Source organism: Conger conger, chromosome 4 (genome assembly GCF_963514075.1).
Source record: "Conger conger chromosome 4, fConCon1.1, whole genome shotgun sequence".
Taxonomy (NCBI): domain Eukaryota; kingdom Metazoa; phylum Chordata; class Actinopteri; order Anguilliformes; family Congridae; genus Conger; species Conger conger.
In genome coordinates, this window is record NC_083763.1 from 27,256,221 (window position 1) to 27,400,399 (window position 144,179).

Below are 144,179 nucleotides of genomic sequence, written 5' to 3' on the forward strand. Positions count from 1 at the left end.
AGACACAGACACAGACACAGACACAGACACACACACACACACACACACACACACACACACACACACACACACACACACACACACACACACACACACACACACAGAAGGCCATTAAGAAATGATGGAAACACAACTGAGTTTCAACCATGAAGGGTCTTAGCGGTTTTGTAATAGTGTGGGACACATGTTCTTGGCATGACTCAGGTGCCCTTATGTCCGTCAAAGGCAAGGGTAATGTCATCATTACTACTTGCAGGTATGAAGTGATCATTCCACCCCATGAGTAAGCATTTCCTTTTCTGCAAAGGAAGGTTTTTTTTTTATTTTTTTTATATGAAGACAGCAGTCCCCATCCAGAGAGTGTTAGTCACCAAATGGTTTTAGGAGCAGGGCACCAATAACAGCCATTTTGTTAATCAGATTTCACCATCATAAGAGCAGAAGTAAGAAAAGTAATTTCCTCAGTTTTGTCAAGATTTTTCTCTCTATCCATGGCTGGGCTCCACACTGCTCCTATTTTAGGAGCATCTGCTCCTGACATTTGATGCGTGCCAACTCTGGGGGGAAAAAAATTTCAGGAGTACAATAGTGTGCTCCAAAATTTTTAAACATAGGAGCACATGCACTCCTTGGAAAATAAATGTTAGCATAGAGCCCTATCTGGAATTCTTAATAATATTTTCATGAGCATTAATTGTCATAAGCTCCGCTGTTGATTTGCGAGAGGGTGGACAACCACACGCTCTCCTCAAATGAACGTGAAGTCAGCCGGCGCTTCGCAACAGCAGTTCCAACTCGAGCTCGCACACGTGAGTCAGAGGAAGATACTTCATGAACACTAGCGATGGCTCGACGGATCAGCAGAGGTCACCGGTAAGAGATGAGTCACTCCCATCCCAGCTGACTGGAACCGTCTTGTCCCCCGGGGCGAAGTCAGAGCCAAAGGCGTGTTGAGCTGCCATTCCGGACTGGGTACCAGACTGTAGGGCCTGCAGGGCCTGCCCATGCCCTTGATCAGTGCTTTAACAGAATGAGCCACCCAGCAGATGCTTGTATCCAGAACACATGATACGAGAATCAGAATCAATTCAGCAGAGTCTGCACACTGGAACCTGATACACATTGAATGGTGGATATTGAATTCCAGTATGCGGGCTCTACTGAACTCATCCTGTTGTTCTCGCCCAGCCCAGCTCCTGATTTAAAAAGTGTAAATAATCACCATTGCCTGGACATACAAGTCATATGATGTCACATCTAGACTTTGTAGTTAGAAAGGCAAATCACGTTAGCTATACCAAGAGCCATACATTCCATATGAAATCAATAGAGGAAGATACGTGTGTGATACCAACAAAGGAAAGTACTAAAATGAACTGTAAATTACTTAGCATACGGACAGCAAAGCTCTTGTTCTTTCCTGTCAGCCTCTACGACAATAGAACAAAGAGACAGGGGACAAGGTTAACTAAAGGCATTTTCTCTTCTCCCCATTGTACAGAATGCACTTTTCTTTGATATTACACGTTATAGAAGGACAATGTGTTCATGTCCCATCTTTTATTAGTCCATAGCACTTCAACGTGAGTAGCCCTTGTTTTCATGTCAGTAAAACAGGAAAGCCACACCCCTCAACTGCATTTCTCACACAAGCGAGGTGGCAGTTGGCCTATTCCTCCTGCTGAACTCCTGCTGGCCCCATACACTAAAGTGACTTGTTCATTTAGTGTGTTTCTCAATAGGTGTTCTCCACAGAAACACAAAGAGAACTGTTGAATGCTCAGCCAGATTGTTGCTACTGTAATTGTATTAATGTAATCTCTACTTGTTACTTGCTCGGGATGGTTATTTGCATCAAATATGTACGACTATAATTTATAATGTCCACCAAGGCATGCTTATAGGCAATTGCTCATTCATAAATAAAAACAAAACGATTCTGCTGCAAATCCAAGAAAATTATCTGTAATCAATACCCTTCTGGAAGCAGATTACACATCAGACCATACATTGCCAGAGTGTACAATGTATTATCAATAACTAAATAGCTATAAACACGTCATCAGTACAGTCCGCTTTACCAACTCACAATCATGGATAATAGGCCTACAATGTGGACTACTGAGTTTTACTATAGATTAAATACAAAATCAGCGATTGGGCATCGCAGACATTTAGCACTCTTAATAAACATTGTTGTTTACTGCACCTCGTTAGTTACCCAATGCCTAAATGGTTGCACTGTCACTTCTGGCCACCTGCCCTAGTATATTACAGTCTCGTGTTACATGCTCCACGCAGTACATGGTGACGAAGCAAGAATGGATTCACAGATTAATGTACTTGGCTCGTTCTATACTAGTTAAATAACATGAAGCTACCAGCAATAGCTGGTTAAAACATTTTCGCTGAAATGTTAGCTAGCAAGCTCACTTACTTAGTCACCTCTGAGTTGGCAAAATACAAAATGTTAAATTACTGCTTCTTCCAGCTAACATTTGCAAGATAAATTTCCGAAACTGAAAGCAAACATGAAGCTACGTACCTAAATTTTCTAGTTACCTTGAGCTACTTCGATAGTTCCAAAATATCTGGCTAAGCTAGCTACTGAGGCCATATCCATTTGTTAGATTGTTATCGTTTCAGTTAGCTAGCTAGCCTCGGGCTTTGTTAACGTGCATGATCCTTAGGGTCCCAACTCTTGTATCCGTTTTGTTAACGTTGCTGGCGACACAGCCAACTGGCAGTTGCTCATCTATAAACAACTACATCTGGCACAATATCTAGCACAATATCTAGCTAGTTTACAAGCTAAACTATTAGCTAGAATATCTTGTATTGATAGTTACGAAATTAGTAACTAACGTTAGTCCACAAGTAACTTATGCAAGTAAACTATGCCTATATTCGCACTGTCTATGGATCATAAGACAGGTATTTGGCCAGCAAGGCAATATGAAAACATTAATGTGAGACAGTAAGTTAACATTACAAATCTCGGAGATATTAATGAATATTAACATCATCACAGATAGCTAAACTAAAGCTAACCAAGCTTGGCTGAACCTGAACAAGACAGGCCAGAACCATATTTTAGGCTACCGATAACGTTAGATAACTTTGCTAACGTCAACATTAGCTGTAAAGGATCTTCGAGATAGAATTGTAGTGAGTCAGCTGGATAAACAATAGTTAGCAACGCAAAGTATCTCACCTTGACTTTCCAACACCGCTTTCCCCGATTATCAGTATTTTCAGAGTTGTAAGCACGTCGTCGTCCATACTCATTTACCTTTCAGGTTTTATTTGCTATAGGAGCCTGTCAGTTCACACAAGCTGACGTGATGTTTCTGGTTAACTGAGGGTAACGAGGCCTTTAGGTCTTCAACAAGCGGAAATTCCGAATGGATATGTGACGTCATTATCATGTGGAAGGAAAGCAACCGCAAGGTGGTGCTGCCATGGAACCGATTGAACCGTTCTGGGGATTACAGCAACTAACAGATACCCGATATGTTGAACAGACATTTGTCTTTGTGCTCAGATAGTGGACGAAGATAACGATACCGACATCAAAGGGGAACTGTTTCTAGGAATGTGATGGACACGTGTTGAAACCTAACAATCATAAGCAACAAGAGGCCATTAAGAAAAACAATGGGCCTTGTGGAAAAACCACTCACACGGATCTTGCACCAAAATTCACCAATTTTCTCATGTGCTTTCGATTAATTTTGGAGAGACTTGCAGTGCATGACGGGCGCAGTCCATTGAGTGCTGTGGTAGCTACATTCGACGATTCTGTAATTGCATAAATGCTTTCCTGCGCAGCTCGCCTGGCTCACAAAACTCAGATCAAACATTCAGACTAGGCATTGCACAACAAAAATGAATCAAGATTAAGCAACTTCGCTTATTTCTCCCCTCAAATGTTTTCAGAGCACTCGTACTAAAAGCAAGCTAGATAACAGGAAGCCCTGTTGACTTGTTGGTTGTGTAAGGCAATGTTATAGCATGAAAAAAAAAGTCATGCCGCTCAATAAATATGACGTGGATGTGGGTAAAGTAGCTCACATGTGCCAAGGTTGGAAGAAGTCCAATTGGTTTAGATTAAAAGTATGACAAAATCCCTGGATCTAGTTTATGGGGTTGCAAGAGAAATTGCACTCTCTTATTTATCAAATTCGTCAGTTGTCCAGCCAGATCACTATGCTCCACAAGCTCTGGTCACCTTGTCATCCCTTCTCAAAATGGTTGCTTTTCTTATTTGTCTTTTCTGTGATCTCACAATGGTGGAATGAGCTCCCCACAATCCACGACAGCCAAATCACCATCTTCTGCGTAAATTTGAAAACTCGCATATTCAAACATTTTGTTAACCAAACCCTGTACTGTACTAATTCTGAGTTTGTGCTACATATGAGGCTATACCCTCAAAACGTACTTGCTACATGAAGCACTAGCTCCCTCTTGCACCCGCTAGGAAATCTGACATTTGGTTGAAGCTTTATGTAATGAATTGGCTGTGACACAAATAACTTGGCATGATCTCTGCTCTTTGCCTATGCCTTAATATACATTAGTTAGTGATTTGGCAGATGCAAATGAAGTGCATAACTGACTTCTCTTAGGTTACAAAGGATAATTGACAACTGGAAAGTGTATGGTTCAGAAGTAGAAGAAACAACATGAGGATGTGAATTTTGCCTTTGAATAATCTTTCAGTTTATCAGAAAATGGCTCGTGCATGTTTCTGACATTGAAACAAAGAACCAATGGAGTAGACAGATGTAAGAATTCAGTGAGAATTAACACATACACATTCATTTTTAAGCTTTTATTTAGCAGCAGTAGAAATCTATATTCAAGATTCTTAACGTACAACATAGAATTTAAAACGAGCAAACAGAGCTTGCATGTCTCTGTACTACACATTTTAAACCTCCTAAAGTTCTACACCTTTTTAAGTTATGGTACCTTTTCACATTGGAGTAATGGAATGTTCTCAGGTCACAGCACCTAAAGAGTTAAGACACATGACCTTGTGTTTACTTCCTGTGCCCTTCTTGCATAGTTGATGTGACTGTGGGTTTTCAGATTATTGGGTCATGTTATTAACAGCAGGTTTCTTTCATACACACACACACATACACACAGACTTGCACACACACTCACACACAATGTCCTGTTTTTTTTTTCTGACCAGCACCTTACATCATGTAACTTTTTCCAACAGAGGTTATTCTCCATTTGCAGTATAGAGCTATAACCACCAACAGCCACCAACAGCACCACCTCCATAAACGATTTAAGCAAAGTGATCTGAAGTCCATGTCCGTAAAATACTGTGATTATCAGTTTTGTGTTCTGTGTTAAACCAAAGCTTAAGAAGCGATTCCTGAGAACATCAGACAAAAACAAACCTCATCACGAACCGCAACTCTGCACTTCTGCGTAAATTCCCCAGACTAAACCAAAGCCCCAACCCTACATGGTGCAATTATATATCTTCAATACAGAAACGTCCCAAAGTGTCTTAATCTGGAGATGGTGTACAGCTCTGTTTTAGGAGAAACAAGTGTTTGCATTGCTCTCCCAGTCCCAAATAAAACATCCATGAACACCCTATTCCCATTATCTCTAAGGCATACTCAACATATAAACACGTGAAAGAGCATCACTGATGCAACTTCAGCACTTCTTCTGAAATGCAACCACTGAGCTTCAAGGGTTATACATCGTACCCATGTTGATGTAACGGCAAGTATTATTATAAGCCTTTTTTTAAAGTTTTTTTTACACAAAATAGCTGTACATTTCCTTAAATAGGTAGCAGAGATCACCTACAGTAAATGGCTTATTTATTCCTGAAGCTTGACTGTAGTGGAAGGCGAAACACAAAATGACAAGCCACATTCAAAGCAAAAAACTGCACTGCACCTTAAACATTAAACATTAAAAGGGTAAAGTAAGAACTTCTGCTTCCATAACAGAGCCCCCAGATAAACGGCAACAGAGAAAATCAACTTGTTCCTTTTTTTGATGAGCAAATGCTGCATCAGGACAATAATATGAAAGGCTAAAAGAGGCATATCTTGCCTCATTGGTTTAGGGGGCAACAGCGTGGAATGGAGCGTCCTGTAGCAGACCTAGAATAAGTTAATACATGTTAAAATTTCAAATAAAAAGACACATATAATATCATTTTAATGCGTGTTGAAAGGTGTCAAGTATTAAAAATGCACTAGTTATTGCCACGTTCGTTAAGTCACGTCAAGCCATGTCTCCGTTTCTTGTTTGCACACCTCAAATTTTAGGTCCGAAAAATATTTTTGAAGTATTAGAGTAACAAAACGCTTAAAAATGGAGAGTCTTGGAAGTGGAATAGAGCTGAAATGGAATGTATAGTAAATCAGTAGATATCCGGCAGCTCGGAATAGTTTCTGTCCCAGTATCCGTTGGAGTACAGCCAGTCCTGGGAGTTCAGGTGGGGGTTGAGTCCCTGGTGAAACCACCTGTGGAGAAAGGGCATGCCAATCACACCTTTAGTACATGCACACATGCAAAATGCCCCACCCTGAAAGACTTTGATAAACTACTACACGCCATATCTTTTCTTAAATTACATGTTTTTAAATTATTTTCTTTACTTCCACGAATATACCCATCTTAAAATGGTCTATTTTTATATCATTTGTCAGCTTTTACATATCAAATATCTGGATTCTCTTGAAATCTGCTTTATCTGCTACTTTATCTAATGCTTTTCAGAAGGATAAAATATTATATCATAAATCTGACTTCAGTGATATCACTTTATAGCCTTCTTAAAGAAGCCAAGAGGGGTGTATTTGGGATGATTTTCTCCTGCAAAAACCATTTTGGCTGTCCATATTTTATTCAAGAAACAATTCCATAATGATTGATTCCAGGGTTTTGCATGAGATGCTGGATCAGAATGATCCCCTGCTTACAGTATATGGTGGTATGATACTAACTTGCTTCCTGTCATCTGGCATTTCTCTACTTTTTAGAAAGTGCATAAAAGTATCAGTTTCTCTAGGATATATGCCATTGGGGCCTGCAGCTTCATGGGTAATATGTTTTAGAATTCTTTTTGGTACATGTTAATTAAATTGGACAGGCCTGAGTGATTAGGACACTCTTCGTCTTTAACCCTTTCAGTACCAAGAGTGCCATATGGAACTCAAGCCTAACTACCATAAAATCCCAAGTTGCCATATGGCATTGTCGACTTTATACCTTTTCAACTAATCAAAATGACCCCAATTAAAACCCTACTAAATGTTCTACATTTTCTCAACCAAAGCCAAAACACCTTGGGATTTGGGTGGTGCCGCTACATATCGGGCAACGGGCCTGAACGGGTTAATTGTATGGTTGAAATGGCAATAGCTAAATGTCTCTCTAGGATCTCATTGGGGCCTGCTGTATTATTTGTAATAAGTTTTTTGTAAATGTAAATTAAATAGGACAGAGCCAAATATTGTTGGAACGGCTGTGAATAAATGTCTCTGAGAGCATCCTACAGATGAGACTGCCCTCGAATCATGCTTTGAATTACCCAAAGGGCTATCCCTCTGTCGCTCTCTTTCTGTTTTAGCATTAGCAGGAATGTCATCATTGTATTTCACTCTGTCTGATCTCCAGTCATCAACACTACCTGGTACGGCATGTGCGACATGATCAAACCTCAGCAGGAGCCATGCATCAAATCTCATCTTCATGTTAGCTGCTAATACCAATTCAAGAAGCTTGAGTATGGGTTAAATAGCACTGAACTACAGTGTCCTGCACAGATGCATCAGTTATGAAGAAATAATAGGGGATCAGCCTGCACTTCAATAATATGCACAAGGACAGAACCACAACAATTAACACTGATGGAATATTAGCAATCTAAATAATTAAAATACAGAATGGGAATTCAAATAAAAATTGTCTCATCTAAAATGCTCATGTCATACACATGCAGTTCTGCTACCGTTTACAAATTATTTTGAAGCTTTTCCCATTCTCACTACATTGAGTACTATATACCCTAAAGGGGTAAAGGGCCAGCTCAGACTACTGAGCTTATTGAGGATTGACGATGTCAATTAGAAATATCAGATTGGTACTGTTAATAATCTGCCATTCATTGAACTGCAGAAATCAGCAAAGGTTTGTTTTTGTATCAGCCCAACTAATGCATCATATGCAGCACTAGAGAATGCCTCTAGATGGTGCTACAACACAGAAAAGCAATCAGTGAAAACCGGCAAGCGGCAAGCAACTCAAACCTGGGGCCAAGAGCTGGGTTTCTTCTCGTGACACAAAGGGCAACAGAGGAAAACAGAAAGAAAAGGAGACTTATTAGCACAGGCACAGCATAAGCCAAACACCAGCACCAGAATTACTTGCATAATAAAGAAACCGTGGAATAATAACCTTAAAAATGCAAGTGAAGAACTCCAGACCGTGCACAGAGATAGAAAATGGATCTGGATGGATATCTTTGCATGCAGTCAGACTAAATTAAATTCACCAAGCCCAAAAGTCTGACTAGTTCAAAGAGGATGTTTATTTTCTTCTGGCAGCTGGGGAAGCGGAGCGAGGCTTTAATTCCACCTAAGCCGCAGGTGGGCACAAAGCAGCAAAACAGAACAGCCACCGCTGGTGCCACCGCCTGAGCACCCTGAATTATTCATGGCTGGGAGAAGGCTCTCTTTCTCCCACTGACCTCGTCTTCCACTCCTCGTCGGACTTGGCGCGGATCTTGCGCGCCGCTCGCTGTTTCTCCTCCAGACGCTTCTTCTCCTCGCTGGCGAGATCTGAAAGAAAGCGGGAGGACATTGTACCCTTTCAGGGACTGGGGACAGAGGGGGGGGGGGGGGCAATGCCAAACTGAAAGGAGCGCACTCCTTACTGATATACTCCCTGTGAGCCAATGGGTGTGTTTTGCCAACGCAGTACTACAAGAGAGCGCTAGTACAGATTAGCGACACGCATTTCTCACTGATGATAAATAGAAGCTGGTGGGTGCATGTTGGGAAGAGGAACTAATGCAGGTAACTGATGCAGTGGTACCCTGAGAAACCCTAGCCAACTTAAATGACCCCTTAATGACCCCAGAGAGGTCAATGCCAGCTGTCCCCCACTTTAGCAAACTCCCTGTGGTCGGCTAAATAGCTGTTTGGGACTCAAATAATTAGGCACTAATTATGTGGTGTTCATCAGTGCGAAACAATGACACCGCTACGTCATGTTACACAAGTGTGGAGGAAGAGAACCTCAGCTTTCGACCCTTTCAAGAGTAGGGTGTTCTAAAACTCTAGAATTGCTTACTCATCATTGTTATATGAGCATTACAATGTTCAGTTAAGAACATTTGAATCATATTTGTGATCTCACACTTTAAAAAAGCAACATTTCAGCAGCTGTAATGTACAAAACATTGCATAAAATGTTATACGTAGGAACAAAGCTTGTTAATTTCGCATTACCTATGTCCCCGTTCTCCATGGCGCGGATGTCGGGCCGTAACCTGCAGTCTGTTTTGGGAACGAGGCCCTCCATGTCTTCATCCAGCTCGTTCAGCTGCATGGCGAACGAGGTGAAGCTATACATCTATGACCAGGGAGCAGCAGAACAGTATTCAATACCAGGCATCTTGAGACTTTTCACAGTCAATTACCATCTCTTCTAAATGGACAGTTATTTGGCTTTTCCCATGCTGATGGATGACAAAAGCGATTTTGCATGCTTGTTACCTCATTCTTATACTACAGCAAAATAACAAAGTGATGGAATGACAAGATAGTTCCTTTACAATGGACAATTTCACTTTGTTTGATTTTAATTACAATAATTGTAAGGGGTGCTGATCATTTTGACACGTTGGTTTTCAGAAAAAAATGTATGTAAGAATTATTGAAAAATGAGGAAGTTATTGTTATTGACATTAAAGTATATAGTTTTCACATAACATATAGATTATTATCTGTATTGTTTATTATATGCAGCCTTTTTTCTACATTTCTATTAAGGGTGTCAATATTCTTGAGCCAAATGTATTTAAGGCCAGCAGCCAATCCCCCCTTGCAAATGCATGCCCTTCCACCTTATTCAGATGGGGGAATGCAGAGAGGGTTACAGAGAAACACAGTCACACTAGTGTCACCAATACCCAACCCCCAGCAGAAAAACAGGCTTTTTGGCCAGATCTGAATGCTGGACTGGGTGCATCCCTACTGAAAGCAGAGCATCTGGCACTGTGGCGATGAAAAGCTGGGTTAACTGTCTCTCTGACCTGGGTGGAGTTGGCGGGCCTGGGCGATATCCTCCACAGCAGCTGGCTGCCGGGGATGATCTGGACAGTCTCTGCGTCTGTAAGGGGCACCTCCTCCTGCTCCTCCGAGCCCTGGAACGTCATTCGCTTACTTACACATCCTAAATTTACCTACCTCACTGACATTTTACTGAACTAGTATGACTGTAGGGTGGTTTAAGGTAATTAAATAGGGCGGCCTGTAGCGTAGTGGTTAAGGTAAATGACTGGGACACGCAAGGTCGGTGGGTCTAATCCCGGTGTAGCCACAATAAGATCCGCACAGCCGTTGGGCCCTTGAGCAAGGCCCTTAACTCTGGATAAGAGCGCCTGCCAAATGCCAATAATGTAATTGTATTTTGAACCTGTGTTCTTCGGGGTTACAGGCAAAATTCCCAAAAAACTTTAGCCATTCCTCACATCCCAAGGTGACATATCGCTATGCCCTCCCCTATCCTTAACCCTTTGGAGAGTATTTTTTCCCCCCAAAATTCTACATCAGCACTAAAATGTTCACTTAAGATCACATAGTAATCACTTTGTGATCTTACACCATAGACGGTTGAATTTGGGCTCTCACTGAACATGGCAGCCTCTGGCTCATTGGCGTCTCTGTTGAACCTAACCCACCCTGCTCTTATACACCAGCAGGCACCTACCCCTCCCCTCTCTGCCCTTAGATGTTAAATATTTGGGGTCTAATAAGAAATTAACGGAGCTGAAATGAGTCACCCCTCAGACCATTTCAGGTCTTTATCTTGGTGACTCTACCCCAGTTGTCTCCATAAGCAAGTCTCAAACTGAATTTCGCTTTAATTTTGCAGTCTCATTAATTTAAATGACATTACAATCACTTAGCATTGCACTTATCCAGAGTAATGTAGGTGAACACCAGAGTTGCTCTGAGGAATAGAAAAATGTGCCATCAACCATGAAGGCCCGTTAACAATCCACCAGTGTAACGTTCACCTAACAAATAACAATTAACATTGTAACAAAAAAAGGTATGACTAGACAGATAACATATTTACACAGCTATACTTGTAACATTACATGCCCCAAAAGGAAAGGAAAAGGAAAGCGGGAGACTAAAGGGGGGTGTAGAGGGGGCTCTGGCAGGGCACACTGTACCGATCTTCCTCTCTTCTCCTCCGCGTTCTTCTTGTCGCTCCTCCTGTGTGCGTCCAGCGTGGCAGGGTCCACGGTGTACATGCACTCCGTCCACTTCCCGTACAGGGCACACACCTTCTTCTTGCTGCATCCAAAAAATAAAGCCTCTCAGTCAAGCGGCGCTGCGGGAAATGACTGGCGGGTGGAGGAAGGGGAGGGTATCGCACAGCGTCTGACAGCGGCGCTTACCGAACGGACGGACTGGCCTTCGTCACACCGGCCGCCTACCTTTTGTCCAGGATGTAGCCTTCCACTTTGTGCAACTCTTTTCCAAAAAGGCCGCAAGGTTTGAAATTCAGGCAGCATCTTTCTCCGGTTCTGTTAAAAAAAAAATACATATATTAAAATAAAAAATAAAAAAGTAATAAAAAAGCGATAAAAAAAAGGCTCATCGGTAATTGTGTCAATGAAAAGCTGGCAGAATCCAGAATCTTCCCTCGTTAAAATAAGATAAGCGTGAAAGATAAATGAGATAAAACAAAGATCTTTGCTCTAGTCCTACACATTTGCGGATCTCTTACTTGTGGTTGACGACCTCCATGGTGCCGTACTGCTCGATCCACAGCTGGCCCACTATGATGTTGTGGACACAGCAGGTTGGATTTGTCCATGTGTACGCTTCATTATACCTAGGGAATACAAAGCGTGTTTACAAACGCAGATCGCTGCTGTGCTTTCACCACTCGACTCGGCCTGTAGCGTAGCGGTTAAGGTACATGACTGGGACCCGCAAGGTCGGTGGTTCGATCCCCGGTGTAGCCACAATATGATCCGCACAGCCATTGGGCCCTTGAGCAAGGCCCTTAACCCTGCATTGCTCCAGGGGAAGACTGTCTCCTGCTTAGTCTAATCAACTGTACGTCGCTCTGGATAAGAGCATCTGCCAAATGCCATTAATGTAATGACTCCATTTCAAGCAGTGTCTGTTAGACTTGTATGTGTTGTATTTCTTATGTTATGACTGTTGTCTCTTAACTTGCCTCTGTTGTTTTTGGGTTGTCTTATGTAGTGACTGTTAAACCTTAAATATGTTTTTATTGAACCACCATCCTTCCGGTTCCCAGTCATGTACCTTAGCCACTAGGCATGTGCTAGCCATCTGACATCTGCAAAAAACATTTAAATAAAGATAACATATGGTAATGTAATGAGTAATGTGCGATATGTAACGTGCAGAGTCTCACTTGGGCAGCTCCAGAGTGATGATCCCTCTGGGCTCTGCCTCCACGCTCTTGCCCCAGAACTTGAGCTTGGGGTAGATGGAGCCGTGAAACACAAAGTCGTTGTTCAGGCCCTCGGCGTGGAAGGCGCTGACGGGCGGGTGGTGGCTGACCTGCTCTGAGATCAGCCTGAAGCCCAGGTCCTCCCTGACAGAGGAGAATTAATACATTTTTATTTTATTAATCAGAGTATGCACATTAATCTCAGGGTTCTCAGTTTCCGCATCAATGTGAATGTGCCAGAGTTAGCGAATGAGCTCATTTTCACCTGTAGTCCCTAACCTGCTGCCTGTGTCAGTAGACACCTGTAGGTCAACAAGCCAGGCAAGGCTGACCGATGCACTAGACCTGGCTTAATTACGTAACTGTTTTAGGATTCAAATGCTTTTCTGCTCTTAAAAAGAGCAAGCTCTGCCTTCAGGTCCTCTTGGTTTCACAGGCAAGATCAATCGAGCACAGAAAAGTATTTGAATCCAAAACAATTACTTAACTGACTTAGGTCTACAATACACAGACCATAAGCCTTGATACAATATGTATATCCTTCACAGGACTCTTTTGCAGAACCATTATACAATGACATCACACTTCAAAATGGTTTCCATGTGCCACTACCCCAGGATATATCAAAGCTTAATGGCGATATTTATAGCTATAACCTTGGCGTGTAGAATGTCTGAACTTAATGAAATTACGCCTTATCTGATCTGAAGTGCATTAAATAGAGTAATCCGGGAAGTCTGTTGTTCAGACTGTCCACAGGATATTTAAACACAGGAGTCAAACCTTTTACAACCAAAAGTAAAAATATATCCTCAAAAAAGATACAAATAAATATAAAAAATAAAGAAACCCAAAACAGCTTTCATCACAAGGAAACAAAATGTTGACTTTTTGCACACCTTACTGTATGAATGAATTGCCCCCCTCAATTAGTCGATTGACATTTGAGCTATCCGGAAAGTTCATACGAATCCAAACCTATGACACCAATTACAGCCAAACACATTATGGACATAATAGGGGCCGTGGAGATTAAGTACCTCCATCCCAAAGACGCAATGTATAGTCCATACCGGTCTAAGATACATGTCACACTATCAGGATAAAAAAAATAAAAAAATAAAAGAAAATAATAATAATTGATAAATTTAAAACCGATGGTCCCTGAAAAATAACTAATGTTGTGTTATATTGTCTGAGCCACATGGTGAAAGAAATCCCTCTCAACATGTCCAGGGAAGTGTACACGTCATCTATGCTTGCAGTCGGTCAACTCTGTTTAGCGTACACCTTAAACACACCTGACAAGCTCGTAGGTCTCTCCCAGGAGGGGGTTGAAAGGCTTGCCAGTCCTCTCCCACTGCGAGGCCACGGCGGACACCGCGAAAGCCGCCACGCACTGCAAACGCACACGCGGCAGCCGACCGTTAGATTACACTCAATATGCCCAATATGAAGGGGCTCCACCCAAATGAGTGGAGAAAAAGTAGAGAGTTGAGAAAATTTTGTCAGGTTTTTAATAGGGTTTCAAAACAATAGTGTAGCAGTCATTTTGATTGGCTGAAAAGGTATAAGCTCGAGAGTGCCATATGGCACTTTGGATTTTACGGTAGTTACGCTTGGGACCGAAAGGGTTAAACAGAGGCAAGAGGGAAGAAAAAGGGTTGATATTTCAGGCGGGACAGGAGAGTTTCCTGGCACCTTCATCCTCTCAATGGAGTCGGACACGGTGTTGGCCTGGTGGATCAGGTACGTGTGCTCCATGTACTCAGTCAGCCGTTGCAGGAAGCTGAGCGGCTCGTTGAAGATGACTGGCATGGTGATCTTAGACAGCTCCTGAGAAAGGATGGGAAAAAGGGAGAGTCGTCACTTCTCCTTTGTCAGAAAATGTATGATGCATCACAAATATATTTCCTTATTTTTTTTCAGGAGGAAGTGAATCTCAGACCACGTATGCGAGATATCAGGAAGTGTGAAAGGCCAAAACCGGGGCAACCAAATTCAAATCCAACAGGTTGCTACCATGAGAGCCTTTTCAAAATGAGGACATGACTCATCGTTTTTTATTTGGGCACAATATATGAATTCTTCATGAGATTCAGTACAGAAAGTCTCCATTTGAAAGGGAGGAACTGATTTTTCACAATTTTTCCAGAGGGCCTCTAGATGGGTGCCCCCATCCTAAACTGTATAAGAAACCGAAAGACACAGTGGACACAGTGCTAAAGTGACTCAATACACATCTGTCAGGAGAAGAGCAATGCTTACTGTGCAGATTACAGAGAGGACACTACATTTTACCAAGAAGAAGAATAACAAAAGTAATGCTTGGTTACTGAAGTTCCTTTGGAAGCACGTAATCTGAAGCAGTGAAACGTGGGCGGAAGACGCGGTCATGTGATGAGATCTCACCATTCCAATGCACTTCCTCAGGATGCTCCAGATGCTGAAGTCATTCCTGGAAAACATTGGGGCTGGCAGGCTTGTCCTGAAGGATATACACACACACACACACACACACACACACACACACACACACAAAGGAATGAGGAATTCTGGGAAAAGGAATTCTGGGAAAAGGAACTAGATCAGTGCTATGACCTGAACCAGGTCAGACCGTAACAGGGACAGTGTACCCACAATTTCATTTTCCACCCAGTGTAGCCCTCAAAAATAATAAAAGGAAAATAACAGAGCTAAATTAATTTGTAATCCTGCTGGAAACACGCTAACTAACAGGAGTCACGAGTATACGGCCAATATCATCACTCTCACGGAGTAACACTTAAGATTGGTTGCAGATGGGGATGTCAAAAAGCAGACATCAGATTCCTCACTGCATTTAAAAGAAGGCAGCATCAAGTTAATCAATTAGCTACGTTATAGGGATAGTTAACATTGTAATATATACAATGTAGAGTGGTATGAAAATACACTTCATGCCACTCTAAACTACAGTAGCGTGTATGACAATGTTAGGTTTCCAGAGCTGTGGACCGATTAATTCGAGAATATTTTATGAATACCAGTTTTTACATCATCAATTTGTACATTCTTTGCAGTGTGCATTTACTAAACCAACAAAATAATAGAAAAGGCTGACAGCCTCACAGGGCCAATTGGCTCTAGCCTCAGCGGTGAGTCGAGAGTTACATCGAATATGATCGAATATGTCCCTTGCTGGTTGATTGGCCTACTGCAGTTCTGCCTATTAAAGCTGCACAGGAAGAGGCTGTCTATGACTGACATCTGAAAGAGCCTGACTGCCAAACTGTGGTGTGAAAAGAAGGTGGCGGCACACACTTGCCCGCTCCCGATGATAGTACTACTGATAGCGCTGATAACTACAATTGGCCATTCCAAATTGGGAGATAAAATGGACAAAAAAAACTGGCACAAACACATACAGTCCCCTCCAAAAGTATTGGTAGTGTGTTTTGGGTCATTGTCTTGCTGCATAATAAAGTTCCTCCCAATTAGTTTGGACGTATTTCTCCATAAGTTGGCAGACAGAATGTTTTTGGAGACTTCTGTATTCATCTTGCTGCTACCAACATGAGTTACATCATCAATAAAGATTAGTGAGCCTACTCCAGAAGCAGCCATGCAAGCCCAAGCCATGACACTTCCTCCACCCTGCTTCACAGATGAGCTTGTATGTTTTGGATGATGAGCAGATCCCTTCTTTCTCCACACTTTGGCCTTTCCATCACGTTGGGAGAGGTTAATCTTGGTCTCATCAGTCCATAAAACTTCCAGTACTTTTGTGGCTCATCACTGTACTTTGCTAATTGTAATCTTGCCTTCTGACTCTTACTACTGAAGAGTTGTTTGCATCTTGTTGTATAGTCTCCATATTGCTGCTCTCAAAGTCTTCTTCAAACAGTTTATTGAGATACCTTCACCTCTGCCCTGTTGAGATTGTTTGTGATATCGCTGACTGATGTTTTGTGATTTTTCTTCACAGCTCTCACAATGTTTCTGTCATCAATTGCTGTTGTTGCCCTTGCCGACCTGTTCAATGTCTGTTGTTCAGTATGCCAGTGGTTTCTTTATTTTTCAAGACATTCCAAGTTGTTGTACACGCTTTCCACATTCTCTAAGCTTCAAAATGGCTTGCTTTTCGCCCAAAGAGAGCTCTCTGGTCTTCATGTTGGTTTATAATTTCTAATACAAATGCAGTCTTCACAGGCAAAACAAAAGGCTAAAACCAAGAGTAGACATTCAGAACTATTTATTGTTTAACCAATCAAACAGGACACATCTGGGCAACAAGAAACACCTGTCTGACACATGTTCCAATACTTTTGCTCACCTAAAAACGGGGTGGTCTGATACAAAAGGTGATATGCTCAAAGTTGTTTTAACAAATCTAGATGAACATACCAGTAAATAAAAGCTGATATTTGGATCTTATGTACATCTTTTGACCTCAAACTCAATTGTCTTGAGTGTATAGTGTGTCCTGTGCAAGGAACCTCGGCGTGGTGATGGACAGCAGACTGTCCCTCTCCAAGAACATTGCGGCAGTGACCGCATGCAGGTTCGCATGCAGGTTCTTCCTATACAACATATGGAGAATCCGCCCCTTTCTCACCCCCTACTCGACCCAGCTCCTGGTCCAAGCGATGGTTCTGTCCCGCCTGGACTACTGCAATTCCCTCTTGGCTGGCCTCCCAGCGTCTGCCATCAGACCCCTCCAACTTATCCAGAATGCAGCAGCTCGTCTGGTCTTTAACCTCCCTGCTTACTTCCCTCCATTGGCTGCCTGTTATGGCTCGCATCAATTTCAAAACATTGGTGCTAGCCTTCCAAGCAGTTACGGGGTCTTCCCCAACTTACCTACAAAAAATCATCAGACCCTACTCCCCTGCCAGACCTCTTCGTTCAGCCTCCACAGGCCGCTTGGCACCTCCCCCTCTCCAAACTTCCACCTCACGCTCACGACTACTGTCTGTTCCGGCTCCACGATGGTGGAACAAACTCCCCGTTAAGGTCAGAACTGTAGAATCTCTTCCCACCTTCAAGCGCAAACTGAAGACGCACCTCTTCAAGCAGCACCTCTCCCCGTCCCTCCCTACCTCCCTGTGAACCTTAATTGTCTTTCGGTGATTTACTTTTTTGTGTATCAGTAGTTTTGGTTTGGCTAGGTAAGCAGTGTTTGGCTAGTTAAGGGGTTTCGTCATACTTTTGCTTTGTTTGTTTATTTGTTTGTTTGTTTGTTTATTTGTTAAACAAAAAATAAAAAATAAAAATTCAAATAGGCCCTGGACCTTAACTTTGTTGTGCAGGTAGCAGTTGAAATTGTACTTCCCTCTAGGGTCTTTCAGCGCACTTATCCCTAGTTACGGGTATGCACTTTGTTGTACGTCGCTCTGGATAAGAGCGTCTGCCAAATGCCATTAATGTAATGTAATGTAATGGATAGCAAAAACAAAGGAATTGACCTTGCTGTTCCAATACTTTTGGAGGGGGCTGTAAATGAAAACAGCCTCACGCCAACTTCGTTGAGTGACATGTTCCTTGGCTTTCCAATCCCCTGACAGACGCAGCTCTAAACTGCAGGGTCATTTTTTATTCAGGATAGTCTGGGCTGCCTGCAACACAAGCCTTGGGTGGGTTGAGGCTCTGACGCAGGGCTGGACGGAGGCCCGGGCCTAAATGGCATGAGGCTGAAGGGACCTGAACACAAGGGAGAAGGAGTGCCTCTGGACCACTCCTTAACACACAATGCCCAAAGCCTGACCATTCACTTCAACTTTAATGCAATAGCAACAGGAAGAAGGTTCTAGGCCTTTTCCAAGTAAAGAAAGCTATTATTTGATAATACAACAACAGTTTTATGTCTCCTGAGAAGCAGAACGTGTCAAGTGGCCCTGGGCCATTGCGGCTTCCTCAGCCGAGGTCAAAGCTCACGTGTCAACACGCAGGTGGTATCCGAGGCCAGAATGTGCGTGATTTTCTATGGTGTTTGTAATCCCTCCCACCCCAATGTTTTTTTTTCCACTAGAGAGAGAGCTCTCATATCTCAATGTCGTATCTTTCACCCCTGGGACACATGCTTGTACAATTAGCCAACATTGACACAGAGTACAGTGTGGCATTTCCTAAGACAGCAATGATAAGATAAACACAAAAAAGTCAACAAACCTTTGTTTGCATCTATCCCTTAGTCGATGCCAATGGCTGACCAATTAATCCAAAATCGATAATAATGTTCAGGTCAACACTGATTACCAGAAGCAATGAGTTAAGCTTGCACAGCAGAAGGGTTCAATGCCAATAAAGTTAAGAGAGAAATGAAGACTAAAAATATAGTAAGAATCATTAAAATTATTGTCCTGGCAAATGGCTTTCCCCTCCATCCCATAGCACAGGCCAGAGTCCCAGACACCTCTGGATTGCAAAAGCAGGTACACAGTAACCTGTATTGGCCTTGCAGGAAACCTGCACTAAAAAACACCTTTTTGATACACACTTTTTGAGTTTCTCCTCTCTCAACCTCGAGGCTAACCAGCGCTCATAAATTATTCACAGTCTACTTGACTGACTGAAAGGCAAAACAAAAAGGGAAGATGCTATCTTCTGAAAGGAAATAGATTATTTTTTTGCCACACTTTAGGTACAAAGGCAAAGCGTAAACCTGAGGGGGTAGAGAGAGAGAGAGAGACAGAGAGAGAGAAGGAGAGAGGGAGAGAGAGAGAGAAAGAGAGGAGGAGGGATGGAGGGAGAAACAAACATTGGACCCCGGAGGGGGATGCAGTTACCCGATGAATGCGGGCGGTAAGCAAACACCTGCCCAAACTAAACATAGGGACGGTGACACTAGAGACGTGATATCCATTACACACCATGAAGCGACAGCGCCCCTCTCTATACAAACTGCCTACGGCTCATTGGCCGCTTGGGAAACAGTGTCCCCCGCGCTGAGACAGTATACTTTTATCCCTGCGAAAAGAAGCAATCGATACGAGTTCACCAAACACGACCCGCGACAAACCCACAAACGGCTCAGCGCATTTTCAATTACGATTCAAGGGGAGAAAAGGAAGAAAAGCCAGGCGAAAGAGGGCCGCTAGGGCTTCGCGTAGTTGTGCTAAAAGTGTCTCTAATCCTTCGCTTTCCTTTGCGTTTTCCTCCCCTGGACGGAGGCGCGGTCGCTCACCTGTGCCTCTTCACCCCGTTGGCCTGGGGCTCTTCCTCGTCGCCGGGGCGGTCCTCCTGCAACATGCTGACCGGACTGCTGCGGTCGCTGCTCAACTGGACCGACTCGCCCTCAAAGGACCGGCTGGCCACCGTCTCGAACCCGCTCAGGGAGTGCTCCGAGCCGGAATCTGCGCGGGGCGGCCGGTAGGGAGCATGTCAGGGAAGAGTCTGTGGCGGTCCCCCGCGCATCCTGACAACAACCGACACCTTCCCCCCCGACGGACGGCCCGCGACATCCGATCCGGGGATATTGTTGCCTTTTAAAGGCTGCCGTGCTCGGCTCCCAACAACAAAGTCTGCACACCCCCCCACCCCCAACCCTGTCATTCATGCTACCACTAAATTGCTACTACACCTTCACTGGCCATAATAACAAGTACCTTTAACGACCTTCATTATAATATAAGTCTTCATCATGTTAACAATTATTATTATAATGATAGAATATTCCGCCATTGTGTATTTAATATAATATATACTGTATAATACAATATATTGTAAGTATTTTTGCATTCTTTATGCAATTTTATTTCTCTCATGAATACTTTCCTGATTTTATTTTTGATTCCTTCTTTATGTCAGCTCCTACAATCACAGTTGATTTTCTTTTGTCTGGAAAAATATTTAGGATTTTATGCAAAAAATATGAACATGCAATAAAGTTCAGAGTATGTAAGAACATTAGATATTTTCTGATAACTGGTAACTTCTGTAAGGGTTCCAAAATAATAACGTAACTACGCAACACCCTGTTAAGCTGCAAGACTATGTATATTTTATCAAGCTATTGCGAAATACTGTACATGACTTTCCCTTGGCATTTCATGGGGCATCGCTCGACAGCAAAATGAATGGAAAACAAATGCACACGTGAAAAACACAATGTTGGCATGGCTGAAACTCTATCTCCCTCTCCCTTGGTAAGACAACCCTTCTACATGGCACACCAGATAGGGGCAGATTAAAAACCAAGCCCTATTCCTTCTTCTGCTGGGTTAACTGAGAGGATTAACGTAGTTAAAGTAACAGTAACGTTACCCAGGAGATGCTGAACACTTGACCTTTCAACTTTCACAATCAGAAAAAACTAAACAAGAAAAGTCTATTGCTATTAAAAATAAGATGATACCAGACACACACAAACACCCACACACATACACACCAGTCTCACACACCCCCACACCAGTCTCACACAGGCGCACACATGCACACATGCACATACGGACACGCACACACACACGCACGCACGCACACACGCACACACCCACACGCACGCACGCACGCACGCACGCGCGCACGCGCACACACGCACACACGCACACACGCACACACGCACACACGCACACACGCACACACGCACACACCCACGCACACACGCACGCACGCACGCACGCACCCACACACACTCACACATAACACTACCCCGATATGCATTAGAGAAGTTGAGAAAGTTGAGCAGCTTCTCACCCGAGACGGCGTCGTAGAACTCATCGTCACTGAGCACGCTTCGCGGGGTGGAGCCCTTGGCCACAGACTGCTCCAGCTCGTGGTGTTCCGTGGCCAGCGTCTGCAAGGCCTCCGACAGGATCTTATTCTTCTCCAGCTCCTGCTCCAACTTCACGTTCCGCACCTGTGACAGCAAGCCGTCTCAACGCTTCAGCGGTAATTTCAACATTGTTCAGCATGTAGTTCGGAACGTATCGATTACATTTCAGAAAATCGACTAACAAATATGCTACTAACGACGTGTAGGAACATTTTTCATCCCAACACAAACTGAAATACAGTATTTCCCAGAACGTCATAAATGTAAACATTTTGGTAAAAGTCAAAGTTCTCTGCATCAAAAGTATCTAAGTGAAACAATGATTCTACACGACTTCCACCAGGTAGCCTGACTGCACGTTCACGCCTGTTCTCTGTTCGCAGATGAAAAGCACCCAATACCTTGGTCTTCCCTCCTGATTTACCCTTCCCCTCACCTCTTTTATAACCTAAAAAAGAACTATATGACTCTGCCTATTCTTTATGTTTATGAGTGTTTTTTCATTTATGGACTTCCCTTTTTACTTGTTGAGGAATGTATGCACTTCTCGTAAGTCACATTGGATGAAAAGTGTCTGCTAAGTGACTAATATATGTTATTTTTAATGAGTTCTTGCTTTATTTTTCTCCTTCTCCTTCTCCAGACGGGGGTGCTGCTGTCCATGCTAAACGTGAAGGTAAGGCCTATTCGGAAAAGTAAGTCATATTAAAACGCAAAGCTTACAGGCTGCCTTTGCGTACTAACCTGAAAAATACATCAAAGGACAGAAAAATCTAGAATCTGACTTTGATCTCCCTGGGTTTACCCCACCGCCTTGTGCGTCTGATTGAGAGAATGGTGAGAACAGGTAAAACAGTTTGAGGTAGGGAATAGGCGAGCTCTGCTGGGCTGAATGGCCTGCTCTCACCATCACATAATGTTATATTACGTAAATTTTATTGTGCGAAACTGAGCTGATTACTGCCTGCATCTAGGCTAGTGTCAAGATAGAGTCACATTTTCACTTTATGATGTGCCGGACTCCTGGCATTTCACACCAAAAAAATGCAACTCTGAAATAATACGGCCATTTTATCAACAGTACACAACACTAGCAGATCGAACACCATCCTCAATGGCGTTCTCATGACAACAACATTTCTACTGTTGGGACCTGAGCACAGCCATCACCTTGGGTGGGGTAGAATCAGTGACCGTCTGCGTCTACACCGCAAATGGCACCTTGATGCCGTAAGTGTAGTCAGAGGCGCGAGTCTTCCCCTGTTGTTAACAGGAGCTGAGCGACGGACTCATTTGCAAGTACTGTCCCACAGACACTCTCCACTCTCTTATGAACCAATAAATATTTAATGGACTAAAAGTTTTAAGATGCGAATAGGCCATTAGGGCCATCTGGCTCATTATTGTGCCTTCTGTCTTGAGAGGGCCTAGCGCTGCATGAAGCCTCAGTAAACGAGATTGGGTTGAATACAATTTGTTATTTTCAGCTGACGCTTTTATCCAAAGCAACTTACAATCCCCCCCTTGAGCAACGTGGGATTAAGGGCCTTGCACAAGGGCCAAATAGCTGTCGCTACACTGGGGCTTGAACCATCAACCTTCTGGTTTCCGGTCCACCAGGCAACAGGCTGCCCACAATGTATTCGCACAGTGACCCAGCAGTGCTTTCGGTTCCAGCGGGCTGGCGTTGGACCCGGCATTGTGGGTACCACTGAACAGCCACCCCACCTGTCAGATTTCCACAGTGGAATGTGATCGGCTGTCTTGGGTGACTGTGTGCTGCATGCAGCAATGTGAGCCTGGGGGTAGATTGTTTTTCCCTCGGGAGAACCGCCTACACCCGCCAGGTGCGCCCCAATCAGAAATCGCCACCCAACCTGGGCGCAAATCCACTAGGAGCCCACAAAACTCATTCATACATAAAATTCATACAATAAATGCCTTTGTTAATCAAGTGCTAACTGTCAAGACAAAGATAAAGTGAAGAAAAACTATTTACATAAAATACATGAGTAAAAATACTACAGTATTGCAGTATTGGTATAAGCAGAAACAGGTCAGGTGCTGGCATTAACGGTAATGCTTGCAGACAGTAATGGTAGCAACAATGAAAAAATTTGTGCTGCAAATGGCTGTGCTATGGATTGTGAGTAGTTTTGCTTCAAAGAAGTGCTCAGCTCAGCCAAAAAAAGGAAAGGAAGTAAACTGGTTCCATTGTATTTCTAAGCCCAACAGTCACAGCCATGACCATCTGTATCCACTAAAATACAAAACATATTTTCAGTGATAACATTTCGTGTAATTATGGCTTTTGAAAAACAAACCCCCATGGGTTACCTTTCAGAAGAGACCGGAAATTATTCATTTTTAATCTTCACGGGACTTAACAGGTTAAATAAAGACTAATAAATACATAAATATGATTTATTATGTTATATATTATTATTTATGATAAAATGATATATCTTATTATACAATTATTTATTTTCTTATTATATTTTTACACTAGTACTGTGCAACGCAAATGCATTTCAGTTGCACAATACTACACTGTGACAATTGTGCACTGCATTGCTGGACTTACATATAAATAATTAAGTGCTCATTTTTCCACTAATCAGTCTGGAATTGTACAACATACTCCAAAACTATGGTTTCTGATCCTCGGAAATGTATCATGATAAAATTCTTTGGGGTCTGAATTGCATTATTGTGTGACCAGCATCAACAGTACCAGCAGAGGATTACAGACCACCTCAGTGAATTCAACAAAGATACGCAAAAAGATACAGCAATTATTCACTGGCAGGATGCAGGCAAATACTTATAAAAACGACACAAGATTTCTGTACAACTCATTAACAGGTTAGGTTCATGGTTGATGGGAAAAGATAACCAAACAGAATGGTCTTTGAGCACAAAGGCTGGGCACAAAGGCCTCACACTGAACCGCAATGGAATGGTGGCAACCTGCCTATCCAGATACCTGGATACCAAAAAAAAAAATAATAAAAAAAAATAAAATACATGTATCCTTCGTGCCCGGTGTGTCAGAAAGGGAGTGAGCGAGATTCGGGTGGGAGAAGGCACATGGAGGCGCTGGGCTTTGTCCGCTGCGGGCGACGCCCGTAACAACGACGGGGAATAGCAGACGGCGGAGAGGAAGCAGCGCTGCGCTGCCATTGGCTGGGCCTTCAGGGCATGGGGGGCCGTGGGTAGGTTCGGGGGGGTGGGTCTGCCGGGACTGGAAGTACAGACTCCCCCTGTAGGTTCTTACCCAAGAGAACCCCTGAGAGGACCCCAGGAAAACAAACAGAGCTTCAGTGGGAGAGCTCCCATGCTCTGTTTAGCGAGGACAAAGAGAGAAAACACCTGTCCTGAGGTGGGCTTGTAGTTCACCCTGCAGCCCCCCGCGTTTGCTTCATACGCCATTATCACCATACACCATACAGCACCTTCAGAGTGCAAACCCACTGAGCAAGGACTTCATAGGGAAATAGTATGTCTTTTAGCATCCAAACGACCTGAACTATGACCTCAAAGTTGAATCTGAACCCCTAAAACTTATCCTCTCAATTTTCTAGGTGTCAGAGCACAATACGTTTAATTAGAAAAGCAAAATGCACCAGACATCTGCATTTGATATTTATTTGAATACGCACAACACACACCTGTTGACTTTGCATTTTTCTTTTCCAAAAAGTTGCCTCTGTTTTGCATAACTGCTGAATAAAGACAACGATGAATAATCCTAGATCTAAAATGTGCTCTCTGTTCCGAGACTGACACACAAACAGCGACAGTCAACTGCACTTACAGATCATATTGAGCGTGACCAATCACTATTCAACTAAATTCACATATAAATGGACATGCATTTATATGTGTGTACATATCCACCACACAGCAGATACCCAGCTACATAATAGACTAGTTTGAGCCCTGGTGCTGAAGCGGACCTACTTTCATTTACTTAATACAACAAGTGGCACAATACACGTGTTCAAAGCAGGTACAGACAGCAAACAACTGTCCATAAATCACATGGATGGGGAAAACAATATCACAGACGGAAAACAGTCACCCACGCCGCTTCAGTGACTCCTCAAGTCTCACCTCCGCTCTTCAGGCACGGTGCACTAACACAGTCCTGGGGCAGTCCGATCCATCCGTCCTTCTAAAGCGCGCCTCACCTCTTCCGCTCCGTCACGGCCAGCGGCTAACTCCCTCTCCCGCTAGCGTACGCCGGTCGTCCCCGTCAGAACGATACAGCCTGGTGGCTCGTACCGCCAGCCAGGGTAACGAGCCTCTGGGGCATATGGCGCTCGTCACACAGCGGTTATAAAAACAAATGAGCTCATCATCGCCACAACGTGAGCCTTAATCCAATGTGGCCGCCCGACATCGGAGCGCTGCTAGCGGCTGCGCTAATAAAAAAAATAAAAACATACCACTAACAGGCCGAGCCAGAGAAATATGAGGATGATATGAGGAGAAATGTAAACTTCAGCACTCATCTGGGATGAGAACGTTCCATTAACGATTAATGCTATGAGCAAGAATATAATGGTCAAATGGCAAAGATGAGGGATTATGATTTAAAAGATCATAGCAAAACATTTACAAATTATTCTGTGAGGTCTATAACTCATGCCAGTGAAGCTTCACATTTTTTGAGATTATTATTACGCTAATGGGATATGAAGTGGGTTAGAAGCATCTTTAAACAGTCATCCAGAAGATTAAGCTAATGCACGCCGATTGATTTCCATCCAACATAGCCCAATACCTTAGGCTACGTCCCATCTACATGATATTCAATGACATAGTGAAAGACAACACTGGTGTGACAGGAAAAAAAAATCAAGTGGTTCCTGATCATCCAGGATTAAGGAACTACTTCAGCTACACAAAATTCATTTTTCGATGTAATAGATGAAGACATCGAATTAAAGGTAGAGATGACTTTAAAAACCCGCAGTATCAATGCATGAAAGATATATCTCCCTGCCTTTCACACTGGCACACAGAGACATATAGACCACAGGAGGACACACACACATGCTCACTACACACACACACAACACACACACACACACACACACACAGTACACAGAGAAACTGAGACTAAACGCCATGTATCAGTGTGTAAACATTCTTCTGTCTTCTGATAGATGACAGCACCACCTTCTCAATTCCCTATGTGTCGACATCATCCACTCTGTCGGTCACCACTTCAGAACTGGAGTCCTCACTTGTATTTCCCTAACCTCCAAGGTCCCCACAACTGTGAGTTAGCTAGGGGGCACCATGTCCCCGTGTGACGCTGATGTGGAGAAGGGGGAAGCTTAACACACAGGCTGGTGGAGTCTTCCGAAAACCTGCTCTGGGGTCCTTCACCGAGCCCCACGAGACCCATTTCATACTTCTCCGCCGAAGACCGCCCTTCTATATTCATGACTCTAAGTGCCGCCAAGAGATTAATAATGGATAATGAGGATTATGCAATCATGCTGGCGGTCCTCGAGAAATCTCCTTCACGTGCAGTAAGTGTCTGTGTGAAACAGGATGCCATGTCACATTCAAAAGCAGTATATTTCTCCCCTGTCCCAGTGAGCTAAGGTTTCTTCCAAGGCATGGCACACTCAGTCTGACTGCATGAAACCTGCTCACAATTCTTCTAATGATGTAAAGGTAAATGTATGTTTAAGCAATCTTAATTCCAGGTTGCTTTTGTGGTTGATACAACCAGCTGGTTCTTTATGAAGCAGGCTCCACATTATGAAATACAGATAAAAAATAGATATAATATGATCTTACATTCCAAACACTATGTACACACTTGGACTTAATATGTTTATATAAAGACTGCATATCTTAGCATGGTTTTTTACAACCTTGGAGTTGAACACCAATGCACGACTTGCTATTTTGCATAAAGCCCTTACATGCTTGCCATTGTTTTTCTTCTGCACTGCATGTACCTTACCATGGCAACATTATAAGTCACTGAACATACGCTAAGTAGCGGCCAAATACACAATTTGAAAAAAGCCTCAATTACAAGTGATCGACCTTACTTTGCAAACAGCAGTTAAAAATAAACAATTTACACATAACTGACCAACTCTTACAGTATGTAGCGGGCACTTGTCTGTAAGCTTGCCTGGCTGGTGACTGCATAGGCCGCCGTGGTCCCTCCCGTATGGCTTTAGCGCACAGGGGACAACACGGTTAACGGTCCTTCTGCTCCTTCGGAGGCCGGCAGAGCTGAACACTTTGGAGCAAGGCACTTTGGAGCTGCAATGCTATCATGTCCCTCCTCTCTCTGTTAGCGAGACGATCCCTCTGAACAGCTAAACAAAGTAATTGTGGAGAGATTTTCCCTTCCCACTCCCTCCCCTCTGTCTTACTCTCTGTCACTCACTATCTCCCTTTCCCTGTAGGGTAACAGGCAGCTCAATGTGGTTTCCAGCATGGCATGAACCTAATAAGGCATGCTTTCCCCTCACACCTCACTATTAGCAAGAACACTAGCCTAATCACACAACCATGAAAAGCAAAATCAATTCAAAAGGATTTCTTGCACAGCTAGCTCATCTGTGGATGTGAACACGACACCCCAAACTGTTAACACAATATATGTGAAATACAAATTAACAAGTAAAGCGTGAAATTCAAGTAAAACACACAATTATGGTTGAAGCCTGAGACTTCAGGCTTCACACTTCAAACAGCTATCTCCCATTCCCACTCTTGGACAAAATGAAGGCAAGAGGGCATTCCCACACACTAAGAAGTTGAAATATTCAACATGTGCCCTCAAATACCTGCATAATGCTCAAAGGCTTTGGACTTCTTTTCATTTGACAATTCCAGAGGCATGACACTTGTAGACCAAGATTTGCAACAGTGTCATTCTGTGATAGAAAGGTGTGACCACTCCAATCAACTTTGGGTAAACGTTCTTCATATATTCAATAAAGAACATTCAAAACATTAACCTCATTGGATTTGTCATGAGATATAGGTTAATTTCATTAATTGTTAAATTCAAAATATTTCCTGTGACAAACATCCAGCCCTAATTATTGCTTGGCTGCAATCATTAATTAATATTTAATATTAATAATCTGTTTGATTTATTATTTAAAGTTATTTCAAGATTCAGAGCCTGTGCCTTGGCGGATAAATTTGGTGCAAAAATCAACCCTCGTTAACTGCGTGAACTTTAGTGAATTCAACGGAATACATAGTCAGCCAAACTTATATCTCTGCCCATGATTTGCACAATCCACCCTTAAACGTGATGCTTAGTGGCCAAGGGGGTAACGCAGTTGTGTTGTACAGAATAATGAAAAATCTGTTTCAGATTGGTAAACTAAATGTATTTTTGTACGGAGACGCACAGTCAGCATTGGTAAGCATATATCGACAAGAAGAGCCTCTCAGGGTGCCCAGGTCCTGTCAAATTTCCACCCCAAAATCTTCTCAAGATATAATGTTTCATTTCTGTGTTTTAAATGCATAAGATATCATACTTGAACATTTTTTCTTCATTTTAACTCTTTTTTTATTCCATTTGACACCTTTTTAAACCTTTTAAAATTTGGTGTGAAAACCACTGACCTGGCAACACAGGAGGGCTAAAAACTAGCTAATCATTCTCACAGATAAGCTACAGAACCAACTGTGTCCATGTGAATTAGTAGACTAGCTAGGTAGAACGCGTCTTTTACTTTAAAATAAGGGGATGATTTAATATTTTACAGGACTGTTGGCAACACTAAATCCAGGTACGATTAGCTGCTGTACAGTCATGCGTGGACAACAAGCTGACAAGGCAATATTGCGAAAATGCGTATGCTTACACAGCACCCCCACAATTTCTGCTTCTGTCCCTTAATTAGCCGAACACAATACTTTAGAAATAAGAACGTGACATACGATTTCATAATCTATGTGCTGTATAAAGGTGCTATATAAATAAAGTTTATAATTATTATTTAAAAGCACTGTTTTTCAAGTGTTCCGCCTCCCACCTAAAGCTTATGCCAATATTATGCAGCTCATTGACACCTGCCCACAATCTCTCCAGACACAAAGCAGTGGCTGAGTGTATCAACTTCTAGGTGAGAAACAGTAAGAACCACTTTGAAGGCTCATTTCACAAAGCCACTTCTGTCAGATACACATACTTTAACAAGCCATATCTCCAAAACCCAATCCCGACAAGTGATACCTCATTTTGTAGCCCTGATCTTATAGTTTCACATAAAAAAAAAGAATTCAAAAAATTAAAAATAAAATCTGCAATATGATATGCCATTTACCGCGTTGCATCACAAATGCATATTACATTACATTATTGGCATTTGGCAGACGCCCTTACCCAGAGCAACATACAGTTGATTAGACTAAGCAGGAGACAATCCTCCCCTGGAGCAATGCAGGGTTAAGGGCCTTGCTCAAGGGCCCAACGGCTGTGCGGATCTTATTGTGGCGACACTGGGAATTGAACCACCGACCTTGCCTGTCCCAGTCATGCACCAGTCATGCACCTTAACCACAACGCTACAAGCCGCCTGCATATGTATTAAGGAGAGAAGCGCATCTTGCAATGACTCGCATAGATCATGTGCATAGTTGACACATACAACATTTCCTGGGCAGAATGCACAATATCTGCGCCTGAATATCATCACAAAAAGCTTAGTACATCTGGCCCAATGTGATTACACAAGCACAAACACCACACTTAACACACAGTGGGATTCAACAGTACATGTTGAAACTGCAATGAGAACATAATTTATTTAAAGCCAAAATAAGTCATGATACCAGGTCCTGAGCTGTATATATAAACCTTATTTGACTAGGAAGTCACATTGAGATTAAAACCTCTTTTACAAATGAGACCTAGACAAGACCGGGTCAAATAGCAGCATTACAAAATCACAATCATGAGACCATTGCAATACAGTACTATCCGTAAGTAAGTAGGTATATACAATTCCAAGTGCATTACAAAACACACAGCATGACAGAACATAACACATGGCGGTGAAATGAACACGTCAGTGTTACTTTGAATAATTGCAGCTAACCGTGAGAACATCCATTATTCGTAAAAATCGTTTAATGAAATAAGAGAATCAAGTTTGAGCTTAGCCTGCAGCTCGTTCCAGGACCAAGGACTACTGTAGGACAAGCATGCTCTTCCATCCTCCGTACAAAAAGAGGGGACCTTAAACTGAAGCCATTTGTGCGATCTCAGGTTAGGACTGCTTGGCACAGATAAAAACCTCCAACTGCATACTTTATACCCAGCTGAATTAGCAAAAAAAAATTTTTTTAAGTATGAGCAAAGTACAGTCCTCAAAGTCACAGACTAAAGGCGTAGCAACACAACAGGATGGTTTTTGCGACGGTTTGCTCCCCTAGGCTGAGAACTGATCAGACGCCTCCTGCCAACTCATAACGGAGTCTCACAGAGGCTGTTTGGAGCCCTGCTATAAAACACAGCATGGGCCCAAAGCACCACTGAAACAGTATGTCCATCCAAGGAAAAGCCTGGGAGACTCAATTTACTCTTAGTCGCACATAAAATCGCTTTAAGATGAAGAGAAACACACGCAAGAGGATTGATACTATCCTGGCACAAATATTTTGGATGAGCATTCTGCCAGGATAGTCCCAGCACCCTGCACTGCGTCTCACTGCGATGTATGCGAGATGTATTTTTCTCTGAAGGCTCTCATTTCGCAGTATGTAGTTTATTGGCTAAGTTACATGACTGGGACCTGGAAGGTTGGTGGTTCAAGCCTCTGCGTAGTCATACGATCCATACAGCTGTTGGGCCCTTGAGCAAGGCCCCTAACCCTGGGATAAAAGCACCAAGTGAATAACAAATGATTATTTTATTGTTGTGTAAACATGACACATATTTGATGAAGGAGAGACCAGTCATCAGAGATGAGGAGCCAGAGAGAGTTCCCTGTGCCACCCTCATTTCCCTTCCAATGTGTAAACCTAGAGAAACATCAGCTCAATGCAAGTACAGAAATAACACTGGGCCTGGCTGGGTACCATTGCTGGCTTGTGAGATGCTTACACTAACTGCACAGCATTTAAAATCTTTGCACTTTCATGTGGGAATCTGGGAATTCTACATTGGTCCACAGCAAAAGTAGAAAGAAAAGACACTTAAATTAGGAAACATAACAATAGAAAAACTGAGGTAAATTCTACAAGTGTACAGCATGGCATGGCACTGCAAAAATAAATCAGTCTAATATTTAGACTTTAAATATTATTTATATATTTCTTTCACTAAAAAGGACAAAAATATTGCCAATGAGGTCAGACAGTTATACTAATTTCAAGTTTTGCTAATGGGGCAAGAAGATTTCACTTGTCAAGCATCAGTAACTTAAAATAAGAATATTTTCCACCTGAGAGGAAAGATATACAAACACAAACACTTGAACAGAAACCTTGAAGTGCACTTTTCATGTACATACATAGTGCAAATATATAGAGTAAATTCTTCACTTTCTTATCCTCAAGTGCTTGAGTGTTCAAGGGTAATGTAAAAGAAGATGAAGTGAAAGTGAGTGGAATGTGCATTCTGAACGGGCCGGATTCACAGACACTGATTAAGCGGGACTATATTTAGCTTCGTATGGAAAATCTCCATTTAAAATTTAATATGGGCTAGGAATAGGCAAAAGTGGCCCCAAATGTTACAGCAAAATAATGCCAACCAAGAGTCATGATACAAATCATAGATTCATACGGCTAATAGCTAACCTAACATGCATATAAAGCCATAAAGCAGGCTATCATAACCCTGTGGCCATCTCACACTGAAACTCAATGAGTCTGTATGCACATCGTGTACACTGAGTTTTTTCTTGTCGTTGTTCACGTGCCATGGCCATCAAAACTCTTTAAGAGCCATAAACAAGGTTATTAGCAGTCAGTCCTAGGTACTGGCAGTGTCTCCGCCACCCAATCCAAGCCTGTGCACCCAATCAACCCAACATTCACGCTAACTGCTATTCGCTTTCCAATGAAATTACGCAAGCCATAGAACGGCAACAATATTTGCAAACCAAAAACACGTAACAGGCACCAGAAAGTAGAGATCGAGATTAATTGATGGCGTCATTCGTACTTGCAAACCAGTATGCAAAGATTATGCCCAACTCAGCCAGGAAGGCCTACAGAGCCCTAATGCGATTATCGCTATCAGCACCACATACGTCCCCTTCATGGCGCTTCCAGCTCACGTACCTCACAACTTCCGCTGACATTCCACACATTCATTTCATTTCACTCATTAAAAAACAAAACAACACGGCAGCATGTCTCAAGACTGTCATGAATGCACCAATACACGGGCCTTTGGCTGTAAAAAGTGCATTTTCATAATTCAACACGGCCTATCAGAGAGGCGATTCACTCGTGAATTCCGGCTGGCCTCGTGCGCCGACACAGGTCAGCACAAGGCCCTCGAAGCTTCCCCTTTCCTCGCTGGCTAAGGAGAATATGAAGCACAGCACAGATTCTGTGTGTGTGTGTGTGTGTGTGTGTGTGTGTGTGTGTGTGTTTATGCGTGTGTGCATTTTCTTACGGGATAATAAAGAATGGAAACAGAGAGGGAGAACAGGCAAAACAGTTGCAGTTTAAACATTACAAATAATGTTGAAGCAGAATTTTCTTTGATTTTTGGAAAAATGTTTTAGCTGATATGAAACACCGAGTGGCTGGTTAATAAAATAAAATAAAGAATTTGACTGGTGGAATTTGACAGAAAGGTACTAAGCAACTATAAAACATTCTGGCCATCTAGTAGTACAGCATGTTAAGTACAGCCATCAGTTTTAATCAGTGAATCAGTGAGTGACAGCTCCATACGCATAACTTAGCATAGCCTAAGGAGGCAACTGAAGCTCTGCTCAAATTCGGGCAAAACGTCACAACTGCAGGAGCCACTAGCTTGCTAAACGAGTTGGTCAGTCAGTCAGTTACAATCAAAAAGCAGTGTGGACTGTCATTGTCATGGAGCATTTAAGAAATCATGTGCGTTAAGGTTCCACTGTACACAAAAAAAAAAAAAAAAAAAAAACACATTTAAATGAAATCAACCCAGAAACAATTGGCTATGTGCAGGTAGAGAGAATCCACACTTCTCATGGGACTACTGGTGTTCAGGCTTTGCAGACAATGCGCAGGCCGTAGTCACATGTGGCGCATTTCGACTTAAATCCACATCACGCTCCCAACAGCCTTAATTCCACTCAGTAACCAGCCTTTTAGCTTAACATTAACATGGTATTTATCAAAAAACGGGGGAGGAAAATCCAGTAATACCAGTAAGCTGCTGTTGGTGTTGTTTTCACTTGCTCCTTCACGTGAATGTCTACGTCATATCACGGGGAGTATTTTGTGTCAGCATTGCGCAGGTGATTGCAGCAAAGACGCCTGACTCATATTGCTGCATTTTGCATCAAAAGCAATTGCACAGGAAGCTTAGAATTGAAGAGCTCAAAGTGACAATGGACTCTGTGACATGAACAGTCAATTTTATTCTTTCCCGTTTTCTTTCCAATTTTACAGTTCCGTTCGTTGGTGGAAGAGTTTAAAAGTACTTTGACTTGCCGATGCACACAGAGGTCAGACGGCTTTGTCGCGGAATGGTCCTCGGTCGCTTTATGGAACAGCTACCAGCTGAGCACACATTTTCGCAAGAGAAAGACCGACGTGATTTACTAGCACCCCTGGAAGACGACGCATTCATCCACAATGCAGCTCCTCTGACTGATGTAACGCGTCACTTGAATTTGCTCAATCTTAAACTTCAAGGGGAACAAAAGGTTCTGCCAATGATGTGGAATGATGTGGCTGCATTCGAAAAATAACTGTGTTTCAGATGTTAAGTCCTTGAAACCCGTGCTGGTGTTCACAAAGAATCCATTAGTTTGTGATGTAACGGGCTACTTCTGCCTAAGTTGAAAGGGCTGCGTTTGAGGAGCCACTCAAGGAACTGCAGCACAACAACTCTCAAAAAAGACAGCATTGACACATTGTGGAGATCCTGTGTTCTGAAGGACACATACCCTGCATTAATCCAGTGCGCTCAGAAACTCTTGACTTGCTTTGGATCTACTTGTGTGTGTGTCAAAGCTCCTTCACGGCCACGGGAATAATAGAATCAAAGCAATGTTCCCCTCTCACTGACAGACTATCTCAGAGCAGCTACCACTGAGAAACAACCAGACCTGAAATTACTTGAGGAAAGAATCCAGACTCAGATTTCTCACTAGGAATATGTAGCTTCTTTTCCACCATGGCTTGTGAATTTTATTAACCCAAAAAAAAAAAAAAAAGTATTTATTCAAATTGCAATAAAAATTATGAGCAATTATTTTATGAACCCCTGAGATATCTAAAGGGTGGGCATGATCACAGAAGATTCTTTCTCGAACCTGCTTCCGTTTCAGCACTATCAGAAAAAACACCATATTTGCAAGAATATTATGTGTAGTAATTTATTTGTGATTCGCAAGGCATGCATTTTTGCGTTTTGACAAGACATTGCGATCAGCAAGTTAAAATCCTTGCAAATCGCTTTCGTGAAACGAGCCCCAGGAATACAAATGCATAATGAAAATGTCTTCGTGAGTTTAACCAGTTCCTTTAAGTTGTAAAAAATAAAAGGCACAAGAAGAACATAAGTATTTAGCTAGTAACTTTTCCTGACTGGCCTGCTCTTGAATGTGAAATGGGAGACATAGAGCTTAAAACGCTGATATTTGGCACAAAAAGTCTGATTCCTCCCCTTCTCCCACCCTTAGGGACATGGGGATAGTAGCAACTTTTCCCTCTCGGGGCGAAGGCCCTAATACAGCTCACACAACAGTCCTGTGAGACTGAGCCGGCAAACACATTTACACTGGAATGACACCTTCCCCTATACACTGTACACATCAAATAAAACAAAGACAAATCCCTCTCCATTTTGTAATGTGTGGCTATACTAGATAATCATTTTATTCAAATATATTCACGGGTTTCATCAACAAAAATAAATTGACTTAAGACTAAAGGCAAGTGTTAATTTTAATTTGCACAGCTACAGTTACAATGTTTTTTTCGAGTGTGATGACATTCATGGTGTTCAGTTGGGATGTTACACAAGCCTGCATAACCTGTATATATTTAAGGTCAAACAGAGAGTTCACTTTCACATTCAGGCTTTGCAACAGTTTGTGTTAGCTGGAGTTATAGCTAACTCCAGCTAACACAAGCTGTTAGCAAATCAATTAATTTGATTACAGGAGATTTATTATCTGAAATGTGTCAGTGAACCTAAATTCACTTTTCCAACATACACTAGTCCGTGTACTAGTTTACTTGTACACAATGCTTCGTGAACCCCATAAAGGGTGGATATGTATGTGCCATCAATCAGACTTCTCTGAACAAATCACACACTTCCATAGACATAGAAGTCCGATTGGTGGAGATGTGTCATCAATCAGACTTCCATGAACAAATCACACACTTTCACAGACATAGAAGTCCGATTAGTGGAGATGTGTCATCAATCAGACTTCCATGAACCAAACACACACTTTCATCGACACAGAAGTTAGACAAAGCATGACAACGCTGCCTATTTTAGGATCTACAAAGCCTCATCACCCATGAACTGGTCAACCACACCTGACCGCGAGGCAGAAAGTGAAAGTGTTTTGGGTGAACTCACCCCGTCCTGTCTGGTGATGAGGCCGATGCAGTGGCGGAGGGCGGTGCAGGTTTCGCTGGAGATCTCGCACATCTTCTGCAGCACGCCCGCGGGAAGCTCTGCCAATGACACAGGGGGGACACTTAGGGGAGCTCTGCCATCTCCCAGAAAAAGGGCCTTTTGATGGCCTACTCATTCTGTTTTTCTTTGTTTACCTTCAGTTTTCTTATATTTATGGTACCGAACTGATGATATACCAAAACCCATGATGTAAGAGGAGGAACTGTACAACTGAAGGCAGCGTTGACAGTTGTTGAAATGCTTAATGCAAAAACATCAGTGTCCTATAACTTAATTAATGAATTACTTTTTGTATTGTAATTAATATTGTGTTCAGTAAGCTGCCCTGGGTAAAGGTAAGCAAATAATTAGTAAGAATACGCTAGATGGTTCTCTAGGTAGCTTTCATCATAAGTCGATACCTGCATATAGTGCAATAGTTGTGAATGCACGTCTTTCTGTAATCATTCCTGAAAGACAGAGTGAATGAAGGCTGATGTAGGAGATTCCTTACGTTCAGACAGTTCATTTTTCTTCACCATGGTGAGAAACTCCGACAGCTCAGTCTCAAATCTCTGCTGGCAGGCTTCGGCCTTCTGCAAACGGGACACAGAAACACGCCCAGGCTAGCTCAGCGATGCTCCGGCAGCAGCATCACATGTACAGTGACTCGGCAGTTGGACAAATGCGCCTCCTATTGGCTGAATGACTAAATTATGTGGTGGCCTTTTCAAGGGCTAATCTATACCCAATAGACCAATACATTTAAAAATAAAAAAAACACTGAAACACTGAACGCCCTTCCCATGAATAAAGAAGAAATGTGTAAAAAAAACTGTAGTATTTCTGTTTCATGCAATACTCTTCCATCCAACCATCTTGAACAGGTTTTTACCATCCTAGGGAAACATTATGAGAAAAATAAAAATGTCTGCTGAAGAGGACGAGCCATTAAATCCATCTTGGCCCATTTAGGCTAGTTTACATCGGAAATTAGTCACATAAAGTCCCACACAAGACTTTTGACTCACTTGTTCATTTGACTAGGCAGGGGCCAATCCCCCAAAGAGCAATTTGGGGTTAAGGCTATAGGCTCCCATAGCGGAGTCAGTTCTCACAGGCCATGAGCAACCTCACACCCGGAGAACACCAGAGCTGTGGATCACCATCACCACCCTCACAGCTGAGACACCGGTTCAGGCAGTGCCTACGTTCCACGCGCAACGCCGAGATGGTTCCGGGCTATCACCTGTAGCGAGTCGGCCAGGTCGCTCACTGACATGACATCATCCTCCTCCTCCTCCTCGCTGCCCTGCTCATGGGAGCAGTAGTGAGTGCTGTAGGCCGAGTGCTCTTCCATGGCCTCCATCCATTTCTTTAAAAACACACACACAAAGAGTCTCTCAGCACGGGCCGCATGGCACGTGATGAAGACAAGGCCTATTTTTACACCGTGTGCAGCATGCAAGTGTGCTCACATGAGTTTAATAAGGTAAATGGACTGTAATGTGATGAGTTGGAGCATGCACGGCCAGCAGCGCTCACGGTGGGTCGCTCAGCCAGAGGAAGAAGCTAAACAGCATGTCATGTAACCAGAAATCAGCTCACGGCATTGTGCACTGTTGTTTGCGCAAGGACTGTTTTTGAGTGACAAAATTGTTGGGCACAAAAAAAAAAAGCTCTCTGGTGTACTTTTAAAGAAAATAAATAAATAAATAAATAAAGAAAAATCATAAGTCATAATTTGTTAGTTTCGCTTATTGACACATGCAGATGGCGACGCGTTACGCGAATGAAAACGGAACACATCTCACTTTTCTCATCCCTTCTGGATCGTTCTTTGGGGATACTTTAAAATGGTGGACACTGTCATCAAAGCACTTGAGGGTGAAAAAGCAGTTGTCCCGGGCTTTGATCTTGAACCGAAACAAAAAGAACACCAAACATTGGAAACATACTGTAAAGACGGATAAATTATATTCAGATCATTGCAATTGGAGGCTGCGAAAAAAAAAAAAAAAAAAAAAAAAAAAACTTTAAACGTTAAAGAAGAATCTGTGCACTGCCGGCAATAGTAACGTGCAGAAATGGGGGATGTCTACACCTACCAAGCAATGAGCCTGGGTCAGAGGCTTGCATCCCTGTCTGCGAATGTTAGCAGCTGCATCCACCCTTTGGGGAGATGTAAAAAGATTAGACCTTTAAAAATTTCACACCACAAAGTGTTTCATCTCAGATATTTCTTTCAACAGATTTCTGCCCATTGTAGAATCTTTTTTTGCATCACCCAAACAGATCCACACAAAGAGTATTTCCACTGAGACACAATTGTTTCGCAAATGCACTCGACCACTGACCAGTGACAATTTTATGCACTGCTAGCCTAGTGGCACAAAGAAGAGAGGGGAAGAGCATTTGTCATTGAGGGAAGCCTGCGGGTGGCCTGGTGATAAGGTGTTAAGAAACTAATGCAGAAGTAAACTGAGGAACCGTGTCTGACCCAACTACAGGCAGAACAAGGCCCCGTGTGTCCTAGCACTCTAGCCGCCCGCTTATGATTGGCCAATTAGATGCCGGAGGAGAGCCGCCTTCCGCAGGACTGAGCCTGCGCCAATTGGACGCGGACTTTTAAGACAAGCCGAAATGGGACCCCCTCCTTCAGTGTAACATGAAATTGCGAGATCGGTCAGTGCGGGACGGAGAGGACCTACTGTTTGGGATACCAAGACAGAACTCCATCCTGAAGGACCACCCAGTAGGACCGCCAGCCGAAAAACCGCGAGCTCTGAGAGAGGGAAAGTCAGGACAAAGGAGGATTATTATCACGCTGCCATTTCATACATGTCCTACTGAAATTTCTGCATTAAGTAATTGCACTTCATGGTCACGGCTGCTGAGTCCGTGTGAAATTCAGCGCAACCGTGCGTCACGGTGTGTTTGTGTGAATGAATTGATAGTTTTTGGGAACTTTCTTCCTTGTTCCTTGGTACATGCATCTTCGCCATTCCACCCAACACTGCAGTATGTCTCTTCACTAACGAATGGGTTACCTTCCATAGGGGGCCTTCAAACGGCTGGACGTGACGAGCCATGCCCTTTGGGAGAGGGGAGGGAAATAATATGAAATATTGTTAAAATATATATCGGAAAACTGGTACCATCACGCTCAACTGCTGAATCCAATGACTATATTAAGCTTTAGAAAAATAAATATGTTGCACACAGCAATGCACCCTTTAAAAATGAGTATACTTATTTATTGTCCTAAAAGCAGCAGGGGCACAAAACACAGAAACATTTCAGCATGAATGATGAAACACTGCTCTAAAGCAGTGGAAATCAACAACAACAAAAAAGTAGGTTCCACAATTATTGACACCCCTACTTTTTTCTTTGTGCAAACACCCCAGCAAAGATGACAGCTGTGAGTCTTTTCCTATCATTTGTGATAAGTTTAGAGAACATATTTGGAGGTATTTCTGACCCTTGCTCCATGCTGGACCTTTCAGAATCATTAATATCCTTGGGATACCCCCCTCTTCAGTTCAGACCACAGGTTTTTTATGGAATTTAAGTCTGGAGAGTGAGATAGCCATTGCAGAACATGGTTGTTGTTTTTACTTGACCATTTCTGTGTGGATTGTGATGTATATTTGGAGTCCAACTTTGTTGCCATAAATAGTGCCCCTGGACCACTGGCAGCAAAACATCTCCAAAACATCAAGGACCGACCGCCATATTTGACAGTAGGTATGAGGTGCCTCTCCTTGTATGCATTCAATTTTTCCACCAAAGATGTCGATGGTGTGTGTGGCCAAAATGTTTGATTTTGCTCCCATCTGACCATAGCACTTTCTTCCATTCATAATTCCAAAGAGGTTAGGCAAACTCAAGATGTTTGGTTTTGTTTTTTTGTGCTCAGTAAGGGCTGCCTTCGTGCCACCCTTCCAAAGAGTTTATTGTATGGGGGTGCCATTTTATGATTCTTTCTGAGATTTTTCTGATCAGAGTCAACTTTAAGTGCCTTATGTAAAACATTAAGGGTTTCAAGGGGACAAATTGCAAAAGCACTCTCGACAAGTTAGTGCAAATTTGAGGAACCTGAAAAACTAGACAGTCTTGGGAGCATGTTCAAGCATATCTTTCAAGACTAAAAATAAGTGAGGTAAAAAAGGCAATTTCTGAAGGAGGGCTTTCCAAAGAAATAGATAATGGTGACAATTTAGACAGTCATTATAATCAAGTCTTTCAAGCCATCAAAATTAACTTTCCTTGTTGCTCATTCTAACCACAACCCTAACTAACAAGCAAGCAGTTATTTTCCCCAGACAGCAAAGTCATAACCACTACCACTTCCACCACAAGACATGTTCTACAGTCAACAATGGTGTGCTCTGAATAAGCCTGCACAGGTGAAACTGTTAATCTGGAGTCAGGCAGCACAAGCCTTTGACAGAGGCAGTCTGACGTGACAGGTCCTAGGTTTCTTGGTTCATCACAGTGACAGTAAAAGTATTCACAACAAGACAAAGCCCTGAAAGCTGTGCATACCAAGCAGCCAGCACAGCAGTCAATAGCGTATTTGCAGTAATACAATTAATTGTCGTGCAGGATATTACGTTACATTACATTAATGGCATTTGGCAGACGCTCTTATCCAGAGCGACGTACAACAAAGTGCAAAGTGCATACCCATAACCAGGGATAAGTGCGCTGAAAGGGAAGTACAATTTCAACTGCTACCTGCACAACAAAGATAAAGACCAGGGCCTATATATATATATATATATATATATATATATATATATATATATATATATATATATATATATATATATATATATATGTATTAATAATACCGCAACACGCAAATATATGTACAAACCCCTTAACTAGCCAAACACTGCTTACCTAGCCAAATTAAAACATCCTGATACACAATACGTTTTACGTCTTGCCTGAAACCAGTGCTTACTTTTGGATGCGCACAATCTTTGATACGATGACAACGTTAAAAATGGCCCGCTCAGATAAAGATATTCAGTGCGGTGATCTGCTGGTTTGGTTAAAGCTGAATCAAAACTCTGCAGTACAGGTTGGCAGAGAAATGTAATAACACCCTGAAGTATGAGATGAGTTGAAACTTGACCTGGATATGTGCACCAAACAAACAAACGGGCTAAGCTACTGAAATAACTAAACTACAGAAGAGAACAGAAAAAAAAAAATACAAAAATGAAGACGCTAACCTTTTTTACAGCGCCTTCAAGGACCTGCTTTATTTCCGCATCACTGGCGAGGTCAAAGACGGTCTGACCTGAGAAGCCCAAGGACAAATACACAGATAACGTGTGTAGAAATTCATATACACTTTTTATTTCTAAATATACACAATATAATATTCTAACAAAAAACATTTACACAATGAAAAGCTTTCCAAATGATATTTTTTTCACATTATTCTTTCTGAATAACCCCAAAATACAATTTTCTGTATGACACAAGAAAAACTAAAATGATTAGAATGAGAATTAGAATTATTAAAAGTTAATCATTTGTCACAATAACTATATATAATTCTGGAAAAAGTGAAAACAAATAAAAACAAAGTTCAAATGAAGAAGGGTTTTTACCATTTTTGTTCTTGGCATTGGGGTTAGCTCCGGCCTTAAGAAGTCTAAGGGCACAGAGTTTCTGACCTCGATAGGCAGCACAGTGAAGGGGTGTGTTTTCCAGCAGGTCTTTACAGTTTATATCAGGGGGCCTTTTCCTGTTCAGCTAAAAAGAAGATTAACCAATAAATACATACAAAATAATGCAGTACAAATTACAACGGGAAATAGTTCACCCTTTGCACTTGAAGAAGTGGAAAGCATCCAAGACTTCCAATTCCAGACCACTGAACTATTTATTTATTTTTCACAAAACCATTTTGGCAGCAGTGCAATGAAAAATACAATGTACTTTGTTTTCATGATGTTTAAAATATACTCTGCATGAAATCTGTACTTGAGTGGGACATAATGTAATTCACTTTCATATGATACTACTTTTTTTTTAAATGTAGTGTAACATCAATTAGGGTTGATAAGCTTTCCAGTAAGCACTCCTGCTCCTGATCCTGAAAAAGCTAAATAGAGGGGCGCAAACTACATTATGCAATTTGTTAAATTATTAAAAAATGTTTTGGCAATAATAAGACTTATGTTTTACTTCAAAAAACAGCGAAACATGCATTTGTAATCAAGTCCCTTAATTAGTCCACCATTGTTTTTGCTGAACTGTGCTTCTCACGCCCCATGACGAAAACTCGCCACTCTATCGTTTTAGCTTGTGCTTTGAATTAATATGTGGACAACCCATTATTCTCCTTGATCCCTTTTGCTATTGTGATGACGTAATGACAGTTTTATTAAGTAGCCTAGATACCCAGTGTGCGCTTTCATCGGCAAGCCCGCGAAGTCGCAGCAAAGCCTGGAAAGCGAGGCTACTATAAATCATCTACTTTAATGTCAAGCTCAACACAAAATCTAAATAAACATAGCTAGCCTAACTAGACTGCTCTTGACTTTAAATGTAAAAGACATATTAACGTAATATGTAATATAATCGCTATCTAGATTAATGTGCGTTCTAGAGATGCGCAAGGAAACTAGCTAACGTTAGCTAGCTATTCATTTATATTACGTGCAGTGGTCCGCAGTAGGCTACACGTAGCTCCAGTCCATTGCTTGCAGGGTAACAAGCATTAAAATCTACATGTGGTTGTCATTTGTGTAAGGCGTTTAATAACAATATCTGCATGGAACGTTGCTAGGAAACCGTTTGAGACCGTTGTGGACGTCGAATTAATTTAAATAAAATACGTGAGATAGGCGAGAACCTGCGGATTCACAAAATTATTCAGTAAACGGCACCAACGTAAGAAATCGATCTAGTTTGCTTTCATCCGATCAATCTCCCTACTCATCTTTTCTTAAAAATATCTGAACTATATGAGACCATGTAAGTATGTGGATCAATACGAAATAGTAGACTGAGCGCTGCCCCTCATCATCACCTAACCTAGGAATGTGTGTTACTTAAATGGTAAATGGCAGGCATTTATATAGCGCCTTTATCCAAAGCGCTGTACAATTGATGCTTCTCCATTCACCCATTCATACACACACTCACACACCGACGGCGATTGGCTGCCATGCAAGGCCCCGACCAGCTCGTCAGGAGCATTTGGGGGTTAGGTGTCTTGCTCAGGGACACTTCGACACAGTCCGGGCGGGGGATCGAACCGGCAACCCTCCGACTGCCAGACGATTGCTCTTTGGGCCTGAGCCATGTCGCCCCCTACACACACACACACACACACACACACACACACACACACACACACACACACACACACACACACACACACACACACACACACACACACACACACACACACACACACACACACACACACCTAAATGATGAGAAACTTAATTAAATCAATAACTTGATTTAAGGACCCTCACCCCCCAAATCAGTGATCAGTGTGCAAAGATATCATATTGCTGGCAGTGGCAGGTGGGTTTGGAATCTGTCCTGTACTGAGCCTCACCAACTGGTTCAGTGTGACTGTGTCCCCTTCCCGTGCTGCCTCCAGAAGTTGCTCCTCCATCTTTCTCTCCTCCGTCCTCTCTGCCGCTGGCCACACAGACAAGCCGGTAACAGTGAACAATTTGCACAGAGAACTACAAGTAGCCTACAGAATATACATATATGGATATACCCATGGATTAACTATAATAATACTATACTACTACTAATGATAATAATAATAATAATAATAATAATAATAATAATAATGCCTTTCCAGATACCAAGGACACTTTCTATTACACAATTATGACAATAGGCTAGAAGTCAATTGTGCAGTATGAATAAGTATGAACAAAATATTACAGCACTATATAAGAAAAAAACAAGAATGAACAATGAACATAGAACTGTAGGAAACCTGAGCTACAGAGAAATACACTGAGAGTTAGCAAAATAACTGCACAACAGACAGTATTACAACAGCAGGTCTGATGTAACATCATGCTAGGGGTGTCCAGAATATCTCACAGGTATGCAGCCATGTGACCATTCTTTGGATAAACGTTGTGAAATTGTAGACTAATGCTACTTTTCCCAACAGGATTATGTAAACATGAAAGCTTTAATGAACCACTACTACATGCTTACAGCATTTACAGCCATGGCTAGGTACAGGCATAATCCTCATATACACAACTATCCAAGGTACATCCAGGTGAAGGCTATGGTTCTCTGCTCCATTATATAAATAGTACATAAACCACACTGCAATGCAGTTGTATCTTGTTTATCTATCTGAAATGTATTAAAATAATTTTATTTTTATTTTTTGCATTTATCTTACATTTACATTAACTTGCATTTATCTTACACTTATTCTAGATAAAAATGATATTTTGGGTCATGTACTGATGACGTGAAAAAGCAGACTGGTAGTACATGGTGTCAATACTATTCCAATTGCTGAAAATTTATTTTTGTACCTTACCTTCTAACATGATTTCTATTTCATCATCTTCAGTAACATCTTTGGGAATCTGTGCTGTCCCGTTAATGACAGTAGCACAGGCACCATATTGTAACAGTAACATGACAACTTCCTAAAATGAAAATGGGGGACAAAATAAATAAATTTAAACAAAGTTGAAGAGATAAAACAGCAACAAACAGCATCAAAAAGCAGAGTAGCATGGCGAATACGGAACACTGCATATACCCAAAAAACCTGAACCTTTTCAGCAAAATGGCTAACCAGCATAGCCCGCTTATATGCAAGCAGGAAGACACTTCAAAACAATTAACATTTAATGCCAGTATTGGTCACTTATCCTCAATGGCTGAGGTGCGTTCAAGATCGTAAACGTTAGCTAGCATTCGGAAACATATTCAGTTTGTTCTATTCGCCACGAACGTTAGATAGCGTAAGCTAACTATTTGAAAAGGTTGTTCGCCGCGAAAATAAATGGCTGCTGACGGGGAAGACTCGGAGAGAACAAAAGTTGACAATTATTTGGCTGTTATAATAAACTTTAATCAATGTAACATTTGTTCTTACCTTAGCAACAAACAGCTAGCTGGCATTCTTAAATCCACATCCATTTGTATTCAAAATGCTTTGGTGGCTAACTAAATGGAATGTTCATTTAAATCGTTCAGCAGTAATGGTTTGCTGCAAACATAGTTGCAAACGCACCTGTGGTATACTCAATTCTCATCCTGGAACACCACACAAATCCATAAACACAGGTGCACTATTGGTGAAAATTAATTTATTAATGAGGTTCTGAGACAGGGTGCACCATAGAATAATGCACTATACACACAGTCTACAGAAAATACAGTCTGTGAGAAAGACTAGAATTCACATATAAATACTCAGCCGCTGAGTTAGCTGGAAAGGGCACTGTGCAACACCGTACCTTCCTCCCAGTGAAGGCGGCTTTATGCAGAGGAGTGTCCCCCACGTTGTTAGGCAAATTTACATCAGCTCCTGCCTGCAAACACAATGACCATAGAGAGGCGAATGGAACATGGAGAAGCAGTACTTTCAGGCAGTGGTGAGGATTCTTACGATTCTCAAATTTACCTTCAGCAGCTCCTCCACCACATCTCTGTGTCCAAAGTAACAGGCCAGGTGGAGGGGTGTCCATCCTAAATTAGATTTGCTCTTACCTGGGATGTAGGAGAAATTAGAATTAAAATAATGCAAAATGTAAAACTCATAAAACAAGACAAAGATCAATAAAGTAGATACCTAACAGCGGGGCTTAATTACAGATTTTGAGCCTATAGATCAAACAGATCTACAAGATGGACTTGATCTGTATCGGAGTGTATTCAGCTTTGATCCAATCCAATATTAGAATGTGATGTAACTTGTCCCCATTTACCGAAACAAAACTCTGAAAAAGTGCATTTAGGCTACAGAATACATTTTATCCCCTTTGAAGTCATAACAATTCTGTTACAGTATAGTTGACATAACACAGAAAATGTTACGATATTGATTTTTTTGGACTATGAGGGAGATTTCGTTTTCTTGTGATTGAGCTTGGACTCAATTGGAGGATTGGGGGGTCACGTGGAGCAGCACCATACTGCTAGATGCTTTTTCTCACAACAGCCCATGTCCAACTGCAGCCATCTTGCGTGGGCACTTGTGGTTACCTTTGCAATTTATATTGATTCTGGTTTCCTCCTGGATGTTGGAGGCCAGCAGCTTCTGAATGCACTCAAGATTTCCATTCCTGGCATGGTGAAGAATTTGCTCTTCAGGGTCAACACCCTCCATTATCTCCTCCCTGAAAAGACAACAGGGGTAATCTTACTGGTTCAAAAAGAGCAGTTATGCCATTTATGTCATTCACGTGAACGCCTAAGCCAAAATTGTCTTGAATTTTTCCAAGCAAATGTACAGGATATTTGGAGATTAATTCAAATTACTTCACATTCTTTTTTACAAAAAACCATAGAAAGAGAAGAATGAAGGCATCAAATGCCAGATGGAGCACTTGGCCACAGGTTATGGACAGCCATTTAATTAATGATAATGTAAAAATAAAAAAAATAGTTATTAAATGCCAGGGATATAGGCATCCAGGTCTGTCTCACATTCCTGGAGGTAGGAAGGTCATTCCCGGTGAATATGATCAGCCTCGAGCTATATTCAATTGCCCGAGGGTATTCCGCCTTTTACACAGTGGAAAAGGCACCGTTTTTATTGTTTATATGCAGGTCTATATAAGCCCTACACACCTTTCGCTGGGAACTTAACACACCCATCTTTGTAGCAAGATGGGCAACTTCGATGTGGTGAAGAATTCCCAAACGTCACAGCAGACAAAGTTTAAGAAGGCATTGCAATTTCTCCAACACAATCAAACTCCAAAAGAGCACAATTCAATTCTGCATATCAGTCATACAGTTTTGCAATGGACTTCTGAATGACCAAGAAAATAACATTTACCCAGAATGAAGTAGCCAAGAATTTCATACATATAGTATTTCATACTGTACATTACTAGGCAAAAATATGAAATATATTATCCTCCATATCATTTTTAAGAAAGACCTAGCCAAGACAGGCAGCAGCCCAAATAATTACAAAAAAGTTTAATTCAAACCACAAACAAATTACACAACGTTCACTAACAAGCATGAATACAATCGTTAAACTAGGTAATTAAGCAGGGCAATTTAGAATATAATGATCAAGGGAAAATCTAAACAAAAGTCAAAACATAGGCAGACCATTGAGTTTGCCTCTAAATCCTTCATATGGGATTAAAAAGCCATTTCGGAGTGTGCTGGTTTCTTGATTACTGTATATGAAGCTTCAAGGTGTCAAGAGGCTGATCACATGACCGTTTGTCATGTGCTTCCCTCCAAAATCTTTGCAAGAGGTTTCCTTAATACTGCAACAGCATCAAATCAACTTGAAAAGCATGTGACCACTGTGTCAGTAAACACAGTACAGAAGTGCAAGCCTACATTTAAGCTGCTTTAAAGATACTACATGCACCTGTAAAATAAACAAAAACAGAGGGCTCCAAAATCATTATAAATTGGTTTCCATGCAGAGGTTGCTTTAAAAGTGTTGTTACTATGCCAAAGCTACTGTCATCTAGAACAGAGCTTTTTATTTGGCCCAATAATAAAGCTAAGCAATAAACTCATCAAATATTAATATTATAATTTGATGATAAAATATTCCATTTACATCACAATTAATTGTAATGACTTGCTGAACTCGGTTAAAAAAAATAAATGTTTTGTTGATGAATGTCATTGTCATGTGACTTCTCTGATATCTGCTAGGTTCCTAGAAAATGTAAACCAGTTTTATAAAGAGCATTGCTGAATGACCAGTCATTACTGTATGTGTTGTTATTTATTTCCTTGACGGAAAATGTGTCACATGACTATGTTTTGACATATATTGTAATATTGTATGGAAAATACAATAAATGTACTGAGGCACATTAAAAGGAAACCAAAATCAAACTTTCAAAACTTTTATTAACTTTCATATACAGTAGCTATTTCATATTTGCACACACGCGAATGTTAAAGTTAACCCTACAATGCACTGTAACAGGCAGGGGTTCAAGTTACTGGGTTTTTATACAGGTAAGAGAACAAAATGTTGATCATCACCAAATTCTTTCAACACTGATTTTGTCATACGAAGCAGCTTCAAAACAACTTTTCTTAAAACCTTGCTTAGAAAAACACAGCATAGCATACCCCGCGAAACAGGTCGTTTAAAAGTCAATTTGGGAGATGCAATCCATTCAATTGCAAGTAGCTACAGGTACTTGACGGCCTGATTTTTAGAAATCAAACGAGACAGTTTGCAATCGAATCTACGAAGATTAACTCATTGACAGTTTTGCCAATGGAAAGCTGCCGTGCGAGTATGGGAAACATCATGCCTTAATAAACCTATTGATAGAATCTCCGCATATTCATTTAAATGTAAAGCGAAGCCGGCTTTGAGAGAGCAATATAGCATAATGTATATTCAGGTACGGCATGACATAGGCTATGTGTACACTGTAGAGCGAACAACGGATTGTTTCTTTCAGATATCCAGTGCTGTCAGCAATCTGAAATAACTCGCGATCGGAAACATTGTAACATACTGTAGCAGTTGAAACAAAGTATTTGCTTTTATACATATGCGTGGAAGTAAGCATCCACAAACATTGGCCGAATAACTTCTAGCATACAGCCTCAATATTTAACGTTTAGAATTGTTAAAGACAATAACACACACACTTAGTTCGTGCGAAAGAACACTGCAGCATTAAGAAAAGGTGTGATTGCTATCTACAGCAACTTGCAAAGGAGTGAACAAATAACAGTAGCACTTACCGCTTACTATTTTCTCATATCTGTTGAAATATTTACTACAACCACTACAAAAAAAAAAAATGATATTGCTTGAGTTGTCCTCTTTTTGCTTTTTTAACACAGCCTAATATCACTCGGAACTGTGAAACTTACAACTGTTTTGTGATCGAAAGTTATGACGTACAGCAAAAAGTGTCAGTACAGTGGCTTTCCTGAACTTATGCGCTGTAGCATGTGATTCCCTAAGCCTTTTGACTCTTCCTGTTTATAAAAAATGGACGCGCATGCGAGTGGTTTGCTTGCTAATAGGTTGCAAAGTTATTTTGCGTGGATGTTAACGCTAGGCCAAACCACATTTCGCTACTGGCTAGTTCCCCATAGAGAACACATTGCTCGCCACTGATTGCGCCACCCCAAACACACACGCCCCAGCTGAGTCAGTTGATGTTGTGTGTGAGTTTTGTGAAAATCAGCTGTTACCGAGCACGCGCAGAAGCCCTGCATATAGATACACAAGCAAAGCTTCAGCAATTAGCATACATTTTTGTTTCGGAAATACAAGTTTGTTTTCGGTTTTCCATCAAATGTGCAAATACCGAAGCTTATTTGTCGTAGGCTATAAAGTGTTATCTAGATATAAGCTCCACCGTAGGCTACAGCCAGCAGCTATTGCATCTTTTCAGTCATATCAATTGTAAAGTGTTTTTATTAACTCAGGCACTAACGTCGTTGAGTTAACTATAACCGGCGAAATTAAAGCTGTCATATTTCGAGCAACGATCTGCCTAAACCTGAGAATAAACTGAAAAATCTACATAATCGTATTAAAGGTTTCTGGTGGCTTAAATTGTCAATTTGCTCCGGAAGTAAAAACATACCGTTCACGCGCAAGTGTGCGCTCGCTGTCATGCGAATGCGTGCGCTCTTAAACGAATTTAGACGTGGAACAACTTGTTTTCTGGATTTTCCATTCTTCGTACAGAGAAGCAAATTAATAAAAAGCGATCTCCAGATTTGATGTCAGATCAAGCAGCATGCAATGCAATACTCTCTTGGTTGGATCGCCTGAGCAATTGCTAGAAAACGTGTTGCTACCTTACTTCTAAAAATATTTACTTTTTAAACTTTGGACTTTAGCTGTAGCCAGTAATGAATGGCTACCACTACAGAGAATGTGGGAGATATCCAGGCTCAGGTATACGTATCGTTGAGGTCGGTCAGTGAAAACCGATGGCTATTTATGTGTTGTACTGTATATTTAGTTTTGAAACTTTTTTGTGAGTTTCTTCATGGAGTGTAGCAATACATAGGTTATTAAATTGTTTAGCCGAATGAAAGCATGTTACCCTGCAATCAGTAAGTATTTGGAAATGTGGATTATATATGGGCTACATTAAACATCTCTGTCCTACCTTTTCCAGATCGATGAGATTGAAGCGCTTTCTTCTATATATGGGGACGACTGGTGCGTTATTGACGAAGCATCGAGAATATTCTGTATTAAGATCTCAGATGATTCGGAGCCCCCAAAATGGACCACATGTTTGCAGGTAATGTGGATCTTAAATCGACCGGGAAGTTTGTTTCATGTTTACTAATTGTGCCTCTTTGAAACAGGTTATTCTTCCCCACGATTACCCAAGTGAGGCGCCGCCCATTTACCAACTTAAGTAAGTACAGTATTTGTCATTATATTTTATTGCCTTGTAATACATGTGTTTGTATGCAAGACTTGTATTCCGCGTATGTAATGTAGACATGTATTGGACTTTAGTCCTGTCCTTCATCAGCTCTCTTGGACAAGAAACGTAACTTTAGCTGATAAGTGTTCCTAGGAGCTTGGCTCAGGAAACATTGATTGTGATGTTAATAATTTCAGATGAAAGACAGGATAAATGTGAATGATGGGGCATATTATTTTTTGACTGTACTTTATAATTATTTTATTTTGATGTACACAGATGTATTAGGTACAACTTCTAAAAATGTTTTGCCATATGTTTTCATCATGTTGTTTCTTAATTATTTAATGTTGATACTCTTTCATCTGGTTTTGTGTATTACATTGATGTGATCTTGTAACTTCATTAAAGTCTTGGCTTGAAGGATACATTGTGTGGTTTTTTAGACCATAAAACTGGTCATAACTGTGAAGTCTTGTTCATCTCACTTGGAAGTTTACAAAAGAAAGCACAAGCAGGAGGAAAAACTATGTGTTGCTGGGGAGTGAAATGTTTTGATTGCTTCGTACAAGTCAATCATGATAAGGCTCACAAAGGCTCTCTCAACACTATTCCTTTGTTCGCTTCAAAGCTGATATGCACACTGTAAGGGTGCTTATAAAACATCACTAAATTAAACTGCCATCACATGAAAGGCCATTAAACAATGACTGCCTCCTTTTTGACGAGTAGTCATTTTTTTCTTTCCATTTCATCTAATCTGTGCTATTGACCACCCTGACTTCTGTTTGATTGGTGTGTTCAATTCCTTCCACTTAACAAAGACTGCGACTTGCAACTCTGTGTTTGTGGCGAAGATACTAAATAGCATGTTTGGCACCACCTCCAAATTGTCCTTTTTGGCTCATATCAGGTGAATTGTGTGGGCATTCCATTATGCACAACATGTATGCATCCATTATACCATTGTCTATGGGAGAAAGGTTAGACGAGCATGTGTGTGAATGTAATTCAGTGATGGACTATAGGGCAGAATAAAGCAAGGTTGTCATATATATCAAAGCACACATTGCTTACAATCATTGCTTTCAATTTTTTTTTTTATATACAATTGCATTTTCTCCCCCTCCAGTGCTGCATGGCTAAGAGGATCAGGGAGAACAGAGCTATCCAACAGCCTTGAGGAGATATATGTGTAAGTTTATCATCTAACATAGTAAGTCATGCAGTTGTATTATGTGCCTAGCTATGCTTTTGTCTGTTCTTGTGAAAATGGCTTTACAAGTTAACATATTGTAACATGCATTCTGTAGTTCATCTTTAGGCCCTGACTATGGTATAAGCACATTGTTATGATGTGGGTATGCAGGGTTACCATTAGCATTTTTATTTGTTCTGCCCAGTCAGCTGTTACAAATGTTACAAATCTACATACCCAAACTACATTTACACTTACTTGCGCAGGGCAAGGTTAAACTGTGACATTAAAAGCATAAAAAAATGCGGAAAGCCTCTGTAATAACCTTTAACTTATTATTTATCATTATAGGTTTCTTCAGATATTTAAACGCATTGAACAAAAAAACCCCATTAGATTAAGGATTTGATTTTGGAGTTGAATCTACCGCAAACAATAAATCATTATTCATGTTAATGGTAATAGCTGATAACTAGACCTGAAAATGCCTAGCACACACTAATTTTGTGTGTTTCCAAAGGTGATCGAAAAACTAGGCACTGAGAGCTCTTTTTTAAGGAGGAAATTAAACACACCAGAGCAATTACAAACACCTGCAAAGCCATGTGTCCCAAACTTTATGGGGGACTATGTATAAACACCACTGTAATTTCTACAAAATGTATAGAAATAATTTTTTTATTTATTAAAATGAATAAAATCTGAGAATGTGCACTTTAACCGCATGTTAATTGTGTGATTCTAAATCTAAAATTGCAGACATAATGGGTCTTTGTCCCAAACGTTATGGAGGGCACTCTGGCTCATCAGATATTCTGTAGTGATGGCCATGTTGATACAGATTAAACAGCCATGTCTATTCTCATGAAATGTCGTACTATTTTGGCAATCTGTGTGCTCTGGGGATGAATTTCTAACAAATAACTGAGCTGTGGTGACATCTGTTTATTTACAGATATAGTACATAGCAGGAGGTGGCTGAAAGTGCATAAAAAGTTTTAATCATGAACATTCTACATTTGGCCATTTGATGAGGTCTCCTTATAGTGTATGCTGTTTTATTCCACTGCATTGATCAGACCAGGGTCAAATTTGTAATTGTTTTGGATTCAAATACTCTTCTACACTTTGCTGAGCTTGTCTGGTGTATTGGAACCAATGAAATACTCACAAAAAGGGCAAACCACACCTTCTGGCCCTCTTGGTTTGCTCAGTTGCACCAGGCAGGATTAACTGAGCACAGAAAAGTATTTAAATCCTAAACATTTACGTATTTGATCCAGGTCTGGCATTGATACAAGTTTACTCCTCGGTACTACGATTATTGATTCAATTCAGCAGACTGGCTAAGAGTGCTCTCCTTTCCTCTTCCCACCAGACAGAACACTGGTGAAAGCATCCTGTATCTATGGATAGAGAGGATCCGTGAGTTCCTCCTGGAGAAGTCCCAATCTGCTGACTCGGGTGAGATTTAACGGAATAAATATTCAACGTGACGTTACCTTCAAGTAAAATATTTTTGATTGATGCCCAGTGGGAGGGTGACCTAGAGCCTCTCTCATATTTTACCTTCCTTATCTTCAAAGGATGAACAGGAGCATAGTTACATTACATGGCATGTTATTTAGCTGTCACTTTTATCCATAGCGACTTACAGTTAATTAGAGTAAGCAGGGGACAATCCCCCTGGAGCAAGGTGAGGTTAAGGGCATTGCTCAAGGGCCCAACAACTATGTGGATCTTATCATGGCTACACTGGGGATTGAACCTTAACCACTAGGCTATGTCCCATGCTCTGGGTGCCAGGATACTTGTACTTATTGCCGCATAGGAAAGGTCTCCAGGATTTTCCTCATTCCATCATGTTTTTCCTGCATCTGCTATGCATGAGTATTTATTCTCCAGCTCTGTAACTGGAGAACTTGGCTGGCAAACTGCAGAGTGAAAAATACAAAATTTGCTGAAGGAGAGAATGCCATGATGCAGCATATTTAGGAATATGATTTGCTATTCCAAGAAATTAATTAATCAGAAATAAAATTGGTTGAATATTCGCATAGGCTTCTCTTGAGACTTATGTATGTAAGCAAATGCATGTCCATCAATTTAACAGGACTTTAACAGGGGTCGAGACTTGTCAAGACTTGACTTGACTTAAGTTGAACTTACAACATCAGATCTACGTTACAGAAATGTCTTTCTTACCATCCGGTCCTCTGGTGCAATTTCTAACTATAGTTTTTTTTCTTTCCTATTAAAGAATACATGCTTCCTTTGTGTATTACAACATTACTTTCATCTCACACTAGATGGCAGTATTTCATTAAAATATGGTAAAATGTAAATTCATTCACCTGTTGTTTGCACATTTCACACAAATTATGATCTGAGAAGGCCTCTAGAATGTAAGTATTCTTCCCTAAAGAACTCTGGCTTATGTGGTACTACAGTACAGCAATAGGCATTAGCATTCTTTTGAAAGGTTAATGTTATTGATGCATTGGTGTGCTTTTCTGAAACACACATTCTGACAGCATGGATACTGTATGCCATTGTAATTTCGAGTGAACACTGATACTGCGTCTTATTTTCCCTTGTCCTTTGTGTGAAGCCAGAGCAGAACAAAAAGTATCTCTCCTTTCATCATAATGATAATTTAGGCAGAAATACCATGTCTGTGCTTTATTGATCTTTCTCCTGGGCCTTTGATATAAATGGGTCAGTGGCTAATAAGACCATTTGTTTATGGGTCCTACATTTCTGACAACAGAAAATAATGCCATACAGTAAATATGAATTCAATTGGGAGTGATATTAGCTATCGATCTGAAGACTGGCAATAAAAAACTCAACACTTGCAGTATAACCGATATCAAATCTGCAATTAACATGAACCCCTTAATGCAAGCCCCCTAGTGGCCATAATAACTGCATACTGAGATTGCTCAGACATTCAGCGATCCACTAAACAAACTATGAGTAGGGATGTCGAATGTTCACCCCGCAGTGTAAACACAATGGGTGTTTCAGTCAGATATAAAACTGAATCTACTTCTGGGCTCACTTTAAAAGGTCATGTAAGAAGGAACTGTATAAAAATAAAATATATTAAACTATAGTGCACTGGCAGTTCAGCCATGTTACTTTTTTCTTTAGAAACCAGTAATTTGAATTTGAAAGCTAATTTGACTGTGAGAGCGTGAGTGTCCGCACTTGATGCAGCAGTGAAGAGAATGGGGCCATTATATAAATCTAACCGCATTGAAGGCATTAATGTACATTTCATTATGAGACAAAAAATAATTGTGAAGATACATTTAGATATTCATTTAAATAAAAAGAATGAATTTTAATAATAAAAATATGTTAAGCTTTATTTATTGCAAAGAGGCCCTCTATGAAAGGTAAACTTAGTTTGAACAAAGGTATTGTTACATGACAAACTTGTCAACAGTGTGGCATACATCGTTTTAGATTTACAATCACTGTTTTTAAAAAAATTATTATTACCACGAAAAGGAGATATGCTCCTTTCGAGTCCAACAACTGCTAGAATACCCCTGCTACCAGTGCTAGTTTCCAGGCTATGTCATGTATGGTATGGCGGCCTGTAGCGTAGTGGTTAAGGTACATGACTGGGACACGCAAGGTCGGTGGTTTGATCCCCGGTGTAGCCACAATAAGATCCGTATAGCCGCTGGGTCCTTGAGCAAGGCCCTTAACCCTGCATTGCTCCAATGTCTCCTGCTTAGTCTAATAAACTATACGTCGCTCTGGAAATTCAAATGCCATTAATGTAATGTAATGTTTTCGGGTGGCTGGGTCAAGTATGAACAAGAAGATTATTATCCTGCTGATCTTCACCAAGATCTTGTCTACAGTATAGTATAAAATATTTCAGTTGAGCAAATTGGTGTTTTTTTTTAAATTACGGTGAAAAGGGCACTATGTGCCTTATTGATTCTCTTGTTATGAATTTACTGCATTGGAATTCTGAAGCCATGGGGCCACAGAAGGTGTTTTGGGAGTTCATATATTTAATGAAATTTCACATTTCGTAACAATATGTATGCGCAAATGCATACCGTATATTCATTTTACTCTACTGATACCATTAAATATTGATTTGTGTTGTTGAAGAATATAACCCCATCCTGAAAATCATGCAGATGTTGATGTGTTTCCATGTTTTTATTACAAGGAAGATGACAGGCAAATTTTTAAAATAATATTAATGCGAACAAATGTTATTTTCTGGCTAGCAATGTAGGTGTTGCTATTTGATTATATTGCAGCCTTTATGACATTATGCATGAATGATATATGTCATATTCTGTTTGCTGAAAAATCGGCAAAGCCAGTTTGACTTCCCTATCTATATGCAGTCACTTTCCAAATTTTTCTCTGGCTTTTGGAAGTTTTTACTAATTTTGCCAATATTTACGCATGGTGAAAACAACCATCTCACCATGCTCACGTGAATTTGTGGAGTGCGTCAGAATTAGTGGAAACATGACCTCTGGGAACATGGCAAAGGCGTACCTATTCTTGCTTGCAACATTTGCAGTAAATTATTTGGATTGTGTCGTATTTCTGATATTGTTATATATTCTAATGATGCTAGGCATTGTATTGGGGCCTCTGTATTGTAGGCAGCTGTTAGAAAGTCTATGGGGCACTGAAGGCGTACCCTGGGCAGTGTTGGAAAACATACTGGCTGCTTTATTAGAATTCATACCACTCACAGTGAGTGCTTTTCAATAGGATTGCTGTATTGCCAGCAATTCACATACTGTTGTGTAAGTCATAGGTGGTGCAGTCATGTAATGTGTTTGAGGCTTCTGTTTACCTAGAAACTAGAACATTTTTATGAAGGTGGAATATTATGTTTTTGAAATGTTATTGTTCATCGTGTGGGGTATACTTCTATCTAATGTGCATACATGGCTATACAGTACTTGTCCCTTAGGGCATGTACAGTACTCATTCGGATATACTGTACTACATGCTGATATGTGCTAGATGAATGTTAAATTTCCCTTGGAGTGATCATAAATTTGACATTTTGTAAAATGTCATTCCATCCCCATGTAACAAATGCTTACACACTTCAGAGTACAGAAAAATGTGCAAGAGTTAATGATTAAATGTTTAGGCTTGTGTTTCACAGTGTGCCTCAATGCTTTTGATTTCCAGTGTGATATAAATGTTTTAATCTTAAGATATCAAACTATCATAGAAATGTACAATAATAATAAAAGAAAATGCAGTCCAGACACAAAGCTATTTATTTTCAGACAGGTTTTTAGACCCCTCGATCTCTTAGCCCCTATACTGAAGAAAAATGATCTCACTCGAAAAGGATTTGAAAGTGTGTTCCATGAGTCAAGGCAGTTGATTAGTAGACATGAAAAAGGCATACATCAATTTTTCTGCATTCTGTAATGATAAAACTGATTGCAGCAATATTCTGCTAATAAAAGAAAGCCATCCTGGAGATGAACATCAAAAGTGAGACCAGGGTTAATGGTAACACCAAGGTCTTTCACAGTCGCACTTGGTCCAAACAAAGCAATCCTCAAGGTACAAGGGAAGGTTCAATAAATTCCTCAGAATCCTTTTTTTCAATCATCAATAATGTACTGCCTAAGACTCTAGAGAGGGTGCATGCTAAAAGGCATAGTATGCTGGATTTTATATTATATAATATGCACTAACCAAGCTCTTTTTTAGGAAAATTTTTACTTAATCACATGAGTAAGTCGGTGTAATATTCTAATCAGCCAATTGTGTGGCTTCAAAGCAATGCATACAATCATGTAGATACGGGTCATGGGCAAGAAATGTGATTTTTAGTGACTTTGACCCTGGAATGATTGTTGCTGGCAGACAGATCAGAAACTGCTGATCTCCAGGGATTTGAGATGTCTGCTAAAAAAGAACAGCGATAGTGAATTGATGCGTATGTGAGTATGAGTGCTTATGTTATAGAATTGCTTCCTTCCAGGCAGGTTACAGCAGATTGAGATCCACTGGTGTTAGCAGCAGTGGGTAGCATCACCATGAACATTTAACTAAATACAAACACAAGTAATGGTTTTCTTAGCTCATTGCTATCACATGGTAGTCTGCAACGCCCAGAATCAACTCGGTGGGGGTTTACGCGGGCAGGCGTGGACATACACTACCGGTCAAAAGTTTTAGAACACCCCAATTTTTCCAGTTTGTTATTGAAAATTATGCAGTTTAATGTCTCATTGTATTCTGAAATGAAAGCATAGAACAAATAAACAATTGAGGTTAAAAAATAAATCATGGAATCAATTTATAAACCAAAATGTATTCTAAACTTTTGACTCATCAAAGTAGCCACCTTTGGCAGATATAACAGCTGAACACACTCGTGGCATTCTTTCTACAATGGAAATCAAATATTCTGCAGAAAGTTCTTCCCAACTCTGTTGCAGAAGTTCCCATAAATGTGTGGCACTTGTAGGTTGCTTTGCTTTCACTCTTCTGTCCAGTTCATCCCAAACCAGCTCGATGGGGTTTAAGTCTGGAGACTGTGCTGGCCACTCCATGTTTTCAAGCTTTCCATCTTGTTCTTTTTTCCTGAGGTAGTTCTGGCATAGCTTGGACGTATGTTTTGGGTCATTATCTTGCTGTAGGATGAACCCCTGACCAACTAGGCGCATACCAGAGGGTACTGCATGGCGCTGCAGAATGCTGTGGTAGCCGTTTTGGTTCAGGGTGCCTCTCACTCTGTACAAGTCACCGACCCTGGATCGAGAAAAACAGCCCCAGACCATCACGCTTCCTCCTCCATGTTTGACAGTTCATGTCACACACTGAGGAACCATCCGTTCGCCTACTCGACAGTGTACAAAAATCCTGCGTGATGAACCAAAGATTTCAAACTTTGATTCGTCAGTCCATAACACCTTCTTCCAGTCTTCAGTAGTCCATTGGCGGTGTTTCATGGCCCAGGCAAGCCTCTTCTTCTTATTCTGACGTCTTAGCAATGGCTTTCTTGCTGCAACTCGACCGTTCAAACCTGCAAGTCGAAGTCTTCTCTTCACAATTGAAACTGAGACTTGCTTACTACGACCACTATTAAGCTGTGCTTGAAGCTGTTGTCCTGTGAGCCGCCTATCACGCAAGCTGTTGACTCTCAGAAACTTGTCTTCTGATTCTGTTGTGGCTTTGGGTCTGCCAGACCTCTTCCTGTCAGAGTTTCTCCCAGTTTCTGAGTGCCTTTTGATGGTGAAGGAAACTGTACTCACTGACACCTTGACTTTCTTCGCAATTTCTCTGTAGGAAAGCCCTACATTTTTAAGTGTCATGATGGTCTGTCTCTCTTCCATTGCTAATTGCCTTTTTCTCGCCATTTTTATAGTAACACTACTTTCTGCAGTACAATACTGTTCAAATGATGCTCACAAGGGTATGGTACCATAGTGTGTTCCAACACTACTTTTATGCAGACAGAGGGGGTTGTAAGTAATCAAGAAAAGTTGGAACACCTGTAGGAATTGGTAGCACCAACTTTCAAGGCTTGATCAACCTCCATTGCTGCAGAACAGCTTTAAGTTGTTAACCCATTTCTTGTTCCCTGAAAAAGGCCTTTTTGTATAATTCTGAAATGTATATTATTTTTCAGTTTTGGGTAACCTTACCTTTTAACCTCTAGCAGTTCACTACTTACCTTTGTACCATTTCAAGCTATTCATTGGACTTGAATGGCTTGAATTTCAATAAAAAACTGGAAAAATTGGGGTGTTCGAAAACTTTTGACCGGTAGTGTAGGAGTGAAGCGAGGAAAGAAATCGTGTGTAGTATCCTTTTACGAATTCAAATACAGTTCAAGGTTTGGCATACCAATTGTATTAAAAGAAAGATGAACAAAAGACTTGCTACATATTATCGGGGAGGCCAGTTGCATTTTGAGTACTGCCACTCTTGATTCCTGAATTGTAAAAGCAACTGGATGACGTAGAAAATCTCTGAAATGACGGGAAACTGCTAGTTCCTTTATTTATCTTCCCACAATCTTAGGTCTTTGAATTGCGAATACAGACTATCGCCACCTCCTAGTATGGAGAGTCATTTCCGCTTAGGCATGCGCAGAACATCAGCCATCAGCTGTAGCCTTCGCGGCGATCGTCATCCCATCAGAGAATTTTTATAAATTAATTTGCACTAATTTGTTGGTTTCTGCTCTGTGTTAAAAAAAGAAGTGAATCTCTTTGCTTCTTTTCTGTCTGAGCAACGCCTGGCTAGTTAAAAACAATCCATTGCTATGTCTAGACTGCTCTCTCAAAGACTTGAGCGCACTCTCAAAAATCCATTTGGCTTTGTTCTTTTAAATAAGCTGTGTTGACGTGTAACACTTCACCTTATTTTATCAGACGTGGTTAAACTGCCCCTGGCCTAATGGGATTACTCAAACAGGCATTGTGCAGATTGTCTCATGGTGGGGTTTCTCTCTTTAGACTCCTCATCAAGCACTGTTCCTTTGGTGCCTGTGTTTGGCCTTAAAGGGATTCTATTGTGCTTTCCCCAAAGACCCACGATCCTACCTGATGTTTACCATCACAAAAAGGCGATCATGAAAGTTCTGAGCGAATCTATCTTGGGTCAGTGGGATTTGTTTAGTTTGGAAAGAGGTGGAATTGACAAATGGCAAAACCTCATGATAGACGTTTCTCCTGTGAAGTAAATCAAATGCCTTGAATGGAGTATTTTTTAACTACAAGAACTATTCAAGAACTTTTATTCCATGTATGCTTTATGTGTATTGTTGGCAAAGACTCTGGCGGCTCACTGATCACAAATTGGCCAAAATAAATACATTTCACCCACATTAGGAGGGATAAATAAAACATGCAAAGGTGATGCTTTGGCGTGAATGTTGGGGAATGCTGCTTAGAAGAAAACCAGCAGAAATCAAGTGCATCTCACCATATTACTATTTTGAACTGAAATAGGTTTTGGGAAGGAATGAAGGCTGTGGCCTTTCTTTATAGCACTGGAAGAACAATACAGATATGTGTAATTCTCTTCAAATGAGCACGTAGTGGATTTCTTTGTGTGAATTTTTTTTGTCACTTGTTTTGCGCACTGCAGGGTGGTCAAGGAGATGCCTCAGGTGTTTATGAGTGTACAGGAATTCTTCAATAATTTAGAATCATATTTTTACAGTACAGATGTTATGTCAAATAAATAATTTTAAAAACTTGGTTGTACTGCTAGTATATTTGGACCTGCTGTAATGGAACTTAACTTAACAAAACATACTATCATTGAAGCCACACATAACTAATGCTTCTGACCAATTTCAGTTCAGTGTGTGGTTTAACTTAACTTTGTGGTTATTAACTTTTTCTTTTCTTTGCTGATGCACCCTTGCGTTTTGCAAATAGGATGTTATCAAATAACATCTTATTTCGTTGTTTATTTTTTTTTTGGAAGAAAGGACTGCTCCTCTTTGGCCGCTGTTGCTGTTCCATCCCATAGGTAGGGAGACCTACAGAACCTAAGACAACTGTTGCCTCACGCACAGACATGAGCCGAACTACTGTAACTGTGAACCGACTTGGCAAAAGCCTTGATTATCGGGAGCCGAAAAAAGATAAAATGCATCAACCTTGTAACAGGGAAGCAGATCCTCAATATCCTAAAGCCGCGAAGTTAACTAGCGTGGTAGCCTACTGACATTACCAGTGTGGAACCACATGCAATTAGATATAATATTTTATGTGCACTGGGCCACCATATACTGCATATTGGCCCTGTTCACTTTATACATTGGTAAGTCCATCGGTCAGGACCCAGGACAGTGTGAGTGTGAAATAACTGAGGGTTTATGTGCCTCCTCTCTCCTTCATTCTCTCTCCTCCTCTCGCCATGTCGCAGCACAAATAGACATTTGCCAGGTGATATTTTTCCAATCTTCAGCTATCCGGCTTTGGTGAGCCTGTGCCCTCTGTAGCCCTCAGTTTCCAGTTTTTAGCTGACAGGAGCAGAAAGCGGTGTGATCTCCTGCTGCTGTAGCCCATCCATTTCAGGGTTCAACATGTTGTGTGTTCTGAGATGCTCTGCTGCATGCCACTGTTGTAACGCTCGGCTATTCTGTCGCCTTCCTGCCAGCTTGAACCAGTCTAGCCATTCTCCTCTGAACTTTCATTTACAAGGCATTTTCACCACCATTCCCTGTAACTCTAGAGACTGTTATGCATGAGAATCCCGGGAGGTCGGTTTCTGAGACCATCCTGTCTGGCACTAACAATCATTCCAAGCTTAATATCACTTATATCACATTTCTTCTCCATTCTGTTTGGTCTGAACAACAACTGAACCTGTTGACCATGTCTGCATGCATTTATGCACTGAGTTGCTGCCACATGATTGGCTGATTAGATATTTGAATTATAAGTAATAAGTAAAGGTGTACTTATTAAAATGCTCAGTATACACTAGGATCTAGTATTATTTGCAGCCCTTACAGGCAGTGCACAAAAAAACTAAAAAACAATGTAGTTATTGAGAAACTCAAAAATGCCAACGTGATACTCAAAAATACTGTACAACGTCATAAATGTTTCAGTGGAACCCATCAAACATTTAGTACTTGGTGCATCCACCTCTGGCAAGCATTGAGTCTTTTTCTTTAATGCTTGACAAGGTTAAGGATTTTAGTTCCTTCTTGGGATTATGCATATCAACTGCCCTCTTCAGTTCAGTTCAAATGTTTAATTTGGAAAAATGCAAAAATGCTTGTTAACGACAGAGGACAGAGGAGAATGGCCAGACTGGTCGAAGCTGACAGGAAGGTGACAGTAACGCAAATAACTATGTTTTACAGCAGTGGTATGCAGAAGAACATCTTTGAACACACTATGCGTAAAACCTCTAAGTGGATAGGCTACGGCAGCAGAATTTAAAAAAGTGTAATAAATACCTAAGAAAGTGCTCAGTGAGTGTATGCTGGTGTCCTGGAGCCAGGAAGGGCAATAGGAGCAGCCCTCCCTCTCTCTGCTCCTGTATCTGGTGGGCTGAGCATTCAGCACCTCGGGCGTTGCTGTGACCTGGGAGAGCTGCAGGACCATGGACAATGGGAGTGTCACGGGCAGGGCGACAGCTGTAACTGACTGCCTTATCCCAGACCGAAAGAGAGAGCCTTTTTTTGGTTGTTTGTTCATCACAAGCACTCTTTCTGATTCCTTTTTGTTCTGTCTCATTGTTAGGGGCGACATGGCTCAGGCAGTAAGAGCAGTCGTCTGGCAGCTCCCCCGCTCGGGCTGTGTCGAAGTGTCCCTGAGCAAGACACCTAACCCCCAAATGCTCCTGACGAGCTGGTCGGCGCCTTGCATGGCAGCCAATCGCATCAATTGTACAGCGCTTTGGATAAAGGTGCTATATAAATGCCAACCATTTGCCATTTACCATGTTAGTGGTGGCAGTGGTTCTGTTCACATTTTTTTCAATGTTCTCCTTTTGCTTTCCTGAAAGGTGCGAACGATAGTTAACCCTTTTTGTTGAGTTTGTCTTGTCGCAGTGTTCACAGCAGCATTCTGTCTATATATAGAATATATACAGTGCAGTCCGTAAGTATTTGGACAATGACACATTTTTGTTGTTTTGGCTCTGAATTTAGAATAAAACAATGGCTAAATTGCAGACTTACAGCTTTAATTTGAGGGGTTTTATATCCATGTTGGGCGCACAGTGTATGAATTGTTTTTTTTACATAGTCCCCCCAATCTTATGGGACCAAAAGTAATTGCAAAATTGGCTGCTCAAATGTTTCTTGGACAGGTGTGTCGTTTCATCGTTCATGTATAAAACCACTAGCAAAAGGTCTTGAGTTGATTCTAGCAGAGCCATCTGTATTTGTAGTCTGTTATTGGGGTCTCTCAACATGAGGACCAACGTAGTGTCCATGCCAGTATAGCAGGCCATCATTAGGCCACTGGTGCGCTCAGTGGCAATGGAAAACGACTTGGTAGAACAGGGAAGACCAGTGTAGTGGATGACAGATGAATTAATAAATGGTGCAGAAAAATCCTTTTGTAACTGTTCAACAGATCAAGAACACTCTCCAGGATGTAGGTGTAGATGTGTCAAAGACGACCATCAAGAGAAGACTGCCAGAATAACAACAGAGGATTCCCCACAAGGCACAAACCCCTGGCAAGCCTAAAGAATAGAATGGCCAGGTTACAGTTTGCAAAAATGTACAATAAAAAACATTTAATGTACATTTGATGTAATGCACACAAAGTGGAATGTTCTTGACAGACCATGTCAATCTCCTGACCTCAGTCCAACTGAGCATGCATTTCACTTGCTGAAGACCACACTGAAGACAAATAGCCCCCAAAACAAGCTGGAACTGAAGAGGGCTGCAGAACAGGCTGGGCAGAACATCACCAGGGAAGATATTCAACATCTGGTGATGTCTATGGGTAGTCATTGATTGCAAATGATTTGCAACAAAATATTCAATATGATTTCAGTTTGTGTTCATTTTTCAAATTGCTATGTATAAAAAGGGCTGTAATTCCTACAGTTCACCAAAAATGGATGTAAAGACCCTCAAATAAAGCTGAAAGTCTGTACTTTATCCACTTTATACACTAAGTGAAAGTACAGAGCGAAAACAAAAAGATGTGTCACTGTCCAAATACTTACCGACTGCACTGTATGGGAATACCCTGAATACTGCTGAATGCAAGTTAGTGCCTGCTGAAAACTCCGCACTTAACTTATCCTACATTAAAGTTTATTTTTGGCTTCATTTCATAATACATATGATGGTCAAGCATTGATGGTCAAGCAAACATCAGTTTGGACTAAATGCACCAATTATTTACATAAAAATAGTATGGTGCAATTATACAAGTGCTATTCATCTCATTGTCTCATTATGTTAACTCTCAGATAGAACATCTCAGGATCATTGTGCTGCTTCTAAATATGAATGGTTAATGTGGTCCATAATCACTGCCAGCTTATTACAGGGGCAGTAATAATGGATTGGATTCGTGTAGCATCTTTCACCTCAGGGCACATTGAAGATGGGGTCACTCCTCAACCACTACTAGTGTGGAGCACCCACCTGTATCAATGACCGTAAATGGCAGTAATTCCCACATTTCTCTTGGAAAGCAGGGCCCTCCTACTTTATACAGTTCTACACATTAATTGAAAATATTTTTTTCTCTTGCTCTAATATCCGAGTGATTGTTTAAACATTCTTCAAACTGCAGTTGCGTCACCTGGAGATCCACTAACGAGCAGCATAACAGGTGGTCAAGGAAGAGTTGTCCTCTTTGCATGCGAAGGTGGAGGTCTTTTCAAAAACCTTGTCTCGTCACTATTCAAGCTTGTAGCAAATGTTGGAACTGGCGATAGCTAAGATTGAGGCAGGTGTTGCAATATTCATGTCATGAATATTAAAGGCCAAGCTGAAGACTTCCTTTCGCGTTTGATTCCTCACTGGGTCCTGTAAGCTGTCAGGCCAACAGCTTGAAATTACGTTTGCCCATCAGAAAGGCGAGAATGACAGTCCCAGCAAATTATTCTTCTGTGTTACTGACGCAACTTTCTCTAGGTGGATTCTTTCTCCCCGGTGAGTCTGATGATAAATCATACATTCAATTGCAGCTCTGCAGTGTGAAAAATGCAGTGTGAACATTTTTTACCATGGAAAATTCCTGCGATTTTACAGTCCTTTGTCCTGGCTGTCTAATTACTGACATCAAAGCTCTGCAGATTGAATTGTTAACAATTAAATGAATGAATTACTCAAGAAATGCCTTACTCAAGCAATGTACAAAATATGTTCAGTCCATGAAACTAGGCATTGTTATTACTTTAATACTGTAGTTTAATGGGTCCAGACCCTGTCATCTACTTGTTAAGAGACAGATCAAGGGAAGCTTTATTTTTTTCAGATCCAGTAAAAATCAACTCATGTTTTTGTTCCTTTTATCCCAATTTGTACACTTCTGAGATAAATTCAAAAGCTCACATGCAGCAAACATTTACTCCCCCTTATTGGGAATCTTCAGAGGCTGACCCCTCTTGAAAGATGCTCAGGTGCCAACGAGCTCAGGTGGTCTGGCAATCTGTCCATGTCGTTTGAACCCCAATTAGCAGAACTCAACATGGCATCTCCTTTTATTCTGCAGTAGTGCTTTTGTTTTAAAGAAAACTCTATCAGAAATAAAGGCACGTAAACTAGCTAAAACCGCCCCTGGAGCGGTACCCTTTAGGTTTATAAAATTGTACCCTTAGCCTGTAATGTATAATTGATTTGCACGTTTTTTGCTTCGAAAATGTACTCAAAGAGAACGTTACTGTACTTTCAGGGTGCATTAGGGAAATTTGATCCTTGAAGACCAAAAATGTACCTCCACTGTTCACTTTATTTTAGAGTGTAGAAAGTTTCGACTTGCTTGCTTTCTTTCAACTCTTATTTTAAAGAACCTTTCAATGCAGCATTTTTTACTGGCAGAAATGCTTCTTCCTGGTTTACCCTACTGCAGCAAAGGAGATGTTTGTGGTGATGTGAACGTTCGATCAACGGGTTCTTTCTTTAAAATATAGCTTTTATGCAACTGTCCTTGCCAAGGATCAAATTGTTAACTTGTGAATACACATGGTTTTATGTATCAATTGTTGGTGTATCTGCAATCTGATACTCTGGGTCCTCAGGATGGGCTGGGAGTTTGAGTTGTTGGGGATTTTGATACTTGTTATTGTATGTGAGTTTTGTCAAAATGTGACTTTCCCTGTTTGTCTGACTTGGAAAAACCCAGAAAGGGGTGCAGTGATATGAGTTAATGGATGCAGAACTGAAGGACATGAGAAGGTCAGTGATTAAAGTAATCCCTGGTGTAGGCATTTAAGCACTAAGTCCTTATCACCTGACTGCCTGATAAAAGCAGCTGTCGGATTGCTAACTTCTGTAGCGCAGACGTGTCAATCGTGACAGAAAGTGTCAGTTAGACCCTCGGCCCAGGCCACTCTCAATCAGGGATGTGAAGAAAATGGTACAGATAATGCTTCCTTGACCTGTGTTGACTCTCTGATAAAGGACCTTTGTTGTTATGTTTACCTTTTTTGTTTCGTTCTTTGGGAGATAAGGCAGGGTAGTAAAATAAACCATGACAGTTTTTCATTATTCAGTCTTGCCTGTCGACAGAATAATGTTGAAAGTAATGTCCCCAATCATCCCTGATGCTGAATTGGCTTTTGGAAAACACTGTTGTGATTGGCAACATATTCAAAAATGCCTTAAACCTTTTGCTTTCCTTGTCCCATTTTGTGTTTTTTAGTTATTTTAGTACAGACTGTGTTGACATGCTCATTGAGGACAGGATATATAAAATGGCATCATATAAAAATAATGTTTTGCCAAGAGTACTGGGAATCTTAAGGTTATGTTCCACCAAATCTTTGGTATTTCAGATCATTTCAGAGGTACATACTTCAATTATCATAAGGTATGGACTTGAAAAGATTCCAACAAAATATGTAAATTAGCTCATTTGCACACTTTATTCAAGATGGCGGAAATGACAAATGTGAACATTTTTGTTGAAATCTATAATCTGTGAGATATCATTATAATTTTTTCAGATTCTAAATAAGACATGTTTGAAGATTTTTTTTAGCCATTTCTTTTAGCACCAGTACCCAATAGTCTTTGGTAGTACCCAGGGTCCTGTAATACAAATTTCACCATACATATGGCGTAATCATTGAAAAGGTGGTATTATCCTGAAAGGGATGATTAGTAAACAGAAAAAAGTAAATCTGATTGAAAATGTGATTTTTTCAGTGGAACAGACCCTTAACCAAGAGTAAAAATAGAATGACATTTATTTCGGCAGATAATTGATTTGAGTGCACATAATTTACGGATTTATGTCTAATGTTGTTTGCTGCCTAAGTACGTGCCTAATGTGTGCAGATGCAGACAAGTCAAGCATTGCTGTCATTCTTCGGGAAAATACTTGAAGGAACAAAAAATATTAACACAGAGTTTATGCTCAAAATATGGTAAAACTTATTTCTTCTTCTTGTTCTTCTTGTTCTTCAAAAGCTTTTGAGTAATCCCATTTTAAAATCTCCTTATTTATGTTTGTCTCAGTCCAAAGATACTTGTGGCCTTGTAACACGTATAGTGTAGGCATACACCTCTTGTAAAGGATTCCTATGAAAGTCTGAGTAAAGTAGCAACTTCCTGTGATACTTTTATTTTGAAGCCCTCATTAAGCGGAAGTAGGTATCGCACTTCTATAAGACCACTTGATGGTCGAAAGTAGACAGGTATATCTCCGGTACACTGCTCTAAAACTAAGGCTGGAAAAGGTGTAATTAAAACCAACATTGCTCGACAATAGAAGGTGTATGGTGATATTGAAGCACCTAGCTGGACCGGGAACAAGGTATTGTGTGATTCGACTAGTTTTCATTGATATGTTATATGTGATGTGGTCTATGCTATCAAGTCACGCGAATATTAGCTTTGTTTAGTTTTGAGGTTTGTTTAGATGTCTGTGGCGTCACGGCAATGTGATGTTTCCTAGCCTTTCATGTTCTCATGTCACATTATATGTTAGTAAACATTTAGATTATTGCCCATATGTATGGTTAATTAGTATAAAGGTATTTGCGTTCGTTTGTAAGAGCTCATTTTATACGATTTATCTGTCTTGTAGCTCTTACGGTGTTTAAAGGAGAAAAGGTGTAAGGACGGAAGAGCGATTTGTGTTAAAATAAGGATCAAGGCTGAACATAAATAAAGACTCTTGAAAACATCAGTAAGCTTCACCATTTGTCTGGCTGGGGTTCGCTACAGTAAGAGCTTGACCCTCATCGATCCTAAAGACCTGTTGCCTCAATACGGACTACTACGGTGAGTCCTCACGGCGTGCCTGCTGTTGCTGCGGCTGCTGCTACCGCTACCACGCGACTGCTGCTGTTTACGTGGATTAGTCAAGCAAGCACATATCTCACCGCAATTCGGGCAACGGCCACACGGATTCGGTGCAATGGTCAAGTACAGTCCTCTTCATTGACATTGATACAGAACTGTGAGTATCCACCCATTATTATTGTACAGTCTATAATAAGGTGAGCTACGGATGAACAGTTCCTTGGACTGATACAGTGAACATTAATACTCACCTGCCTGCCCAACTACAGCAAAGGAAAGAGACTGTTGCTACATTTACATGTGTTAAAAGGACTCTTTATAATTAATTACATTTTCATTTTTGGACTTTGCATTTCAAGTACTTTGGAGAATTGTGTTTATTGTGGTATTTACATTGAATGACAATTATTGGTGTTTCTGTAGGTCAATGCATTGGTGCTAGTTATTTGTACTGATATGCTATGTTTATGCTGTTCATTGCAAGGTTTAGACCACATCTGCTAAAGGGTTTTCTTCTAGTCTAAAAAATAATAATTAAAAAAAATATTAGTCATAATGTCAAAGTCAGGTAGTGTGAGAGGTTTGAAGGAGCATGAAGCTCAAGATCTGCAGCGTGAGCTTCACACAGCGGAAGAGGTGGCTGAAAGACAAAGTCTGAAGGAAAATATTGCAGTGACACAACAAAGTCTCACTGATATCCAAGGTAAACTTCGGAAAGATGATGACCCACCTGAAGGTCGCCGACGCTCCGAACGTGAACGGAAACCTACGGAGAAGTCGCGTGCGTTCCAAGCTGAAGAGGCCAAGAAAAGGGAGAAAAGGCTGCTATCCAAATATGAGAAATGGAAGCTCCATATACGCACAGCAAGACATCAACTGAAGACATAAATGCCAGACAATCAGCTCTGGCCTCTCATTGAAGAACTCAAACGAGAAAGGGAAGTCATAATGAACATGTATTTTGAAATTTGAGATCTCGCTACACCTTCCACTGACATAAGAAGACGTGTTGACACGTGTGAATCACTGACCAAAGAAATCATCAGCATTGCTTATGACAGAGCGATAGATGATGAAGGTGAGTTTACTGAGCAACAGGAAAGACACCGCCTTCATGAACTGCGCCACCGTGACTACGCAAAGTCCGTCTATGGATCCGACGTCTCCTCGATCAGTCACAGCAAGTCCGACCAGTACTCTACGACCTCGTCGATGGCAGCCAAGCGTGCGGACGCAGCGGCTGAACTAGCAGTGAAAGAAGCAAATTACCAGATGATGCTAGAGGAAGAAAGACAAAGGGAATCAATATGAGAGTTGGAGGAACAACAACGGAAAGCTCTAGAGGCACAAAAGCATGAGTTGGAGTGACTGCAGGCAAAGAAAGAAGTGCTGGCAGCTCAAGCCAAGCTAAAAGTCTATGATGAAGAGACGAAACTTGAAGCTGCTGGCTCCAACAATGAAAGGAATCAGGAGGCACGGAATGTGCCTGTGTCTGCGTTCCCTCTATCTCACGTTGCAACACCCTCTCAGACAGACATTTCCTCTCTCGCTCAAGTCCTTCAAGATAGCATGGCCTTAAATAGGCTCCCTATACCAGAGCCATTCGTCTTCAATGGCGATCCAATACGATTCATTGAATGGAAGGCAGCGTTTACCTCACTCATTGATCAAAAGGCAATCTCACCGGCTGAAAAACTATACTATTTAAAGAAATATGTTGGCGGCCCAGCACGCCAGGCTCTAGACGGCACCTTCTACCGAAGTGACAATGAAGCCTACCAAGACGCCTGGAACAAGCTAAATCGTCGCTTTGGTCAGCCATTTGCCATTCAGAGAGCATTCAGAGAGAAGCTCTCCAATTGGCCAAGGATTCAACCTAAGGATGCAGAGGGACTCAGAAACTTCTCAGATTTTCTGATCGCCTGTCAAGATGCCATGCCTCATGTCAAGGGTCTTGACATACTAAATGACTGTGAGGAGAACCAGAAGCTCATTCATAAACTACCAGACTGGGTAGCTTCACGCTGGAACCGACAAGTCACACAAAGCCTGAACGAGAAAGAAGAATTCCCAAGTTTCAAGGACTTTGCTAGATTCACGACAACCGAAGCTGAGATTGCCTGCAATCCGATTACGTCTCTTCATGCCCTTCGGTCATCAGACCCTAGCACTGAGAAGAGAAATCTCAGAGACACGAAGAGAAACAAGGCCAGTGTGCTCCCCACTCAAACAGTCACCGATAAAGGGAACCAAAGGTCAGATCAGAGAAAAGCTAAAAATCCATGCATTCTCTGTCAAGATAATAGACACCAGCTTCATGCATGTTCCAAGTTCACAGAGATGTCGCTGGTTGAGCGACGGAACTATGTGAAGGAGAAGAGACTCTGCTATGGATGCCTAAAACTTGGCCACAGTGCAAAAGACTGTCGTTATCGTCACTTCTGTGACTCCTGCAAGGGAAAGCACCCTACAGCCCTCTATGATGACAGCTATGGAAAGGAAAGTTCTTCATCAGGAACATGGGCAAATCAAGGTGCTGCTGCAATGTCACTCAGTGTAGCAGGCGCAGGCTCATCCAATACATCAATGGTGATACCAGTGTGGGTGTCATCCAAAAATAATCCAAATGCTGAGAAACTTGTCTATGCTCTACTTGACACTCAACGTGACACTACATTCATTGATCAAGGAGTGAGCGACGGTCTTAATGCCGACAAGTATCCAGTTAAGCTGAAGTTGACTACCATGAGTGGAAAGGACATGGTTCTCACAAGTGAGAGAGTTTCTGGCCTTCGTGTAAGGGGATACAGTTCTGCCATTCAAGTTGACCTTCCGGTGGCATACACGAAGGTCTGCGTACCAGTAAACCGTGCTCACATTCCAGGCAGGTCATTCTAGGAGGAGATGAGGAACCCTATGCTGTACGGACAGATTTAGAGTATTGTGGGGCGCTCATCACAAAGCCATGACTCGCTGAGCACAAGTCGTCTGTGTCACAGAATCGCTGTTAAAGAGCTGCCTCCGGCAACTCCTGCCGATGTTATTCATATCTTAGAATCTGACTTCAAGGATGGCAGTGAAGACAGCAGAACAGTGTCACAAGACGACATCACATTTCTCAACAAGCTGGATATAGGCATACGGAAAAATATACATGGCCATTACGAAATGCCTCTGCCCTTCAAAACCAGACCCAGCTTGCCTGACAACAAAGGCTCAGCCATGATACGTCTCAATCACCTCAAAAGGAAATTGCAGCGTGACGAACGGTATAAGGAGCATTATGTTGAGTTCATGGAAGAGGTCATCAAAAGGGGAGATGCAGAGCAGATCAACGACGGTGGGAGAGAAGGTGAGAGATGGTACATCCCCCATCATGGAGTTTACCATGCAAAGAAGCCGGAGAAACTTTGTGTGGTGTTCGATTGCTCGGCCAGATACAAAGGAACCAGCCTGAATGACCACCTCCTCTCTGGGCCCGACATGCTGAACAACTTGAGTGGAGTTCTCATCCGCTTTCGAAAGCACCCTGTTGCACTAATGTGTGACATTGAAAAAATGTTCCATCAGTTCCATGTGGCTGACGCTGATCGCAACTATCTGCGCTTTCTTTGGTGGAAGCAAGGAGACTTGAACTCACCACCTACTGAGTTCCGTATGAAGGTGCATCTGTTTGGTGCAGCCTCCTCTCCTGGATGCGCAAACTACGGGCTGAAGCATCTGGCTAAGGAGCATGACGACATCTACCCTCAAGGCTCACGGTTTATCATGAGGGACTTCTACGTGGACGACGGGCTCACAAGTGTTGGAAGCACCGAAGATGCTATTCAGCTTGCCAGAGAAGCACGTGAACTCTGTGCCATGGGTGGCCTCAGACTACATATGTTTGTGTCAAACGACAGAGATGTCCTAGAGAGTATACCACTCTCTGAACGGGCAACCTATATGAAGTGTATGGACCTCACGTTTGATGATCTGCCACCAGAGAGAGCTCTAGGGATTAAATGGGACGTGGAGTCCGACCACTTCTGCCTTAACGTCAGCCTGAAGGATCAGCCTGTAACACGCCAAGGCATCCTGTCTACAGTGGCCTCTCTGTACGATCCTCTAGGGTTTGTGGCGCCAGTCCTGCTTAAAGGCAAGATCATTCTCCAGGCCATGTGTAGGCGCGGCACAGGTTGGGACGATCCTCTCACAGACGAGCTTCGTCCAAAATGGGAACAGTGGAGAGGCGACCTAGCTCATTTGGATAATGTCACTATATCCTGCACTTACTCACCTGTTGGATTTGGAAGGGTCTCAAAGACAGAGCTGCATCATTTTTCAGATGCCAGCACAAAGGGTTATGGTCAGTGTTCATACGTGAGACTTCAAAATGAAGAGGGAGATGTTCATTGCGCCCTAGTAGTAGGAAAATCACGCGTCTCACCAACAAAGGTCACAACTATTCCACGATTGGAATTGACAGCTGCAGTTGTTTCTGTGAAAATGAGCAACATGCTCAAAGAGGAGTTTGGATCTACTGATGCTGAGGAGTTCTTCTGGACCGACTCTAAAGTGGTTTTGGGATATATAAAAAACGAAGCACGACGATTCCACACCTTTGTGGCTAACCGTGTTCAAAGTATTCATCTCAGCTCCGCCCCTCAACGATGGAGATACGTCCCCAGCAACGAGAATCCTGCTGACCACGCTTCTAGGGGCTTGACTCCCAGTGAGCTTCTTAGCTTTCTTGCAGAGAAACAATGCGACTTCAGCATGAACGCACCGTATTCAAGTCATGTCGGAGGGGTGTGGGAAAGACAGATCAGAACAGTGAGAAGCATCCTACGGTCCACCCTTAGCCTTTCCTCCGGTAGGCTAAATGATGCTTCGCTACGGGCTTTCCTCTATGAAGCTATGGCAATTGTCAACAGTCGCCCACTGACCGTTACCAGCCTCAGTGATCCCCATAGCCTCGAGCCTCTCACACCTAATCACCTTCTGACTATGAAATCTGCCAAGGCTCTACCCCCACCAGGAGAATTTAGCAGAGAGGACATGTATGGCAAGAAAAGGTGGCGACATGTTCAATACCTGGCAGAACAGTTTTGGAGTCTTTTGGAGGCGAAAGGAATACCTTGCCAGCATCGCACTCAGACAGCGTTGGCACACCCCCAGAAGAAATCTGCAAGTTGGAGATATTGTAATGATGAAGGGAGATGATGTGCACAGGAACGAGTGGAGATTGGGTAGGGTCTCAGGAACCACTACTGATAAAGACGGACTAGTGAGAAGAGTTAAGGTCTGCCTTGGGGACAGGAAGCTTGGCATAAGGGGGGAGCTTCTCCATAAGATGTCCGAAGTCGAGCGCCCAGTCCAGAAGCTAGTCTTGCTGCTGGAAACGAGCTAAATCTGCTCTCTCTCTCTTTCGGTCACCATAGACTCTCCTCATAACTCGTAGTCTTAAATAGTTTTTAATGGTTTTCTACTTGTGACATAAGCTATCTGTGTTTTATATAGGAAATGTCATTTTCAGTTTAAAATCATTCGTTCTTAATGTGAACTGTATACCGTTCCATTATTCCCTCATGATTGGTGGGAGTGTAAAGGATTCCTATAAAAGTCTGAGTGAAGTAGCAACTTCCTGTGAGACTTTTATTTTGAAGCCCTCATTAAGCGGAAGTAGGTATCGCACTTCTATAAGACCACTTGATGGTCGAAAGTAGACAGGTATATCTCCGGTACACTGCTCTAAAACTAAGGCTGGAAAAGGTGTAATTAAAACCAACATTGCTCGACAATAGAAGGTGTATGGTGATATTGAAGCACCTAGCTGGACCGGGAACAAGGTATTGTGTGATTCAACTAGTTTTCATTGATATGTTATATGCGATGTGGTCTATGCTATCAAGTCACGCAAATATTAGCTTTGTTTAGTTTTGAGGTTTGTTTAGATGTCTGTGGCGTCACGGCAATGTGATGTTTCCTAGCCTTTCATGTTCTCATGTCACATTATATGTTAGTAAACATTTAGATTATTGCCCATATGTATGGTTAATTAGTATAAAGGTATTTGCGTTCGTTTGTAAGAGCTCATTTTATACGATTTATCTGTCCTGTAGCTCTTACGGTGTTTAAAGGAGAAAAGGTGTAAGGACGGAAGAGCGATTTGTGTTAAAATAAGGATCAAGGCTGAACATAAATAAAGACTCTTGAAAACATCAGTAAGCTTCACCATTTGTCTGGCTGGGGTTCGCTACACCTCTGCTCTTGCTCATTCTGAAGAACTGCAGTGGGTCGGTAATGAGAATTTGGGGAAACCTCCCCTGGCCTCCCATCATCGGTGAACTGGGATGTTGTCAGAACGCACAGAGGGTGACCTTTAACTGCTGTTCCGACTGTAAACTGCCCTCACCCTCAACTGGTAAAAATAATTTCCTTTCCCAAAGTTAAACCCTTGCCATTTGTCACTCAACAGAGAAATCGCAAGGATCTTGAAAGGTTCTGCATGGAACAAGATGCCCTCAAATCTGTGTTCTTCAACCTTATAAAGCATTTTAGGATAAGACTCAGTGCCATTACCCTGTCAGGAGGCTACTGATCACACAAAAGCGATTTGCTTTTGGAAGAAATTTATAATTCAAAAATGTACAATAGTAGTAGTTTGTTATAGTTATTTGTTTTCTGTGCCTCTTTATCAAGGGTCCAAATAAATTTGCAACTGTATGCATGGAAAGAAGTTGGCCAATTAAAAATGAACTGAATTGGTTTCAAAGCAAATGTAATCCTGTTTAATAATTGTGCTCATGTAATGCGATAACCAACGGTAGTTCATAGAACCTGTCTCAGAAGGGTTTAACATAGATGAGTAGTGGAAATTAATATTTTAGAGCAGCTTATGGGCATTTAAATGCAAGAGAGAAATTGAAAGGTCACTCAAAGTAATTAAGTCTGGAGAAATAATGATCACTTCAAGACAAGTATTTTTATTTTTGTTTTACATTTGGAAACACATTAGTATGAAAATGTCCTGCAATTATCTTCATTTTTGTCACCTCACTGTCTGTAGTTTCTTTTCTCCCTCCTTGGAATTAAATGTCCTGGGCCTCAAATTCAGTGTTAATGAGTTCAAAGGTCAGATAAAAATGAAGTATCTTTTGTTCTTAATGATCACTTCCATTGGAGCAGACCATGCCATTTACTATCAGATTTGTCAGGTATAGCCACTATGACTTGTCAGATTGGCAGTTTTTGAATTAAATATACACTCTGTAATCACTTTATTTGGTATTTATTAGACTTCATTTAAGACTTAAGTCTTCTGCTGCTGTAGCCTATCCTCTTAGAGGTTTGATGCATTCTTCTCAGACCTCTCTCATTAACGATGTGTTTCTGCATGCAGTACTGCTGCTCACTGGATGTTGTTTTTCATACCGTTCTCTGCAAACTCTAGAGACTGTTATGCGTGAAAATCCCAGGAGATCAGCAGTTTCTGAAATATTCAAACCACCCTGTCTAGCACCAACAATCATTCCATGGGCAAAGTCTCTTAGATTAAATTGTTTCCCCATTCTGATGGGTGATGTGAACATTAACTGAAGCTCCTGACCCATATCTGCATGATTTATGCATTGCACTGCTGTCACACGATTGGCTGATTAGACAATCGCATGAGTCCTAATGAAATGCTCGGTGAATGTACACTTGTGCTCTTCATCTTCAGAAACCCCCGGAAGTGAGAAAGTGACAGAGGAGGTGGAGGTAGATGACGACAGAAACTGGACCGCAGAAAGTGACTTCCCAGATCTCCATGCCCTGAGACTGAACACAGAGGTTACACATCTTCTGACTGACCTGCCCGGAGGTATGACACATTTACTGGCAGGCCAATTATCCCGTATTATTATATGAAATTATGTGAATGATGTTATGATTGTTATGATGCAAAATAAAAAATATTAGTGGCACAATACTACTACCAACAACAACACCACCACCACAGTTTAATTATCTCGTATTTGTTGTAGTATTTCTAGTCCTGTATTGTTTAAAATGGAAAACAGTGTACAGTGAATCAATTATATCATGCAATGTGCAGTTTTTCCATGTGCTTTGGGCTTCTAGATAAATAACACAATAAAAATAGCCTCCACATTTCCTGTTCTAATACATGGAGAAAGATCCTTCCAGCATAGGTCTTTAGAAGGAGCAGTGTAGGCTGCGAGTAAATTTCAATTTCAAACGTGGGTACAAATGCAAACATATTACTTGTATCTAACGTCTTTAGGAACAGATGAAAATTCTCCTAAATAGATAATGATGAAACATTATTAGTTATAATACTTTTTTCTCAGTGGTTTACTCAGTATTCTGTATGATAAATGAGTGAATAGTGGTCGTGACTGTGTGGTGACTGATGACCATGATCAAATAGGCTCTGGTCCTTATCTTTGTTGTGCAGGTAGCAGTTGAAATTGTACTTCCCTCTAGGGTCTTTCAGCTCACTTATCCCTGGTATGGGTTTGCACTTTGCACTTTGTTGTACATTGCTCTGGATAAGAGCGTCTGCCAAATGCCATTAATTGTGTACTTAGCTAGTATAAAAACATCTAAATTAACTACTTAAAGTTGTTCCTGGTCATTGTTCCATATATTTTTATGAATCTACAGGACAGGATAGAAGCAAAGCATCAAAATATCTCAAACTTGACCTCTCCAGCCAAAATCTCCCTGTATGGGAAGTTGCCTCAGTAATATCCACAGAAATTTTGGTTTCTTTTCGATGAAAATGACATACCTCAGTGGATCATGGTACTCATAGTTCTTAATATCTTGCACTAGCATCTTGGTAACCTGGGCAACAGCTTTGCTTTTCTCTGTATGTTCTTCATTCTTTTTCTATATATACTCATATATTACTCTTCACTCTCTCCCTTTTATTATTATTTTTTGCCATAACTCTCCTCCTTTTCTTATTTTCTTTCTTGTTCCTAATTCCTTTTCTTCATTCTGCAGACAGGAACCCACTGAAAAACAATATCCACTCTGTCCAGGCTGCCATGAATGTTCAGAATCAAATAACTACATACAACAAACTGTTCTTTTTTCATCGCTATGTTTCTGTGCAGATGAGGAACTGCCTCCAATTAAGCATGGGGAGCCCATAACAGACAGACGAAGCACCTTCCAACCCCATCTCGCTCCTGTTGTAACACCCAGACAGGTAATGCATCATCCACTGCACCAAAATAACATTCCTTTGTCCACGTTTCGCAGTCCTGTGAAAATAACTATTGTCTTTTTAATCCTCAATCATTCTTTATTTTCTTTTATTCTCTCGCTGTTGGAGTTAAGGTACATTACTGGGACTCGAATGGTCGGTGGTTCGATCCCCGGTCTCGTCACAATAACATCCGCACAGCCATTGGGCCCTTGAGCAAGGCCTTAACCCAGGGGAGGATTAGTGTACTTAGTGTGCTTAGTGTAATCAACTGTACGTCACTCTGGACAAGAGCGTCTGCCAAATGCATTAATGTAATGTAATGATATAAAAGCTATAATGCCTGTTACCTGGATATTTCCTGACACTAAGATGTTTGTGTGAATGTCCTAAACATGAGCTGCACAACAGATTTCCTTTCCCAGGGAGGCCTGTTTGCATTGGAGGGGTGTATCCCACATGTCCTCTTGTATCAGGTGTGGGTAAATAAATAAAAAACTCAGCCTTGTAGCCAGATGTGTTGGCAGGTTCAAAGCTGCATCAAGGGATATGAGTTGGCTGGAGTGGTATTAATTATGATAGAAGTCATGACACCTGAGACAGGTGACTCAGCTGCAGCTTTTTTCTGTCAAAAACATCCAACAATTTATAAATACATTTGTTTATTCAATTAAATAGTGTATTAGTAAAAACTGTACTGAGAATCGTAGAGACTTGTGTCTCTTATATAAATGAACTAAAACACATTTAAAATGCTTAAAAAATCCAAAAGGCTGTGAAGTCTACAATGGAATATGAAACGCGTTTTGTACATGTGATGGTTTAAGAAGTGCATTTTGATGCTGTTGAGTTGTAATCATTACGTGTGTCAGTATAGTAAGTGAGACGAGAGAATAAACTATGAAGCTGCCACTGAAAAAAATCAACTGGTCTAAGGAAGCAGAATGCATGGACCCGCCATCTTACAAAAATGGGCCCATTTCACACAATGAACCATCAGATCGACGCATTGCGGAAATGTTTATAAGGGTGAAGTTGAGGGGTGAATTGCATCAATCCAGACGAGTGCAGTCATCCATTTGGTTATTTTGCTGAAAACCTGTCGATTATATTTGAGGACACTTCCTCATAAGGTGCTAATTGCTATTTTAACCAGTCCCTAAGGGCCAGATTTAGGAAAAAGAAGCAATGCAAAAAAAACTTGCTCTATGTGTCTGCTTTCCGGTCGCAGATACCGACACATTAAAGACTGATTTACAGAGACTGTTACTAATTACGCAGTCGATTAAATGAAATGCCCTTATTTGCCATTTTCCCCTGGTTTCGCAATTAATGCGCGCTTTAATTAATCAGAACACTTTATTTTCTTTATTTCCATAATCTCCACCCTGTTTTACCACCTTCATTACAGGTATGACCTGATCCCTGCAAGTTACATCCTAATTTTTGACCCATTATGTCTGAACTGACTAAAATCCCACGTACCTATTGCGACCTTGTAGTGGCTGCTTTTGTGTTGAAAAATGTGTCTGTTTATGTTTGGAAAACCATTATAGTCATATTCATAGACAGTCTATGGGGCATAGACAGTAATGGTCTAGAACTGAACCATGGTGTGACATGGGCGTTGAACCAAGGAACTTTAGTGGCAGAAGGGTGATATCACTGGTAGGGCTTAGATCACTGGCAGGTTTTTGCCATCAACCTGGCATTTGCTCATTTGCTTACATCCAGCTGTGCAAAGTTATTCATTCCTGGTTGGGCTGCTAATAAATTGAACATTTACAGAGATTATATGATAGACAGTGTCTGCTGTAAATTGATTTCCCAGTCAAATGTGAAGTAGCAAATCCATTTGCTAGCTTGCAGGTTTTTTTTTTTCTTCACTTACCCGGTGAGGCACGGGTGACATGGCTCAGGCAGTAAGAGCAGTCGTCTGGCAGTCGGAGGGTTGCCGGTTCGATCCCCTGCCCGGGCTGTGTCAAAGTGTCCCCAAGCAAGACACCTAACCCCCAAATGCTCCTGACTAGCTGGTTGGCGCCTTGCATGGCAGCCAATCGCCGTCAGTGTGTGACTGTGTGTATGAATGGGTCATGAGAAGCATGAATTGTACAGCACTTTGGATAAAGGCTCTATATAAATGCCAACCATTTACCATTTACCAAATATTGAGCATAATTTCCTGGTGCTTCTTACAATATTTTTTCCTTTTACATATTTATTATAATACAGCTTTTCTGGGAAATGCATTCAACTATTTATCTAATCACTGGTCTTGATGGACTGTTATCAATTAAGGCAAATTTAATTATCAATTAGCTACTAATTAAAGCATGGTCAATTAAGGACTAGGTCAGAAAAACTAAAAGCATTTGATTGTAAATGGAAATGGGCAGATATGCTGGGTCATGAGTATTGTGAAGTACTTTGTTGGGAAAAAATCTCATCAAAACTTGAATGGTTAATCTAGGTACTGCAGTAATTATCAAGGAGGCTTCTAGACTGTTTGTATCTTGGTGCATCCTGTATAATGCTGTCATTGTAGTTATTCAGTGGTTCTTCCTCTAAGAACTATAGAATACATTATTTGCCTTATTGAAATTTTATTTGTACAGCACTTTTTACACACTTCACAGAAAAACAGGAAATGGAGTCTCCCCAAAAGAAAAAATACTAAAACAGTGGCAAACAATAATTCCCCGGTGGGATGAGATATTGGAAGGAACCCGGATATAGAGAGGGAGCCCATCTTGTTGTCAGTTGTTGTTCGGCTAAATGCTAAATGGGAGATAATGTTGGACCTGTTGGACAAAATAATCATAGTGGTTGCACAGGTTACAGCCTGAGGTATTAAACAAACTGGTAAATAGATGGTTCAAGCCAAATATATACACTCACTGAGCACTTTATTGGGTATTTATTAGACTGGTCTTCTGCTGCTGTAGCCTATCCACTTAAGAGGTTTGACATATTGTGTGTTCAGAGATGCTCTTCTGCATGCCACTGTTGTAATGTGTGGTTACTTGTGTTATTTGACAAGTCTGCCCCTTCTCCTCTGACCACTCTCAGTTCGTTTTTCGCACAATTCTCTGCAAATTGTTGCGTGTGAAAATTCCAGGAGATCAGCAGTTTGAGATACTCATCCCGCCATGTCAGGCACCAACAATCATTCCATGGTCAAAGTTACTTCGATTGCATTTCTTCCCCATTCTGACATTCTGAACCATTTAACCATGTCTGCATGCTTTTATGCGTCAAGTTGTTGTAACATTCAATATTTATCATGAGATATTTCCATTAGCATCCTGGTGTACAGGTCTACCTAATAAAGTGCTCACTGGGAGTATACTGTATATTACGATGCTCATGAGGAAGGGTGAGGTAATGCAACTAGATCTAGGCCTCCCGGTTGTGCCATGGCATGGACTTGAATCAGCTGAGGGTGAGGACTGGAATGGTCTATGGACAGGTAAAAAAAGAAATTCAGGCTTGTCTCCCTGAGGTAAGCTAGTGGGGCTAATTTACTGGCTTTACGTGCGAACCCATGGGGGGATACTGTTGAGGAGGTGCTAATACCTAAGGTTCCCCTGTAGTGCCAATGGGTTTCAAGCTGAACCTGTGAGAACTGCAATGGAAAAAACTGTCTCTTTATTTCACATTCATATGTGTTCTTTTATTTCCTTGCTCACCATGGCCAGTTAGGAACAAAAGACAAAAGTATACTGCGACTGCCTGTAGCTGAAAAAGACATGGATTATACTCGTATTGCTCTTCGGTAGGATATAATAGCATTGCTTATCTTGACAAGGCTGCAATAGCTAAGAATTTAGCCAGCTTCTGCCTTGGAAAAGCACCTAAACCACAACAGAAATTGTAGCCTTAAAAGGCTCACGTCATGTCTTGATGACATGGTGTATAATGAAAAAAGTAAATAAATAAAAGAGGAGGAGGCAGGAGTCCTGAAGTAGGGAACACACTGTGCTGTTTTCTGTTGGAGAATGGTGCACCGGCCCTTCACTGTATGTCAACTGACCTCGCTGTCATCTCAAAAGTGGTGCAATGCGTATCAGACTTTATACTTACAGACCGAGAGATTCTGCCATTAAATCTCTACTCCACTCCTCACTGTCAGGGGAGGCAGACATTTTTCTGAGTTATGTACCAGGACGTCTCTGGTTTGTCTCATTGAATTCCCATGTGTGGGATATGCACACAATGGACTCGACTTATGTTTTGGAAGGGGAAAATAAAATAAGAAAAAATGGAAACCAAAACCATGGTAGATCCTCACTAAACTTGAATAGGGCCTGACCATTCAGAACATTAAAATGGATAAATATTGAGGTATCTAATGTAATACATTTCTGTGAAGTCATATTAGCATATTCATTAACTAACAGTGCTTAATTTCCACGGTAGACAAAGTAATGGTACACAATACTACAGTGCAAACTTCACTCAATGCCCACCATAATGTGTTTTTAAATTTTACCATACTTTTTAAAGTGAGTAATTCAAAATGTAAATTGTTTATTAACCATTTAAATGTTTCATGTCATGTATTTTTTGTTTTGTTTTATTAGAATGCCATTTATGCGTTGTTTATGGAGAGGCACAAAGTAATGTGGATATACATGGAGTCCATGTCAGAATAATTCATTATTCAGATCCTGAGCGGTAGGGTATGATGGGTAATGTTTATATGCTTTCTTTGCCATTTCAGGTCAAAATGGTTCTGGACAAACTCTGCGAGAATAAGAAGATAGCAAATGCCACTCACAACATTCATGCATACAGGTATGGAACAAAACAGAAATGAAAGAGGGTCTGGTCATTAATTCAGTATACCTTTTGAAAAAAAAAAAAAAAAAAAGAAGCAGATTCAGGTAATAATATTATATCAAAAATCCAAAAATTGTTTAATGGTGGGGTTTAGAGGGGACTAAGAAACTCCTATTTCAGGAATGAAATGAGGGTGCTGTCACCAATGTCATAACAGTGCTTTCTAGCGCACAGCTTTCAAAAATTGGTGCTGAACCGTATGTGGGTCATTTCAAGCAAAATGTTTGTATGTGTTTGTGCTGCTGAGGTTCTTTCAGGTTTCTCTCAAGCACCTTAAACATTGTCCTCCAGAGGGTTGTGTATAGGATATCACTATTTAAATGTTTATGTTGTATGTATTTGATTGTGAAGTTCTGCATGTTTAAAATTCTGTGTGCTAAAGCACTGTGTGTGCTTAGGTTTTTGGTTAGAGCATACTGTTTGTCAGTGTGAAAGCAGAACTCTGACTGAGAACAGGCTGTCTCTCAAGAGCACAGTTCCCCTATGGGACAACATCACATTTACATGTGCATTATTCAAAAATACCTACCCAAGTTGGATGGATGTAGGAAAAAACATGCTGTAGGAAGCATTGCTTGGGACGCGGCTCGTTTACTTTCTGTGAAACACACCGGTGACATTTTATAGGTAACTTCTTATAATTTTGATTTCAATAATTACATTTTTTAACAAATGGGTAAAAGGCATTATGCTTTGTGTATGTGAGGTGAATATGTTTTCCATTGAGTTTTATGGGAGGAAGATTCACCAGGAGAAACTTTTATTTTTGTATCTACTGCATATCTGACAGCAGCACAGTGGTTTCAGGCTCATTTGATACCTTGGACCCTTGATGACGTAAAGCCTTTTAGCCACAAATGTGTTCCATACTGTATCAGCATAATTTACAGCTGAATATAGTCCCACCCCCAATTCCAAGTGAGATCCATTGAAATGCAAATGCTTGTAGGACAACCTGAAAATAAGACATCCAGACTATTGATATTGCTGCGTCACAGACATCAGGAAGTCAATATGTTAATTTGTCTCAAATATTGAAAAGGGGGGACTACATATGAAAGGTGCTGTAATTACTACATGGTGAAACCAAAATGTATAAATATACCCTTTAATAAATGCTTGGAGTCTGTGCTTTGACCATGTATAAATGTTTTGATTACAAACAGAGAAAATCAGAAAAAGCAAGTCATTACAACTGGCAGTGCAGGTTTGCGAGTAAAGTGGTGCAAAAAGTAGTAGAGGGATGTGATATGGTCAGATGATCTATCTCTCACCAAGGTCCTACAAATGGGCGACTTTACTTGGGGTGCACACCTACATAAGCCCATAAAACGGAGCGGTCTGACAGTTCCGTACTGTTGTGAACTGCATTTTCCTGGCAGGGTAAGAAGTGGAAGGCAAGATCAATGCTTATCACTATATCCTGAGTCACCTCCTTCAGCGAGAACCAGCAGCACAATGCAGCCTTTTCCTGCCGAGAGGGGGGTTGTTTGATGAGCATTAGAGGATGGTTTGATGAGCGTGACATCTATGTTACCTGTAGACCTTGACCTCGTCAGTCACCCAATCAAGCATTTATGAGAGATTTTGTAGCACCAGTTTTCAGTTCCGTGCTCAAGGTGTGAGTTCAGTTGTGTGTGTGTGTCTGTATGTATGTGCGTGTGTGTGGGTAAGTATTTGTGTGTGTGTCTTGGTTTGTGTGCGTGTACACACGTGGTGCATGAATGTGGGCGTGTGTGTGCGTGTGTCGATCGTGGGTCACAGGTTTTCCCCAAACTTTCATCTTGTAGGATATACTGTGAGGACAGACAGACCTTCCTGCAGGACTGTGAGGATGATGGTGAGACGGCTGCCGGTGGGAGGCTGCTTCACCTGTTACAGGTACAGTGCTACAATCTGCCTTTCACCCTGACCGTGACCCATGTTACTGGTACAGTGCTGCACTCTGCCTTTCACACTGACTGTGACTGTGTTACTGGTACAGTGCTGCGCTCTTTCACACTGACTGTGACTGTGTTACTGGTACAGTGCTGCACTCTTTCACACTGACCGTGACTATATTACTGGTACAGTGCTGCGCTCTTTCACACTGACTGTGACTGTGTTACTGGTACAGTGCTGCACTCTTTCACACTGACCGTGACTGTGTTACTGGTACAGTGCTGCGCTCTTTCACACTGACTGTGACTGTGTTACTGGTACAGTGCTGCGCTCTTTCACCCTGACCGTGACTATATTACTGGTACAGTGCTGCACTCTGCCTTTCACACTGACTGTGTCTGTGTTACTGGTAGAGTGCTGCGCTCTTTCACACTGACTGTGACTGTGTTACTGGTAGAGTGCTGTGCTCTTTCACCCTGACTGTGTTACTGGTACAGTGCTGTCCTCTTTCACACTGACTGTGTTACTGGTACAGTGCTGCACTCTTTCACACTGACTGTGTTACTGGTACAGTGCTGCACTCTTTCACACTGACTGTGACTGTGTTACTGGTAGAGTGCTGCACTCTTTCACCCTGACCGTGTCTGTGTTACTGGTACAGTGCTGCACTCTGCCTTTCACACTGACTGTGACTGTGTTACTGGTACAGTGCTGCACTCTTTCACCCTGACCGTGACTGTGTTACTGGTACAGTGCTGCACTCTGCCTTTCACACTGACTGTGACTGTGTTACTGGTACAGTGCTGCGCTCTTTCACCCTGACCGTGACTATATTACTGGTACAGTGCTGCACTCTGCCTTTCACACTGACTGTGACTGTGTTACTGGTAGAGTGCTGCGCTCTTTCACACTGACTGTGACTGTGTTACTGGTACAGTGCTGCGCTCTTTCACACTGACTGTGACTGTGTTACTGGTACAGTGCTGCGCTCTTTCACACTGACCGTGTTACTGGTAGAGTGCTGCGCTCTTTCACACTGACTGTGACTGTGTTACTGGTAGAGTGCTGCGCTCTTTCACACTGACTGTGACTGTGTTACTGGTAGAGTGCTGCGCTCTTTCACACTGACTGTGACTGTGTTACTGGTACAGTGCTGCACTCTTTCACACTGACTGTGACTGTGTTACTGGTAGAGTGCTGCGCTCTTTCACACTGACTGTGACTGTGTTACTGGTACAGTGCTGTGCTCTTTCACACTGACTGTGACTGTGTTACTGGTAGAGTGCTGCGCTCTTTCACACTGACTGTGACTGTGTTACTGGTAGAGTGCTGCGCTCTTTCACACTGACTGTGACTGTGTTACTGGTAGAGTGCTGCGCTCTTTCACACTGACTGTGACTGTGTTACTGGTACAGTGCTGTGCTCTTTCACCCTGACCATGACTGTGTTACTGGTACAGTGCTGCGCTCTTTCACACTGACCGTGTTACTGGTAGAGTGCTGCGCTCTTTCACACTGACTGTGACTGTGTTACTGGTAGAGTGCTGCGCTCTTTCACACTGACTGTGACTGTGTTACTGGTAGAGTGCTGCGCTCTTTCACACTGACTGTGACTGTGTTACTGGTACAGTGCTGCACTCTTTCACACTGACTGTGACTGTGTTACTGGTAGAGTGCTGCGCTCTTTCACACTGACTGTGACTGTGTTACTGGTACAGTGCTGTGCTCTTTCACACTGACTGTGACTGTGTTACTGGTAGAGTGCTGCGCTCTTTCACACTGACTGTGACTGTGTTACTGGTAGAGTGCTGCGCTCTTTCACACTGACTGTGACTGTGTTACTGGTAGAGTGCTGCGCTCTTTCACACTGACTGTGACTGTGTTACTGGTAGAGTGCTGTGCTCTTTCACCCTGACCGTGACTGTGTTACTGGTACAGTGCTGCACTCTTTCACACTGACTGTGACTGTGTTACTGGTAGAGTGCTGCGCTCTTTCACACTGACTGTGACTGTGTTACTGGTACAGTGCTGCACTCTTTCACCCTGACCGTGACCATGTTACAGGTACAGTGCTGCGCTCTTTCACACTGACTGTGACTGTGTTACTGGTACAGTGCTGCACTCTTTCACCCTGACCGTGACCATGTTACAGGTACAGTGCTGCACTCTTCCACCCTGACCATGACTGTGTTACTGGTACAGTTCTACACTCTTTCACCCTGACCGTGACTGCGTTACTGGTAGAGTGCTACACTCTTTCACCCTGACCGTGACCATGTTACTGGTACAGTCCTGCTGCTGCCACACTGACCGTGACTGCTCACCCATCGTCACAGGTGCGGGACACAAGGGCGTTTAGTATGGATGATGGAACGAAGGTCAACAGAGCCCCTTGCTGTTCTTCCACCAGTGCAACATTTCCTAGGCAAACCAGCTGCAAATTATGTATTGATTGCTTCACACTGCAAGTGTGATTTTGAGTCTGCCTTTTGCTTTCATAGATGGCACAAAAAGGCTGAAAGGAAGAGGGGGGTCAGACTGGTAAAGATTCATTAACTTCTTCATTGCAAGCCAGTATTTTTTTGTTGAGGCATAGCATATGTCTGACAGTTTAGCTTGGAATGTAAAACACATTTTTGATCGATCCATGCAACTTTTAGATTTACTATTAGATCCCAGCAAACTCATTTTCTACATAAAAGCTAATATATTCACACACATTGCTAAGCAATATAGTCTCGAAGCAGTAAATCTGAAGAAAGCGCTTGCTAAAACTGGTCTGCCTAAAGTGTAACAATTTACATCAAAGGAGTAACATGATGGTTGAATGTGACAGTTGTCTTTAGGCAACAACAAAACAAATGTGCAGACTATATATATATTCTTCAGTCATTTAAATGTATTTTAAAACGTATTTTTCTAAGCCTAAATTTCCCACTATATACATTTACCCAAACTGGCTGGGTGTGGTAATGAGAACTGTCAATTAGCTATGATTGACAGACCATGCCCCCTCTTTCCACACATTGTTGTTTGTTACCATAGCTATCTCCTAAATTTAAAACGCTTACTTCTCCAAAACTAAAGAAAGGACATATTTAATACTTTCACCGTGTCTCTCCAATGCCCTCCTGTAATGGAAATATCTAATGAGCCAATCATGTTACAACAACTCAATGCATAAAAGCATGCAGACATGGTTTAGAGGTTCAGTTGTTGTTCTGACCAAACATCAGAATGGGGATGAAATGTGATCTAAGTGACTTTTATTGTGTAATGATTGTTGCTGCCAGACAGGGTCGTTTGAGTATCTCAGAAACTGCTGATCTCCTGGGATTGTCACATACTGTACAATAGTCCAGAGAAGTGGCAGTTCTGTGGATGAAAACACCTTGTGAGAGAAAGAGGAAGAGAATGGCCAAATTTTAAATGGTACTGCAAAGAACTGAATCACAGTTAGGTGTGTGTGGAGGCATGAATTCTGTTCCATTAATGCCTACATAACTCCTTCATTGATAAATTATAGTCAAATTGATTGATGTTGGCAATCCTATAATAATAAAGTGAATTTGGTAAAGCAAATCCTCCTTGTCTCTTCTCCCTTTTAAGTATTGCTTAATGGATTCTGAAGTCTTGTTACAAATAGATGAGGAGAATAATTGGTCCAGTGACTTAAAAAATGATTTTCTGTCAAGAATAGGGATTGTGTGAAATAGATATAGAAGATGAGGAAGCATGCCCGTATAACTGAATTGATACTCTGCCAGAGTAATTGGCAAGTGGGACCACCTGAAACCCGAAAAAGATATTCACCTTATTTCTAAACCAAGTCATGGATTTGTGCTTTTGTTCTCTGAATAGGCCAGAATAAATTCATAAAATACAAATACTTGACCCTTTCCATGAGGTGATCTACAATGACGTTTTTCCAGGAAAGTGAGAGGGGGCTGATTAAGTGAGGGGTTTTCCATACATATATACACTCATTGAGCACTTTCTATTTTTAATTAATTAAAATCCCAGGAGATTTGAGATATTCAAACCACCCTGTCTGGCACCAACAATCATTCCACGAATGGTCACTTGGTCAAAATGGTCAAAGTCACTTAGATCACATTTCTTCCCCATTCTGACATTTGTTCTGAAAAAACAGCTGAACCTTTGACCATGTCAACATGCTTTTATGCATTTTGTTGCTGCCACATGATTGGCTGATTAAACATTTGCATTAACAAGCTAGTGTACAGGTTAACCTAATAAAGTGCTCTGGGAGTGTATAAAACATCTGATTTGGAAACATTTAAAAAACAAAGGTTTTTGGGGTGGTGTTATTGCATCATTAATCCTCAAAATTCAAGTGCATACCATCATCATACACATTACTTATTTGATTTCCTTGTCTGTCCATAGTTTTAACCCTGGTCTTTCCTGCCTTAAAATTTTAATTGTCCCAGATACAGTATGAGTGAAACAAGACAGTTGTGGATCAATACCTAAATTACTAATTATTCCAAACGTCTATGGTATTTTTTACAAACAGATTTGTGTATTATTTTTAGCCTGATCGGAGCAGCCGAAAAGATATATATTCAAGGACATGCGTGTAGATGCAGTGACCTAACAATATTAAGCATTTAAGTGCATTCAAATATGTAGGTTAAAATGGCACCAGTGATGGTAGGAAAGTCTGTGGCTGTTGCAGTTATCTCTGCTAGACACCCTGGAAAAAAAATCCAAACCCAGTATTTTGCAACCTATCATTTTCTGATGTCAATCCAATCAGTTTTTGGTTTTACTACATGACCTTCAAAGTTACAGTAGATGTACTCCTGTACTGAAAAAAAGACCATAATTGGTCTATCTGCCTGCAATCATCCTGCTAGATATGCAAACTGCTTCAGGTTTTTACAAATAAAATGGATTTTTAAACCTTTTTGGCACCAAATTCTGTGAACAGACAGATATGTCATTATTGTGGTTATCTTAAAATGCCCAAACCCAGTATAGTGCAACCTATAATTTTCATGCCTGCCACCTTGGTGGCATCTCACTGAATATTTCCTTATTAAAGAGAAATTGGATAGATTTTTCTGGGTTTTGTATCCTTATCTACATGAATCAGACAAACAAGCACGCTCCCTACCTTAAGAAATAAAAAAACTTGTTTAATTCTTGCCCCACGCGTTAGTAGCAGCTGAGAGTGTGGAGTGGAAAGCGAAATGGTAATATGGGTAGGCTTTTGCGTAGTGGTTAAGGTACATGACTGGGACCCGCAAGGTTGGTGGTTCTAATCCCAGTGTAGCCACAATAACATCTGCACAGCCGTTGGGCCCTTGAGCAAGGCCCTTAACCCTGCTTTGCTCCAGGGGAGGATTGTCTCCTGCTTAGTCTAATCAACTGTACGTCGCTCTGGATAAGAGCGTCTGCCAAATGCCAATAATGTAATGTAATGCTTTTGATCATTGCGACCTACGGTGAAGAGCCATTGTAAAAGAACAAAGTGTATACTGTTACTGTCCTTTCTCAAGATGGAAAATGGAAGGTTGTTGCAATTACAATAGCAAAATCACACCCAGTTTCATTTAATCTGACCTTTCCTCAGTTCCCAGCAGTTTTCTTTGCCTACTATGGAATGATCAGTTGTCGGTTTTGCTGCATGACCTTCGAAGTTACTGTAGATGTACAGTATGTCAGATTCTGGAAACAGGTTAAACCAGGTTAGCATGCAGAGACCTGTAAATATGGAAATGACTGTGATCTAGTTTGGGATCTCCTTGGCTTTTCCTGCTTTTTCTGATTTAATATTTAATATTCTCTATTTTTAATCAAGCGATTAAAATGTGGTCAAAGTGCAGACTCAGAGATTTTATTAAAGGGTATTTCTATACATTTTACTTTCACTATGTAATAATTACAGCACTTTTTATACTTAGTCTCCCATTTCAAGGTTTGAGACAAATAAAATAGTCATTTTTTCTATTTGGTTGCATATCCTTTGCATGCCATTACAAGCAATACTAGAACTCTTTGCATTTGAATGGATCTCAGTGGGAATTGGGGGGTGGGACTAGATTCAGCTGTAAATTGAAAATAAGATTGAGCGGCAATAAGATTAAGATCTGCCTGCAATCATCCTGCTACACTTGCACACAGCTTTGCTTCAGGTTTTTACATATCTGAGACCAAAAAATTAAATAGAATCAATTCACTGGTATCTCAAAATGTACGTGTTGATATGTCAAAACATAAAAGATAAATAAGAACCTGATTCAAATGGTTAGGCCTAACCCTTTTCCCTTTTCCCTTTTCCCTTTTCCTAACCTACTAGCTTTTCATTTACACCAAAATCATATAAAACTTTGAAAAGGCCTTTTTATACACAGTTCCACATTTTAGGGGACCAAAAGTAATTGGACAATTGAACATAAACTGAAATAAAGTCATCATATTTAGTATTAGATCATTTTGTACATCACCAGATTCTACAGCTGTAGTCGAAATGGGCGATTCTGCAGGTCCCGAATATTTCTGCAGATAAATCCCGTGGAAATCCATGGGTGATGCTGTTATTGTAAAAAAAAAAAAAAAAAAATTTTTAAATTCCAACAATGATCTGCAGTTACGGTCATCCATGTGAGCTGTTTTGAAAGAGTCTGTTTAACCCCTTAAAAGTACAATAGGTAAGATTTTTGTATGAAAACATTGTTACAAGACAATTGTAAATCCCTTCCTATCATTGAAAAAGGCTCACTGACATGTTGACTCACCCTGCCTGTGTTTATAGTCCTTAAATTCGGGTTTAAAAATTGGCTGTTGACGGCCCAACACTCTATACAATATTTCAAGCTCATTTGTTGAAAATTGGTTCTAATTGGCACAGCCAATGCTGTTTCAACTTCACCACGTTCACAGAGAAGGGGGAGGGATAAACATTGTTGTGGTTTGAAAGTGTTTATTGCTGCTATTCCTCTCTTGACCAAGTCCGAAATTGCCGATTGTACTTTGAAGTATCTCCCCTTTTCTTGACACAGGCTTAAAAATAACATCCCCAAAATAAAATAGTTACTATACTTGAACCCTTTTGACTACAGGCATAATCCTGATCTCTTCTGAAAGGTAACCCTTTGGGGTTTGTTTTGCAAGTCAGAATGACTTCAAATATTACTGAAACAAAGTTACAGAAGATCAAACACAGTGAAAGTGGATGTTTTCTGTTTTTGACAAGATACAGATTATTGTAGCTGTGGCTTGTGCACTTAGAAACACAATGGAGCCAAGTCACAACACTGGACAAATCCCCTTTCAAATTTGAGGACAATATGACCATAAATGAGCATTCTGCATTGTTTTTTTTCTCATTTATGTCTAGGCAGTTTTCCAAAAAGGACATTTGGAGACTCCTAAACTCACATTTGGTTTAGCTACGACTTTTAAAAGCATTCTCTGGTCCCAGAATTATTGGCACCCTTAATAAAAATTAAGAAAGAAGTTACACAGAAAATCTAACAAGCTGTATCAAAACGTTGGTTCTGGATACTTCTTCAAATTAATCCTCTCGGTTAGCTTCGGCTGCCTTGTCCTCCCCTGTCTGTCTCTCTCGCTCATGCAATTTTTCCTCTGTAAATTACATTTCAAAGCTGTAATGTTGTATTTCTTTGTCACAATCGAAAAGCTCATCCTCTAACTCAAAGTCAGAGCTGTCCGTCATATTGCTCAGGCTAGCCAAGTTAGGTTCCATGATATTTTTATGCTAACGTTGCCATATTTTCATGGGAGTGTTATGTGATCACCTGGATGGGTGGCCGTCCATAAAACAGTCTCTGCATTCAAGTGCTCCTTTATCTCCTGAAGAAATGTAAAAATTTGAGACTGCAGCCAGGTCAGGCTCAATTAATCTTCCACTCGCCATTCATTCCATTCTGTAAATGCAGAACCTGCAAAGGAATTAAGAGTCCTGATAAAGTGAGAATGTCAACATGACTACAGAAAGTTATAGGAGCCTGCACCTAACAATGGTAACCAATTTTGTAATTGCAATTGCAAATTTGAAGTGATAAATAGTTACGGAGCTTCAACATTGATGGTTTCTGCCCACCCCCAAGGAGCCTCTGCGTAATAACTGGAAGTTTGCATGTTTCAGGCGCATTCTGCCTTCAGTCTTGTCTTCAGCAAGTGAAGATGTTCACTTGGATTCAGGGTGGGAGGAACATTCCACTTTTTGGCCCTGAAAATATCTTGGTTGCTTTAGCGAAATGCTATTTGTATTTGTCCGGCTACAAGGTGATGGATGCACTGTTCAATCAGTTTTGAGGCATTTGTTTATTTGGCTGGGCAGTAGGGGAGACTGGGGCAGAACTTGGGGATGTTTAAACTTGGGGACTTTGCATCTTTCTTTTGAGTAATGTGTTTGTTTTTACTTAGCTATGTATTATTATGGCAACATGCTTCTCTGCACGTTGCTTCGAGTGGTTGGACAATTTGAAAACATCAAGATTTATTATCTGAGATTTATTATAATTTATTATCAAGATTTATTTAACTGATGATGTGTGAACACCGCAAACTCTAAATATTTGTCATTTAGATCCCTGGGTTATAAAGCAGTATAGTTTTGGCACATTTCACGAGCAAACGGAAACTGTGAGCCATGCAGTAGTAAAACTAGCACAGACGGGGCAAGCTGTGTTACAAAATGCTTCCTTCTATTATAAATGCTTCCGCCACAATATCGTTTAATGTAACGGTGTATATTCCATGTATACCATGCACTTATTATGTCCTATTTAGCACTCGCTCTTATCTGTTTCTTATCCGTGAAGTAATACCACTGGCAGCCATATATGCCTACGCCACAACGTTACCTCCACCATGTTTTACAGTTCCTTTACAGGATTGTTTACAGATCAGTTCCTTTCTTTCCTCCACACTTTCCTCTGTCCATCACTTTGGTACAGGTTTGTATTTGTCTCATCTGCATTTTTATGGACTTTGTACCAAACTCTGGTCTTTCTGTTCTTGAGTCTTACCAGTGCTTTGCCTCCTGTGATGAACCCTCTGAGGTTATGCTGGTATAGTTCTCTATATGGTAGTCTTTGACAACTATGCCTCCATCCTGAATGTTATTGATCTGTTCAATAGTTGAAAATTACTTTTTCTTCGATGAGGCCCAAAAAACGCCTGTAAATCTGACACATCATCCGATATTGATGTTAATACCTGTAAATTAATGCTGAAGGTCTGTACTTTAAGCTCATATTCAATGTTTCATTTAAAATCCAGTGAGGTGTACAGAGCCAGAACTACGAAAAATCTGTCACTGTCCAAGTACTTATGGGCTGCTCGGTTTTATGAAAGCAGAGATCATTTCTGTTTTCCATTACTGTGTATGTTTTTTACCCCCCACCCCCACCCTAACTGTGAGGTACAGTATAGTTACTGCACAAGAAAGCAAGTCCCATCAAGCAATTTCACATTAAAGTGTGCATAAAGTGACTACATCAGCCACCCGACTACACTGGAGATTGAGAGTGCTTTCTTGGGCTCTCACTATCATTAGGGACCCTTAAGTTCATCCTGCCTTGCATCTTTTCACCCTGCTGCCATCAGGCAGATGTTATTGTTACATCAAATGCTCTAGTTGTCTCTTCATAAGTAGTTTCTTTCCAAGCACTGTATGCATTTTAAATAATAGAACTGCACTTTGACATTAAGCACTCACTTTAGATTCCTACTTGAATTATTCTATGTACCACAGATTTACTTGTAAAGCTTTTTTTTCCCCCATCATGTTGTATTTTGTCCTCACGTATTCTTGTTCTTGTTTTTGTTTCATGAGCCTTTTTAATTCCAGTGTGGTTGATCACAAATGGCAAATAAAATGTACTCTTAATCTGCATACTTAATTTCAGTACAGAAGGTTCAGTCGCAGACTTTATTCATTTGTCTTGCTAGTGTTACAGACTGAACTCGCTGTGAGGAAGTTCCCTGACATTCAGAACTGTATTTTAGAACCACAACACACCACATAATCATAATGTACTCGCATATCTATCCAGTGGTCTCTTCACGATGTGGAACAAATCCAGAATTATCAAAAGGGAGAATTCAGTCCGTCACAGAATAAGTCATTAAGCCAGGGACCAGGAACAGTGTGACAAACAATGTGAATAAGATCAGAAGGATGATTCCAGCCCAGGCGGGGCTAGTGGGACAAAATAATAAAACGCAGAAGAGCTCAGACTAGCTTGTGACAGGTCATTGGACCCACATACCCCCCCCCCCCCCCCGCTATTTAAAAGAAATAAGGAGCAATTAAATTTGGCATAGAGCATACGACACAATACGACATATAGCAACCACTAATGTATGTTTACCACTATCACAGCATTGTAAAAAGGCCCAAGATGTTTAACACTGTAAATGTTTTGAGTGCATCAGCTCAATTTATTTAACTCAAGCAGTACGTACACAAAACATTTCTTTGGTGAAATCAAATGGTAGGCCAGACTATGCTTGAAACCCAAAATTCAACATCACATTGCCCAGGCAACAGAATTTCACAGAATCCAGTTTAAGAGCCTTAAGCAGAGAGCATACATTTCCAGCAGGTCAAACAGAGAGGAAGAGGCAGTGCCGACCATCCTGGTGGATTTTCTGTCTATGGGAACTGAAAAGCAAGTACGGTAATTTGGCTCTGAATGGAAATCATTCCATTCCCCCCCCCAATCTTAACAGAAGACTCAATTAGACTAGACGAGTCATTCAAAAATATTGTGTTAGAGAGTCAATAAAATGTTCTGATGAAAATGCAAAAGCAACCAAGTCAGTGTAATGGGATAATGTTATGAATTTTATTTTATTTTTGTGATTCTTCCTTATTTAGGAAGAAGGCCGTGATTATGAAGTAGGTTTTACCTTTGTTGAGAAAGTGACCTTGCTGGATAATGAATAACTTTAATCAACTTGTACAGGCTTTCTAAGGCTGACAAATCGATGACCAGACGTGCGTTCAAGATGGCTAATGTTAAACTTTCGCCAACATTTCCTAATTTAGGATTAAAATTAAGGCTGCTGATGGGGAAATCGCAGTCAGATTATTTGGCTGTTATAATACACTTTAATCAATGTAATATTTGTTCTGGGCTTAAAAAATAAATCGCAGGTTAGCAACAAATCCGCTACAGTGCGGTTTAAATGTTTGTTCCAATGAATCTGTATGTGATGGAAAGCAAACCTGAACTCTAAATGGTGCAGAGACTTGTAAAAGAGCTACAAAAGAGTAGCAAATACAGGTCTAGCTGTTCACAGTACAATACAACATACTTGAAACAACAAAGACCTACAGGGCAGAGTTGCCAGAAAGTATAACCTCAACATAAAATTAAGCGTCTGAAGAATGCAAAAGAAGACATTGAGAAGCCTGTGGCCTTTTTGAACATTGTGCTTTGAACTGACGAAACCAAAATTGAACTTTTTGGCCACCACCAAAGAATGTATGTTTAAAAACGGTGAAGCCTTTGTAGAGAATCTTGCCAACTGTGAATGGCCACCACAGTCCCCATACTTGAACATTATTGAAAGTCTGTTGAGAGGTCTCCAACATGCTGTATATGCAAGGAGGTCAAAGAATGAGCTAGAGGTGTTCTGCCAGGAGGAATGTGGAAAAATTCCAAATGCAAGAATTGAAAGCTACTAGCTACTGGACGCATTTACAAGCTGTTATAGTTGCCCGAGGAGGAGTTACAAAGTACCTTTTTACTTTTTTCATTATTTCGTAAAAAATAATGAACTGTAAAAAATTTAATAAAAGTAATCTTGCTTTAACGTGAAGAAATGTGTCATGATTAACATTGTACCATTTACCATTCATGTTCGCTTCTGTTCACTTAGATATTAATTGTAAAAGGCATTTTCTCCAAATGTTTGCACACAACTGTAGCTGGTATTGTTGGATGTAAGTCGGATCCATTTGTATTAAAAATGTCAGTCAACTTAAACGGAACTAAACAGTAACTGTTTGCTGCAAACATAGATTGCCGTGAACTTTTGCTGTCTTGAACATACGTCAGTTAGCCGGCTCTCATGATCATTGTTTCACTTAATGTCTGTGTGCTGCTTGAAGATAATGCGGCAGTCCCTGATCAAAGGGACATTACTTATTTCCTTCAAAGTGCTGTGGAATAAAGCTTTCTACTTGGACAGTGTGTTTTAAAACCTTTTTAATAACACCCACAGGTTTGTCAGCTTAAATGGACTGCGAATGACACCACGGCTTTGAGGATTTTCCGCTATGTTTTCAATATGTAACTTCCATTATCTGATAAGACTGCTGTCACATTATTCAAATCCACCTCAAATTCAGAAAGCCATTACTTTTGCCTTGCAAAACAAATTAAACTTTCAAAACATTATTATGTTGTCTGTTAACTCTTGCTGTTAGACAGCTGACTAGGCCAGTTCCTTTATATTTAATTTACATGTACCTGCAACAGGCAGCACAGACTTGCTGTTTTGCAGGGGCCATTGATTACATGCTTATTGAGATATGCACATAATTTGGGTTTATCCAGTTTGTAGTGAAATATTTGCACTCAAAATAGCATTGGTCAAACTGTAGTTGACATCTATACTTTCGCCTCTGCTTGATAAAAGACTGTAGTTTGTGGTTTTTTGTGATTTAGAATTTCAGCCGTCTGTGTGTTAGAAAAAATAATTGCCTTCATGAGGGTCTCAATTTATCGTTAACAGCTACTAGCATAGTTCATATATATTGGTGCTTTGTTGATATTGCACTTACGCATACAGCACTTGTTGGTCTGGGAATGGTCTTAACCATATTGCTTTTACAATGAAGGTGGATGGTCTTCTGCTCTCTCATAAGTTGCTCTGCATAAGAACATCTGCTAAATTAATGTAATATAATTTAGTAATGCAAAAGATCTCCTGCGCACCTTGTTTCACCTAATTACACGGGGGAGCATGATGAATACAGAATTGAAGAGTCTATTCAAAAAGAGCATTACTGCAGCATGGAGCTTTGGTTTTAACAAGCAGTCAACAGCCCATAGAGTGAAGTGGACATCAAAGTAGGAGAGATCAAAGCTACAAAAACCAGCTGACAGTGAGAGTCATGCTTTTTAATTGCAATAAATAATGTGGGGAAAACCATGCCAAGTGACCCTGCTATAGAGTCACCCTCTCTCCGGTCGCAGGAGATGTATTATGAACTGGGAGAATATGTAAACTTTTTTCCCCTTAAAGAATCAAAGGTAAATTAATGGTTTTGTCTGCACCCTACTACTTGTCATGTCAGACAATAAAGTTTTTCTGATTCTGATTCTGATGCTGATGGAATACTGGCACTTGGCACTATGAGACTTGAATTGAGCAATGTTTCTGACATGAGCCTATTGTACTGTAAGATATGTGGTGTTTAGATTATGGCCTTAGAGAGAGGACCAGGGTAATTAGATGGGGCAAGATGTATTGCTTCTAAGAATGCTGATGTCCTCTGAAATCAGAGCCACACTGATACCCTAATCTCAGCCTGCAGTCTATGGGCCTGACCTCTTGCATAGCTTGTCACTGAAGAAACACCAGAGCCAGGGCAGAGCCTGGCCAGAATTTACTTTGTTACTTTAAGAATCTGTTATATTCAATTGAAATCATTCATTGAATGCCTACAGATAATAATCATTGTTGAATCTGGACCATAGAAATCTACACTACTGTTAAAAGCAGTTCCAGATTCAAGTGGAAACCAATGCGGTGCGATTTGGTTTTATTACATGGAATATGTAGATGCAGCATGTAGACATGCTTCAAGCAGCACCTCTCCCCGTCCCTCCCTACCTCCCTGTGAACCTTAATTGTTGTCTTTCTGTGATTTACTTTTTTGTGTATCAGTATTTTTAGTTTGGTTAGGTAAGCAGTGTTTGGCTAGTTAAGGGGTTTGGTCATACTTTTGCGTTGTTTGTTTGTTTAAAAAATAAATAAATAAATAAATAAATAAATAAATAAATAAATAAATAAATAAATATCTTATCTTCGTTGTGCAGGTAGCAGTTGAAATTGTACTTCCCTCTAGGGTCTTTCCGCGCACTTATCCCTGGTTATGGGCATGCACTTTATTGTACGTCGCTCTGGATAAGAGCGTCTGCCAAATGCCATTAATGTAATGTAATGTATTGTGACTGCAAATATGTTGTTGGAAGCAGAAGTTAAAAAAAATAAAAATAAAAAGATTTTTAGGGTTATTCACTAAGCTAAGCAGGATGACCTCCTTATACATTCATGTTTAGTGTCATTAAAAAGAGACTAAACCATGAATCTTTTCATAATATAATGGTGCTTAGCCCTGCTTTCAACAATATAAGGTCAAATGAACTAATTCATACATTGTCCTCTTACAGTGGGCTCAAAAATGATTGGCACCCCTGATAGAAAATGAACAAACAATACTCAAAAAAATTTGAGACAATATTTATAGAAAACTCGAAATACCAACATGTGATAAATACTGTGCTATATTAATGTTTAATGTTTAATGTTCAGTGGAACCAACAAAAATAATTTACTGATTTAATTAAAAATCTATTTCCTCCAAATCAATATTTCACAATTATTGGCACCCTTAAAGATTATTGTAAATAACACGTACCAAAATTAAATCTATCAATACAGTTTATCTATGTGTTAAGGAACTGTATTGAGTGATTACATCACTTCCTGTTTCACTAGGGTATAAAAATGAGGTAACATTAGTGCAATATCCCTTTGTCATCAAACACCATGAAGAAAACAAAAGAGGCAGATGGTCGTAGACCTTCATAAACGTGGTAATGGCTACAAGAAAATTCACAAACGATTGAATATACCACTGAGCACTGTCAGAGCAATTATAAAAAAAAGTTCAAAAGATATGTTCTTCTGTTGAAAATCTCATGGGTAGAGGACGCAACTGCATCTTGCCCCCCAGGATACTGAGGAGAATGGTGAGAGAAGCAACACAATCCCCAAGGATCACAGTGAAAGAATTGCAGGCCTTGGTGGCATCTTGGGGTCACCAGGTTTCAAAAAGCACCATCAGACGCCACCTCCATAACCACAGCCTCATTGGAAGGGTTGCCAGAAGAAAGCCTTTTCTGACCACAAGACACAGAAGAAAGCGCTTGGAGTTTGCCAAACGTTATTTACATTATGACTGGAACAAGGTTCTCTGGTCAGATGAGACCAAAATTGAACGTTTTGGTCAGATACAGCATCGGTATGTTTGGCGTAGGAACAGAGATGCATACAGTGAAATATGGTGGTGGGTCAGTCATGTTTTGGGGCTGTGTTAATTCCAGAGGTCCAGGGGCACTGGTTAGGATAGATGGCATAATGAATTCCAGCAAGTATCAGCCAATTTTGGCTGAAAATCTGGTTCCCTCTGCCAGAAGTCTGGGACTTGGTCATAGGTGGACTTTTCAACAAGACAATGACCCAAAACACACCTCAATATCCACACAGAAATGGTTCCGTGACAACAAAATCAACGTTCTGCAATGGTCATCTCAGTCACCAGACCTCAATCCAATCGAAAACCTGTGGGCTGAGTTGAAGAGGTCAGTTGATAAGCACAAACCCAAGAACGTGAAGGATCTTGAAAGGATATGCAAAGAGGAATGGTCCAAAATCCCTCCAAATGTGTTCCTTAATCTTGTCAAAAATTACAGGAAGAGACTCCATGTTGCACTAAGTACTAGGTGAAGGGTGCCAATAATTCTGAAACCTTGATTTTGTTGAAATTAATTTTTTATGAAATGATTGTTATGATTTTGGTTGTTTCCATTGAAACATTAATAAAGTACAGTATTTGGCACATGTTGGTGTATTACCTTTCTCTATAATTATATTATTCTTTTTTTTTTTTAAGACTTGTTTGTGCATTGCTTGTGTGGGGGTGCCAATAATTCTTGAGCCCACTGTAGATGGGCTAGTTCTTGCCATGAATGAGTATGTTTACTGTAGACTGATCTATCAAAGGAATTCGGAGATTGAATTGATAATTGTCATTCTCAATAATAGCTATAATATATTTCATCCTCGCTTCCCCGACAGTACAATGCATAAATCAGTTTCCTATTGTAAATCGATAAATGTGCTTTGCACACACTCCAGTGCCACGTTTTGAATGGAATCCAACACAAAAGGGTCCTTCAAGCATTTCAAAGAGGCACGTATTGTGCCCCTATTTGTCTTGGTAACAGGAAGTTATGTGGCGCTCAATCAGGTGTTTTTTTTTTTTAGGTGGTGGGTGGGGTGGGGGCAGGGTCTTCAACTCGGCACTTTGATTCTGATTCGCTAAAACAGAAGAACCTACATAAGTCTGGGAATAAGAGAGTGGAGCACACAAAAGCAATGTTATTAACGTGATTTTTTTCCCGAATGTTTATTATTACAGATCTTGCTTTTGTTTTGCCGGGACAAATTATTGATTAAAAGAGGACAAATTAGTGATAAACAGGCAGGTGGTTGTGAATGGCTGTATGCTGATTCTGTCTTGTGAAGTGCATGTGACATTTCCAGCTTAATTTCAGAGCCCACACCTGTCAGCTGCCATCCAAAGGTTAGTCGTGGTGCCTTGATGCTCCCTGAACATGAAAGACTTCTGCTGAACTGTGTTTTTTTTTTATCGTGTTTTTTATTTTTTAGCAGACATTCACATCCTGAGTGACTGTCAAGGCTGTGATGTCACGTTGCCAAACGTGTCCAAGACGTTGTAAGACAGAGGTTGTGGGTACAGAATGACAACCAGAGATGTGTATTTCCTAAAGAAAATGCGGAGTGTGATTGCGGAAAATCTGTGGACTATTGCTATTGCTGCTAATACTATGGTGTTTAAATATTTGCATTTACAAGCTGGTGTACATGTGTAACTACTGAAGTGGTATATGAACTCTGCTTGAGGGCAGAGGCTATTGTCATATCACAGGCTTCCATGAGCACACAGCTCATTTGCATATCAATAGCGGATTGGCTGAACTGCAGACTGTCCATTAGAGTGAGACTAAAGTGATATGAAAGCTGCTCTCAAACAAATGCTCATAATTAAAAAAGCATAAGTACTACCAAAAAGTTGTGAGAATCAGTATGAAATGCTGGACATTTATTTATTAAATGATGTATAATAAATGTATGCAGTGTAAAAAAAACAGTTGTATTTTGTAACCAACAAACCAAAACACTAATGTACCTGTATGCATATCGCTAAACAATGAAGCTAAGGTATGACCAATGTACACAAAGTGGCTAACATTGAGCTAAATCCATAGCTGCATGAGAGACTTTGCTCAGAATATGGGAGGTGGGTTGTGCGGGAAAACAACTGGTCCTGATCAGCATAAAACCTGGGTCCTCTTTTTGCCCCACCCCAGATCCTGGACGTTCGAAACGTGTTGGTGGTGGTATCCAGATGGTATGGGGGGATCCTGCTAGGACCAGATCGTTTCAAGCACATCAACAACTGTGCTAGGAGCATCCTGGTTATGGAGAACTACATAGATTCAGTGGTAAGATGCCCCCCCCCCCCCCGTCAGACTGACTGTCACCATGAAGCAGTCCGTAATATTTGGGAATACTACATGTCTCAGGCAGTAAGAGCAGTCGTCTGGCAGTCGGAGGGTTGCCGGTTCGATTCCCCCGTCTGGGCTGTGTCGAAGTGTCCCTTAACAAGACACCTAACCCCCAAATGCTCCTGATGAGCTGGTTGGCGCTTTGCATGCCAGCCAATCGCCGTTGGTGTGTGAGTGTGTGTATGAATGGGTGAATGAGAAGCATCAATTATACAGCGCTTTGGATAAAGGCGCTATATAAATGCCAACCATTTACCATTTATTTGGACAGTGACAATTTCTTTTTTTTGTTCTTTGACATCTGTATCAGGTGAACCATGTAGCAATTACAGCCCTTTTCATATGCAGTCCAGCCCAATTTCAGGGGACTAAAATAAATGTGTTTGCTGGAGTGCAGAGCAAAAACTACAAAAAATGTGTCACTATCCAAATACTTAGGATAGCACTATAGAAACATACGAATTGGGCGTCAATGCAGAAGAACATACTGCACAGGAGATTGGCAGTAGTGATGGCAAATTGAGGCTTTGTGAACCCCAAAATGGGTGGAACCATTATGGGCTATGACTACGCCATTTGTCACGGAAAACCGGAAAAAAAAACGAATCCGTTATAAAGCATGTAGTTATTAAACTATTTATCCTAATGCATCTCATGTGCAACAGTGGGAAATAACATGGGTAACTGTAGCAACAGTACAGTAACAAATGCTTGAAAGCTTTCTTATACCTTGTTATGTTCTCAGGCGTCCAGGGGTAGGAGGGAGTACGCAACAAAATTATAATTAAATAAAATGACCGGGAGGATATATTTGAGCGTTATGGGAGTGAAAATGATCGAACAAACCAAAATTGAGGTGCAATAAAAGTGTATTTACAAAATTACAGTGGCGGTGCTATTTACAGTTTTCAAACAAATATTCACAAGACAAAGACACATCCAAATCAATGAAATGAACAAAACCAAGTAGAGCTAAAAACAAAATACATACTAATTGTTCTCTGAACAAAATAACATCTCTCTACTCTATAACCAAAATTACATAGGTGGCAATCACCCCTTTCCTAAGGTGTCTAAACAATTGTTCACCCTACGTGCAGCAACAGTGTATAGAGGCCTCTGTCTTACCTGCCCCAGGGCCTATACACGGACAACCACATTCACACGAGTAGGAGAACATAAACAACATACATCAACAGGGTGCTGAATCAAAATGAGCAGCCAAGTCTAGCATAGCCCCCTATAGGGCAGCCCAAAGGAAACAACTGAATACATCTGACTATTTGGAAAATAATTTTGTAATTATAGAGAATAAAGATGTGAATGAACATATAGAAAAAAAGGCACTTTTTTGTATGTCATTGTGACAGTCCACTTACCATTCAAATTTATTTTCATTTTCATTCAGTCTGATCTCCTCAATTCCATCTGCAAGATCAGAGTACAATAGTAACTGTTCATGTTCAACAATGTTCTATATTTATAAAATAACGTGTGTGTGTGTGTGTGTAAAATATTGTTTAAAAAGCTTATTCCGTTTTCTGTGATTGTTGCAAGATGCTATGTTGCAAGAAAAGATGACCTTGCTAAGACAGGCTGTTGTCTAAAGCAACTGTGAGATGAAGAAAGACACACAGGTTTGAATGATGTATTATGCTAACTTGAAGTATAATAACCCATTTAAACTTTGCTGGACAGTTATCATAAGAGCACTTGTCTTTGAACACATTAAAGTGGTTATATAAGTACCCTTTTCTCTATTGTTACTACCCCACCATTTACATAGTCATAAATAAGGTGGCTTTGAAACCTGTTATTAGTTTATGCGCATACTGTATGCTAAATATTGTCAGTAAAATGTATAATGCAATTATGGCTATTGTCAGATAAGTGCTTGTGCTGTATAAGGCCACAGTCTACTGAAGCATGCAGTGTACAGTATAACAGTAATACATTCAATAATTAATCTAGAAGGCTTCAATATATGGCCAAATATGGCTGAAATCAAATTGTACAAGTAGCTGAAACCTTCGGTGTTGAAATGGGATACATATATTGGGGAAAATAGTGTATATTATCAGTTCTCCCATGTAGACTTTGATATCTCCGCCATTTCAAAATCAGTCTCAGTGCCAAGTGACTACAAGTGATGAATTTTCTAAAACATGTGCGATCTGCGAGTGAAAATCTTCACAAATCGGTTTCATGAAACGAGCCCCAGGCTAGCCTCTCCAGGTTTGAATCAAGTTCTAAATTAAAGAGACTAGCACACCAACAGTAGCAGCAGCCAGTCACACTGACTGTCCAAAGTGGCAAGCACTCAATTTGTGATAATGGGCCATATTTTCCAGCCGGTGTCTGGTGAGTTGCGAGCTGGCATGCTATTGATGTTGAATTTTCTGTACGATGCAGATATCACTGTCAGTCACGTTCAAGTGGCCCATTGCTATTTTGGTTTAGCTTATTGTATTTTTCTGGACGATGCAGATGCCTCTGTCAGTCACGTTCAAGCAGCCCATTGCTATTTTGGTGTAGCTTATTGTCATTTTCCAGTCGGACAGGTCTGCATTTCACCCTTTTGCCACCAGCCTGTTTAACCTAGGTCTAAGGCACAGTCCAGTCCATGGCATCGCCCATTTCTAATTTCTCAACAACATTCCTCGCATCATCTCCAGTCCAATAATCTTTGATTTTCACCACCAAGATCAAGCTCTCCTCAATGGGGGATCGGGCCTTCTGTTCAGCCGCTCCCCGTCTGTGGAATATTCTTCCAGACCACTCCTCAGACTTTTTTATTATTTGTTAAATTTGTAAAAAATATCTTGATCTGCTTTTCTTTAATATTATATTTTATGTAGTGCTTGGAGGTTGTTCATTCATTTGAAAAGCATGTAATACATTTGATATATTATTATTATTATGATTATAGTTGACTACTGTGCCATGGGTGAGGTTTGCGGGAAGGAAGCAGGGCAATCCAAGGACCACACCTACTGGTTAAGTAGGCACACACCTGGACTATGTTGCGAATCAGTCCAGGCTTTTAAACTGTGTGCTTCTTTCCACAGTTGGTGGCTGAGGCTGGGAACACATAGGAGAGGAGAGAGAGCTGAGACACAAGAAAGCCAAAACTTCTCAGGGGTGTGTCACAGCATGTAACATTTTGTGTTGAAACCTGGGACAGAAGAGCAGGACACAGGGAGATATGGAAAGCTCAGATTGTACGGGGCGTTTTATTTACAAGTAGCGGAAGCTACAGGAAGGGAGAGTGCACGCCCGAACAAAAAATTTGCCACAGGTTCTAAAAACTAAACTGAAGTAACAAACGTCAACGAAATAACCCGACCTACCCGAGTAGCTTTTTGGCTTGCGCTTGCTCATGTCTCGGCTCTCGGCTCTCTCTCCCCTCCTATGTGTCAAATTATGTTTTGCACAAATGGATTTACAGGCTTAACAAACAACTGTGTCGATGCTGTGCACTTACTAACACAAGTACTATGGCAATTAAAACATCTCTATTTGTTTTCTGTGTGCTGTAGTGAAGGCTCATGGCAGGTGGCACTTCTGTTTATACCTCTTGTATTCAATAAATAAAAATGAATTTGGAAATGGGATCTACGGGTATTTTCCCAGCCTCATCTAGATGCAGAAGGCGGTTGGATATTTGCACTTTGTCTTCTCGGTCTTCCAACCAATTGACCGCACCACAGCCACATCCCATCCCCATGACACCTGAGTTTCCTGGTGACTAGTGCCAGTAATAGTGACACTATGTGAATTGAACCGAAGCAATTGTCTCCCTCATTGACAGGCTCTGGTTAAAGGTCCCATATTGTGGGAAATGACATTTCCCTTGGTACATTGTACATTGTACATTTGCACCTGCGTGAACTTTTGATTCAGTTTTGCTTCAGCAAGGCCCACCTTGTAGCCAGAACAAATCCAAGTGTTCAGTTTTTTGGAGCTAGCCAGCCAATCAGAACAGGGTTCATTGATATCATTCAGCCTTAAAAGGTGCAATAGCAAATTGAATAGGACTTCCAACGGTCACGAGAGGAATTGCAGCAACAAACACGCACAAACCACAACACTGTTTATCCCTCCCCTTCTCTGTGAACATGCTGATGTTGAAACGCCATTAGCTGTGGCAGTTAGAACCAATTTTCTGTCAACATGTCAGTGAGCCTTTTTCAATAATAGGAAGGGATTTACTATGGTCTTGTAACAATGTTTTAACACAAACCTTACCTGTTGTATCTTTAAAGATGCAGTCGCTAAAACAGCTTGCTCTTGGTAAAAAAACTCATGAGAGGTGCTGGAGAATGGACATGTAAAACTGTATTAGAACATTCTTTGGAACTTAAAACCACACAAACATCTTCTTATGGATATCAGGACCAAAACACTGGAACGGTGTACGTTTAAGACGTTTGGGGTTGAAACTGCAACATTCAGCGATCTGTTTGTATCACCCAGGCCATCTGAACGGATGGCAAATTACCAGCTAGCGACACGGGCACAGCATGTGACTGACAGGTTGTGTCCGCCTGTGTGTGACACAAGCTTACTGGATAGATTGAGCTCTGCATGGAACAGGCAGCAAGGGCTGGGTAAATATTGTCTGTTGCATTTTGGCATTAAGCTATTCTGTGATGCTGTGGTAGGAAAGACACTCCTGTACAGTTGCAGTCGTGTGGCAGCTGTACCATATACACTCGATGATCTCTTTATTAAGTAGACCTGTTCACCAGCTTGTTAATGCAAGTATTTAATCAGCCAATCATGTGGCAGCAACTAAATGCATAAAAGCATGCAGCTGTGGTCAAGAGGTTCAACTGATTTTTCAGACCAAATGGGGAAGAAGTGTGATTTAAGTGACGTTGACTGGTAATGATTGTTGGTGCCAGACAGGGTGAGTGTCTCGGAAACTGCTGATCTCCTGGGATTTTCACGCACAACAGTCTTAGAGTTTGCAGAGAATGGTGCGAAAAACAAAATACATCCAGTGAGCAGCAGTTCTGTGGGCAGAAATGCTTTGTTAATGAGAGAGGTCAGAAGGCCAGGTCCAGACTTGTCAAAGCTGACAGGAAGGTGACAGTAATGCAAATAACCACACATTACAACAGTGGTATTCAGAAGAGCATCCCTGAACACATAACGCATCAAACCTCTAAGTGGATAGGCTACAGCAGCAGAACACTTAAGTCCAAAAAATACGTCTAATAAATGCCTAATAAAGTGCTCACTTCATTTACTTAAGTCTTTGAAATCTTTCACTCAACTGGTGATTTTTTTTTTCTTTCCAGGAAGAAGCTTCTAAGACTGGAGGGAGAAACAAAAAGCATAAAAACAAGAAGGCAAAGTGAAGTTGACATTAAAACGAATAAATGCTTGAAAAGTATTTGTTGTGGGGGAAAATGGAGGAACAGAATGGTTTTAGAAAATTCAAGGAATCATGTTTCTATCCATTATGGATTATTGATTTCCATTTTTTTGACCTCTTATTTGTGATTTCAATTAAATGACAAGCTAAAAAGACTTATCGCAACCTTTCTTTTGGCTGATCTAAATCCTGAAATACCAACCTTTAAAATCAGAGGAACTTATGCGATCAATGATGCAGGTTCCCGTTGCTTTACATTAGCCTCTGAGTTTAATGATAAATAAAGTACAGAATGAAGTCATTCTTATGAATCATTGACCTTGTGTGAGTTATGATGGTTGGGGTTGGTCACATACTGCTTCTTTATTTTCGTATGGCATGCCTTTTGCTTTTCTTTTATTTTTCATGCTAGACTTCTAGCCTTAGACACTCATTCCCACTTGACCATCACATTCAGGGACCCAAGCAAATCTATCACCATGTCTTTTAGGGTTTTAATGAATTCTGTACAAGCCCACTCTACAGATATTGTGCATGGATGATTTAAAGTTATATGGTTGCAATGTGATTTGAATAATGAATGTGCAGAAGTTAATACATGACATTTGCATTTATTAAAGGTTAAAAACAATTAAGCCAGCAGGCAGCAGGCAGTGTGCACCCATCGCTGTTAGAGACACAGTTGGTGCCGTAAGCTCTTGGAGGGGGTTGCCTGACTTGTCTCCATCTCCTGGGTGTCGGCTGTCTCTCCAGAATATTAATGCTGTACAATGTTAGGCTCGCACAGCTACACTCAGATATTTGAAGGAACTTTCTGGCTTTTGGCTGTTACTTACCCTTTTATTTTCTCCTGAGGGAAGTGGATTGAAGTCTGAGTGCATAGTTCTGTGGGTCATATGTTACATTTTATTGAATTTGCTTACTGCCTATACACAGAAATTGAACCCTTGTGGCTAGTAGCACTACCTGATAGTTTCACGCACACTAGTCTCTAGAGTTTGCAAAGAATGGTGGACAACACACACAAAAAAAATCCAGTGAGCAAGTTCTGCAGATAGAAACGCCTTGTTACTGAGAGACATGAGAATGGTCAGTAGTATCTGGAGGAGCATCTCTGAACACACAACGCATCATAACTCTTAAGTGGATAGGTTACAGCAGTAGAAGTAAAAATCAGCTGTGGTGGGGAGGGTGTTGGTGCTGGTGACCATCGTGTGATTTTGAACAACCTCATATGATGATTAAAATGGTCTCAGGTGATGACTTTGCTCACTGTCTCTGTTGCTATGCTGTGGTGGGCAGTGTGGCAGCACTACAGATACAGAACAGCATTCTGTATCCATTCAGTCCCAGGTTTAACTCTTGCTTTTTTTAATTGTACATGTATGTCTCCCTGGGTTCTCTGACTACCTTCCACAATCCAAAGGCATGCTCTCAACCCCAGTGCCCCATCAAGCATATAGACTACGTGAGCCTAAGCTCCGCCATGGCCGGAGCCAGCTGCATAAACACTATGTGGTCGTTTGCGGCCACATCCAGCTACACAATTCAAGAATTTTTTTTTTATTGCATTGTGTGATTGTTGTTGATGCTATTGTTCTGAGGGACAGGCAATAGTCTAGTGGCTAAGGTGCTTGACTGGGACTTGGAAAGTTTGTGGTTCAAGCCCAGGCTGTGTAGCCACAGTAAGAGAGGTACAACTGTTGGACCCTTGAGCAAGGCCCTTAACCCCACACTGTTCCAGGTGGTGTTGGTCCCTGCTTAGCCTGATCTTAGCCTACTGTCTGTCAGGTTAGGAGAAAAGCATCAGCTAAATTACAGTAATTCTGGCTGAATAATGTTCTCGCTCTGTATATTGTTATTTATGTGGCTGTGGCGATTGGTTCCCTGATCCAAAATCCATGATCACTGCTGCCGACCTGGTTCCGACTACCTCCCCCCCCATCCCCAGTTAATTCTTGTATAGGGCCATTGCCCTTTTTTAAAGGACAGTTGCATTACTTCAAATGGCACTGCACATGACTAGCTGTGACTCATCTTACACCACAGCTCAGTTCCTGGTGTGGATTAAGGTCAAGACTGTACATACAGTGGCTTCAGAAAGTATTCTGACCCCTTCACTTTTTCCACACTTTATTGTGTTGTAGATTTAATTTTAAAGGGATAAATAAATGTGCCTATGAACTTACATTCAATAACCCATAATGTCAAAGTGAAAACATATTTTTAGAAATGTTTGCTTATTTATTAAAAACCTAAAACTTAAATCTCTCATTTATATAAGAATTCATACCCTTAATTCAGTACTTTGTAGAAGCCTCACAGCTTTGAGTCATCTTTGGTAAGTCTCTACAAGCTTTACACGTCTGGATTTTACGAGTTCATCCCATTCTTCCTAGCAGATAGCTTCCTCTCAAATGCCAGGTGTCAGGTCAGGTGAGTGAGCCAGAGATGTCAGGGCAGGGCTGCTGGAGTTGCGGGCAGGAGTGGCGTATCTGAAGGGATTGTCCCCTCATGGAGGTAAACATCACAAGCCATCCCCCACTCCAGCAGAGACCTATGTCATACCTGTAAGTGTGAAAGGGGATACAATCCAGGCGTTATTGGATTTGGGTTGCTACCGTACCCTTGAGCACCAACGGCTGGTTTGACCAGAGGCTATTGATAGACTCATGTAGGTGGGCATGGTGTGTGTACACGACAGGGATGTTCATTATTATCTGACCGCCAGCTTCACCCTCCCATATATTACATTTTATGCTGCATCATTTTTAAAAAGTAATTTATTGGTGGTGGCTAATAGAGGTGAGAACCCTCTTTCACAGCAGAGTTTTCATGTTTCATATTACCAAATATAGTGTAACATACTGTATGTGTATTCAGTATACATGGTCAATGTTCTGTACTGAGGGAGCAACTGCTGTTCTATTGAGCATGCCATTCAGCATTCCTGTCAGAGCTAAAACTGTTAGCTAGCCACCCTGGAAAGGGTTAGACTCTGGTCTCAGCAATGTTCTGTGTTCATGGAGCCTTTGAGTGAATGGCTCTTGTATCCAAACTGAGCCGCACAGCATGATATGTGGTACAGCTTTCAGCGCATGGAGGGCTTATTGAATAATGTAGACTAACCTGGCTCTGCAGATGACAGATGGATAGACAAAATAAATAGCACAATCTTGAACCAAATGGATAATGATTCATAGACTGATTATAATGTGAATCATATTATTCATATTATTCGCTCTGTGTATTAATTTGTCTCACTGCAGCATAAATAATGTAATGTATGTAATGTATGAAAAAAACTGAAAATCAGAAAAAAATGTATGAATGAAATCACCAGAAAATAACCATCTAGCCCCAGTAAGAACATGCATGGAGAACACCAATGAAAAATTGTATCAAATATAAGGAATGGTGGAACAGAATTAAAGGGAAGGCTTGTTTAACTAATACGGTTTGGTAAGGTTTCATATACTGATTTCAATTGAATATTTCCCCATCAATGTAGTACTTAATCCAGACTGTTAAGTAGCTGAAGATACTGTATGTAGACAGACAGGCTTCATCCCCCAGTTTGTGTAACATTTATGTAAGAATTTAACATTTTGAATGAAGACTTGGTTTAGGTGCTTTGTTGAATCTCCACCTCTGTATGACCATCCCTGAATTCATTCTGTGGCAAATAAATATTTTTGTCACTGAAAATATTTTCTATATTTTAGTGGATACACATTATTGTGGTGGTGCCTGGCACACTTAGCAACACAATGCCACAGCCAAAACACTGGACAAATCCCTTTCAAATTTGAAAAATACCTCTCACCTTGTGCTCTCCTCAGATAAAAATATGTACAATAATCACAATAACATCTTGTATACTAATGTATTCATTGAGGTCCATTGATGGATGTTTTTGTCAAATAACCAACCCCTATGAACAAGATAACACATCCCACATGCTATTTATGCGATGGTGTGGGTTCGGAGGACCAAGCGTGACCATGAAGGGGAGCTTTTCTGAAACGTGAAAGAGTGGTCCAAGGACTGCGACCGTGAGTGGGATCCTTAAGTTACTCACAGACCGTGAGGTAACCACTGTAGTAAAATTCAATTAAAAAAAAGAAAAGGTTCCCCAACAAACTTCCAACATAAAGCTACCCTGAAACAAGAACTAGCGAGAATAAGAAAATGGAAATAAAGCGGGGGACTTCCGACACACGACCAAGATCAACCAAATAACAAAACACTGCAGACCATACAACGCTGTGTGGCTTACAATTCTACACACAGCGCAGCAGTGGGATGTTCCAACTGACATGGAGCCCCACACACAGCGCACAGATCAGCACTGTGTACATAGTGGCTGCAGTGCTATGCAAAGCATTGTGTATAGTAGTATGTTCAGAGACACACACAGTTCCAAACACAGTGCAGGGAACGGTAAGGTGTTCAGACTGCCTTATTGTTTGTGGCAAACTGTACCATGTTCATTGTGATTTAAGATATGTAGTCTTCTGATGAATGAAACCCTAGCTTTGTAAATAACCGAAGAGAAAAAGAAAGTAATAACATGAAGCCACTCTGCCTCCCATTCTACTACTGGTGAGGAAACCGTTAGCCCACTCTACTAACAATGACTGAGCGGCTAATCATAAGTGGCTTTGTGAATAACTTAAGTGACAAACTTAGACCAAATAAGGCTCTTGCTCAAATTAAAGGGTGTAGTTATAAGACAGTTCTCCGACAGACTTGTACTTTCTTTTGGAAAATGACTAAATGAAAAGATAGTCAGGCTCCATCTCCAGCTAATCTAGAAGCGAATCAGCTGAAACGTGAGGCGAAAACAAATTTCAGGTAGAGAGACCAAACGGCTGAAAATGGGCTGAAAAACCAACCAAATGTGGCAAAGAATGCCACTCCATAAACCAGGAAGAACTGGGATTCGCTTTACTTTGAACATTCCTGTATTTCCACTACCGTATAGGCTCTCTTTACTGTTATATTGCCTAACTAAAGTGAGTGAGACAACATTCACAAGCCAACTCGCTTTCAGCTCTGCTAACACTAAACAAGCGGTTAACCCAGGTGAGAGGAGATTTCACAAAGAGATATCAAACTGCCAAAGCGTCAGGCAGTGAGACCCGAAGCTATAAACCCCTAAACAAGTTCCCCAAAATCTTCATCAGCCCTAACTAGGAAGTTCCCAGAATCCTTTTAATTTAAAAAACATTCCACTGTCTCTTTACCGGCTTTGAAAATGGCACAACTTGAAGTGTAACAAAACAAAACAAAACATCCATCCATCCATCCATTATCTGAACCCGCTTATCCTGAACAGGGTCGCAGGGGGGCTGGAGCCTATCCCAGCATACATTGGGCGAAAGACAGGAATACACCCTGGACAGGTCGCCAGTCCATCACAGGGCACACACACCATTCACTCACACACTCATACCTACGGGCAATTTAGACTTTCCAATCAGCCTAACATACATGTCTTTGGACTGTGGGAGGAAACCCACGCAAACACAGGGAGAACATGCAAACTCCGCACAGAGAGACCCCGGCCGACGGGGATTCAAACCCAGGACCTCCTTGCTGTGAGGTGGCAGTGCTACCCACTGCACCATCTGTGCCACCTTGTGATTTTTCATTTTCAGTACAAAACAAAACAAAACAAAAAAAAGCTGCAAGTCTCGGAAAGACTGGATTTATATAGATTAAGAACACCTGTTCATGATTAAGCACTCCTTGTGCAATCAGCGATATCTGGCAACACGAGGGAGACTTTAATGTGACAGGAGTGCCCTCAAGATACTGCCCAACTAAGCAGCATCAATTCCAGGTTTATCAAGCGGCCAATAAAGAGATGTGAGAACTGCTGTGTTCATACTTCTTTGTTATTGTACAGTAATGACACTAGCAGCCATATTCTGTTCCAGTTGGAGACTTTTCAGTGTTAATTTAGTGCAGCCAGACAGCAAAAGTTTAGTTCAGCTATAAATGCAACCCTGACAATTTATTATTCAAAGCAGGCCTCCTTAAGCATACTGAATAATAATACAATATTTTGAGAATATATTTAGAAATCACCTGTATCCTCAGAAATATTCACTTGAGAATACTTGAGAGGCAAGAGGGACGAGAGATTCCTTGGAAGTCCCCCAAAGGAAATCCTCTATTCAGACATTGTCATAGCAAATTTGATGTAAAACGTCAATGTTTTTAGCCATAAAATCTCAAGAACAGTTTTTGCCCAAGCATAACAGTATCCGTGTGCATATTGAAAATGTTACTTTCTTGTTACGCAAAAAAATGTGGCGTTGTTTTATGAGAGCCAACCAAACTATACACAGTGGGATACATAATGGCATTAGCTAAAATGCTTCTCAGACGTTACTTCAATATCATAGCACGAGCACGAGGTTCAGCTGTATTTTTTGATCACGGATAGGGACCACGCCTTTATTGTGCAACAGGATTACCGATACTGGCCAGAGAAGTCAATACGTGAGCTCTTCGTGTTCCAGAGAGCCTATACAAAACGTAGGTAATAGCATTCATATGTACAAGTGCTTTTGTATAAGTATGCAGCGGCAAGCGGACAACAATAATTCCTCCAGAAAAATTCCAAGTAAACAATCGATATTCTATCGACATTTCTCTGAGTTAGCACGTTTTTAGAATTGCATTATTATGCATTGGGTTTGCTGGACCCTTGCTGTGAAAAGAAAACTGACATTACCTCATTTTATGTAGTATTGGATTAGTATTAGTATTCTGGATTTCCAAAATGCAGATGAGGTCCCCCCATGCTCGTTTTGCCACCCACATGTTGCAAAATAAGGACTGCTTTTGCTGAAGCAATAAAATATGTCATATAGATAGAACCACAAGGTTTTACGCTTTCAAGCGGTATACCCTGTTACCATAGTGATTGACAAAATCCCCACACCAGGCCATCCTGGTCAAATAATCAAATAATGCTTTCATGTGGTGTTAAGTAAAAAAACGTGTTGAGTACTAACTGTTCCTATATTGCAGTTACTTATTCCATTTGTACTCAGACTATTTAGGAGCATGACTCATGGAGAGCTCACTAACTGGAAATGAATTGTGTATGTGTCAAATTGCACAAATCAGTGCTATTAAATTTGGGGGAAATAAGTTAAGCTTAATTGCCAAATATGACAACTTATTTGTCATATTATTAAGTCAGCAGTTAATGATGACAAAATATTTTACTCCTTCCTTCAAATATGGATGATGGCATAGTTTCTTTAATATAACTGTGCATCCACTGCCCCAGAACTGTCAAAAAGTGTACTACATTGCCCAATTTTGGTGGCAATTAGTGTCTCATTGCATTTTGAAGAATCCATGTGTGTGTGTGTGTGTGTGTGTGTGTGTGCGTGTGAACATGCGTGCATTTGTGCACGCATACCTGTGATCTAGATAAAGTTTCTTCTTTAAGTGCATGTCAATTCAATTTCAATTTATTGCCAAACTGTCTGCTTTTAACTTCTCCTCGTTAGCACTCAAATGGATTGAGTCATACCTAACTGGTAGAAGCCAACATGTTTCTGTGAACAACCACTGTTCATCAGCTCTTAACCTATGCACCGGTTTACCTCAAGGATCAATACTTGGCCCGCTTCTGTTTAGCCTATATATTAATGATCTGCCATCTGTCTGCCCTGATGTTGAAACACAATTATATGCAGATGACACTGTAATATATGTGCATGCCAAGACCAAACATCTGGCTGCTGCCAAACTCATCACAGCTATGGATCAGATCACAAATTGGCTGAACCGTTCATGCCTTCAACTTAACGTAAATAAAACTGTAGGAATGTTTTTCACTAAAAGACAATGTAACACCGTGTCCAATATATCAATCTCAGGTAAAAATATTAGCATTGTGCCACAATTTAAATATCTGGGTATCATTATTGACTCCAATCTGTCATTCAAAGCACACATTAAGAAAGTATGCCAAAGAGTCAAGTTTAGCCTAACTAATTTTAAATACATCAGAAATGTAATGCCTTTTAATGCTGCCAAATTATACATGAACGCCATGATTATGTCACATCTGACATACTGTTTGACAAGTTGGGGACAAACTAACAGCTCGTCACTCAAACCACTAGCAATTCTCTACAAGCAAACCCTTAAAGTCCTGGACCAGAAGCCTAACAGCTCTCATCATTGTATCATCCTAAATAACCGTAAACTTCTGAGCTGGGAAGATGTGATCAAATACAAAAACATCTGCCTGGTCTACAAAGTCTTGCATAACACTGCTCCTCCTCCTCTTAACTCATTCATAATCCAATGTAACAATACCAGTCAGATCACCAGAAGCACCACACGAGGCGACTTCTTAGTCCCATTTAGGAAAAGTACATTTGGTCAATTATCATTCTCTGTTATAGCAATACAAAACTGGAACTCAATACCTACCTACATAAAAAATATACATACATACTCCACCTTTACAACACACCTTAAAACATGGCTTTGCGATAACTACAACTGCATACATTAATCTCTGTCAGATGTGACGTGTGTTATGTACACCTCCATCTTTGCTACCCACCTGCATATGTCTGTGTGTGTTTCAATGTCTGGATGCTACTGTGCCTGTATGCTGCTGTGTCTGTATGCTACTATGTCTGTACGCGATTATGTCTGTATGTTGCTGTGTCTGTATGTCTGCTATGATTATTTGCTCTTCCCTTGTCCCCTTGTACTGTTTTATCTCATGTACTGCATTGATGTTGCTGCCATTTGTGCTTGCATGTCTTGTCTCCCCGCATGTTTGTGCTTGCTCCAATTCTGCTTGATATGTTTGTATGTCTTGCTCCATTTGTTTGTGCTTGCTGCAACTGTAATTTTATTATTTTTTTAAATAATGTATTTTAGGTAGCCTATTGTCAACTGGCCGGGGACTACAGCTGGAAATTAGTCATGTAGGCTAAAGCTGCTCCATTTACTGTTTAAAGTTAATTAATGGGGACTGTCCACAACATTATAAACAAATAAATTCAAATTCAAATTCAATGTTTCAAAAACTATGATCACTGTGTTATACAGTATTTACAGGGCTGGACTTGCGAACAGATACATTAAAATCGTTTTTTAAATCATGCCACTTCTTTCCTTGAGCACTGTGGTCTCAGATGGCATGGACCATAGGAAATTGGACTTACGTAAAGTGTATTTTCTTGCCTGAGATCATGAACCCCTGAATACCCCTAGCCAACAGAGCAGGTACAGAGGCATTCAGGGGTTCATGAATATCCCAATCAAACATACTCTGAATTAATATAAAATTAATTTAAAAGGGCAGAATATGAATCACCCCTTCAAATAGTTTTCATTGATTAGAGCATCAACATTCCACAATGACCAATAGCAAGGCAATATATGAATCATCCCATTGTTCCAAAGTTTTGTCTTGTTCCAGCAATACGTACAAAGGCAAAAGCAGCTTAATTTAATTTAAAACTCCAAATCTACTATTTGGCATGAAGAAACAACCTGTCACATTATTTTGCCATCAAATTTCAAGTTGGCGTTTCAAAGGGCGTTTTCTCAGCTGTTAAGCATAGTGGCAGGTCATTTTTGACCCTTAAGACAACACAAGGGTTAAACAAGATGGTTCAAGTAAAGAAATGTATATCAATAAGCTTCTAGGCCTCTAGTTTGTGTCATATCCTGGGCTTGAACCAGCAGATGGTCAGGGCTCGAATGGTCCGTGAACTCAGGATGGAGGGAAGGGGATTACTTAATTACAATGTTATGTGTGGCCAATGTAGACTCCTGTTTAATATGATTACTGTTATAGCAGCACACAATATATAAAGGATGAGGAGAAACACCGCAAAACAGTGTGCTCACTTGCAGTGATATGGCTCAGCTAACCTTACGGCCCTATGGAGCTGATCCATCCTTCTCCCAGACAAGAGAGAGAGAGAGAGAGAGAGAGAGAGAGAGAGAGAGAGAGAGAGAGAGAGAGAGAGAGAGAGAGAGAGAGAGAGAGAGAGAGAGAGAGAGAGAGAGAGAGAGAGAGAGAGAGAGAGAGAGAGAGAGAGAGAGAGAGAGAGAGAGAGAGAGAGAGAGAGAGAGAGAGAGAGAGAGAGAGAGAGAGAGAGAGACTTGCAAAGGTAGATTATTCCATGAGAGGAGCTCGGATAAGGCTCTGTAATTTCAGTTATTCTTGGAGGTAGTTTATAGATTATGTGTCATCCATGCCCTTTTGTCTTTAAGATAGAGCTCTAGTTTTTTTAGCTGAACATCTTCTCTGGGTTTTACTGATATAAAGTATAAAGGTGCATGTCATCTGCATGCACTGTAGCAGTATGTATTGTAGCAGTGGCAGCAAATACAGCAAATACAGTTAATAATAGCAGGGAAAAACAAGGGACCCCTTGCAGTCCCTTGCTCTGGTACTCCATAACTTACCCTTCAACTCTCAGATGACTCATTATTTACCCTGACAAATTGATATCCATCAATCAAGATGGAATGAAAAGAGTTTATAACCAGACATTTAAAGACATAGCATTTGGTGGACTTCCTAGCCTTTCAGAGATCCTGTGTTTACAATCATAAAATAAGCAGGGCATATTGTCACCTAATATCACCCTTTATTAAATTTAGACACAATATATCTCAATGCTATAGATGTCATACCCAATGAAAGAATGAAGTCTCAGGCACATATTTTGCATTAATTGCATATTCATATTTTATTACAGTACAGTTACAGACAGATAAGGAGAGGTTGTGCACTTGTGACAACTTGCCCCAACAGTGGGGGGTCACACTATGGATTTGATTTTGTAAATAAATAACACAAGCAAGTCATTGTGAATATTAATTTGTTTCATTTAAAGTTCAAGATCAATTATAACTTCATCAAAGGACCAGCTAGGCTGGATCTGATCAAAACACTTATTTACAAATATTTGAACAGATCAGAGTAAGTTTTATAATTATATGTATAATCTATATACACAAGTAGGGAGGGCAAAGTGGAACTTTAGAATGTAGACCGCTGTGTGTGCATGTGAGTTCGCCAAAACATTTCTCACAGAAAATGTAATTTGTCCACTTTTTTACTTCACAGTAGTGGTGATCAAATTTACAAGAACTAAGTGCTAGCATGGTCTAAGCCTTTACTGGTCCCTGTACGAGGCTAGTATGATGTAGCTAGCATAATGAATAGCACAAACCCATACAATTTGCTTATTAATTGCACTTGGTGTTTTGAACGATATAAATGAAAGCATAACGGTCAACGGCACCGAACATTTCTGTCGCACCGTCCATAAATGGCAAAAGTCCCACCATAGGATCGATTTAAATCTTCTCTAAAAGTTATACACTTTCTGAGTTTTCTTTTCTCAGTTCCAGGAGTGTCTGCCTCAGTCGCTCATATGCTTGAGCATCTGTCTCCTGACCACTGGGGTCCATGATGGTACCGTCTAATAGTTGCCCTGTGGCACGGTGCATTAACTCGGATGGAATTGTAACTAACACAATTTGCCAGACGTCCCTACGTTCAAGATTAAATGCAGCCGATTGAACCATTAATCTGTTCCAGTATGGGTCAAACAGACCTTTGCGAGGTAGTTCGCCGACAAACGTTTTGGTGAGTGTTACATTCCTCACAAGTCAGAGGGCGGCTGACAGTTGTCTGTTCGCCATCAGTTGTCGTCATTGTTTTAAGTACAGCGATTTTAGTTGGCTTAGAGGAGTATGGAGCGCAAGCACCGGACTATGGTCACTATCGCTCTCACTGTCCTGTTGAGGACAGTAATCCTCATCGTCACTGTACTGACGCCGACGCCTGGTCAGAGTAGGATATTGGGTCCTTTTGGCAACAGCACACAGGGCCTCGTCATCACTATCGCTCTGTGTACCAGGCTTAGTCGAATCAGTTAGTGTTTGTTGTATAGTCGCAATTGGAAAGCCTGCGCTCCCGCAGCACTTTTCCATCTGTGACACATACTTTTGACTACAGCGCAGCTTAGTTTGCAGATCGCTAATCTGCTGGTTAACTGATTCAAATTGTTGCAACCAACTCTACTTTTCATATGCGAAACCGTCTATTTGGAGGCGCAGTTTTTGCATTTCACCCGAACGGATTTTTGCAATTTCAAGCATGCTAGTCAGAGTAGTCTTGCTTTTTTCTAGCATTTTTAAATCATTATTTTGCAGCGAGTAAGCTACGGCCGATATTAGTTTATTATATTTTCTTTTATGTTCTTTTTTGCGGCCAGTGGAATTATACCATTGGAGAATATCTTTGTTGTTTGAGGTTAAGTCAAGGCCTTTACTGCGAATAAGCACAAGTGTTTTTTTTAACGTTGAGTGCCCATGTGTCCATTAGAAGGTCCTGTACTCCACTCAAACTTCAATCTCCCTGAGCTTCCATGTTGTTACAAAAAAGAAAAGATAAACAGTTTTTGGGTTTCTACGGTCACCAAACTATTGTGGATATGTAGATCCGTTCTACACTATGTGTCTATATGTGTAGTGCGCTCTCTTTCCCTAGTAACCTCTTTAGAAAAAATACAAAATACCTTACCTCAAGAGAGACCAGGTCCAGAGTGCAAAAAACAGCATTCCTGTTATCCAGAATACCGGTGACAACAAAATCACATTGGGGTCACCAACTGTAAGAAACCCACCAAATACACCAAAAGGCGGAAATATCCGAGAGGTGAAGGAAACGCGTGTAGTCTGACCAATGCTACTGGAACAGGGTTAATTTAATTTTGTTCTCATTTATCTGACTCCAAAAGATAAGTTCAACTGCTCCTCTTTTCTAACAGTTCAACAAAAGGAACTGCAAATGTCTGCCAATAGTGTGGCTCTATAAGATCGCTATCTATTTGTATAGACACGGACGTACCTGTGGCATGTATAGCCTACAATGATACACTTAGTATCTTGTGACGGCACTGGTGTATAGGCGAGTGACTACAGGGTGCAGGTATCCTAGGTTGTCTATGTGTGTTAGGACTCTAAACTCGTAAGTGTGCAATGGTGTAAGTCAAGAGGATGCAAGTTCAAATTAATACAATTTATTCAATAATGTGCAATGCAGAAATATAATTACATGGAAGGTGCAGTATTAATGGTGCGCAGGAGGTCGTATTAGCGCGTCTCCTCGAACCATTCCACGTTCCCCTCTATATACCCAGGGTTTACAGGAAAACAATAAATCATCAAATAAAGAGTCACAAGATGGCGGATGGTCCTGCTGATGTTATCTCTGAATGTCCAACAAACCTGGTTAACCTTTGTTAAGCTGGATGCTGACTCACAGGTAACTTGCATTATCTGTGGTTTATTCCTACAAGATCTTTATTCAGCAACCAGTGTACTACACCACCAATGACACCAAACTATTTCCCACATCATTAGCTATCTAAAGACACCAAACACTGTATGTGGAAAACCCATGGTTTATACAGTGCTATTTCAACTCATCAGTTCTGGGAGCATTCCACTGAGATGGCAGAATTGCGCAGAGGCAGCACAATGATGGGAACAATAGTCCTGTATTGACGAGCACTGTCTTTTCATCAAACCTTGCTGACCCTGTGTCAACATGGTCAACACAGTCTGTTTCCTTTTGGGGGTCTGCAGAGAGGCACACTTGTGTAAAATGCCCTACACAGTAACAACCTGCATAGAAGGCTCTCTATGACAGGAGTATCACAACACTAATTCACCATGACATTTGAAAATTACATGTCAGTTAGTAATCGAAAGCTTGTCTGGGGTATTTACTATTTCAGACACTAGAAGGACTAGAAGGACTTTCTCCTTTGTTTATTTTTTTAAGGAAACAGAAAAGAAGCCAAAAACGGCTAAGCGAAAATAAAACTACCCTTTAAAAAACAGGGCGAATGACCCAGCCACAATTATGCACTGGCGGTCAGGAGAGAAAATAAAAATACAACCTAGCGATAAAAAACTAGACCAGAAAATAAAACCTCGAGTCGCAGCTCTGGACCAAAACACAAACCAAAATACATACCAGAGGACAACGTCCTCCAACCACCGACTCACACGAGCCCAAAAAAACAAAACCCTTGAGGAAGATGTCAGCGAAAGAAACATCAGCTGAACACCTTCCTTACCTTCTCTGAACTTCTCTCTAGTTATAGAGACTAGAGACCACACACTAGCACGATACCTGACTCTCAGTGGCAGAGTCTACCTGTGCGTTACCGGCTTAGTGCAATTGCGAACGGTTGAACACCAAAGCACTGAAGGATAGTCAGTGCCGGTCTTAAATACCCTTAAGGGAGGTAATTTCCCTGGCGCTAACGAGGAACAGGTGGAGTCAATTATCTCAGGCCCTCTGGTGGTCACAGTGGGAATAACCTCCCACCATGACACAAACGATTTTTATTTGTTAAGTTGCATAGGCCCCATGGAGTACTGGCTGGAGAATATTGGCAAATATTAGTAGCCAAACCTTGAATCTACCTGGGGGTTTCATCAAAAGAATTGTACTGTACATAGATGATGCCTGATGCCTGATTGCCTGCAATATGGTAATATAGTTTTTTAGGAAACTACAATCTAGAACAGATTTGCTATGAGGACCCATGTATGACAGTGTTTCTCCAGCTGCTGTAGACCTTGATTTGTATGAGACAGCCAAACCAGATATTCTACATATAGTCAGAATTCAACTCTTAACCCTTTTAGTTCCAAGAGTGCCATATAGCACTCAAATATAACTACCATAAAATCCCAAGAGTGCCATATGGAACTCTCAACCTTTTCAACCAATCAAAATGACTGCTATGCTATTGTTTTGGGCCCCATTATTTATATTCTATGAAGTGAATCCTGATTTTGCAGATTGCTCAATCGTGCTCAAACTTCACAACAGTCAATTAATTGTCATGGATGTTGAATCATATATATGACTCTGACTCAATCCCACCTGCTGAACTGTCCCTTTCTTGTGTTTTTTTTTGCTCCCCCTGACCATTTCCCCCATCTCTCTTTCATCAAGGGCAATGAGTGAAAATGTAGTTGGAATGGAGTAATTACACACTCAGATGGCATCAGTCTTCCTTCCTGTATGACAGAATGACTCATATCCCATTTGGCACAAAAGCCTGAAGCTCAAGGGGTGGGTTTGATGCACAGCTGTTGTGAATAGGCAGACAGACAGTTTAGAACCTCTCCCAAATTCCTACTTACCCTTTTAGCTCAAGCTACAAATGTGTGCAGAGATGACGGAAGTCAGCGTCAAATCATGCTGTATGTCCATTAATAATTAGGAGAATGCATGATAAAAGGAAACGTGAGTGGGCTTTTACAGTGTTTATTGTATGATACTGACCATATTCATCACTTCTGTTTTTCCCACTGTCATTTTCTCATACCTCAAAAGAAATTTCCCCAATACTTTATCTCATGTGCCCCTCCGGTTGGGAATTTCCACCATCTTAATATACGAGTGGAAAAACACTAGCTTTTTTGTATTTTTTTTAAGGAATCTATTCATCACTGGTATTTGTCTCCCTGTCATAATCTCTCCTTGGACTCTCTCCAAACTTTGACTTCATACAAGCCAGAAGTTAGTGCCCTCCACCATCTCAATACACTCTTCAGGTGCCCCTTTTTGTGGCGCCTTAAGGGATCTACAAAGGACATCCAGCCAATAGCTGAGTGTAAATCATCATTTAACTCCTCCACTGTTAGTCCTTTGAATCTATCCGAAAAATTATTTGTGCTATAATCAGGAAGGCCCTTGAAGCCTCTTAATATTCTTTCGGTATTGACATCCCTTCCGTTTTCCTTATTTTTTTTCTCTTTAGCCAGGCATTGTGCCCCTCCCCTGTAGGGTTGGGGTATTCTCAGTCAGAACTTTAACCTTGCTCCTTAAAACCCCCGACTTCAGACTCCTCTACTGACAAGTATGGCTGCTCATTATCTCTGAACCACATATTTTTCTTCTTACGGGCGTTCTTACTACCACCTCGATGGCGTGTGCAAGGGGTTAACAATGCATTCCTTCCTAACCCATCCCCCTTCAATCTCTCATCAGGGGGGCCTAGGGCCGGGTCCTCGACAATACATTAATCCAGGTGCGCTCACACAGACTCACTCACACTCAATCAATCGATCTAATCTGATAATAACGTCTACTTCTGTCCTTTAATAGGGAGTTCTCTGATGGCTGAACAGTCCAATCCTTGAACCAGAAGTTGTGACATGTGTAAGTAGTAATGGTGGCAGTGTTTCTCCTTCGGCGCATTTGCTGTCTCCTGGTTGTCCTTTCCTCCTCCAGCATGCAAGTGCCATTTAGGCACCACAGCCACCAGGTGTCACAGTCAGCAACAGCAGAAATCCCCTGATCCTTAGATCTGATCTTGCGCTTCCTTAGTGAAGCCTTCAGCTGGTCTCTTTTGAACTCGCCTGCCCAGTTTGATTACTTACGAGCATGTTGACAGTCTAGTTAGAACTACATTTTTCAAGAATATGACACACTAATTATTTCCGGTTTCTGTTCAGGTTTAATTAACCTGTACTATTAAGAGTGTCTGATCTATAATTACCAAAATGACAGACAAGATCCCCTTTGAATGAATTATGTAACTGCTTTAATTATGGCTTCAAACTGTTATGAAAGAGTGTGTGCAATCAAATTTTTAAATCTTAAAGTCCTGGGGTCATGGAAGAATATTCAGTTGTATTAAGATTAAACCCATTACCTCCACAACTGCATATGTACATACTAGAGTACAGTGTACTGAGAGGCTTGAGATAAAGGAATCCACTGTACCAACAGGACTCAATCATCAGATCCTATGGGAGTCTCAATCAGTAACCATACAGAAATAAAAAATCCCCAAAATAACTTGTATATTGTATTTTCTTTATTCTATAGCATTCACATACCCCGGATACAGTATATGTAGCCAGATTTGTTTTCCTAATCTTACCCCAAGATGTCAAAAAAAACAAAAACAAGCATATAAATTTTGACCAACCATTTTCCATTTCCAGAAATTAATCATTGGTGGTCCTTTCTGGATTCCAATACACCACATACCCAACATTTCAGTCAAAATGTTGCCTTTTATGCACAAAACTTGTGATTGCACATGCACTCACAACCAGATGCAACCAACTCATTAATTTCTCATGGCGGTGCTCTGTGATCTGCTTCTTCATACACTACTCTCACATGGAGAAGGGAGAGGGGAGCCAGATGAAAGTAACCTATAATTTGAATATTAAAACACTGAAACAGACGGAGCCTACAAAACTTCTTAGAGCACAAACTTAACTACTTTAACTATTTGTAACCTGTATCCACTCTCCCTACCACTGATCATATACAGTGGGCTCCAGAATTATTGGCCCCCTTAATAAAAATGAAAAAAAAAGGCTTCATATGATAATCAACACAGATAATAATCTATAAGTTATGTTCAAACATATGGGAAACTATTTTACTATTATACTTAGTCCCATTATTTTAATGAAAACCATAGTTGTCAAAAGTATAAATCAAACAAAGTTTATGGAGATAAATATTTTTTTTAGGTTGCAATAGTTTAGTTTTTGCACATATTTATCAAGGGTGACAATAATTCTGGATGCCAGCTGTCGACACCTCTTGCTCTATACGCCACAGGTGTCAAACTCCAGTCCTGGAGGGCCGTAGTGTCTGGTGGTTTTTGGGGTGTTCTGGGTTCATTCAAGTCATTGATTGGTTAAAGAATCCACATGCCTTGTTCTCAAGGCCTTAATTGGCCTTAATTGGCCTTAATTGGCAGCTGATTGAAAGGAAACCACAAAAACCCGCAGACACTGCGGCCCCCTGGGGATTCAGTTTGACACCCCTGCTATATGCCATAATGTGCATGTCATATTAATCAAGGAGTAATCACAAACGTCATCATGGGTATTTGCTTTTCCAAAACCACACTCACTATAACAACTGGGAAATTTGTACTATTATTCATGTTATTTTGTGTTCAGTAATTACTAGGCATTGTTACCATGCAGTATGGTAAATGGTTGGCATTTATATAGCGCCTTTATCCAAAGCGCTGTACAATTGATGCTTCTCATTCACCCATTCATACACACACTCACACCCCGACAGCGATTGGCTGCCATGCAAGGCGCCGACCAGCTCGTCAGGAGCATTTGGGGGTTAGGTGTCTTGCTCGGGGACACTTCGACACAGCCCGGGCGGGGGATTGAACCGGCAACCCTCCGACTGCCAGACGATTGCTCTTACTGCCTGAACCATGTCGCCCCACACAGTATGTTATGGGAATTAATCAACAAACACCTCCTGCAGGACCCAGACATTCTTCTCTTGAACCCCCCTTCATTACTAATATTCATGCTTGGTATAATTTTCCTTGGCTCATTGTCTAATTTCCGCAACAGTATACCTAGGACATCATAGCCGAAAGCAAAGTTTGGCTCACGTGGAGCAGCATAATTGGCTCGCTGCTCCAAGGGGAGGGACTTGGCAGGGTTAGTAGATCGGCGCACAAAAAAGCACCTTGGGCGCCTCGGAATCACGGTCACCAGCATGTGGCGAGACGGATTGAAGAAGGCGTGTCGCTTTCGTCGGGCCGCCGAGGGACGGGCTGTGGGCAGTGTATCTAATACTAGCTCTAATTGAATTAGACAGGGTACAATTGGCTACCAAATTGGGAGAAAAAAGGAAATAAATCTGAAAAAAATTATAAAGAAAAAAAAGAAAAAAAAAAGAAGTCAGATAACGAGTAAAACGTAGTAACTGCTATGCTTACTTTTTGTGATCATGGATATATTTGATCTGTTGTTCAGCTCTTTTGTGACTGTTCTAATGCTCCCGTTAGAATATTATGATTGTTATCTGTTTCACCATTGCTTACTTCTACAAAAGCACGTGTACATAGAAATGTGATAATCAATGTTTTGTCTCGACCAGGATGAGCCCATGTACAAACGATCTGACTAGCATCGGTAAACCAGTTGACCAGTAAAGGCATGATCCCAATATGTGAGCAAAATATATAGTATAACTTCAGCTCCGCCTAGAACCGGCTTGTGGTATGGTATTGAAGTAACTGAGAAGCATTTCAGTTAATGACATTATGTTTCCAATGGTGCATAGTTTGTTAGGCTTGCATAAAACAACACAGCATTTTTTTGCCTGCGTAACAAAACACTAGCCGAGCATTTTAAATACGCACGCTGAGACTGTTACACTTTATGACCAAAAATAATAAATAAAAAATGTAGGACTTTTTTCAGGATAGAAACTATTGCATAATTTAGTCAGCAAAATACAGTATTTTACATGTCATAAGACTCATACCATTTTCTTTCCATGTGTCCTTTTTGGAAAACTGCCTTAGACACAGCTTAGAAAAAACAAGAATGCAGAATGCTTTTTGGAGATATTGTCATGAAATTGCTAGCTTTGTTTTTGTAATACTTAGAACAAACCCCAAATGATTACCTTTCAGAAGACACCAGGGTTATGCCTGTAGTGAAAATGGTTCAAAAATAATAACCATTTTATATTGGGTATGTAATTTTTGTGTCAAGCTTGTGTCAAGAAAAGGGATGATGCTTCAGGGGTTAATACAGTAGTGTAGCAAGACATCATCATTAATAATTGTTTTTCTCTACTACATTTTTATATTTCCAGTAAAGTACCTTACTTACTATAGGGATAGTTATGGAACATTGATACTTCATACCCTCCTGAGACCCAGCAGAAAAAGATTTCCTCATAGAAGAATTCAGGTTCTTGATATTAAGACATGTTATAATTAACAGCATAGTTTGCAAGACAATGAAGTCTTAAAAGCTGACCACAGAGTACTTACCATACAGAGTACAAATGTAATTATGCAATACAGTGCCATTAACGCCAGTTTCAGCGCTAGAAGGAAATTTCCCCCATTGTCTTTCTATTTCAGGTCCTACATTTCCCCCTGATTCAAATGACTTCAATTGAATATAGAGTATGTAGAATTCTTTACATATCACATGTAACTTGCATTCTTGGCACATTAAATATCCCACTATTGGTATGAACAGAAGCTCGCAGCCCAAGGGCCAGCGATGATCTTTTCAGACTAAAAAGCCCCCTTTTCTTGTTAAGGATAAAAAGATGGCATTTTACCTTTGGATATTTTTCCTATGTTTCATCGACAGATGAATTTAGAGAATTGTGAAAACTAATCTGGGCACTTCAGAAAATCAATCTGCAGGTTGAGAACCAGTATTGGACTCATTAATCCAATGGTTATTCAACAGGTCCTGTCACATAGCCAATAGTCCCATCGTTAGAGTCTTTTGTGGCGATTCAGGAATTGTGAAATAAAGGGCAAGAGCACAAAGAAAGATCTGGGCCAAACCTCAGAGCATGAGGTGAGCCCAGCAGAGCTGTAATTTGTTTACCTAGGAAGCCAGGCAGACAATTGTTTACACTCATTTAGAGTGACAGTAAACCTTCCCATAAAATCATTGTCTGTGCCGTTTTCTCACAGAGCAATCACATTGATTAGTTTCTGTTTTTAGTATAGTTAGAAAAAAGGCTCATACCACAAAAGAAGACAAACATAAAATATTTTAATATATCTGTCATTTAACAAGAATGCATTAGAAATCTGAGAATGCCATCTTCAATTCTTCTCCTCAGACAATAAACCCCATTTAAATACCTCCTTGTACAAACACATTAATTTATGTTTTATTAGTTTTATTTTATCATTCTTTTACCAAAACTACTACTAATGTGATATAGCTTCACCTTTGCAGTACAAGGGCCACCTTTCCTGAAGAGGGCAGCAGAATAAATAAATACTGAAAACATGCAATAACAGATATCCATTATACTTAATAAAAACAAGAAGAAAGTAACAACATTGACAAATAATAAGAAACTGAATTCTTAAATTGAATTTAAATCTATGCTATGTATCAAAAATGTATTCAATGAAATTCAGCTCTTACGATGAAGTCATTCCAGGACCATGAAGTCAAAAGCCTTCCTATCAGTTCATCCATGTCAAAATTTGTACTTTGTTACTTGAAACTTAAGCAAGGATTGCCAGCATACATTGTAAAAGGTATTTGTAGACTGTACAGAGATTTTTTAATCTGCAGGTCACAAAGTACCAACCCAACTTATAGTAGCCAGTGAGGAGTAAGGGGTTCACCACTGCAATAAATCTTAAGGCCCCAAAAGACAGTGGGTCTCATTCATGAAACGTTAGTAAGTCTATGTGCAGATTTGCACATAAACGTCCACGCTACTAAAAACCTACTCCGGATTCATGAACGCCGCGGGAAACTCAGATCTGATCGTAAACTCGTGTGTATGATCATGAATGCCAATCCATCGTAAAGTGAAAGCGCACTCCCGGTAATCAGCAATTAGCATAAATCCCCGCCCATGAATAGACAATGATTGCCATATAAGGAGGTGTAGACGCATCCAGTTGACCTGTCAGTCATCATGGCGCAAACAAGGAAAGAGAGAGAAAGAAAACTTTTCCGAAGCGGAGATCGAAATCATCTTGGGTGAAATATATTTTATTGGGTAAAAAATATTTTATTTTCTTCTATCAGTAGTAGTGTTGTGACAGGGCCAGGCAAAGCGAAGGCCTGGAAGGAGGTGACAGATGCTGTTAATGTTGCCTCTGTAGACAATAGAACCATATCCGAGGTTAAACGTAAATGTTTTGACATGAAACTGGAGGCAAAGAAACGGAGGCCACAGGAGGAGGAGGAGGCTCACAGGCACAAATATCACCTGCTGACGAGCGCATCGCTGGCATTATTGGGGAGACCTCTCTGTCAGGAATTATACCTGACGGAGACACCGACATGCCTCCACTGGAGACAACATCAAACCCAGATGGTAAGGTGATAATTGTTGTATCATAATACATTCTGAAAACCATCACTGATAGCTTAGTGGTTAGTATAGTTTAACCTAGGTCGTACAGTCCCACCAAACAAACAGAACATTTGTGGGGGTTTCTCTTCGGATTGAATGAAGTGGAAACGGGAAACCAGTAATGTTATATTGTGCGATATGGTGCGTAATGGATATCAGTGTCGGAATGTAGAGCTATTTAACATTCATTTCAAGAAAGGATACGGATAACGTATAGCCCACTGCAGTTTTGTATGCATCGTCTTCAAATTATTTGAATCTTAATAGCCTAAAGCTCTGTTTTATACTGTACAGCTCCAAACAACTCTTCAAAGGTTCTGAATTTCTGTATGTTTACACTAGGACTCGGAACTGTACTGTCCTCTCAGGTCCACTTTTGCACGTGTTCTTGTGTTTGATTTGCACTTTGTTGTACGTCGCTCTGGATAAGAGCGTCTGCTAAATGCCACGTAATGTAACGTAATGTAATGTAAAAATAAGTCAGTCTGCAGCCAACGTAAATTAAACATTTTTCAAATAAGATTTATTTAATGTTTCTTTCAAATGAAAAAAGAGCCACACATAAAACAAAAAAAAACAAACGTTGTCTCATATTTCTAGCTGGCGAGTGCTCCTCCCATGATGTGGCTCCACCACCTGCTGCCGCCGCTGCTGCTCCTGCTGCACCCAGGTACCAAGGCCGAAGAGGTGATCCGGCTGTCCTTACGGAAGGGGATCCTGAGGAATCAAGAAATTCTACTTACAGCAGTCAACCAAATCAACACGTCCCTCCAAGAAATTAACACCTGCTTGAAGGAAATCTGCAAGGCACTTTTGCATCCTCAACAATAAAGTGTTATGTTGTCAGTATTGTGTGATGTCTGTGTTTATCCTGGGAAAACACTTATTTACTACAAGATAATCAAGCTACTCTCTTTTACTCTGATAATTAAATATAGCCTATTTGTATACATTTTAAAGAGCATGACCTGAAAATGAACTGAGGTAGCCTACTGAAACAGGATGTTGTATATAAATATAAAACAAAATACAAATGAAACTAACTTTTTGCAAAGCTTGTCGGCCTAAAATGTGCACAGCTTATTCAGTCTTAGCAACACTTACCTTAAAATTGCTCTACAAGTCGCTGGCGTGTCTGTATAGCAGCCGCATTTCGAGGCCCAAGAGCTGGTTCCGGAGGCAGTTGTTCCTCTGCATTGGGGACTTCAGGCAGGGGAAGGCCCTGTTTAATGGCCACATTGTGCAGGATACAGCAGGCTAATATTATTTTGCACACCTTCCCGGGTGCATAAAGAAGGGTACCACCTTTATTGTCCAGGCAGATCCATCTTGCCTTCAAGACCCCGTTTGTGCACTCCACAACGGCCTGAGTAGCAGCGTGTGCCACATTAACGGAATGAAAGTTTTTCCGGTTTATGTAAGCAAATGCATCACAAAGAATGTGTAATCTATTGAGTCGATTTTCATAGATAATTCACAATCATGAACCTAATCTCGATCTTAAACCTGCTAATTGCCAACTAATTTAACTAAATGTGTTATATTTTTAATTGTTTGTCACGTGTTTCAAAGGCATCTGTGTATTGTTTACATAACAGAGCGCAATATGAATTAAAATGTAAATTTCCAATAGTGACAAGCATTATTTACGTGCATTCTTGAATTTACACAAGCACTACGTGTGGTCAGCAGCAGGTGTAGATTTTGTTAGTAGCTACGAAAAGATCGCAGCTACTAAAATATTGATGAATGCCAAAAACCCGTAAATTTCCCTCTACTCACATTTTACACACAAATTCGTTCAGCTCACGTTTCATGAATGAGACCCAGTATGTGCAGGGATGGCAGTGCAGCATGCATATAAATTAATACAAAAAAACTTTTTTTGCCATCTTGTCAATGTGAGCCATAAAAGATCTTTATCAAGCAAATGACTACTGTACAAAGTTGAATTGGGGTATCATCTGGAATAAGTGTCTAATTAATCAGATCTTTGACTGCGTGAAAGTCATGACCTTGGATTTGACCTTGCATATATTAAAAGTAGATTTTCCATGTCACATTTAAAGGTATCAGCACTTGAGTGGACTACAGTGCCGCGAGTATACTGATGAATATCCTTCATTCATGTGTAGTAAAATATACTTGCCAAAAATAAACTAATAAAAGACTGGGAGGAATTTGAGGAGAGACAGCTGAGGTGGCCAGACGAATCTCCAAGTAGTCAGTCTCTACACAATTATACTGTGGCACCAGGAAGAGTCTTCTTTCTCCCATACAGTAAGCTGCAGTGTGCTGTTCCTTCAGTGCCACAAATGTTTCAGTGACCAAGGAGAGTTGCAGGACCTTGGGCTGGCTCAGTCCCACTTACAGGCATGGTAGAAGCTGTGCTGTATTGCCAGTAGGGGTATCTGATACCCATTGCCTTAATAATAGTAATAATTCCTTACATTTATGTAGCACTTTTCTCACCAGCCGGCGACTCAAATCGTTTTACAGCGATGAGGGGGAAAATTGCCTGAACCACCACCACTGTGTAGAACCCACCTGGGTGATGCAACGGCAGCCATTTTATGCCAGAATGCTCACCACACATCAGCTGAGGTGGAGGGAGAGTACAATATTTTAGACTGGCACATATTTGACAAGAGGGAAGACTCTAACTACTAACTAAGCCCACAACTGCTTAGCTTCAGCTGTTCAGCAGGAGCAGAGTGCATGTTGGTATGGTTGCTGGCCTTGTTCCAAGCATAAAGCTCTAGCATAAAAGGCCTTTGATCCAGACTTAAAGGCACATGAGGTTGGTTTTTGCAACTTGATGGACTTGGGTCTTGGTTCCCTATTTGATAATAATGCCTTTTTTGTTGTATCTTCGTGGACTCTTTTTGTTCTGCCCTTTTACCATATATACCTTTTATTCCCCTTTCATATACAGTGGGGTCCAAAAGTCTGAGAAATTCCACTTGTGAAATTGCTTCTATTTTGCATTCTAATCTAATTTAATACTAACTTTTTCATTACTAATCATATTATCAGTATACCGATTTGAGTGAAAAGTTGAAAGAATGACATTTCAGAATGTCTTTGTATTTGGTATGTCCACCTTTTGCTTTAATGGCAATGTGCACTCAAGCTGGCATGACTGGACTTTTGTCAGTCTTCATAAAATTCAATGGGGTTGAGGCAAGGTGGTTGTGAATTGTGTAGCACTTACCCGTCTTTGGTGTTTAAGTTTTTCAAATTCCCTAAAACTTTCTGTTTATTTCCAGGATTACAAGAAAAAATATGTAAAAGAAAGTATAAATAGGGCATACAAGTCATAGCTTGCTATGGTTGCTATCTCTTTACATTACATTTACACCACATTTTACACCAATTCTGTTCTTTTTTATTCCAGTCCTATGTGATGCATATGTAGTCTAGCTATGTATCATATATAAACAAAAATAGGCTAATTAGACATTGTTCTATGTTTAAACAGCCATTGATCCATGTAACAACAATGTCATTGAACAACCAATGGATTTTCACACAGCATTAAATGAAACCATAATGAGTTTTTCACAATTGTTTACACACTAAAATTGGAACTTGAAACGCAATCAACTGAAACTCATGTACCAAATCCCTAAACCAAGTCTGCAAAATTGCAAGCACAATTTCTGCTTTACACTCAGTTTTCAATTCTAAATCAAAACGTTTTGCAAAACACTACACACTACTCTTGTATTCCTTTTGAAAGCCATGCCAATCACAATACCGAGCTTTATTTACCAATTGGCAAGACCCATTCCATACAGGTGTAAACATTAGTTGCTTAATTGTTCGCTTAGAAATCTGAGTTTTAGGACTATAAAAAGGACACAGGTGAGCTCTACTGTTTTGGTGGACAATGGTGAAGCAAGAGCTTGAGGTCAAGGAGTGAGAGTAAGAGGACGACGAGGACAAGGACAAGGAAGAGGATGAGGATGAGGATGAGGACAAGGAAGAGGATGAGGATGAGGATGAGGACAAGGAAGAGGATGAGGATGAGGATGAGGACAAGGAAGAGGATGAGGATGAGGACAAGGAAGAGGATGAGGATGAGGACAAGGAAGAGGATGAGGATGAGGACAAGGAAGAGGACGAGGAAAGACAGTTGTATCAGATGAGATCCTTGAGTATGAGGGAGGCAGGGCAGAGAGTTCAGCCCAACCTGAGCCGCTACACGGTTGCATCAATCATCCTTACATGCAGAAATGAGAACCGGCAAGTTACATACTATGCTTCTGCTCTTTATGCATATATACTGTAGTATACTGCAGTCTGACATATCAGTAGGCCGATGTTACTGTGATTGTTAACCAATGTTACAGTAATATCATTGCATATTGAAAAAAAAAGAAATTATTTTAGCTTACTGTAACCAATCATATTATATATCTTCTGCAGAACTGAGAGACAACCAGGCCATGGTGGAAGACACCGGCTGTTACACCAGAAAGCTATTGGGAACATGGTGGTGGCAAACAATACCATTAGACCATGAGAAGCACATAATTGCAGACAACACAATATTCAATAATATTCACCAGGTGGGCTTGTCTTCATTGGACTGTGTATTACAGGGTCTTCAGGGTGCCATTTGAGCAAATCTCAGAGAGGGTTAAAGAACAGTACTATGAATATGTGCAAGTAAGTACTATACTGTGAATTTACAATCATATCAGCACTGTATAGACACATTGCAGGACTGTAATCCAGTGTATTGTGCTTGACCATATTGAATGCTCAAGGTCTATTTTTCATATTGTCTGTTTGAGAGAGTATTAGAGCTGGATGCTGCTGCAATTCAGCACATGGAGGAAATATCACCATATGCACAACCGTTAACCAGCAAGGCGTCCTCTATCGCCAATCCAACCTTGGTCCCTACAACACCGTCCTTTTCATCACATTCCTGGACTTTCTACCGGGCTGCTCTGGTCCGCAGCTGGCTCATCGACCACCCACAATTCATTATTTTATACCTCCCACCATATTCCCCATCCCTAAACCCAATTGAGGAGATTTCTTTGGCATGGTGATGGAAGGTGCATGCTGCTTGCACACATGCCGCTTCTACAGGCAATGGAGGATGCCTGCGGTGAAGCTGATGTGGGAGCTTTCGGTGGCTGAATCTGTCACTCCAGAATATTCTTTCCCCGCTGTTTAGCCTGGGAGAAGTGCTGAGGTGCTGTGGCCAGACCAAAATAGCAGCCTCATTTATTTTTTCTTTCATTTTGCATTTGCATTTGTTTTTGTGTTTAGAGTTTGGAAAAAAATAGCCACTCTGAAGATGTAAAGTGTTACAAACATAACACAAGTGTTCCAAAATTCTGCATTTAATTTCTGCAAAATTACAGTTATTAGTTTTTATTACTGTATTGCATTTGTGTGTGTTTATTTATATACATACATTTAAGAAGATATACATTACCATAACAATTTTTTACAGCCGGCTACAGTGTGACACTGAAAATGTAAAAGGCATAAACCTGATATTCATAGTAGTGTTTTGTGTTGAGCACATCAGTGTGTTGGTTGGTAGAAAGATCTATTCTTGTGATGGCGTATATATAATTTTGATGCAAAAAAACATTTTGGAAAGAGATAAACAATTTTGAATGTAGTGTTTGCTTTTGCTAGATATTTGTAGAGTTTAGCATTTTGTGTTTGTGGCTTTGTGTTTTAGCCAAACATTCAGATAAACGAGTGTAAATAATAGTTAAAAAATGTAATACAGTGGCATTCACTGACCCACACATTTTCAACTCCATTCATGTTTGACAGCACATGAAATTTCCACTCATTGATGTTCAGTCTATACTAGGCTATATATATGAATATAGAGTACTGTGCAAAAGTTTTAGGCAGATGTGAAAAAATGAGAATGTAAAATAAGAATGCTTTCAAAAATAGAAATGTTAACAGTTTATTTTTATCAATTAACAAAATGCATGAACAGAATAAGTGAATGAACAGAAGAAAAATCTAAATCAAATCAATATTTGGTGTGACCACCCTTTGCCTTCAGAACAGCATCAATTCTTCTGGGTATATTTGCACACAGTTTTTGAAGGAACTCGGCAGGTAGGTTCTTCCAAACATCTTGGAGAACTAGCCACAGTTCTTCTGTGGATTTAGGAAGCTTCAAATGCTTCTGTCTCTTCATGTAATCCCAGACAGACTCGATGATGTTGAGATCACGGCTCTGTGGGGGCCATACCATCATTTCCAGGACTCCTTGTTCTTCTTTATGCTGAAGATAGTTCTTAATGACATTGGTTGTATGTTTGGGGTCGTTGTCCTGCTGCAGAATAAATGTGGGGCCAATCAGATGCCTCCCTGATGGTATTGCATGATGGATAAGTATCTGCGTGTGCTTCTCAGCATTGAGGAGATCATTCATTCTGACCAAATCCCCAACTCCATTTGCAGAAATGCAGCCCCAAACTTGCAAGGAACCTCCACCATGCTTCACTGTTGCCTGCAGACACTCATTCTTGTACCGCTCTCCAGCCCTTCGTCAAACAAACTGCCTTCTGCTACAGCCAAATATTTAAAATGTTGACTCATCAGTCCAGAGAACCTGCTGCCATTTTTCTGCACCCCAGTTTCTGTATTTCTATGCATATTTGAGTCGCTTGGCCTCTACGTCGGAGGTATGGCTTTTTGGCCGCAATTCTTCCATGAAGACCACTTCTGACCAGACTTCTCCGCACAGTAGATGGGTGTACCTGGGTCCCACTGGTTTCTGCCAATTCTGAGCTGATGGCACTGCTGGACATCTTCCAATTGCAAAGGGAAGTAAGCATCTTGTGTCTTTCATCTGCTGCACTAAGTGTCCTTGGCCGAGCACTGTGTCCACGGTCCTCAACGTTGCCCAATTCTTTGTGCTTCTTCAACAGAGCTTGGACAGCACATGTGGAAACCCCTGTCTGCCTTGAAATTTCTGCCTGAGACCTTGCTGATGCAGTATAATACCTTGTGTCTTGTTGCTGTGCTCAGTCTTGCCATGGTGTATGACTTCTGACATTAAACTGGCTTCAGCAACCTCATCTTGTAAGCAGTTTGGCTGTTTCTGTTTCAGTTAAAGATTGTGTTTCAACCTACATATTAAATTGATGATCATTAGCTCCTGTTTGGTATAATTGGTTAATCACACACCTGACTATATACCCACAAAATCCCTGACTTTGTGCAAGTGTACCTAGAAGAATTGATGCTGGTTTGAAGGCAAAGGGTGGTCACACCAAATATTGATTTGATTTAGATTTTTCTTCTGTTCACTCACTTGCATTTTGTTAATTGATAAAAAAAACAATGAATATTTGTATTTTTTAAATCATTCTTACTTTACAGCACTTTTTTCACACCTGCCTAAAACATTTGCACATTACTGTATATATACACACATACAGTAAATCCTCAAATTGTGTCCAGGATTCTATTTGAAGCCGGGCCTCGGATAATAGCCGGGGGCGTGGCCGATTCGGACAAATAAAGGCCGGCCCCCAAATACAAGCCGGGGTAATATTGCCGACCAGTAGGGCTATCAGTCCATGAGCACTAGAAGACATTGTTTCGATTTAACTCAATGAAATAAAAGAGCTCTTCTTAATATTTTATATTGTTGGTTGGTTTAATACTGTTGCCAAGTTGACACCATGGGTCTCCAACACGTTGCTCTCAAGCTACCAGTCGCTTGCCGCCCCCTTCTAAGTAGCTTGCCAAAGGCTGAAGCAGTATACATTTAAACACAATTGTTGCCGCGAGGCATTCCAGCCTACAAATTTAATATTGAAAATTAACTCAATTTTGATGCTGCTCCAAACGTCTCCAAACGTCTCACAATAAAACGCACTTTAGAAAAAAAAGATCCTTAACTTGCTGTTATCTACGTTAATTTGTTATCGTTCATGAAGGCGTGTCTGCCAAGTTGTTATTTTATGGACTTGCATGTGATTTATTGTGTTTGAGAATATTTGCAATAAACTAAGTCTGTTACAGGAAGTGTTGAACAGTGTTGGCCCACTTTAAGTGTAGCCCTTTACTTTATTTCCATGAATAAAATTCTACAACAGAAGCCTAATAAGAAATAAAGGCCTGCCTCGAATACAAGCCTGCCCCAAATAAAGGCCTGTGCTTTGTGCAGCCTAAGTAAATAAAAAACCCCGGACACAATTTGAGGATTTACGGTACTCTTTATTAGACTTATATTTTAGACTTCTACTGCTGTTGTATTGTGTGGTTATTTGCATTACTGTCACCTTCCTGTCAGCTTTGACCAGTCTGGCCCTTCTCCTCTGACCTCTTTAGACCATTAGTTTTTTTTTTCCAATTGTTTACACATGCTTTCTGAAACCATACCTCAAATTCTCAAAACTCTAAACAAAAACCACAATACAATTAAACATACTGGAAAAACTGTACACATCTCTGGCTAAATGCAACTTTTTTGTCAAAACCATGGTGAGAGACACATGTTCCAAAATCTGGGGTGGGCAAGGAACCAGTTGTGGACTAGAGGAGCCAGGTGGAGACCAACGTTGTCCCAGATGATAACATACATAGGCTGCTCTGGCCCATCCATCTGTGCTGGTGGAATCATGATGTTGTGGGGTGGCCAAAACATGATCAGATGGGCAGTATTTTAGGGGCCAAGGTTGGCATGGTGTTGGAGAATGCCTACCCCTCCTCCATCTCTTACTCTTACTCTGACTGTAGCATTGGCATCCATTGACCAATACAGGAGATCATATGTATCTGTGGCCCTTTTATTCATGTCTAAGTTGTGATTGCTAATTGAAGATTTATGCTACTAGTGTGCGAACTGGTGAGAAGGTAATGTGGCCAATTGGTAATTTGTGTTTAGCATTTTAAATAGCAGTGTTTTCCATGTGAATACAAGAAATTGCATTGATGGTAATTGTGCTAAAAGTAGAGAATTATGTGTAAAGTGTGATTTAGAATTGTGATTTGAGTGGAAACAGAGAATGTGTTTATATTTTTGCAAACCTCTATATTTTTCCACAGAACCTCTGCCTACTGGATGGTTTTTGTTTTTCGCACCATTCTCTGCAAACTCTAGAGACTGTTGTGTGTGAAAATCCCAGGAGATCAGCAGTTTCTGAGATACTCAAACCAACCTGTCTGGCACCAACAATCATTCCACGGTCAAAGCTACTTAGATCGCATTTCTTCCCCATTCTGACATTTGGTCTGAAAAATCATTGAACCTCTTGACCATGCCTGTATGCTTTTATGCATTTAGCTGCCACATTATTGGCTGTTTAAATATTTGCATTAACAAACTGATGTACATCAGCTTATATGTTTATTTCATCCTTTTTCCAAGGTCAGATTTTTCACCCTAGCACTTAAGTTAGTCTGTGCCGAAATGTGATGTCACTCTCTAAGCAATTGTTCTAATATAGTTCAACAAATTGTATGTTAAAATATAATGAAATAGAGACATTCTTATTTTTGCCTCATTGTCATTGTTTGTTTTGAAAAACAAATATTATTATATTATAGTACAGAGAAAAGAAACATATTTTGCATCTGTTTGAACTAAAATAAAGCAAACAATCAATAATAGTCATCAAAGAGTTCCCTGAAATGAATGAAAACCATGTAAGAGTTAAAAACAATCTAACATTTAAATTCCTTCCTCAAAGAGATAGAAAAGTTAAGGTCTAATTGAATCCTGGCATTTGTCCGATTCATGACTGTGTGCTGGAGCAACCTGGTTTATCTGAGTGGTCTCATCTGAATTACATTCTTACCTTTGTGGGATTCTGGGGCCAGGATGCCCTGTGCTCACCTTGCAAGATGTGTGTGGAGAGGATTAATTAATGGCTGGCATTCTCTGGAGCATAAAAGCTGAATTCAGAATGAACCAGGAGAGCAATTAATTCTACCAAAGACGATGTTGGCAGGTTGTGGTAAAGAGGATTGGCCAGTGGTTTTAGAGGTGAGAGAGAGAGAGAGAGAGAGAGAGAGAGAGAGAGAGAGAGAGAGAGAGAGAGAGAGATTGGCTGGTCAGTCAGAACTCTGAGATTTGTGTCTTCTGCTTTATTTCAGAAAGTGTGAATAGAACACAGTGTTCTTCTGAAAGTTGAATAGAATGCTGATGGTGGTACTAGAGGTGTGGTGGAAGATAAAGCCATCCCTGTTATTTCCTAATCATAGACCTGTACAATATACTGATTCCGTACGAGGGCTGCTTTCTCTTCTATTCTTGTATGTGCTCTATTAAGTAATATACTGTAAAGCAGTGTGCCGAACTATCTATTCAATTACAGAACAAGTATGGCGGATGACTAGTAGCCCATCATAAGAGTTCGTAACATGTGTTTCTTGACATATGTGTGCTTCAATTAAATATTGGAATATGCAATTAAACATTTAGCGTAATTTTGGAAAATTACATGAGTGTTATATCCGAGGCGAGTAGACCTCGCTACCCATTTAGACCTCTTATTGAAACGAGCATTTCAATTAACAACATTTTCATTGAGAAAACCTAAAAAATATAGAGGTGTAACAAACAATAATTTTAGGTTTATTCAATTAAGCATTTTTACACTGCAGGTAAAGCGATATTTTATCCAATACAACTTAAATAGAAGTATTCTTTATTAAATACAGGGGTTAATCAATTGAACATGTTGTTCTAGTTGTGTAGCCTCTTATTATTTGGCGTGTAGCCTAATGGGAATGGAATATTGATTACCAAGACAAAATATAAAACATAACAAAGAAAAAAAAAACTTCATTTGCATAATACATCGAGACGTCATTGTTTAAGAAGAGAATATATACTGCTGACACTTTGAATCAGTTTGGTTGGAGGTGCGACGCCATGTGTATTTTTCGAAACAAGAATATAACTAGTCTGACTTTCGAGGGTACGCATCCTCCACAGCCAGCATCCTTCCTAACTATACTGTTCCTCTTCAAAGGAAAACGCGGCACGTTTTGATCCTTTCCTTTGGAAATACCAAGGTTACGTGGCTTTGTGTATGGAGTCTATTTTACCAGATGGGACACGGAGTCAATGGATGGCTTTATAAATCGACACATGCAACACGTTTTGATTTTTAAAGATTTTTTGTGCTTAGTGTCTGTTTTCTAATATATTTACGACTCATAACATAGATGTGAAATTACCAGGCAACTATACATGCAACTATATTTTTCATATAGTTCTTACTGGGCTTCACTCAAATGTGAATTTAAATTATTTTTTAAACAATGATTCATGATTCTATTAATTCATCTTAATCAACAGACCTGAGTGTTCTTGTTTTTATATAGACTATGGGAACTGATATCCGTGGAATTAATACGAACTTGAATCTCACTTACGACGACACCTCGAAGATCAGCGGCACTGGTGCTGCCTTTCCGGGATTTGTCATGGTGATTTTGGCTGTGCTTATGGTAACTCTTGTAGTTGTAGTCGTAGTTGGGAACGCGCTGGTCATTCTTGCTTTCATAGTGGATAAGAGTCTGCGAAACCAAAGCAACTATTTCTTCTTGAACCTAGCGATATCAGATTTTCTTGTCGGTGAGTAAAATGTAGCTCATATCATTCAACTTTTGTTTTACAGTGGGCAAAAAAAAGGCAAAAGAGCATTCAGTCGCCACATTGGAAGACATTGCACGCTCAGAAATAATCTGGAATAGGCTATTTATATTCCAGACAAGAACCCAAATGATTCAACATGAATGTTTTCACTCCAGACCATACTTTCATTCTCCGTGTATTTATATATTCTTTTTTCATTGACTGATGTATGTGTGCCATTAGGTAGAACATGTAGCCTATTTCTGTTGATCAACAAAGTAAAGACGAATCTAAATGCATGTCCTCGTTTTGGACGAAATTCCAATGCAATTCATGTGATTTTAGTGTTGCAAATTCGTACGAAATTGATTTTCGAATCAATATCACACAAAAAGGGGAATGTGCAGCGCATGTGGAATGTGCAACAAAAATGTCTAAATGCTAAAAGAGATAACAGACTGTTATCTCTTTTAACATTCCGAAATGCTCTCAGCTGACGGTGAACAATGCTTCTCCACAGGCGCCTTTGCAATACCAATTTTGTTTTAATTGACAACGATTTGAATGGACACTGCTGGACCCCCCGAAATTGATTGATACTTCTCCGTAACTGGGAGTGAGGTCTTTGAAAATATAAAGGCTGTTCCCCCCCGCACTGTCAGGAAGAAGACCGTACTGACACTGTAGCTAACGCCACATTCATCAGCACTTGAGTTTTGCTGTGATGATATAATCATGTGGTGCTCTGAAAACACATTGCATTTGACAAAGAGCGAAAACACTATTTTCTCTCAAATACAAACCACCTGGAGAAGGGCTGGACATAAAAATTCTAATTACTGTCTTTTAAAATGTGCTTTAAAAAAAAAAAAAAAACAGTGCTCGCAATTACACTGTCATGCAATGATTCTAGAGATTTCCTGGAACACATTTTCAGGAGTGGTCGGGCTCAGTGTGAAATCTTTTATAGGGGCCCAAAATCCCTGGTGGCGACTCTGGACATAGAGTTTAAAGGAAATAATATATCATAATTATGTTGGTGCAAAAAAGTGCTTTAAAGCTAGAGATCATTCAGGGATAATATTTATCCCTGAATGATTCTAGCAGTCTGTCGAGCTGAGGAAATGTATATGTCTCACAAACCAGTGAAAATGCCTTTATTAAAGCAACTGTGCTGACGTCTATGACATACTCTCAAAAAATGGCAAAACCTGCAGGATCTGGTCCTCTTGGTTGGTTCAGTTGCACCAGCCAAGATCAATCAAACACAGAAACATTTTTGAATCCAAAATAATGATCTATTTGACACTGGTGTGATGCTGATAGCTTTTTGTGTCTGATGGTGTCATATTTGATTACAGGGGCCTTTTGCATCCCAATCTACATCCCATACATTCTAACTGGGCGTTGGATGCTTGGGAGAGGACTTTGCAAATTGTGGCTGGTCGTAGATTACCTGCTGTGTACAGCCTCGGTCTTTAACATCGTTCTCATAAGCTACGACCGCTTCCTCTCCGTCACCAGAGCTGTGAGTATGATCACTTTCAGCTTCGCATCAAGCAAAAAAACTTAACAACTATAATCCCCATTCCATTACTGCGGCACCCTTTGTCAGTTGTGGAGGGCACAGCCGTATGCATTCCTCCTTAAATGCATAAGTTATTTTATCACTCTCGTTTTACTAACTTTGCCCTGAGAGTAGTCATTGTGCTACAGGGCTACATACAGTATGTCACAGAGCTAGTGCCGGCAGGCTCAATTTTGTACCCAAGAGAAATGAAAATCAAACAGTGTGTGCATTTCAAAAGCCTGTCCTTATTTATTTTCTATACATATTAATTGGAAATGGATGTGAGGAAGCTCTCTTTCAGAGCTACCTCTTTCAGCATATTAATATGTGCAAACAGACAATGATAAAGCATGGCCCTAGAACAAGTTTGGCAGAGCCTCATGCATACTGTTTATTGTGGTAGTATTTCCCAGAGGACCAGCATGGCCTTACACATGGAATCCTAATATTTCTAAGTTCATTCTGAGTAATATTTCTCCTCATTTACTGCTCTCTGATAGTCCTCTGTGCTACCTCCATCACTGATAACTACTATATTTGAGAAAATAAAAATCTGAAAAATGTATGTCACTGTTGAAAGTGGTATGGAAACAGCTCTAGAGCACTTATGTGTTTATAGTTTAGCACTGAATATCTCAATTTCTAAGTCAAGGACCAACCAAAACTACTTTATATCTGTGCACAAATTTGATGTCAACTTGTGTACAAAATATGGATAAGATATCAACAGGCATTCAAATTCCAAACGCAGATGTCCCCAAATCTCTCCAAATACAAAACATCTGCATTTATTTTCTCCAGACACATGAATGATCAGAAAAGCTTATTTATTTTTTTAAAACAGATTTTTTTTATTCAAAATGTAAAGAAAATTAATGTTTCTATAAAGCTCTCCAAAGTGTTAAAAAAGCATTACTCAATGCTTTCTGAGAAATCTGCATCACATTTAAAATGGAACTTTATTTTAAAATGAAGTTACGCATGTGTGTATATTGTGTATACTTTCTGCTATGCGAAAGTAGCGATATTCCTAAACTGACCAGCGCCAG

General features: G+C 40.7%; 4 protein-coding genes across 11 annotated transcripts in view; 2 read left to right on the plus strand and 2 right to left on the minus strand.

Moving 5' to 3' along the window:
* rab18a (RAB18A, member RAS oncogene family) overlaps positions 1-3,411 on the minus strand; it is a 14,566-nt gene extending 11,155 nt beyond the window's left edge. Inside the window, exon 1 of the mRNA XM_061240245.1 lies at positions 3,215-3,411. Within this exon, the coding sequence (XP_061096229.1) occupies positions 3,215-3,288 (74 nt within the window). The 5' untranslated portion in view covers positions 3,289-3,411. The remainder of the gene's footprint in view (positions 1-3,214) is intronic.
* Positions 3,412-4,822: 1,411 nt separating this feature from the next.
* osbpl1a (oxysterol binding protein-like 1A) lies at positions 4,823-50,821 on the minus strand. 5 transcript variants are annotated; one of them, XM_061239934.1, is made up of 30 exons: positions 49,380-50,092; positions 49,248-49,291; positions 46,539-46,672; positions 45,958-46,043; positions 45,791-45,865; positions 44,860-44,971; positions 43,891-43,976; positions 41,924-42,068; positions 41,540-41,607; positions 39,341-39,385; positions 39,002-39,075; positions 38,399-38,462; positions 38,105-38,206; positions 37,540-37,665; positions 36,805-36,886; positions 36,252-36,349; positions 21,397-21,559; positions 19,889-20,057; positions 15,136-15,211; positions 14,425-14,559; positions 14,025-14,122; positions 12,685-12,867; positions 12,022-12,129; positions 11,729-11,818; positions 11,462-11,585; positions 10,313-10,423; positions 9,507-9,630; positions 8,744-8,834; positions 8,304-8,324; positions 4,823-6,515 (listed from the first exon to the last, which is right to left on the minus strand). In XM_061239934.1, exons 3-30 carry the CDS (start codon positions 46,660-46,662, stop codon positions 6,413-6,415), a joined length of 2,883 nt encoding a protein of 960 aa, XP_061095918.1. In that variant the 5' UTR covers positions 46,663-46,672; positions 49,248-49,291; positions 49,380-50,092; the 3' UTR covers positions 4,823-6,412. The 5 variants fall into 5 exon arrangements, with proteins under 5 accessions (XP_061095918.1, XP_061095919.1, XP_061095917.1 ...); XM_061239935.1 differs by lacking the exons at positions 49,248-49,291; positions 49,380-50,092 and adding an exon at positions 50,639-50,821; XM_061239933.1 differs by having other exon boundaries at positions 49,248-50,092.
* Positions 49,711-108,295, plus strand: impact (impact RWD domain protein). Of its 4 annotated transcripts, none has more exons than XM_061239939.1 (11): positions 49,711-50,421; positions 50,648-50,776; positions 50,844-50,896; positions 52,041-52,103; positions 53,485-53,570; positions 76,763-76,903; positions 78,168-78,262; positions 82,983-83,056; positions 84,892-84,982; positions 102,399-102,533; positions 105,665-107,881. In XM_061239939.1, the coding sequence occupies exons 1-11, from the start codon at positions 50,380-50,382 to the stop codon at positions 105,689-105,691; spliced, it is 936 nt and encodes a 311-aa protein (XP_061095923.1). In that variant the 5' UTR covers positions 49,711-50,379; the 3' UTR covers positions 105,692-107,881. The 4 variants fall into 4 exon arrangements, 2 of the variants coding, with proteins under 2 accessions (XP_061095923.1, XP_061095922.1); XM_061239938.1 differs by lacking the exon at positions 105,665-107,881 and adding an exon at positions 107,903-108,295 and having other exon boundaries at positions 49,715-50,421; XR_009708603.1 differs by lacking the exons at positions 49,711-50,421; positions 50,648-50,776; positions 50,844-50,896; ... (5 more) ...; positions 102,399-102,533; positions 105,665-107,881 and adding an exon at positions 70,986-74,888 and having other exon boundaries at positions 76,763-76,899.
* A 33,015-nt stretch (positions 108,296-141,310) lies between these two features.
* Positions 141,311-144,179, plus strand: part of LOC133126578 (histamine H3 receptor) — a 21,324-nt gene continuing 18,455 nt past the window's right edge. The window contains exons 1-2 of the mRNA XM_061238923.1: positions 141,311-141,560; positions 142,922-143,088. Of these exons, the coding sequence (XP_061094907.1) occupies positions 141,311-141,560; positions 142,922-143,088 (417 nt within the window). The remainder of the gene's footprint in view (positions 141,561-142,921; positions 143,089-144,179) is intronic.

Excerpts from the sequence above, each read along its gene's own strand:
- osbpl1a (XM_061239935.1), bottom strand. The coding sequence starts at position 46,662 with ATGGAGGGTGTTGACCCTGAAGAGCAAATTCTTCACCATGCCAGGAAT. Across the intron at positions 38,207-38,398 it reads TGACCCAGGCTCATTGCTTG|ATCAAAGCCCGGGACAACTG; the intron begins GTAGGTGTAGAC and ends TTTCGGTTCAAG. Across the intron at positions 11,586-11,728 it reads GGCTACATCCTGGACAAAAG|CAAGAAGAAGGTGTGTGCCC; the intron begins GTAGGCGGCCGG and ends TTTTGGATGCAG.
- impact (XM_061239938.1), top strand. The coding sequence starts at position 50,380 with ATGGCTACCACTACAGAGAATGTGGGAGATATCCAGGCTCAG. Across the intron at positions 53,571-76,762 it reads GTCCCAATCTGCTGACTCGG|AAACCCCCGGAAGTGAGAAA; the intron begins GTGAGATTTAAC and ends CTTCATCTTCAG. Across the intron at positions 83,057-84,891 it reads CACAACATTCATGCATACAG|GATATACTGTGAGGACAGAC; the intron begins GTATGGAACAAA and ends TTCATCTTGTAG.